This window comes from Chiloscyllium plagiosum, unplaced genomic scaffold (assembly GCF_037043375.1).
Source record: "Chiloscyllium plagiosum isolate Xiang-an unplaced genomic scaffold, Cpla_swu_hap1 HiC_scaffold_3, whole genome shotgun sequence".
In the NCBI taxonomy this organism is placed as follows: domain Eukaryota; kingdom Metazoa; phylum Chordata; class Chondrichthyes; order Orectolobiformes; family Hemiscylliidae; genus Chiloscyllium; species Chiloscyllium plagiosum.
The window spans coordinates 107,617,565-107,761,743 of record NW_028270141.1 but is presented as its reverse complement, the minus strand read 5'-3'; positions in this window follow the sequence as shown (position 1 = coordinate 107,761,743).

Below are 144,179 nucleotides of genomic sequence, written 5' to 3'. Positions count from 1 at the left end.
TACTTTCATTACATAAAGTAGGTTTTACATATCTAAACATATTATACAGATGTTCACTTAAGAGAGACATTACATCATGTTTATTGCAACCACAGAACACTCAATTTAGTGAATGCTTGAATGTAGACACTTTCTAAATGTTTAGTAGCTTTCAATAAGTGGTACCTCTTACCCTTATTGCTTAGCCCCACTGAAGGCAAGGAAGGAGGATAAGTGATGGCCCCACACAATGAGCTGGCAATTTGAAGAAAAGCTTGAGCAAGTGTAAAGCCAGCAGAACTTCATGGCTGCACACTGCCTTTCAAAGTTGACTCCAGCTTTCCGAGCCAGCTGGATGGAATGTGACTTGGACAGCGCTCCAGGTGAATGTTCAAGAGGGAAGGTGGAAAATACAGTACCACTGAGACTGGGCCTATTCCTGCATGGATTTCCACACTCGCTGAGGCTGTCTGTGAAAAATGCCAGCCATCGCAGTAGAACACTGCCGGGCAAATATTTAAACATTCCAATCTGCTGGAAAATATTAGGAAAGTAATCTGCTAACCTCGTCTCCTCTCTCCAGAATAGGATCCAGACCACACCAGGGCATCTCTCCAGTTCTGTGTTAGCACTTTCAGAAGGAAAGAAAAAAGAAACAGAGGATTTTTTTCTTGTGAATGTAAATTGAAAAGTCTCACAGTATTGATATTTGTCAGTGTTTTCAGGGTGTTTCTTGACTGAAAAAAATTAACAACAGGTGAGGTCTGACATCATTGATGTTTTTTGTCTGTTCCTAGCACTTCTCAGGTACTCTAGATTTGTATAATTTTCATTCAATAATTGTGATGTTATTCTTTTTATATCTTTCATAACGTACATCTCTCTTTCATGAATTAATTTCTTTATTTTGGCTTCAGTTGCCCAGAGGAGATGCCAACTGCAGCCTGCAGAGTGATCAAGTAATCTGTCCTTCTTCCAGTGCCAATTTGACTAAACAGCTACAAGGAGGCAGAAATGACTGTTCTCACTCCTGCAACACTTACTCCCTCTGTGGAACTCAACTGACTTGGACGGGGCGTTCGGCAAGGAAAAATCTAAGCGTGAATTTTCACACACTTGCTCCAAATCATGCATCTCTGCAACAACGCAGCCAGTTTTTAATGGGGAGGGTATGGAGAATTGCAGAGGCAAAATCATGCTCCAAGATTCCGTTGGCACTTCATGTTTGGACCAGCTTCATCCAGTCTGCTTTGAGGTGTGAGCACTAGTATTGGCATCACAGCACTTATTCCGGTATTCTTGCGATTGTCCATGCCTCCACCAGTATGACTGAACAACAAAATATGGCCAAATTAGACATTCACCAGAAGCAGAGCCTTATTCACAGATTCAGATCTGGGTCCTGTGATGTCAATGAAGCCCTGAAGCAATTTTAAAGCACTTAATGGGCAACGCATAGTACTTGGCATTGAGCTGCAATGCCATGACTGCTTACATCAATGACTTCAGTCTGTTCAAGAAAGAAAGAAAAACTTTGTAACAAAAGCATTTATCAAAGCAATTTGAGGGTGTCAGGTAGCTCAGCTGACTGGACAGCTGGTCTACAATGCAGAGTGATGCCAATAAGTGCAAGTTTAATTGCTGTACCAGCTGAGGAACGAACGCCTTGTCCTCTCATCCTTGCCCTTTGCCTGATGCATGGTGACCCTCAGGTAAAACAACCACCAGTTGTTTCTCTCTCAGGAGAAGGTAGTCCTATGGTTCTCTAACACTATCGTGACTTTACTTACAAAGTTGGTATTCAATCACCCGGATCCAGAGCTCCAGAATAAAGCAAAGTCATTCTCTGTCCTGAGGAACTGCACAAGAAAAAAAGAAGAAAAGACATTTTACAACTGTTTGACCTTAATACTAGCCCAGATCGTTCTGTCAAGGTGAGGAGTTTCATTGGATTCTGACTGCAATTTTATCTGTCCATTTACCATTTTACAGCAGAGCCTTTGCATTCGTGATTAGATTAGATTACTTACAATGTGGAAACAGGCCCTTCAGCCCAACAAGTCCACACCGACCCGTCGAAGCGCAAACCACCCAGACCCATTCCCCTACATTTACCCCTTCACCTAACACTATGGGCAATTTAGCATGGCCAATTCACCTAACCTGCACATTTTTGGATTGTGGGAGGAAACCTACGCAGACACGGGGAGAATGTGCAAACTCCACACAGAGAGTCACCTGAGGAGGGAATTGAACCTGGGTCTCTGGCGCTGTGAGGCAGCAGTGCTAACCACTGTTGTGATGTTGGCTACAATAGAGTTGCATGAGGAGCAAAATTAGAAGGAAAATTGTTGTGTGTCATACCAACACAGCCATATTCTTATCATGAACAAGCCACTTCAGATCTATCTTCAGTTTGTTGACCTGTGCTGCTTTGAATGGATTCTCAGTGCCCAACACTGCACAATGTCCCCTTCCTGATAGTGCCAACCTGCACCTTACCCCGAGAAAATACTCAAACCACTACCTAACTCCCCTCAACTCTTGACAATGTTCAGTGCCACTTACACTCCTGCAGCTTTCATCCACCATCACCACTCCCCAACAATACTGGATTTTCTCAACAACAATCAGACTTGAAATTCAGGGGATTCTGAAGGGATAATCAGGAGAGGTCAGTCCAGGGGGATGCCAAGGAGGGAATAGGAGTCAGCACTGGCTTGAGTTATGAGGATGAAACGGAAGCCAGGGAGAGGGTGGGGAGGGTGAACATTTTCAGGATGAAAGGGTGCATTGTCAGGAGGTGGGCAGGGTCGGGAGTGAATATTGCCAGAGTCACTGGAGTTGGGGGCAACTTTGAGGTGAATTTTGCTGAAGGAGGGGTGAACAGTTTTAGAAAGTGGTGAAAATCATTGGTTCTAATGGCGAACATGCTTTGACCCTCCATTTAATGTTATGTTGCCTTTACCCACGCTATGAAAAGCTCTACATGAATCCATATTAAAACTGGTCTAACTCCATTTACATGTAATCCCAATGTCATAGGAGTCATAGCGTAGCCCAAGCATGGTCTAGCCAGCATCTGGAAGTTTCAACTTTCTCCTAAGTAACACAGATGTGTGAGCATTGGACCTTCCTCAGGTTTTCAATGAGCATTGACGTAAGTTTCAATCAAAGGCTTTTCTCTATTTCAGAACGTTTTGCCATTGACTTCAACAACTTTAGACCATAGCCATGACCCACAGTGCCAATAATTTGCCTGTCACTTCTATTTAATCTCCAAACTTAACTCTGAGCTCCAGTCGCTTGTCATTTTACTTCTTTATTCCATTCTGAAAACCAAATTGTAAAGGTTTTCATGCTGCCTTAATTCTCTTAAGCTCTACATGTTGAGTGTTCTCTATTTTCTTTTAAATTTTGATTTCAGATCGGCAGCATTTTATTTATGTTTATGCTCTTCTGATCTTATGCTTGTTGCCAATAATGATAACCCCCACTGTGAGCTTCCGGCTTTTCTGTTTCTCTTTCCCACCATTAAAAGATTAATTTTAAAGTCAACATTTCAAACTTTCATAGAACCATGGTTTAAAATCTGAAGAAGATTTTGAGCATTCTCTTGTACCCAGCGGCTCAGAATAGCCTTGCCACAATGCCTTACAGTGACCGCAGACAACACCCATCTTTAGGACAGTTACCTAAAAAAAAACTTTGGAGGCAATTATATAGAAGCTTTCACTTGACTTCTTTGTAAAGTATAGCTTCGTTACTGAATATTGCAATTAAGCACTCTGTAAGGTCTTATTTATTTTATGTTGGTTATGGTGTGGGATGGTTACGAATCCACTTTCTGGACAATATCGTTTTTTGAAAATACACAGAGTCAACTCAGCAGCCGTTGTGAGGCGTGTGTGTGTGTGTTCAGGATTATTTGGAATTATTTGAAAGAGACACCGTTCTGCTGAGCATGTCCTGCTTATCAAAAATTCTCTCACTCATAGCCTGTCCTGTTGCATCATGTCCCATCTATTTACTATTCCTCTCCTTGCTGACTACTCCCAGTAGCTCAAATGCAAACTGATCCTTGTGTATAAATGGGTTGTTAGCCCTATCCCTTAATGCTGATTCTCCTTCAACCGAACAGTGCCATTCACAACCCATGAATAAATAAAAATATTTTTCTCTTTGCTGGGTTTTGCTTAGATGGTCTTTGGCCAAATGAAGCTTATTCTAACTATGACCGAAATATTACTTTTTTACAAACATTCATTACCACTTTGTCCATATCTAATTATCCACCATTTACAAGGTACAAGGATAGATTCAAGATCATAGAAGTAAATTACTGCAGCTGCTGGAATCCGTTATAGAGTCAGAGAGTCATAGAGATGTACAGCATGGAAACAGACCCTTTGGTCCAACCCGTCCATGCTGACCAGATATCCCAACCCAATCTAGTCCCACCTGCCAGCAACCGGCCCATATCACTCCAAACCCTTCCTATTCATGTACTCATCCAGATGCCTTTTAAATGTTGCAATTGTACCAGCCTCCACCACATCCTCTGGCAGCTCATTCCATACCTGTACCACCCTCTGTGTGAATACGTTGCCCCTTAGGTCTCTTTTATATCTCTCCCCTCTCACCCTAAACCTATGCCCTCTAGTTCTGGACTCCCCAACCCCAAGGAAAAGACTTTGCCTATTTACCCTATCCATGCCCCTCATCATTTTGTAAACCTCTATAAGGTCACCCCTCAGCTTCCGACACTCCAGGGAAAACAGCCACAGCCTGTTCAGCCTCTCCCAATAGCTCAAATCCTCCAACTCTAGCAACATCTTTGTAAATCTTTTCTGAACCCTTTCAAGTTTCGCAACATCTTTCCGATAGGAAGGAGACCAGAATTGCATGCAATATTCCAACAGTGGCCTAACCAATATCCTGTACAGCCGCAACACGACCTCTCAACTCATGTACCCAATACTCTGATCAATAAAGGAAAGAATACTAAACGCCTTCTTCACTATCCTATCTACCTGTGACTCCACTTTCAAGGAGCTATGAACCTGCACTCCAAGGTCTCTTTGTTCAGCAACACTCCCTAGGACTTTACCATTAAGTGTGTAAGTCCTGCTAAGGTTTGCTTCCCCAAAATGCAGCACCTCGCATTTATCTGAAATTTGCCACTTCTCAGCCCATTAACCCATCTGGTCAAGATCCTGTTGTAATCTGAGGTAACCCCCTTCGCTGTCCACTACACCTCCATTTTTGGCGTCATCTGCAAACTTACTAACTATACCTCTTATGATTCTGGAAATAAAAAAAAATGCTGGAGATCACAATGGGTCAGGTAGCATCCATGGAGAGAGAGCAAGCTAACATTTTGAGTCTAGATGATTCTTCATCAGAGCAGATGTGAAGTGCGGAGGGGACAGCATTTATGCTATAGTTTGGGGGAGGGGTTTTGGTGGGGGTTGGAGTGCTGAGGGAGTACCAATGTGAATAGTTCAGATTAAGTGATAGAAGTGTGAGAATGGTAGATCAATGGTGTGTCTATCGGCTAGACTGGAAAGAACAGATGGTTCCCCTTGGGTGGGAGGAGGGGGGAGAGGACATGGTGACAGAGAGTGTAACAAGTAAAGCTAAAAGAAAAGGAAGGACTGGGTTCACAATTTGAAGGTCTTGAACTCAATATTGAGCCTCGAAGGTTGTAAAGTGATTCCAAACTTCTCAAGAAAATATTGCCTGGTTCAGAATCTCAGCAAAACCACAAAGAAGTAATTGCCCTGCTACATGATCCAGATATTGCAGAAAAGGAAATACCTGTTCCAGCAGCACAGCTGGCTTCAGGTCACTGCTTTGGAGCAACTACCTGTTCCAGCAGGAAGGATGTCCTCTCTGTAATGAACTAAAAAGGTCTCCAGTTTAGAGAGACTTTTGGATTGAACTGTGTCTTAAACAGAATCAAAGTTAACAGGCTTCAACCCAGATACCAACCAACCCAAGTCAGAATCATGCTCACTCTGGGAGAGCAGCAAAACTACTAGACTGTCTGAATTTATAATGACAGAGACTTAGGAGAGATGTATTTGAGTTAAAATAATACACACAAATGAATAAATATTCTTAATGAGGATATAAGCTTAAGAGGAGATGTTGTTCAAAAGTGCAAATATGAGCTGTTCTTCCAGCACCACTCACTATGATGGCATGATATGGACTTGGTTGGAAATAGCTTTGGATCTTGAAGGATTAAGACTGGGCCTAGACAAAGTAGGCTCTATAGATTCCCACCCTGAAAGAGGACGGGATGGCAACAAATCAATCTTACACTGATCGAAGGTACAGAGAGGCAAGGCTAGGAGTACTGCAGGAAGTAACTCACCTCCTGAATCTTCAAAGCCTGTCCACAATCTACAAAGCACAAATCAGGAGTGTGATGGAATACTCCCCGCTTGCCTGGATGAGTGCAGCCCCAACAACACTCAAGAAGCTTGGCACCATCCAGGGCAAAGCAGCCCACTTGATTGGCAGCACATCTATAATAATCCATTCCCTTCATCTCTGATGTTCACTAACAGTAGAGTATATCATCTACAAGATGCATTGCAGAAATTCACCAAAGATAGCACCTTGCAAATCCATGACCACTTCCATCGAGAAGGACAAGGGCAGCAGATACATGGGAACACCACCACCTGCAGATTTCCCTCCAAGCCATCCTGATGAGAAAATTTATCACTCTTCCTTCACTGAAGCTGGGTCAAAATCCTGGAATTCCCTCCCTATTATCATTGCGTGTCAACCCACAGCAGTAGAAATTCAAGAAAACAGCTCACCACCACCTTCTCAAGGGCAACTAGGGACAGGCAATAAATACTGGCTAGCCAGTGGTGTCCCCTTCCCACAAATGAATAATTAAAAAATGAACAGCTACTACAGATTACTCACACAACTCACACAGCTACTACAGATTACTCTGGATACAAGATCAGGAGAAACGCACCCATTTCTGGAAGGGTCAACAACCAGAACACTCTAAGCTTTTTCTCCAGCTGATTGGACATCAAGGAACGTAAGTATACCAAACTCTCACATACTTACCTCCAAACCTGGGATTCCTCACTCATTCCAGAACTTCATCCCAGCCTCTGGAACCGCTCAGATGCCATTAGCCACGTGACCGCTACAGCCACTTCCACCGTGACAAATGATGATGTCATTTTCACCACTGACCATTTCAATGCCCCCTCCCACTCCGCCAAGGACATTCAAGCCCAGGGCTTCCTCCACTGCCAAGTCCTATCCACCCGACGCCTGGAAGAAGAACACCTCATTTTCCGCCTTGGGATCCACCAAGCACACAGCATCAACATTGATTTCACCAGTTTCCTCATCTCCCTTTCCCTCACCTTATCCCATATCCAACTCTCCAACTCAGCAGTGCCCACCTGTTTATCTTCCTTCCCACCTATCCGCTCCACCCTCCTCTCTGACCTATCACCATCAGCACCCCCTGCCTGCTTCTACCTATTGCCATCCAAGCTAACTTCCTCCCAGTCCCAACCACCCACCCACCTAATTGTCTCTCAGTCCCAGTCCCCTCCCACATTCCTGATGAAGAGCTTATGCCTGAAATGTCCACGCTCTTGCTGTGCTTTTCCAGCACCACACTTTTCGACTCTGATCTCCAGCATCTTCAGTCCTCCCTTAAGGTAAGTAGCAAAAGCAACTTGAGGTTATAGATGATTGCACAGTGAGTGCTTAGGATCTGGATGTACATCCTGAGAGTATGGTAAAGGCAGGTTCACTGAGGCTCTAATTTTAGGGTCAGTTAGCTCAGTTGGCTGGATGGCTGGTTTGTAATGTAGAGTAGCACTAAAAGTATGGGCTTAATTCCCACACTGGCTGAGGTTACCATGAAGGACTCTCTTTCTCAACCTCTCCCCTCACCAGAAGTGTTAAAGGCCACTAGTTTCACAGTAATAGAAGCAGGAGTTGGCCATTTGGCCCGTCGAGCCTGCTCTGCCATTCATTATGGTCATGGCGGATCTATCCATCATCTCAGCTCCTCCGACCTGCATTATCCCCATAACCCTTAGTTCCCCTACCATGTTATCTCTGATGATTGAGCATCTTTACTTTTTACTTTTAAATGGGGAACTAATTACGGAGCTAAAGACAGAAAATTTTTAGATCTATAGGAAAACGAGTAGTGGACATGGGCCTAAGTAAACAGAGCTAGACTGTTTGTGATGAGCCAAAGGGCTTCTGTTGTAACTATGCATTTTATAAATCTACATCCTGTCTTCGTTGACATTAATGAAAGTCTTTTTGATATAGCAATCTAACAATTTAAATATTTTTTTCCCTATGAAGCTCCCAAATTTAATCATTTTTAATTTAATAACTTAAATGATGAACACATGATCACTGAATTTCTGTGGTCTCAATCTTGATCTCTTGCTCCCAGCAGAAAGCTCAGAGAAATAGCCTAACGGTCCAGAAGGGAAATTTATTCTGTTCCTGTCTGGGATCTACTGATCAGCCTTTGAAGTTGTGGTCGATGATTATGACAATCTCCACATTTGTTGTGAAATCAGGTATTCAGCTCAAAACCTACGATTGCCCTCAGGTGTATCTCAACACATAGAATACAGTAGCAAGTGCAGTTTTTTTTTAATGGAAAATATTTTCTTCAAAAATGGTAAAGGCCAAGAGATTTAAATACTTTGACAGCTTGAGTACTCCTTTGATGGGAATTGGTTTAGCTCAGTTGGCTGGATTTTTGGTATAGAGAGCAGTGTGATGCCAACAGCATGGGTTCAAATCCCATTACTGATTTGATGTTGCCATGAAGGACTCTCCTTCTTAACCTCTTCCCTCGCCTGAGATCTGGTGGCCCTCAGGTTAAGTCGCCACCAGTTGCCTCTCTTCAATAAGAGAGCAGCCCCTATGGTTGAGTAAGACCATGGCAACACAACCAATTCCTTTGACAGTTCATTCAACTTGACAGTATGAATGTTTATCCATCTTTTTAATCCACGTTCATGTCTGCTTTTACCATTCCCACAGAACATGTGACTTCTCTCAAAGGGCGTCTTACTTATTCCAAAGGACAACTTATCTCTCCCAAGGTGTCTCTGGATCTATCCAAAAGGGTACCCTAGTTCTCCAAATGATTTTGTAAGTTTTTTTCTCCTGACAAATGTAAATCCCACAGGTGTTTTGGACATCCCACATACAACAGTTGGATCGGTTTGAAGGCTGCTGCACTTTAACATGTGTAGCAGCCTCTGTGAACCATTCATATGCAAACTACAACCTGCCACCGGTAGAAATGATGGGTGGTAGGCTCAGTGATGAGATGTTTGGAATTTAGACACCATGTCCCTGCCAGATATCCTCCCTAACTTTATGAAAATTCAGGCTTTTATATCCTCCTCATAACTTGCTTTCCTACTTACAAATGCCTTGCCAGCCTTGTCTTCAATACACTTGGTCCCTTAAATCAAAATATTAATATAGATTGTATATAGCTGAAGCTACAGGACTGATGCTTGACATTTTCCGAGTTACAGCTTTCCAACCTGTAAAAAACCCATCTCTCTGTTTCTGTCCATTAACCAATCCCCCGTGCTTCTATATTACCCACAACACAGTGAGTTTTTGTCTTCTGTAATTGTAATAAGCACCTTATTGAATACATTACACATACTTGTTGCTTTTAACGACCTTGCTTATTACAGCCTATAACACTCTTACAAACTTGTCAAAGATTATTTCAATTTCACAAAACTATGTTGACTCTGTGTGGTTGTATTATCACTTGCAAAATGTTTTACCTGTTGTTCCTTAGCAATTGATTACAGTGTTTTACCAATAACAGATGCTAACCTGACTTGTCAGTATGTTTCTTCTTTTCTTGAATTTAAGGAACAATATTTATAGCAGCTCTCACTGTGAATGCTGAGATTTAAAAGCATTCATTCTGAAATTGTTGCAATCATGGTTTCACACTCCTATCTACCTATCAGAAATGGACTAGCAGTTGGGAGGTATAGGAGTGCTGGGAGGCATGGTTCCTGATATCTCGCAGTCTTGAACACAAGTTTACTAATGTCAGGGGAAAGGTTCACTTGTTTCCCTGTCCTTGGGCTAATTGAGACCATAGATGGTTAAATTGTAGCCACCTTATGGCCCCTTCCTGCTGTCATTGATACTTTAATGTCAGCAATGAGTGCTCAGGAATACTTTGGTCACCTAATTCCACATGCGTCCATCCTGTTCCAGCACCTTGTGTAAAGGGCCAAACAGATTAAGGCCAAGCGCCTGCCTCCCGATCACTCTGCTATCTCTTCTATGCCTAGGCCTGCCTGATTGTCTCTGAATTCACTCCAATTCCATGTTTCTCTGACCACCATCACTGCTTCTGCAGGACCTACTGGGACTTAAGAGCTGAGCCACGTCTGAGCAACCAGCAGGTTTTTGAGCTGGACATCCTGCCACCATGAGAGGATTCAGATGCACAGCTTCAGGCAGCTAATTACCTGTTGACCATAAAGTCCAGTCAAGCTGGCAGTGCCACCACATACGGACTCGACCCTGACTCTCCATCTGATAGGTAGGAGCTCCACATCCGTATTATATCCAAGACACTTTTCCTTTCCACACAATTTCATTGCAGCCAACTGGAACTGTTACACATAAGGATAGTCTGCAAGAGAAAGGTGCATTAATCATTGCTGAAGTGGATTTTTGTAGGATGCTGGGGAAATTCTGTGGCTGTGAAAATCCTTTTCTGTTAAATCCTAAACAAATGTAGGTGATGGGTATTGGTTTTGTTTTTGCAAAGTGAACAGGAGAAGTGTGCAACCCACATGAGCTACTAGCCGTGTCCCAGATAACCGCATAATGTTTTATGTCTCACCACATCAGTGAGTAGTCATAGATCACACACAGAGGGCCGGGTTGTCAACAGAAAGATGGGAAGCTTGGGCATAGAAATGACCCATATCAACAAACTTGCTCAAAATGATACCATCCATTAGATCTAATTTTCACTCATCAGTGCTGAAAGCAGGTCTAAGGTGCCATGGGACAGGTTGAGGGTTTACGTTTATTTCATGGGATATGGGTAATGTTGGGCCAGAAATCTGCTCTGCTTTGTCCTGGATTGTCCATTCCTAGTGCCCTGGAGAAGGTGCTGGTGAGCTGCTTTCTCAAACTGCTGCAGTCCTTGTGCTGCTGGGAGTCCCACAATGCTGTTAGGGAAGGAATCCCAGGATTTTGGACCAAGAGCAATGAAGGACTGGGGTGTACAAAGTTAAAAATCACACAACATCAGGTTATAGTCCAACAGGTCTATTTGTAAACATTAGCTTTTGGAGTGCTGCTCCTTCATCAGCTCCTTCAAACCCCTGATGAAGGAGCAGCGCTCCAAAAGCTAATGTTTCCAAACATAACCTGGTGTTGTGTGATTTTTAATTAAATATATTTCCATGTCAGGATAGTGGGTGACTTGGAGGATAGCTTGCAGGCAGTGGTGCTCCCATCTATCTGTCCCCCTTATCCTTCTAGGTGGTATGTGTTGTGAAATCAAGGTGTTGTCTACGGAGCCTCTTTGAATTTCTGCAGTATATCTTGTAGACGGTACATACTGCTGCTGTCGAGGCAATTAAATGGACTGCTTTTTTCTTGGATGGTGTTAAGCTTCTTGAATGTTGTTAGAGCTGCACTCATTCAGACAGCTATAAAGTATTCGAACATACCCCTGAGTTAAGACCATAAGACCATAAGAAATATAGTGAAGTCTACTTCACCATTTGAGAGGATTGTGGCTGATCCGAGACTCCTCCCATGCAGTTTCCTGCCCTTTCCCTTTCACCCTTGATTACTGTACCGGTCAAAATTCTTATCGTAAATATATACAAAGACTCTGTACCCACTGCTCTCTTTGGAAAAGAATTTTCTGAGAGAACTCTCTGAGAGAAAATATTCTGCCTCACCTCAGTCTTAAATTGGCATCCCTTTATTCTGAGACTATGATCTCTGGTCCTAGACTCTCCCATGACAGGAAATATCCTCTCAGCATTTGAAGTGTCAAGCCTCTTAAGAATTCTACATGTTTCAATGAGATCACCTCTCATTCAAAAATCTCCAGTAAGGAGATTTCCAATCTGTTTAGTCTTTAGTCATAAGACAATCCTTCTATGGACTTGTAGATGATGGAGAGGCTTTGTGGAGTCAGGAGGTGAATTAGTTCACTGCAAGATATCGAGCCTCTGAACCTCTCGTGTCACTGTATTTATGTGGTGAGTCCAGGTTAATTTCTGGTCACTCGTAACCTTGAGGATGTTGAGAGTGAAGGATTCAGGTCATGGTAACGCCATTGAAGTCAAAGGGCCATTGTTAGATTGCCTTTTGTTGGAGACAGTTAATGCTTGACATTTGTCTGGTGTGAATGTTATTGGTTGTGGGTAGGTTCGCTGAGCTGATAACCATGGCAACCACAACCACGGCAACCAACACCTGAGGTACAAATCTTTACTCAAACTGTAAATGTTATTTACCACCTTTTAATGCAAACCTAGATATTGTCCAGGTCATGCTGCATTTGGTCATAGGCTGCTTCAGTATCTGAGGAGTTGTGTATGATGCTGACCATTGGTGAACATCCTCACTTCTGACCTTATGATGGAGGGAAGGTCATTGCTAAAACAGCTGAAGATGGTTGGGCCTAGGACACTACCCTGAGGAATGTCTGCAGTGATGTCCTGGAGCTGAGATGACTGACTTCCAACAATCACAACACATCTTCCTGTGCACCTGTTCAACAATCAGAGAGCTTTCCCCCAAAACCCATTAATTCCATTTTTTGCAAGGGTTCCTTGATGCCACACTCAGTAAAATGTAGCCTTGATGTCACGAGATATCACTCTCATCTCACCTCTGGATTTAGCTCTTTTATCCAGATTTGAACCAAGGTTGTAATGAAGTCAGGAGCTGACTGGCTTTTGCAGAATCCAAACTGGGCATCACTGTCCAGGTTATTGCTGATCAGGTGCTGCTTGATAGCACTGTTGATGACAGCTTCCATCACTTTATGGATGATCGAGAGTATACTGATGGGGCGATAGTTGGCTGGTGTGGGTTTGTCTTAATTTTGTGTACAGGATCTCCTTGGGGACAATCTTCCACATTGTCAGGTCCAGTCAGTGTTGTAATTGTACTGGAAGAGCGTGGCTGGGGGAGTAGCAAGTTCTGGAACAGAAGTCTTCAGTTCTATTGCTTGAACATTGTCAGGGTCCATAGCTTTTGCATTGTCCAGTGCCTCCAACCATTTCTTGGTATCACATGGAACGAATGAGTTTATTCCTGTAAAAAACAACTAGAAGACTTGCTTTGATTCTCTGGGACTTTGATCAAGTCACTTTAGATGCTTTAACTCCTTTGCCTCAACCATGTCCCCACTGTTCATCCCTCATGCTACCTCCATGTTAATTTGTGCACCCACCCACTCCACACCCTCTCATACCACTACGCTACTTCTGTAACCAGTTCCACAGCATCCACCAAGAGCAGACCTCAGAGCCATGTGGAGATAAAAATAAATAAGATTCTAGAAATCCAGCTCTCATCTTTAACAGTGAGAAAAGTCTGTTTTGTTAAACCCATTTAAACCTTTTAAATCTCAAGTGCCTAATTTGTTATAAAAGCAAATACACTCTCCTTCAGTAGCCATATCAAAGACAGTTAATTCTTTCATAACCTCTTCTAACTGTCAATCAAATTGTGAATTCAGATGACCCTGCTAATCTTATGCTTTTGTAGGTTTTGAAACTCAGAAGCATTCAATAGTTACTAGTGATGTACTGCAAGGACCTTTTTTGGAGCCACTGCTCTTTGTCATTTTTATAAATGACCTGCATGAAGACGTAGAAGGATGTAGATAACACTAAAGTGGGTGGAATTGTGGACAGTGAGAAAGGATGTTGCTGGTTACAGAGGGACATAGATAAGCTGCAGAGTTGGGCTGAGGGGTGGCAAATGGAGCCTAATGTGGAAAAGTGTGAGATGATTCACTTGGAAGTTTAACAGGAATACAGAGTACTGGGCTAATGGTAAGATTTTTGGTAGAGTGGATGAGCAAGAGATCTCGGTGTCCATGTGCACAGATCCCTGAAAGTTACCAGCCAGATTGATATGGTTGTTAAGAAGGCATACAGTGTGTCGGCTTTTATTGGTGGAAGGATTGGGTTTCGGAGCCATGAGGTCATATTGCAGCTGTATAAAACTCTGGTGCGGCCACACTTAAGAGTATTATGTACAGTTTAGATTAGATTAGATTAGATTACTTACAGTGTGGAAACAGGCCCTTCGGCCCAACAAGTCCACACCGACCCGCCGAAGCATAACCCACCCATACCTCTACATTTACCCCTACCCCTACATTTACCCCTTTTACCTAACACTACGGGCAATTTAGCATGGCCAATTCACCTGACTTGCACATCTTTGGACTGTGGGAGGAAACCGGAGCCCCCGGAGGAAACCCACGCAGACACGGGGAGAATGTGCAAACTCCACACAGTCAGTCGCCTGAGTCGGGAATTGAACCCGGGTCTCTGGCGCTGCGAGGCAGCAGTGCTAACCACTGTGCCACTGTTCTGGTCACTGCATTAAAGGAAGGATATGGAAGCATCAGAAAGAGTGCAGAGATTTACCAGCATGTTGCCTGGTATGGAGGGAAGATCTTATGTGGAAAGGCTGAGAGACTTGAGGCTGTTTTCGTTAAAGAGAAGAGGTTGAGAGGTGACTTAATAGAGGCATACAAAATGATAAGAGGATTAGATAGGGTGGGCACTGAGAGTCTTTTTGCTTGGAAGGTGATGGTTAGCACAAGAGGACAGAGCTTTAAATTGAGGGATGATAGATATAGGACAGAAGTCAGAGGTAGTTTCTTTACTCACAGCGTAGTGAGGGAGTGGAATGCCCTGCCTGCAACATTAAGGGCATTTAAACGGTCATTGGATAAACATATGGATGATAATGGAATAGTGTAGGTTAGATGGGCTTTATATTGGTTTCACAGGTCGGAGCAACATCGAGTGCTGAAGGGCCTGTACTGCGCTGATTTGTTCTATGTTCTATTTCACTACGACAGCTCTTGGGGTATATCAAAGAAAATCAGCACTAAAATTGTGAAGAAGATGACAATTTTCTTTCACAAATCTACATTGGATAACCTGTCAAACAAAGCAGTCTACCAGATCATTTTTAACTCTCACCGACAGCTTGTGTTTATTTTTCAGAGATTCTTTCAGTTTAAAGAGCAGTGGATTAAAAAAAAAATTCAGACCATGACTCTTAACATATGTATATATTCCATTAATTTCTGACCCACACAGTAGGCTAATGGCCTTTGGAACAACCAAGTTTGTGTCTGCTTGAATTCTACACTACTCTACACATAGTCCATTGAATTCAAGTTTCCCACTGTATGAATTGTCTCAACCTCTTCCAACAAAAATGGGACCTTTATTTATTTTGTTATGGGATATGGTGCAGCAAACCCACCATTTGATGCTCATCCCTAACTGCCCTTGAACTGAGTGGCTTCCTAGACCATTTCAGAGAGTACTTTAGAATCGGTCACATTGTGTTGGTCTGCATTCACATGCAGGCCAGACCAAGTAAGATGACAGATGTCCTTTTAATGGTCACCATTACTAAGAATAGCTGTCAATTCCAGAATGTATCAGTTGAATTTAAATTCCACCAGCCGCCGCATTGGGATTTGAACTCTGTTCCAAAAGCATTGGTTTGGGTCTTTGGATTACAAGTCGAGTGACATTGTCCCAATGTTACCATCGCCTCCTGTTGGCAATGGGTGAAGGACCTCCATGAATGGTTCGTCCCTACCATTTTTGAAAACTCAGCCCCTCATTCTTCATTCCTATTGTCCATATCGTCCATATCGTACTTATACTTGACTTCAGGTGTTGGAAGGTTTGGGGAAGAAGTAGGGCTAACATTTGCCTTTTGTTGATGATACAATCCTCTGAGAAGCCTTCACTCCTCTGATTATTGTCTCTTGGGCATCGCTGTTTTTCACTGTTACATTGGCGCCTTAAACTGTTGGGGGCTAAGAGCACCTTAACATGCTCTCTATCATTTTCATTAAGATCGTCCCCATGACCTATTTTTATGATTAAGTTTTTGGCTGCTTCTCCTCATATCTCTGCTATCTAGCTGGGCATCAAACTTAATGAGTGCTGACACATCGATGAAAAACTTTGAAAGGTTTTGCTGCACTTGAGGCAATATAGCAATGAAATTTGCTGTTTTGTTTTTGTTGTTGAGTATCCCTTCATAAGTCAGGTTCAACCTTTTGAACATTTGAGTAACCTTTGGTTAGAACTGTAGAGGCATGGTGACAGGTAAAGCAACAGGCGCTGCATGTCAAAACTGTAAAGTGCTTTGGAATGTCCTGAGGTTTTGAAAGGCGCTCACTAAGTGCAAAATGAGACTTTGCTTTCTGAATGGAATTCCTGCCTGTTTGTGTGGACTGACAGTGAACTCCTTCTTCAATATTGTTTGATAACTGCAGACAATGGCCCTTCCTCATTGGAGGACTCTGGTGGTGCCAGAAGAAATTGCGTTAGTCTCTGCAGCAGATTGAACAGATTTGGAGAAGACAACAATTCATTTGTGGAGGCAGACATTACTTTGGACGTAACTGACTGAAGCAGATGAAGTGTATCTCTTGATGACTGCTTTAAAAAGCTTGTTGGCATGCTGTCTAAATTACACTTATGCACAATGCTTTTCCAATTACTTTTACTGTGCTGGGAGACTGCATGGAAGAAAGGGCTGTAATTTAAACCAAACAGCCATCTGGCACATCAGGCTGGATACTTCCCGTTTGGACTGAATATGAGAATCTTTGCTGCATTGTCCTTTGGCCAAGTTAGACTTTTCTTTGGTGGCAGTCCATCTTGATGATATCCTTTCAACCATTACACATTGAAATCCAATTACTCTGCAAGCCTTTTCAAAGGCCAGTTCTTTTTAGTCCTGTGGAGTTAGATAGCATTTCAAACGGTTATTATTTTTGAAACTTATCAAATTTTGTAGCTAAAAAATTTTGACTCTTTTTATTGGGCGGGGGGCATCATGATTTATGACGTGCCCATAGCCCATTCAAATCCATTAAATACATGTACTCACTCACATCATCTGAATATCCAGTCAGTGTACATCCAGTGCTGTTCTCTTATATCCATGGTACTGAGCACAAACTCAAGTGGCCCAGCAACACTGCCTGCTAGGAAGACAACACAATAAAGATTGCTGTAATGGAAATTCCTGCAAGTCAGCCACAAGATACTGGGGAGAATTTGCCCTTTCCTCAGCCATTGCCCCATCCCTCTGCTGTCTCAAAGACTCACAGGTACTGCCACTGCCCTCTGATTTGTTGCAACCTTTCTGTGCATTGATCATCTACTGCACGGCATTCTGTGTGAGGATGGAATCATAATTCCGAGCCCGTGGAGGTGGAGGAGGTGAGTGTGATTGCCTTTGACATCAAGGTCACATTTGGCTGCATGTAGCATCAAGAAGGTGTGCCTTCAGAATACCATAGTCAATGGGAATCAGGAGAAAACCCTTCACTGGATGTTGTTATAGCTGGCACATAGGAAGATGGTTGTGCTTGTTGGAGGTTGGTCATCTCGGGCTTCAGGATATTTCTGCAGGAGTTCCTCAGGCTAGAGCCCTAGGCTCACAGCATCTTCAGCTCCTTTATCAATGACCTTCCCACCAGACAAGGTCATACAGTCACACAGCACAAAAAAAGACCCTTTAGTCCAACCAGCTCATGCTGAACATAATCCCAAACTGAACTAGTCCCACATGTCTGCTCCTGGCCCATATCCCTCCAAACCTTTTCTATTCATGTACGCATCCAAATGTCTTTTTAACACTGAAATTGTGCCCACGTCCACCATTTCCTCAGGAAGTTCATTCTACACATGAACTGCCCTCAAACAATTGCCCGTCACATCTTCTTTAAATCTCTTTCCTCTCTCCTTAAAAATGTGCTTGCTAGTCTTGAGGTTCTCCATCCTAGGGAAAAGACCACTACCATTAACCCTAACTATACCCTTCATGAAGAAAGGTCACAGGGCCCAGAAGTGGGGATGTTCACTGATGAGCGTACAATGTTCAACACCAATTGTGACTCTTTAGATACAGATGCAATCCATGTTCAAATGCAAGAAGATCCAGGCAATATCCAGACATGGGCTGGCAAGTGGCAAAGAACTTTCATGACACAAGAGCAATAGATAATAACCATCTTCATCAAGACTAAATCTAACCTTGACATTTAAAGGCATTATCATCACTGAATCTCCCAGTAGCAACATCCTGGGGATTACCATAGACCAGAAAGTGAACTGGACTCCCCTTCTAAATATAAAGGTTATAAAAACAGATCGGGGGCTAGGAATCCTGTAGTGAGTAACTCATGTCTAGGAAAAAATGTGCAGGTTAGGTGAATTGGTTTTTTAAATTGCCCGTAGTGTTAGGGGCAGGGCTAAATGTAGGGGAATGGTTCTGGGTGGGTTGCGCTTCGGCGGGTCGGTGTGGACTTGTTGGGCCGAAGGGCCTTTTTCCACACTGTAAGTAATCTAATCTAATCTAATCTCCAAAACTAATTGCGCACCCACAAGAGATAAGTTGATAGTGCGATGGAATACCCTTGACTTGCCTGGTTCAGTGCTGCTCCAAAAACACTCAAAAACCTTGACACCATCCAGGACACAGGGGCCCATAAACATCCACTCTGTCATCACCGACACTCAGTGGCAGCAACAAGATGCACTGCAGAAATTTATCAAAGCATAGACAGCACCTTCCAAACCCATGACAACTTCCATCTAGTAGGACAAGGGCAATAAATACATAGGAACAACATCACCTGCAAGATCCACTCCAAACTACTCACCATCCTGTCTTGGAAATATATCACAATTCCTTCAGTGTCACTGGGTCTAAATCCTCAAACGCTCTTCCTAATAGCATTGTGAATATACTGCATCAGCTGTTCTACAATGGTACGAGATGGCAGTTCACTACCACCTTCTCAAAATCAACTAGGAATGGACAATATGTACCTAACCAGCCAACTATGCTCATGTCCCAGGAATAAATGAAAATATTCCAGAGTACTCTCAGTCATTTTGCAATTGATCCATAAATTTAAATGCTCAGATTCTTTGGGAATGTTATTTTCAACAGTTTGCAATACTTCCCACCCCCAGAAACTACAGGAAGGCCATTATATTGTCTTTGTGCCATGAATTTTGTGATGCCTGAATATAATTTTCTTTCAGATGTTGATAATGTTACTGAATGCTTTAGAGAACAGATTATCTTCAAATTTGTTGGACAGTTTTCTGATCCAATCGCTCAGTTTGAGACTAGCAAGGCTGTCACTCTCTTAGCCTGACTCAATGTTTCCATGGTCAGTTTTCCGAATGACTGATCAGATGCTTGAAATTTAGCCTCAGGACCTCTCCCATTGACATTGACCTCACTGGCATATGGTAGTGTATAGGAATTAAATTCATTTTGGCTATTGTACGTCACTGAAAGAGAATGTGTACTTTGATCCTTATCTTGATAATGTTTTGTGTTGATTCATGTACTTGCTGAGCATTTCTTGTCTTCAGGATACTTAACAAGGGAGAATATAAGAACTAGATTATGTGATTTTTCTTCCTATTTATTGTGTTACAGATATTTGAATTGAATATAGAGTCATAGAGTCATGAAGATGTACAGCACGGAAACAGACCCTTCGTTCCAGCTCATCCATGCCGAACAGATAATCCCAACCCAATCCAGTCCCACCTGCCAGCACCTGGCCCATATCCCTCCTTCCTATTCATATACCAAAGCAGATGCCTTTTAAATGTTGCAATTGTACTAGCCTCTATCACTTCCTCTGGCAGTTCATGCCATACACGTACCACCCTCTGCATGAAAAAAGTTGCCCCTTAGGTCTCTTTTTTATCTTTTCCCTCTCACCCTAAATCTATGCCCCCTAGTTCTAGACTTCCCACCCCAGGGAAAAGACTTTGTCCAATTATCCTGTCCATGCCTCTCATGATTTATAAACCTCTATAAGGTCACCCCTCAGCCTCCGATGCTCCAGGGAAAACAGCCCCAGCCTGTACAGCCTCTCCCTATAGCTCAAATCCTCCAACCCTTGAAACATCCTTGTAAATCTTCTCTGAACCCTTTCAAGTTTCACAACATCTTTCCGATAGGAAGGAGACCAGAATTGCATGCAATATTCCAACAGCGGCCTAATCAATGTCCTGTACAGCCACAACATGACCTCCCAACTCCTGTACTCAATACTCTGACCAATAAAGGAAAGCATACCAAACACCTTCTTCACTATCCTATCAAACTGCAACTCTACTTTCAAGGAGCTATGAACCTGCACTTCAAAGTCATAAATAAATGTTTTATCTTTTACCTTTTCTTGTTGTTAGTTTTGGAGCATACACACTTGGTGCAGAATTACTTGGAATATACAGCTCTTTGGTTGAACTGTGAGCTGAATCTTACCATATATTGGCGAAGGATAATTTCTGGTTGGTTTTATGGAGAGTTTCTCCCTGAAAGGTCTGGCACATTTTTTTCATGCAATCATCCCAAATTCACCTCATTAGCCATACACCACACCCTGTGGTGGCACACTCATCTTGTTCCCCCCCCCCCCCCCCCCCCTCGCAGTTGGCACAGATACATATCACTGCCAGAAATCCCAGGATTCCGGGCTCTAGCACCATCTTTAAAAGGTCATGGTGAACCAGGTCGCTGATAGTCTGGAGTGACCCTGCATGGTGCCTGTGGAGATAACACAGAAGAATAAATTGGGCCTTGCTTTGTTGTCTGATACGTGGCGGGAGGGGACCTGCTGCAGGCGAAGGCCTTGCTCCTTGCTCAGGACTTGTAGAGGAGACCATAGTACCTGCCAGCCTGGTCTGAGAGTAACCAATCTAGTCAGTGTCATATCAACCAACCAGAGAAATGCACAGCAGCGTAGGAAGAAGGTCATTGACTATCTCAGCTCTATCAGGGTAAGTGCCAGCATCTTCTCTCTGCTAACTCACACTCACTGTATCTCTGCAACTGCACACACTTCCCTTCAAGTCTCATGGTCTACCACTCTCAGATATAACACCTTCCTGTATTTGGAGTTTGATTTGATTTATTACTGTCATGTGTACCGAGGTACGGTGAAAAGTGTTGTCTTATGTGCTTTACTGGTAGATCATACTGTACAGGTGCATCAGGGTAACAGAAAAGAATGCAGGGTACACTGTTACAACTGCAGAGAAGGTGCAGAGAAAGATCAACTTTAACATTAAAGAGATCCATCCAGATAACAGTGGGGAAAAAGCTATTCTTACATGTAAACAAACTTTTATATCCTCTGCCCAATGTAAGAGGATGGAAAAGATTATCACCGGGGTAGATGGGTGATTCTGTTGGTTGTTTCCCTGAGCCAGCGGGGTTGGAGTCAATGAATGGAAGGCTGGTTTATGTGATGGACTGGGCTGTGTTCATAACTCTCTGTAGTTTCTTGTGGTCTTGGGAAGAGCAGTTTCCAAACCACACTGTGATGCATCCAGATAGGATGCTTTCTGTGGTGCAATATATAAAAACTTTTAAGAGTCTCTATGGACATGCTGAATTTCCTTAGCCTCCTGAGGAAGTAGAAATGTTGCTGTGCTTTCTTGAATGTTGTGTCAATATGAGGGAATCAGCTCAGATTCTTGGTGATTATCACTCCCAGGAATTTGATGCTGCTGACTATTGCTGACTATTTCTACCTCAGCATCATTGATGCAGACGGTGGTGGTGGGGGGGGCAGGGGTGCCCTCCTCTCCACTTCCTAAAGTTAATGACCAGCTCCTTTGTTTTTCTGGCATTGATGGTGAGATTGTCCTCTTTACACCATGCTGCTAAGCACTCAATTTCTTTCCTGTATTCTGTCTTGTCGTTGTTTGAGATCCGACCTAGACTGATGGTGTCATCAGCAAACTTGTAAATGGAGTTGGGATGGAATTTGGCCACACCATCATGTATGTATAAAGAATATGTCAGAGGGATCAGTACACAGCCTTGCCAGTGCTGAGGATTTCCATGGAGGAGGTGTTGTCGCCTCTCTCTACTGACTGCAGTCTGCTGGTCAGGAAGTTGAGAATCTAGTTACAGAGTGGGGACCAGAGTTCAGAGATGGGTTGGTTTGTATTATGGGATGAAGGTGGAGCAGTAGTCAGTAAGTAGGAAAAAGGTAAAAACGAGGACTGCAGATGCTGGAAACCAGACACTAGATTGGAGTGGTGCAGCAAAAGCACAGCAGGTCAGGCAGCATCCGAGGAGCAGGAAAATCAATGTTTCGGGCAAAAGCCCTTCATCAGGAATATTCCTGATGAAGGGCTTTCACCCGAAACATCGATTTTCCTGCTCCTCAGATGCTGCCTGACCTGCTGTGCTTTTCCAGCACCACTCTAATCCAGTCAGTAAGTAGGAGCCTGATGTAGGTATCCTTGTTTTCCAGATGTTCCAGAGATGAGTTTAGGGCCTGGGAGATGGTGTCTGCCATGACTCGTAGGTGAATTGCAAGAGATCAACACAATCTGAGAGGCTGGAATTGATGTGAGTTATGACCACCTGAAGCACTTCAGAATTATGGATGTCAGAGCTACCAGGTGGTAGTTTGATCAAGATGGTGGTGGAGTAGGACCAAAGCTCCTCCGTTCCTTCTGTTTCCTCCTCTTTTTCCACTTCTTTTTCTCTTTTCTCCCCATTCAGTTTCTCAGTAGTTCTCAGCCTGATCTCCCAGCGGCTCATGGTGGATCCCAGCCTGGTCTCTTAGCAGTGTGGTGTGTCCCGATCCAGTCTATTGGCAGCTCTCAGCCTGGTTTTTCGACGATATGGCTGCTGGTCTCTTGGCGGTATCTCGGCTCGGTGTGTGAGTGGATCCTGCCCAGACATGTTCCTGAGGCATGGAGGAGAGGTCAAAGATGTGGCAGTTCCAGCAGATGGTGTCTGTGGCAGGAGTGCCGAGAGCAGACAGCAGAGTGAGATAAGACTGGTGAACTTTCAACTTATACCTTTACTTTCCTAGTTTACAATACAAAATACTTGAATTTATTTATTTTCTTTAACATTCTATGAAGTAATACTGAATGTCTTAATTCTTGTTTCTATTACTAATTTGTACCTCAATGTCTTTTGTATCTAGGTACATAAGATGGTGCCATATGTGGCGACATTATACATTTTTCACTGTGCTCCTGTACTTCTGTATTTGAGCGCATGTGATAATAAAATCAAAAATCTAAATCGAAAGTCTAGTCCTTGAGGCAAGCTGCATGATTTTTCTCTGGCACCAGGTGATGTTGGTCTTTTGAAGCAGGTGGGGACTTCAGATCATAGTAAGGAGAGGTAGAAGATATCTATGAATACTCCCACCAGGATCTGAGTGTGTAGTCGGGGATTCCATCTAGGCCAGTCGTATTCCGTGGTTTCAACCTTTAAAAAGCAGATTTAATGTCTGCGGCACTGACCTTGGAGACAGGTGCATCCGAGGCTGATGGGACAGGCCATATCCTTTCACCACCATTCTCTTCAAAGTGAGCGTAGAATGCATTGAGTTCATCAGGTAGGAATGTGCTGATGTCCATGATTCTGTTCGACTTCACTTTGCAGCTCATTATGTCATGTAAGCCTTGTCTCAAACGACAGATGCCTGTATGGTCAGTCTGGGTCCTAAGTTTGGTATTGCCTTGTGGTATCCCTGATAGTCTGGCGAAGCTCATTGCGAAGGACATATCTGGATTTCCTGTACAGGTCAGGAGGTATGGACCCCACCGTGATGGTGATCCTGAATCCTGCTGACTGCAGTCAAGCCCTGGAGCCTGCCCTTCACTTACCATGGCTAGGCCCCTTGATGAAGGGTGTCTCCGTTGATTTGACTGGAGACTACTCCCTTTAAATTTTGAGACGTGACCAATTGCTTAATGCATATGAAATGTATTTGAAGCAAACATACAGCTGGCATATTATGGAACATGGTGCCATACAGCAACATTTGCCAGCCCCTTGTCTGATGACAATTGTCAAGCTGCCTCGTTTGGTGTCTGCACTATAAAGGAACTCAAGGTAGAAGTACTGCATGCCTTTAAGCTCTGGCTAAGGGGGCCATATAGGAAAAGTCAAGGCAAGGTGAAGCAGTGTTCCTGTGAGTATCAAAGTGGGTACAAAGAGAGCGAATGACCATCTGTGAGATCCAATCCCAGTCAATATAAGTGTCTGTCCCTGCATCACAATGAAAGGTGCCAGGCCACTCAAAGTGTATCCTTGAGGTGCAGAGCTGGACCGTAACTAGATTAGAGATATCCAAGGATAATGTAGTGATGGCGGTCCATGTCAATGACAAGAGAATGTGTGTGGTTGCTGCACACAGAACGAGTTGGAATGTCGGTGCCAGGTATCCCAAATAGAGGGCTGCAGGAGTAAGTGGTGAGCAGGAGTTGACAGATAATCATTCTGACCTTCGCGTTGGGATCTGCCACCATCTAGTTTCTATCCAGTGGTGAATGGGAAACTGAGTATTAATTGGGAAGATAAAGTAATAATGAGACGATTATGCATGATAATGCATGCCCAACACCGCTCACTAGTGAGAATCCTACCTCTCTGTTAAACAAAAATAAAACAAAGAATTGTGGATGGTGGAGATCTGAAACAAAAAACAAAATTGCTGGTGAAAGCAGAGTTAACATTTTGGGTCTGGTTGACTCTCTGTTGAACAGTTGAAAAATTAATGTTTTGAAAATAGGATTTTTTTGCTTTTAAAGTTCAGAATCTTCTTGCTGAGCATCTCCTGCGATTTTCCTAACTTTTCCGCCACAGTCCACACTGTTCCGGGCTGTGAAGAATCCATCCATTAGATTAGATTAGATTACTTACAGTGTGGAAACAGGCCCTTCGGCCCAACAAGTCCACACCGACCCGCCGAAGCGCAACCCACCCATTCCCCTACATTTACCCCTTTTACCTAACACTACGGGCAATTTAGCATGGCCAATTCACCTGACCTGCACATCTTTGGACTGTGGGAGGAAACCGGAGCACCAGGAGGAAACCCACGCAGACACGGGGAGAATGTGCAAACTCCACACAATCAGTCGCCTGAGTCGGGAATTGAACCCGGGTCTCTGGCGCTGTGAGGCAGTAGTGCTAACCACTGTGCCACCGTGCCGCCCAAATTTACTTTCCGATGCAAATCTCATTCCACTCCATTGGCTTGATCTTAACCCTTCAGGATATTTTTATATCTCTTGTTTATATTTATCCTTTATTTCCTTTTGGAAACATCTAAACCTTAAGTCCTGTACATGGTTCTATGTTCTGACTGATCCCTGAGTAATTAAATTATCCTGGTTTCTGTTTTTAGCACTCCAAAGCCAAACTCAGAGAACCTGGTAAAAGGTGCAGGGACACCTTATGGGCTTGGGAAAGAATAAAAATTAAAACTGCCATACTGAGAAAAAAACAGGGGTTTTAGTGAAGGATACACTGAAGGGTGAGAAGAGAAGTTAGCTATCCTGAGGAAAAGGGCAAAAATAGAAAATTACACAAAGACCAGAAAGAGAAGACAACGGAGTCAAAAAAGAACTCACTTCTCAAAACAAGTACAGCAACCAATTTCTAATTTATAAATAAATAAATACATTTTTAATACATAATTTAGCAATCTATGCCATGCTTACAGCATCAGGAATGTGTTATAATTTATTTCAGACAGAAAAGAGAAAATTTAAAGCAATTTGGAGAAAGAAAACCTGGCAGCAGAGGAAAAGTCAGAAGAAATGTAAGATCCAAAAGGGTTAGGGCTCATTAATTGAGCCATAATTGCAACAGGAAAAATTGCAAAAGTCGCCGTCAGAGAACTTTATTTAAAAATTTATGCAGAAGAAAGTACATTGTGTTTTAAACTGTGAAAATCAGGGAAGCAGCCATCTCGCCCAAGAGAAACAGGAATGCAACTTAGTGCAGGAGGCAATCAAACCACAAAAAAATGCAGGAAGCCAGCATCCTGAACGTTTAAAAAAAGGCAGAAGTACTCAGTATAGCACACACCGACAGCCTGTTTTTTTAAACTTGACAACAGTCAACATTTAACAGATTTGAAAGCTTTGTTGAAGAATTTAGTACAAAACTCGCTAATTTGGTACAAAATTACTACAAGGGAGATGTTTAAAGGACTGGCAGACAAAAATAAAGATTGGAACATTACTGTAGTACAGATTTCAGCAAATGTTTCAGCATTAGAATTTAAAATAGCATTGACCAATGCAAAAATATAAATTTAAAGAACAGCAAATTTTTTAAAAATGTATTGAACTGCCATAGAATTGGAACAGCTTTTACAGTATAAGAATTAATAAACATATGAGAAGAAGTGGAAAGGGAAATGATACTTCCATAAATATTCAAGCTCAGAGGTGGACCATACAGGATGCAAAGTTGGAGATTTGCTTCAAAATTGCATGCTAAATCTGAGGCTGAACAGGCTGGTACATGATTAAATTCAATGGGTTCTATTGTAGATAACTGTATTAATCACCAGAACATTAAAGAATATACAGATATGTTTGACAATGTCCTAAAAGCTTCTGAAAATTATTTCAACTTCACCAAAAATAAAATTCTTGATTAAGCAAGATTGAAGAGAAGAGTTCACATTCTCAGGGAATCTGGAGATAATTTCATTAATGTTTTTTACGGATTAGTAGACATCTGTGTTTATGAAATGTTGAAGCCTGAATTAATAAGAGTTAGATTTGTTGTTAGAATTCTTTGTCAGACTTCTCACAATCCAAGGAAGAGTTTAGTTTGAAGGACGTCCAGAACCAGGAGTTACTGCTTAAGGATATAAGGGAGGCCATTTAGGACTGAGATGAGGAGAAATTACTTTCCCCAGAGAGTTGGGAGCATGTGGAATTCTCTGCCACAGAAAATGGTTGAGGCCAAACACTGAATGTTTTCAAGAGGGAGTTACACATAGTTCTTAGGAATAAAGGGATTGGGGAGGAAGAAGGAACATGGTATTGAGTTGGATGATTATGTTGAATGATGGAGCAGGCTCAAAGGGCCTAACGACCTCCTTCTGCTCCTATTTACAATGTTTCTGAGATGTATAGAGGGCCTACAGCTGAGGTAGCTGGAAATGTGGCTTCCAATAGTGGACCTTTTAGAATTCGGGACACTGAAGAGCCTGGAATTGGAGAAACATAGACATCATTATGAAGTGCTTGGAGGAGGTGACAGAGAGAGAGAGAGAGAGGGGCAAGGCCAGCGAGGATTGTTTATTTTCTGCAGGTATTTTAGGAGTAATTGTTAAGTGGAGGTTAGTAATTTTACACATTACATGGAATTACAATGAAATAACAGCACAGCAACCTGGCCTGGCTGATTCAGGCAAGTGCTTATATTCCACTTGAGACTCCTTTCACACTGCCTTATCATACTCAACTGAAGGCAAACTCTCCAAGGTTGGTGACACCGAACTGTAAGATGGCACTGACAGAGAATTTGGTACAGAATGTGTTTCTACGTAGCGTATTGCTGCAAAATGATATACGTAATGGAAAAATGATGGTTTGAAATAGAGTAAATGGCCAGAATTGACAGGAAAATCTCCCAAGGCCATACTGAAAGCTACAGAAAGAATTCAATCGACCTCCTTGAGTGGGTTTTCAGAGGAAGGGAGAGCTACACTGTTCAAGATTCTGTCTCTCAAGTGAGAGGCTGAACCAAGGCCTGTCTGCTCTATCAGATCAATGTTTAAAAAATCCTACAGTGGTATTTTGAAGAGGATTAGGGGAGTTTACCCCAGTATTCTGGCTTATAATGATCATTCAATCAGTGTCACATAAAAACAGATTCTCAACCTCCTCCTGGGTGGTGCGCCCTGGCGACCTATTTTTCCTGCCAGGTGCGTAACCTCAACTATGACACGCAGCTCCTGTTCGTCGACCGTGATGGGTTGGAGGTCGCCCTCAGGACGCTGCCTGTCTTTTACCAGGATCTAATCACTGTCTGGAACATGGTCGAGTTGAGTCGCGCCAACCCTCCAGCAGGAGTAGCGGCTGTTGTCAGGGAGCCGTTGCTTAGGAATCTGCACCTCCATACTCGCGGGTTCGAGTGGCTGTCGGAGGGGAGGGCCGTGGCGGTGAGGGTGACCAGAGTCAGGGACATGCTGGGTGGCAGGGGCCTGGGGTGGACGCTGCCGCAGGACATAGTGACCAGGGCAGCGGTAGACATCCGGTACATGGTCACCACCATCCAACACCTTAAAACGGTGGTGCTCGGACCTGATGTAGTGCATCCGTTGGAGGATGCTCAGGTGTGCAGTGGAATCTTTTCTGCGCTTACCCTTACCCGGACAGAATTTCACATTGGCCTCAGGGTCCCGTACTTCCCCTGGGAACCTGTGCCCCACAAACTGAGCTGCCTCCAGACTTTTAGGTTTGTCCCTTTTAAGGACGTAAAAAGGCGCGCTCTGTATCAACTGCTGCTGCACACCATCCACCTCTTCTCCCTCATCCACTGTCCGGACACGCCTTGGCGTGCCCATTTGCCACCGAGCGGTGGGGATCCCCAGTGGAGGGCTCTCTACATGGGAGTTCTCCCCCTTTCTCTCAGGGATCTGGGGTGGAGGGTGCTGCACGCAGCAGTCCCCTGCAACCCCAGATTGCGGTGGTTCACGGACTCCCAACCCAACTGCTTGTTCTGTGGTGCTGTGGAGTCTGTGGACCATGTATATATTGGGTGTGGGCATTTGCACTCCCTTTTTGATTTTCTCAAAAACCTCCTTCTCTGTTTTTGGTTGCACTTCACTCCCACGCTCCTGATCTTTGGGCACCCGGTACGGAGGGGGGAGGGCAGGTCTGAAGACTTCCTCGTGGGTCTGCTCCTGGGTCTGGCCAAACTGGCCATAAACAGGTCCAGGCAGCGGGCCGTGGAGGGGGTCGTTAGGGCCAACTGCCTGCCCCTCTTCCGCAGTTAAGTTAGAGCCCGGATGTCCTTGGAGCAGGAGCACGCAGTGTCCACCAACACCCTTGAGCTGTTCAGGGAGAGGTGGGTGCCGCAGGGAGTGGAGTGTATTAATTCCCCCTCCAACTCTATTTTGATTTAATCCCTACCCTCCCCTTCACTGTTTGATCACACAGCACTGCCCTTTGAGAAGGGCACTGCTTGTCACTGGCCACTCGGATGTTTCCTTTCTTCCTGGTGGTGGAAATTTGAATAAAGATTTGTGCACCTTATGTCTTTCAGTGTGTCTCACACCTGCACACACACACCATGGGAGCTGGGGGAAAGATAAGAAAAAAAAGATTCTCAACCTCCTCTGGGTGGTGCGCCCTGGGGACATTTTTTTTCCGCCAGGTGCGTAACCTCAACTACGACACGCAGCTCCTGTTCATCGACCATGATGGGTTGGAGGTCGCCCTCAGGACGCTGCCTGTCTTTTACCAGGATATAATCACTGTCTGGAACATGGTCGAGTTGAGTCGCGCCAACCCTCCGGCAGGAGTAGCGGCTGTCATCAGGGAGCCGTTGCTCAGGAATCTGCACCTCCATACTCGCGGGTTTGAGTGGCTGTCGGAGGGGAGGGCCGTGGCGGTGAGGGTGACCAGGGTCAGGGTCATGCTGGGTGGCAGGGGCCTGGGCTGGACGCTATGTCCTGCGGCAGACGTCCGGTACATGGTCACCGCCATCCGACACCTTAAAACGGTGGTGCTCGGACCCAACATAGTGCTCCAGTTGAAGGATGCTCAGGTGTGCAGTGGAATCCCATCCACGCTCACCCCTGCCCGAACGGAAATTCACATTGGCCCCAAGGTACTGTACTTCCCCTGGAAACCCATGCCCCACACCTGAGCCGCCTCCGGAATTTTAATTTTGTCTCCTTCGGGGATATCACGACAGGCCCTTTATCGACTGCTGCTTCACACCCTCCACCCTCATCCACCGTCTGGACACGCTTTGGCGTGCCCATTTGCCACCGGGCGGTGGTGATCCCCAGTGGAGGGCTCTCTATGTGGGAGTCCTCCCCCTTTTTCTCAGGGATCTGGGGTGGAGAGTGCTGCACGCAGTGGTCCCCTGCAACTGCCGATTGCGGTGGTTCACAGACTCCCAGCCCAACTGCTTGTTCTGTGGTGTTGTGGAGTCTGTGGACCATGTATATATGGGGTGTGGGCGCTTGCACTTCCTGTTTGATTTTCTTAAAAAGCTTCTTCTCTGGTTTTGGTTGCACCTCAGTCCCACGCTCCTGATCTTCAGGCACCCGTACAGAGGGGGGAGGGGAGGTCTGAAGACCTCCTTGTAAGCCTGCTCCTGGGCCTGGCCAAACTGGCCATATTCCTGTCCAGGCAGTGGGCCGTGGAGGGGATCATTAGGGCTGACTGCCTGCCTGCCCCTATTCCGTGGTTACGCTGGAGCCCGGGTGTCTCTGGAGAAGGAGCATGCTGTGTCCACCAACACCCTTGAGCTGTTCAGAGAGAGGTGGGCACCGCAGGGAGTGGAGTGTATTATTTCACCCCTCCAATTCTATTTTGATTTAGTCCCTGCCCTCTCCTTTGATGTGAAGGGCACTGCTTGTCACTGGCCGCTTGGGTGTTTCTTTTCTGCCTGGTGGTGGAAATTGAATAAAGATTTGTACACCTTGTGTCTTTAAAAAAAAACTGATTCTCTGCGGTCATTATCATTGCTGTTTGTGTGTAACCTGGTTGCCCTATTTCTAATATCACAACAGGAATTACACTTCAATGTATTTAATTACATGTGGAGTACTTTGGGAGGTCCAGTAATTGTGAAGGGCGCTATATGAATATAGACATTCCTTTGTTTATTGGCTTCCTTATGAAAAGGGAAAGGATGGTGTTTTTGACAGTACATAATTATATCACAATGCATTTTCATGCAGTAAAGGTTATAATGTACTAATTATTGCTTTCAGAGTTGAAACTCTTCATGGTGTATCTGCTGACGTGATTGACAACCACAAAGAAAATAAAACCACAATCATGTCTGTGAACTACCACAGAATGGGCTCCTCTCTATAGTGCATTTAATAATATGTGCACATTTACACAGAGAAAATGTCTATTATTATTGAAAAAGACTTGGTTACGTGACAGAATGGAAAACGGCAGATTCCTTAAGGACAATGCTTGAAAGGGAACGCTGCAATCTGAGATATTTTCCAATTTTAAGTCAAAGGTTTTTTTGTCAAGTGAGATTTATGGTGCCCAGTCTGTCAGGGTTCAGAGTGAGTATGGTCATGCAATCATCTGATTGTCACCCATCAGTTACACAGCCAGGCTCTTCAGTGACCCTTCTTAGGGAATCGCTCAGCAGGAGGAGCAAAGCTGTTTGCCACTGCTGGCTCCATCTGTCATTCATGCCTCCGATGCCATATTTAAAGCCCAGCTGCACATCACTTCAGATACTGCAAGTTAGTGATGTCCCCTCACACTATACAACCTCACTATTATTACCAAACACACAGCCCAGCGGGAAGCAAAGCACGCTCCCCATTTTGCAGACAACAATCTGGTGAAGCTAATGGGTTGAGACAAATGGTTATCATTTTCCATCTGCTTACCAGAACAGTTTACACTACCAGAGCAAGGCAGCCTGGAAACAAATGGCAAACTAGGTCAAGGCTGTGTTCCAGATGAAGCTGAGTGTTCCACGATGTGCTGCTGTCTTTTCTATCTCACACTCACAGAGTCACCACTGACCTTGACTCTGCCACTGCATATGCCTCTCACCAAAGCTCACGGATGATGACTCTTACTATTGCATACATCATTTCCAGCCAGCGCCTCTCATCTACCCCATCCCCCAAACTAGAATTCATTCACACTCCCTGCACTTCCTATTCACTCTGTGGGGAGATGTCCCCATGTCCTGCATTACCACAAAGTGTTTTTATATCCTCATCGAACATATTCCACCTCCCCTTTGTCTTATTACAGAAGCATTTGGACCACACCCAGGCTGAGAGGTCCAAGACAGGCGGGTGTGGTGGACATCAGTCAGCTCACTCTAGTACAAAGATGAAATATGTGATCAAGCCAGACAAGAACATGGCTGTCCATGTGGGGGAAAGCAAGACATCCGGTGGTCATCCAACCCAGTAAGCTACACTGCACAGCTCTCCCATTAACGGCAGTACATCCACATTCTAAACCTGGACAAGCTTTTAACACATTTAGGCAACTAATTGCATCGTGTTTCTTAAACAGTCATGAAGATCACATTTCAAAACTCAATCAAGAAAGGGCCAGCATCAAAGGCCCCCAACTCCACCTTTTTCTCTGAGGAAAAAGCCAATGATCCTGCAGAGAATCCGCCAGCAAGACTTGCAGCCAAACTGTTCACTAGCTCATAAACTTCCATCAACACTATGCGCCAGCTTATAGACTTCCACTGACACCATCCCACAGCTCATAGACTTCCACTGACACCATCCCACAGCTCATACACTTTTACCTACACCATCCAGCAGCTTATGCACTTCCACCAAGTCCATCCCCAGCTCATAGGCTTGCGGCTACACCACATCCCAACTCATAGATTTCCACCAACACAACTCTCCAGCTCATAAACTTCCACCTGCACCATCCCCCAGCTCATAAACTTCCACCTTCACCATCCCCCAGCTCATAAACTTCCACCTTCACCATCCCACAGCTCATGGACTTCCACTTACACCGTCACCCAGTTCATAGACTTCCATCTACACCATTCCCCAGCTCATAGATTTCCAGCTGCACTGCCTCCCACTCATAGACTGCCACGTACACCAACCCCCAGCCCATAAACTTCCCGCTTTACCATCCCCTAGTTGATACACTTCCAACTTCACCATCACCCAGCTTGGAGACTTCCAGCTACACCATTTCCCAGCTCATGGACTTCCACTTGCACCATTCTCCAGCTCATAGACATCCACCTGCACCAACTCCCAGCTCATAGATGCCCACCTGCACCATTGCCCAGCTCATAGACTTCCACCTGCACTGTCCCCAAGCTCATAGACTTCCACTGCACCATTCTTCAGCACACTGACATCCAGCTGTACCATCCCCAGCTCATAGACGTCCACATACACTGTCCCCCAACTCATAGACTTCCACCTACACCATTTCCCAGCTCATAGACGTCCACCTACACCATTCCCCAGCTCATAGACTTCCACCTGCACCATTCCCCAGCTCATAGACTTCCAGCTGCATCATCCCCCAGCTCATAGACCTCTGGCTGCACTGTCCCCTAGCTCATATACTGCCACCTACACCACCCTCCAGCCCATAAACTTCCTGCTGCACCACACTCTAGTTGATAAACTTCCATCTGCAACATCCACCAATTTTGAAACTTACAGCAACACTGTCTCTCAGGTCATTAACCTTGAGCTGCACCATCCCTCATCCCATAAACTTCCATCTACACCATCCCCCAGGCTCATAGACCTCCAGGCACATGAACCCCAGCTCATAGACTTCCACCTTCACCATCAACTACATTATAGACTTCCACCTACACCATCACCCAGCTCATAGACTTCCACCTGGACCATCACCCAGCTCATAGACTCCCACCTACACCATCACCCAGCTCATAGACTTCCACCTACACTGTCCCCCAGCTCATAGACTTCCCGCTACACCTTCCTCCAGCTCATAGACATCCAGCTGCACCATTCCCCAGCTCATAGACTTTCAGCTGCACCATCCCCCAGTCCATAGACTTCCAGCTACACCATTCCCCAGTTCATAGACTTCCATCTACACCATCCCCCAGTTCATAGACTTACATCTACACCACCTCCCAGCTCATAGACTTCCACCTACACCATCCCCCAGCTCATAGACTCCACCTGCAACATCCACAGCTCATAAAATTCCTCCTGCCCCATCCCCCATCTCATAGACTCCCACCTGCGCTATTGCCCAGCCCATAGACTTCCACCTGTACCATCCCCCAGTTCATAGACTTCCTGCTACAGCTTCCTCCAGCTCATAGACTTCCAGCTGCACCACCCCCAGCACATAGACATTCAGCTGCAAAATTCCCCAGCTCATATTCTTCCACCTGCACCATCCCCCAGCTCATAGACTTCCAGCTACCCCATCTCCCATCCCATAGAATTTGAGCTGCAGCATCCCCTAGCTCATAGACTTCCAGTTGCACTGTCCCCTAGGTCGTTGACGTCCATCTACACCATCTTCCAGCTGATAGATTTCCAGCTGCACTGTCCCTTAGCTCATTGACTTCTACCTACACCATCCACCATCTCATAGACTTCCAGCTGCACCATCCCCTAGCTCATAGACTTGCACCTACACTATGTCCCAGCTCATAGACTTCCATCTACACTGTCGCCCAGCTCATAGACTTCCATCTACACTACCTCCCAGCTCGTAGACTTCCACATACACTATCCCACAGTGCATAGACTTCCTTTTGCACCATCCCCCAGCTAATAATATTTCAGCTCAGTGGGGTCTTTAGATCAGTTAGTTTGGGAACACAATGCTGTGAGAACATCACTGGCACATGTCTGCAGCTGGTCAGGGAAGCTAAGCCCCTCAGAAGTCTCTCAGAAGACTGCGAGAGACCAGGCACCTGCTCAGCCCCAGGCAGGAGAGAACCCTGTGGCATCAGCCATTGATAGATTCATCAAAGTGTACCTACAGGTATAAGAACAAAAATAGAGGCAGTTTTATTTTCAGATTCGTTCAGTAAAGTGGATGAAAGAATGGAGGACTCCGTCAATATTATAGTAAAGTACTGGCTCTGGCATGGATGTGCCTGGCTCTCTACCTGTGCCTACTTCTCTACCACCATAGAGACCACTGTCCAGCTAATAGAATATCTGCCCAGAAGTACCATTTCTCTCCATAGCACAAAGGCAATGTACTTGGAAAGCCTTTGCCCATACCTGAGGGTCCTATGATCTGGAATAGTTTCAGCTTCCCTCACAGCCAGTTTCAAATCCTGCCCTATGCATTCCACCATAGCCAGATGCCTTTTATCCTCATCCATCAAAACTGGGTGTCTGTGCAGTAGAATCCTGTCAACCACACCAAAAATATAACATGAGATTTGAAAACGTGGATGGCTCAAACATCATGAGGCAAGATTTCTTTATTCCACTGGCATCAACCTATTTAAAAAGAGGAAACTAAATGAAGAATAAACACAGAACTGTTTACACTATGTACAATGGAATATCTGTGTGAGTTATGTCCATCTGAGAATTTGAGAAAGACTGATGCATTCCCATCCTATTAGTCTTTGCACCATCAAAGACACCCTTTCTTTTCAGTTTCCATTTGACTGTTCCAGTTGCCCTTTCTCGCCATTACCACTTTTGGGGTGGGGACAGGTTGAGGAGGGGTGGTCTCAGTGAATTGCTCAGCTTCCTTGTTCAGTGCCCACCACCATGGTCACCACCCGCAGCCAGAGGCCCCATTAGGTTGCTGTCCTCTGCTTCTAACTCTCTGTCGTCATTCTTGGTTTAACTGATATCTGGCCAAGAATATTGATCATGTGAAGATGTAACTCCTGATATATTACTTGGCAGGCTAGTTAATTCATCTAGTGATTGTGACTGTCCTGACTGGTGACTTGAGTTCATACATCAAATGGAATTAAATGTTCAGCTAGTTTAGAGAATCAGCACAGGAAAGGCTAGATGGCATTTCCTATAGTTTCATGGTTCTCCATGTGCTTTCTGCGGTTCTCAAAGTAAGTTACTCTTCAATATTCAGATTACAATCCATGTCATCCTGCAATCAAAATTTACTCATTCCATTCATCAACAGGAGCAAGCCAGAACAATAACGACAGAGGACATATCAATTTAACACAAGCAAAATGAGCAGCAAGGTGATCAACAAGGTAGGATTGAGGGTGTATAGGAGCAATTAGTCAAGCATGAACAGTCAGCAACAATCGCCAACAGTAGACTGGAGAAGTGGGACCAACATCGCAGATTCCAAACCCTTTCCAAAACTGTTCAGCCAATGTCATTGCTTTCTGAGTGACTGAAGCACGTTGGTCTGTAAATGTTGGTTACACTTTTACTGTGAGAATTCTGGCAGAAAGGAAACACTGGAAACAAGAACTTTGAGGAGGACCCATTCCACCAAATTCCTGCCTGTTATTGCATCCCATTTCTGGAAATAGTATATGGACTGTTGCTTTTTATTTCATTGTGGCAAATCCATCACCACAATGTTTTTTCTAAATCTCCTTTCAACCTTTCTTTTAGCTCACAGGAGTTCCTGCATGAACGATGTGCAAATAATTGTGGATCCATTGTACTTGCCCAGTTGCTCTCCCGTGGGTTCTAAAAATTTCCCCACAATTTGAAATATGAAGATTAGTTTCGTTTTCACTGAGTTTTCTTTAGGTCTGTGCAAACTTGGATTAAAGCAGCATTTTAATCTGTAGCCCTTAGGAAATATCTGCCTGTGTGGTTGGCCACAGAATTTTTCTTTCATTGTCCTCTTTTTCTTTTTGAGCTTTGTCATCGTGGTTGCACATGTTTATGTTCGGTTTGCAAATTAACAAATTATTTCATCTTCTCCCACTGACTGAAGTATTCTTTCCCTGTAGTAGGCTGAGGATTGTGGATGTGAAGCAATACTGTAATCAAAATAATGAGGCAATGTGCTATTGTTCGTTTAACCACAAATCTGACCACATTACATGATTAAAGAAGAACATGGCCATTTTAAACCAGTGTAGCTCTCAGTTTCCCACGTACTGCATCATGGGAGAATATTTTCATATACAAAGGCTGTGGGGTAAAATTTTCACAGGGATCACCCCAATCTCCTGTCATATTATCAGGAGGACCAGTGCTCATACTGCAAAGAAATTGTCATTGTGACTGTTTCCACTAGGACACTTACAATGGGAGATTGGGGACCTACCTCATAGAAATTACTACCAAGTCAAAGCAGTGCATAATCAGGAGCCAAAATAGGTTTGCAAGCTTGCAGGTGATGGGCGAACAAAGCTTTCTGCAATTTACGGCACTGCAGTAGTTTACAACGAGTATAGTTTAGGACAACAGTGAGAGTTGCAATAAAATGCTCAAGTAATCAGCAAATGATGGCATGACCAAAGGTTTAAGGGACAGATATATTGAATCCCCAGTTCTCATTCAGAATGACAGTATTTGCCCTGGTACCCTTGTCATTAAGTTGTTGCAGTCTTGAGGTTGGCCTGAAAGGCCACATATCATCTTTTCTCTGTTGCAGTCAGTAATATTTAGCCTGTAGTTACTAGGGTAGCATGGCAATGAGAAACCCAGGCAGGAAAAAAAGACATGGAATACAGACACCAAGGAAATGCACACAGATTATTTATAAAATCTCTAAAGTATAGAAAGAGGCTATTTGGCCCATTGAGTCTGAACCAACCCTCCAATGAGCATCTCATCCCATCCCTGTAACCTCACATTTACCATGGCTAATACTCCTAGCCTGCATACTGTAGGGCAATTTAGTGTGACTAATTTAATTAAAATGCAAAACTGGCAAAGACGTTCAGTTTGTATTCTGAAAATATAAATGTTCAGCCCTCTAGATGTCTCAACCCTCACAATCACAGCAGATAAAAGAAAAGAAAGTATCACACTCAGTGGAGATCCACTGTAAAATACACTTTTGTCTCATCAGTCTTCATTCTTGATGTTAAAAATGATAAGGTTCAAGGCGTTCAGATGGCTGTCAGTCTGTCAGTCTATCAGTCCATCAGTGTGTTGTACAAACCTGAGCGTTGCTGAACACACTCCTTTGTCACTAGGGACCTTTGCAGATGCAGCTGTTTAGGAAATATCAATCACCTCTTTCAGTGGCTTCTCTTGTGAGACCAGCTGGAGCTGCGCTCCAGGAACCACATTGGACCCAGAACCAGGCTTCCTTTCCAGATGCAGGAGAAATGGGCTGTGAAGCTTCTTTCTTTCAGAAGGCTCCTTCCCAACTACTCCAAACAATATCCAAAGACGAAAGTGGGGAACATGACAGTCATAAAGCCAAGCAATTCCAACAGGACCATCAGGAAGCCTTGTTAAGAAAAATATTCCACTGCCCTTTTACTTACCCCTTTAAAGTTAAAAATCCAAGAATTCATAATTATTCAAACTCAAGCTTACAAAAATGGCTAAACATGGAGACTTTATAATAGTGAGTAGGGGTTTGGGTGTACTGCAGTTGCTGCTGTATCAAATTAGTTCTTCAGGACAAACTAGGCAGAAAGAGTTTGTGGAGATTACTTACTCTTCCTCTTCTTCATGCACTTCTTTATACTTTTGCAACTCATCAGATTTCCATATTGTTGATGCAAGTTATGTTGATTCAGGATTTCAAGGTTATACAGCATGGGAATAATACAAATTTTGACAGTCTGTAATCCAGGCAGAGAAGCCATTACTTCATGATGCCAATCTCAATCCTTGATTATGGTTTGTGCAGCAGAATAACTTTCATAATTTTACGTACTACACACCTTGGGTAGCACACCATTGTCATCAAACCGTGGATAGCACTTGTGGCCTGTAATCTCAATCTTGTTTGCAGTGATGGCTCAAATGAAGTGAACCAGCTAACTACAGAAGACCAGAGGCAGGCTATGCAACATTGAGCTGCATCAGTTGCATGTTGAAGAAGTGGCATCACTGCAGGCTCTGATATAGAAAGTTAAAAATCACACAACACCAGGTTATAGTCCAACGGGTTTACTTGAAAACACTAGCATTCGGAGCGCCGCTCCTTCATCAGGTAGCTTTGGAAGATCCTCTGCACCAAAGCTACCAGATGAAAGTCCAGGCTGGAAGAAGTGACATGCCTTAAATTTCATTATTATTGCAGTAGGCGGTGGGGTGTCAGGAAGGACATCTTTGATAAAATGCAGACATTATTCCTCGCTAAATTTCATGCAGAAGAGTTGTTCTCTGAGAATCCTGCCACAATCCTTCTCCTCCACTTTGTCCTCCCTATTCTAGCAGCTTGTCCAGCTCCTTATGTCCTCTGATCATTCTCCAAGTTATGCTGTATTCCAAGGGAAAGACCTACTGATACACTCATACCCGGAAACAACTGGCTTGTTCAGTTAAAGCTATCAAAGACTTGTAGATTTGAAACAATGTTGGAAGTTACAGAACAATAAAAAGTACCAAATACTTACAATATCAAAGCAACAGCCAGAAGATCTCTGCCAGTAACTAACCTGTAAATAGTTGATGATTCCTTTAAACAATGCTGTTAAAGAGTCTCTCCTGCTGCTGAGTACATGTTTAGATGTGCAGGGTTCTGAAAAAGTCATTAGCTGCAGCAATGAATCACAAAATGGCATCAAATCAGCATTGCACATAGATTGACATCATGATCCATCTGCTCTGGATACTTCTTCTGACTGTCCCCATTCTAATGTCCTTGCCAACACAGCATCTGGCACACCAACCATATGAGCTTAAGCCATTGTCATTATTGAACCACTACTTGTAAGGCCAAACATTCCATATCCATTTTTGTAATCATGTTCTTAATTTTGTGTGTCAACTTTTTACACTTGTGTGGGCACATCTCCAACTCTCTCCGTCTTGCAATCACTTTAAAGCCTGTATTGCATTCTCTCAGTCTTCCACCCCTAATGAATCACATCATACGTCTCTAAGCCAATGTTAAATCTGCCATTGATATGATCATTTCACCACTCTGGCCACGTCCTCCTGAGGTCTGCTCCAATACTTCTCATTATATTCTGGAGTTCTGAGTTTCATAGCATCTGCAACTCTAAGTCATTAATACGTTTTTTTTTAAAAAGCAGTAGTTCCAACACCAATCCCAGGTGGAACTGCAATCCCCTGCCAACCATTCATCACTACTCTCTGCTTTCTGTCCCTTAGCCAATTTTGTATCCACACAGTCATCCACACTGTTTTCATTCCATTGGTTTTAATTTTACTAATACAGCTATGTAAAATCTTTATCACTGATGAGAAAGAGGGCTTAATTTTCAATTTGAAAACATTTCCAGGTCATAACCCATGCCACATTGCTCATGTAACAAAATCTTCAAAAATAAATGAAGATTTTGAAGGCTACTTTGAGGACTCAAACAAACTCCATGCTGCCTTTAAAATTCCATAATTTCCTGAGGACATCGGGACACCGACACCTCAGATGATACATTCAAAGTGCACCTGCTCCTATTCAGGGTGTCCATGGGCAATTGAAAATGATATCCCTGGGGTTTTCAAAATCGCCAGGGATTTCTTTACAGTTTCTGTCCCTAACACTCATTGGAAGAGAAGAGAAATCTGTTCAGCCCAGCCAGCTCACCCTAAATTCTTGATGAACTTTGTGGACCTATTCACAACACTTTTGTTTTTAAATCTCCAAGAAGAGATTGTTGCTGATTCTGTTTATTCTCTTCCTTATTTCGTCAGCTTAGTCTCTGCTTACTGCTGAATGCGGTCAGAAATATTAAAAGGACCAACACCAAAATGAAACTATTCAAGGATTTGCAGGAAAAGGATATTGAAATAGGTTAGGCCACTGGAATCTTTGCTCATCTTTCCATTGCAATCTAGAGTACCCCATTTTAGTATCTAGAATAAATCCAGAAATGATGTCTCTGCTGCCATATGATCACTCCTTGCATTCAGTTCATGCTGATGTCAGCCCAAATTTGCTTTTTACCCAACTGTACCATTCAAAGGGTATCAGATGATTATTTAAGTAAAGAAAAATGTGCAAAATGTGGGGAAAAGACAGCAGAATGGCACAAAATCATGATGCTCTTTTGGACAGCTGAGGCAGACATGACAGGCTGAATGGTCTTTGTCTGTAATGCATCCATTCCAAGGTCACTTATTTTTTACAGTCATTGTTTAACCTGAGATAACACTCAGAACGTTGTGTATTCTATTCCACTTAAATTCCTCCATGTTCACTCTCACTAGCCCCATCTCAGAGATCCATCAGAAATAAAAATCATGACAAATATTTCAAACACAGTGTTCGTGTATCAACATTCTTAACCTTGGCCATCTTTCATGTAGGCTTGGAAACAGTATCAAGCAACACACAAGTGCATCACAAGATCTTCTTTTCCAGGATTGCCGGGTTCATTATAGCTAATGCTGCTCTTTTTAAAATGCTGTAATTTATAATCTTGTATTTAAAATTAAAATGAAAAATGACTTGGTGTTTAGCAAACCTACCAGGTCTTTTTAATTATTTTGGGTTAAAGTGTAACCTATGAATCTTATTCTGAAAGATATACACCTATTCATGTGGTGTCTTTTCATTTTCAATAATTCTAAATCCATTGCTCTCATATCTTTTGTACCTGCTTGTTTATAACCACACCTGTTTGTCTATACCCATGGTTGATTATTAGTATCATCATATTAAGATTTAGGCTTTGTAAACTTCCTACATAGTAATCCATGGATGCACGACAGCTCAAGTGACGTTGGCATTACCTTACTTCTCTGCTGACAGACTCGAGGGAGAAATCAATGAATTTTTCAACTCAGTACTTCAACCAGGTAATATGGCACATTGATTATCATTGGACTTCTTTGGTTGATTCGGGGAAGTTTAGGGAAGAGTTCCTAGCAAATAAACCCATGAGAAATATCTGAGTATGATGCTAGTTGTCTGGTTCATACAGTAATCTGAGCTAGAACCCCAGCTAGGTGGTCCTTTTTTATTTCCAACTTGCAAATTGACGTTTGAGCCCAGAGGTCCCCATTTCCCAGCATGAAGCCTTGCCAGAGAGCTGGACTACATCAACTGCTTGTTCACACAGATGTAAAAGTTCCTGTGGCACCTTGTCAAAGAGGAGCGAGGAGTTTTCCTGGTGCCCTGGCCAACATTTAACTCTCAACCAACACCACCAAGAAAAAAGCTGGCCAGTCACCTCTCTGCTGTTTATGGGATCTTTCCTGTCTGCTAATTGTCGTCCATGTTAATGTCCAAACCAACAGTGATTACATTTCAAAAGTATTTCATTGGCTCTCTGGAACGACTTGAGGGTGGTAATAGCACTAGAAAAATATGAATTTCTCATCTTGTTTCATTAATTTTCTTCATTTGGCCTGAATACCCCATCATCAATCAGGACTTGTCAGAAGAAGAGAAAATTGAGGGAGGGGATTGGAATGATTTTTATGGATTTATTTGGATTCATTATTTATGAAGACAGTAGTTTGAATAAACTTCGGATATCAGAAGAGACATTGACCTTTCCTCAAACAGCCAGATATATTTTCCAAAAAATGCCTTTCGATATTCTTTCTCCAGATGGGCAAAACACAGCTCCAGTACCTGCTTTCAGCAGTAACAGCAAGTCAAGAAGGATTTGCCAAAATAGCATACTTCTGCACTCGTTTAATGTTCTGGAGCCAATGAATTACATACACGGGCTTAACAAACAAATCGTTTAGATGCTTGAATCATGCCTTGAATATATAACTGATCCGTGATCCCAAGTGGAATATTTTTCCAGCATGTTCCAACTACACATTCATAAGAAGGCTTTGCTTCTCCACTTATATAACCAAGCTGAAAGTATTGAATCCCTACAAAAAATGCAATTATAAAAAGGGAGGACAGTAACAGAAATGGCAAATGAAGTCTGCATTTAGTTTCTCTGGCCACAGTTCCAGATACTCACTGATGTGTACGTTATGTTTCTTGCTTTCAAAATGTCCACAGATGGAGGATCTCACAGATTAAGGAGTTCACTTGAGCCTTGTCCCAGCATAACAAAGAACATCTTTTCGAATTTCTGCTGATTAGAGGACTTAGATAATTTTCCTGATGAAGAATCTAGTTTCATCTGAATGAGAATTGGAAATGTTCCTCGAGTTTGAATGTATACCAATCACTCTAACAAAAGAATAAACAGATGGGTTTGCTTTTTGTGCAGAACTAAATCCAATAAGAATTAAATGGACCACAATACATTCTTCCATGATGTTCTGGCTGACTCAGTCCATATAATAATTGTTAATGTTCTTTTACAATGGGAGGAAGGCCAAGCGAAATCAACTTTAGGAAAATTTAATGGAAGCAATTAAGGATTATTTTTAAAATAATAGGGAATTTTCATAGAGTAAATAGAGGATATTTTCAGCTTGGTGAGTCAGCACTGAGGGGACAATGGTTTAAGGGAGATTGAGAAAAATGTTTTGCATGGGGTTGTTGGAGCACTGATTGTATTGCCATTGCAGTGGTTCAGGTATGGACCATTACATTGTTTAAGGAAAAGAGCATTTAAAATAGAGGAAGCTGCAGAGGAAGCTATAGAGCTGGGGAAAGAATTGAGAGTTGGAGAACAAAACAGTAGGATTAGTTTTATGTTGCCCTGGTAAAAAGCTGGTATGGAATTATAAGTCAAATGTTCTCAGTCTGCACTGGAAACATCTACAGTTGTATTCCAACAGGTATTCTGATATTCTTATAATGACACCATTTCAAACTCTTCAAAGTTTCAATTATACCTCGAAGTTTGAAACACTGCGTTAAAGTGACATTATCTTCAATTTAACCAGATTTTATTTTGTTTGTCAATGAATTAACTCATTTGTAACTTAATTATGCCACTCAGAATTAAAGGTTTTCTAACTCTCAAATCCCCAAATGATAAAAACTTTTGTATTAAGATAGAGTTCAAACCATTGTAATCTAAATACCTGAATCACAAGGAGTATGGTGACATTGAAACCAAAGTAGCAGCAAACAGGCTGAGAAATGATAAAAAAACAAAACAGAAATTGCTGGGAAAACTCAACAGGTCTGGCAACATCTGCGAACAGAAAGCAGAATTAACATTTCTGATATCAAGCATCTGCAGTGCTTTGGTTTCCTTGACTGAGAAATGATGTTAAGTAATAAATAGAACCCAATATTGTAGTTTTTCTCCGTTAAATAATTAAGCAGCTTTTTGGACCTTGATTAGCTTCATGAACACAGTGCCTGGTGATTTATTAGAATGAAGCAACAGACTATAATTTGCTTTAGTTATTAATCTGAAGAATTGTTTTTCTCTATGGTGATTTGGCACAGTGTACTCATCCAACTTATCTCAGCTTCGAGACTCACAGAAGTTCTTTCCCTGAGGGTCTATATCATCTGTTGAGCACATCTATTTGCAAATCTGCCAATGGCCTCTCTGGGATGTCATAGAGCAATGGGAGAAACAGCAGATTTCTGCACCTAATAATTGTGTGCATTTACATTTTCTGCTTTAAAAAACAGCCTCTCATCCCCTCTCTTGTCAATACTCCTTTATGTGAAAACTGATTCAAGAAGCTTGACATAAAAATAAATGATGAATATTGGAAACTTGAAATAAACCCTGCATTTTTCTTTTCACTTTTGATGCATTTTCATTATTTTCTTTCATTATGTTATATTTTGGGGATTTTTTTTTAAATTTGTGACAACCAACAATGCCTTAATATGGAAAGGTCTTGGTATGACTGTATCTGGCTCTCCGGGGAAATAATTGACACAATGCTCAGGAATCCTCAACAACAAACAGTCAAACTACATTAATATCAATGTAATGTTTCAAACCATGATAGAACAAACATTTGCTTTTAAAACCGAAACTACGCTCATAATTTTTCAGTCGTTCACTGGCAGATGAGAGTGTTCCTTGCACTGGTCCTGCCCAAATTGAGGGCTTTAACTGGACAGAGAGTGGAAGGTGGAATTTGAATTCAATACAAATCTGGAATTAAGAGTCTAATAATAAGCATGAAACTGTTGCATATTGACAGAAGGAGAAACCAATCTGATTTACTAATGTCCTTTAGGGAAGGAAAATTCCATTCTTATCTGGGCTATTCTCCATGTGACTCCAGATCCATAGTAATGTGGTTGACTCTTAACTGCCCTCTGGCCAATTAGGGATAGACAATAAATGCTGGCCTAGCCAGTGATGCCCAAATCCTGTGAATGATTTTTTTTAAAAAAGCCTGTGTACATTTTCCTGTTTATTCCAGATATTACTTGAGCAAGCTTTCCCTGAATAGCTTCTAATGCATTAATATCCTTCTGTAGGTATGGTGACCAGTAATGTACCCACAGTACTCCAGATTCGGTCTCACCAATGTCCAGTATAACTGTGGCATTACCTGCTTACTCTTGCATTCAACGTTCCTCACAATAAGACATAACATAGTCATCTGGAGTTCTGCAATTAGTTTTGAGCATTGTGTCTCAGAATGGATATTTTGGCCTTCTTGGGGATGCAGCATGGATTTATCAGAACGATGCCAGGGCTTAATGGTTTAAAGTATGAAGACTGGTGGCATAGTCTAGGCTTGTATTCCCTCAAGAATAAAAGATGAAAGGGTAATCTAATTGATGTGTTGAAGATGATGGATGAATTTAATAAAGAATGTCTGGTAAGTAGATTTCCATTTCCATATTTTTAAAACTGAATTCAAATTCCTACATGGTATGGTTTTTAATTAATGTTTTCTTGACTATTATTTATTTCATGTCTATGGATTGCTAGCCTAATAAAATAATTACCATATCATTCTCATCCAGTGAATGGAAACTCATATTATATATCGCCAATACACTGATTTTCTTGTTTCCATGAACCTCCAGTCATCTTTTGCATTATAAATTCCTTTCCTCATGTTTAGATGGGCTTGATCAAGATTAGATGGACCAATGGGCCGAGGAGTGGCTAATGGAGTTAAATTTAGATAAATGTGAGGTCCTGCAAATTGGAAAGGCAAATCAGGGTGGGATATATACAGTTAATGGTAATGCCCTGTGGAGTGTTGCTGAACAAAAAGACCTTGGAGTGCAGGTTCATAGATACTTGAAAGTGGAGTCCCAGAAAGATAGAATAATAAAGAAGGCATTTGGTGGGCTTGCTTTTATTGTTCAATGCATTGAGTACAGCAGTTTGGAGGTCATGTTGCGGCTGTACAGGACATTGGTTAAGCCAATTTTGGAATATTGCATGCCGTCCTGGTCTCCCTGCTGCAGAGTCATAGAGTCATTGAGACGTACAGCAAGGAAACAGACCCTTCAGTTCAACTCGTCCATGCTGACCAGATATCCTAAATTAATCTTGTTCCATTTGCCAACACTTGGCCTGTATCCCTCTAAACCCTCCCTATTCATATATCCTTCCAGATGCTTTTTAAATGCTGTAATTGTACCAGCCAATCACTTCCTCTGGCAGCTCATTCCACACACGCACCATCTTTTGCCCCTTCGGTTTGTTTTTGTTGTGAAACTTGAAAGGGTTCAGAAAAGATTTGTCAGCCTCCACACTTCCTCTGGCAGCTCATTCAATCCTCTCTACATAAAAAAGTTACCCGTCAGGTCTGTTTTGAATCTTTCCCCTCTCACCTTAAAATTATACCCTTTAGTTTTGGACTCTTCCAACACAGGAAAAAGCCCTTGGCCATTCAACCTATCTATGCTCCTCATGAGTTTATAAACCTCTATAAGGTGACCCCTCTGCTTCCGATATTCCAGGGAAAAAAGCCACAGTCTATTCAGCCTCTCCTTATAACTCGAACCCTTCAGTCCCAACAACATTGTTGTAGATCTTTTCTGCCTCTCAAGTTTAACAATATCCTTCCTATAGAAGAGTGACCAGAATTAGGCCAAGGATTGTATACAGTATTCTAAAAGTGGCCTCACCAATATCCTGTACCATTCAATGTTCTGACCAATGAAGGCAAAAGCATGCTAACCACCTTCTTCACCACCCTGGCGATCTGTGACGCCACTTTCAAGGAACTATGCACAGGTTCCCAAGGTCTCTTTGTTTGAAAATGCTCCCGAGGGCCCTACCAGTTCCTGGATAAGTCCTGCCCTGGTTTGCCTTACCAAAGTGCAACACCTCACATTTATCTAAATTCAAATCTGTCTGCCACTCCTTGGCCCACTGGCCCATCTAATCAAGGTCCCATTGTACTCTAAGATAATCTTCTTCACTGTCCATCCCTCCACTTATTTTTGTGTCATCTGCAAACTTACTAACCATACCTTCTATATTCATATTTAAGTCATTTATATAAAAGACTTAAAGCAGTGGACCCAGCATTGATCCTTATGGCACATTGTTGGTCACAGGCCTCCAGTCCAAAAAACAACCCTCAACCTACCTTCCTACCTTCAAACTATTATTGCATGTAATTGGTTAGCTGGATGCCATGTGATCTAACCTTTCTAACTAGTCTATCATGTGGAACCTTGTTGAATGCTTTGCTGAAGTTCATATAGACAACAGCTACTGCTCTGCCTTCATCAATTTTCTTTGCCAACTCTTCGAAAACTCAGTCAAAACAGTCAGACATGATTTTACATGCACAGAACATATAGGCTATCCCTAATCAGTCCTGTCCCTCAGAACCCCCTCCAACAACTTACACACCACTGACATAATGCTCACCTTCTTTTCCTTACAGACTTATTTAAATAATGGCACCACATCTTGGTTTCTCACAGGAAAACTTGGCAGATCTCTTGAGCAGCTGCTGTCAACATTGGAGAGCACCACTCCAGATACTACTACTGTGACTGTCCCTTTTCCATCCTTCTGCCAATGACACAAATTTATCTCTGACTCCTTGTCTCTGTGACTGCTCGTCCAGTCCCGGCTGACTGCCTTTCTCAGGTTCCTCCTCTCACCAACTCCTCTAGGTGCTGCTGACTGCCTTTCTCAAGTTCCACCTCTAATGATATTACCACTATGCCACTCCTCCCCTAAACTGCTGCCAAAATCATGACACCAAAAAGGCATGAGGCTCAGCAATCTAACTCCAACAGAGTTGGCAGCAACTAGGGAGCATGATGCCTTAAAACTCAAAAATGAGTTAAGAAATCACACTAGACACAGATAGGTTAGCATTGGTAACCATGTTTGATTCATGCTTTATAAGGATATTAAATGAATGTCTTTTAACATAGTATTCTGGCTGCATTGATCCATTATCCATTTGTGACGTGATGGTTTTGGTTCAGGTTAAATGGTGTATTGGAGTTTGTCTTTATCTGAGTTCCACCCGCTGCATTATTTGTTGACTGTACATAGCCATTAACAGGCATGGCCCCACTCTTCATGAGAGGGTGATAACACGAATGGGTTACAAAAACGTTGCTAATGGAATCTACTCCTTACACACGAATCTCTTGTCACATGAGCTTGCAGACTTTCCTGCAAACTAGCACAACCTGGTGGCGGGGCTCATTCCCCTCTTTCTCACAGTCATCATCAGAGATTGGGGCTTTAACTGTCAAATGGTTCCCCTCCAGAGCTTTCTCTCCTGGCAGCATCAAGTTGTGCAAAGCGTAGTATACCATAACCATAGGTATCACTCTACCTATTGCAGATACATATTGCAGAGTGCCAACTGACCTGGCAAGACATTGGTATCATATTTTAAGGAAAACCAATGTTCTGCACAATGAGAAACTTGATGGATAAGTGTCTCTCCTTGTATCCTGTGTCAGGTTTAGTCTGACCTCTGTATTACAGGAACCATCATGATAAAGTTGGGTTTGTGACCCAATAATCACACAGCGTTTTAAGCATACATGAGGCAGTAGTAGCCCCCTACACCTCAGATTTTCATGTTCCGGTTCCTTAACCTGTGGATGTAAGTTTGCTCGCTGAGCTGGGAGGTTTGTTTTCAGATGTTTCATCACCATCGTGGGTAACGTCATCAGTGAGCCTCCGGTAATGATGTTACCGAGTATGGTGATAAAACATCTGAAAACAGACATTCTAGCTCAGCGAGCAAACTTACATCCAGAAACTCAACCTGAGCTACAAATCTTGTCAAAGCTTCGCAACCTGTAGCGCAGACAAATTTGTATGTTCCACATCCACTTCACTGTTACTAAATTGTAGCACACTTCGCCATGTAACTATAAATAAAGAGTTTAAAGTACTATGTAAAAATATAGGCTGAGTATATGACTTTAAACTGGTGTCTGAATTATGTCTGCATGACTTTGTCCAATTATCCAGTGGCCTCTAACTCTGGTTGACATGGAAACAGTACTTGTTCTTGAGTCTCCATATGCAGAACTTCAAGAGATCAATGAGTATTTACCAAAACCTTAAGCAATGGTGGGGAAAGTATGCATGCTGAAATTCAGTGGGCTGATCCCACTCTAAAATCACTCATATTCCAATTTGGATGAACTGGAACCTATTTTTAAGTATATTCATTTCATATCCTGTTCATCCTTCATGCTTGTCAACTTTTCAAGCAGCCCGTCTCAATTTCTGAGATATTGCAGACAACAAATCACGGAGTGGACTAGACCTTTGACTTTTAATGTACTAGTATTATTGGCTTGGCAATCATTAAATCCAGCATCAGAAGAGATTTTCCCTGTCACAGGTGAGGACAGCAATATTGGGACAATGGGATTCGTTGGGGTCTAGCCTTCAATCTTCTGTAATTACACCGGCACCACTCCCCACCTCTTCCTCCGCTACATTGATGACTGCATTGGCGCCACCTCGTGCTCCCGCGAGGAGGTTGAGCAATTCATCAACTTCACCAACACATTCCACCCTGACCTTAAATTTACCTGGACCATCTCTGACACCTCCCTCCCCTTCCTGGACCTCTCCATCTCCATCAGTGACGACCGACTTGACACTGACATCTTCTACAAACCCACCGACTCCCACAGCTACCTGGATTACACCTCTTCCCACCCTACCTCTTGCAAAAATGCCATCCCGTATTCCCAATTCCTCCGCCTCCGCCGTATCAGCTCCCAGGAGGAGCGGTTCCACCATAGAACACACCAGATGGCCTCCTTCTTTAGAGACCGCAATTTCCCTTCCCACGTGGTTAAAGATGCCCTCCAACGCATCTCATCCACATCCCGCACCTCCGCCCTCAGACCCAACCCCTCCAACCGCAACAAGGACAGAACGCCCATGGTGCTCACCTTCCACCCTACCAACCTTCGCATAAACCAAATCATCCGCCGACATTTCCGCCACCTCCAAACAGACCCCACCACCAGGGATATATTTCCCTCCCCACCCCTCTCCGCCTTCCGCAAAGACCGTTCCCTCCGTGACTACCTGGTCAGGTCCACGCCCCCCTACGACCCACCCTCCCATCCTGGCACTTTCCCCTGCCACCGCAGGAACTGTAAAACCTGCGCCCACACCTCCTCCCTCACCTCCATCCAAGGCCCCAAAGGAGCTTTCCACATCCATCAAAGTTTTACCTGCACATCCACTAATATCATCTATTGTATCCGTTGCTCCCGATGCGGTCTCCTCTACATTGGGGAGACTGGACGCCTCCTAGCAGAGCGCTTTAGGGAACATCTCCGAGACACCCGCACCAATCAACCACATCGCCCAGTGGCTCAACATTTCAACTCCCCCTCCCACTCTGCCGAGAATATGGAGGTGCTGGGCCTCCTCCACCGCCGCTCCCTCACCACCAGACGCCTGGAGGAAGAACGCCTCATCTTCCGCCTCGGAACACTTCAACCCCAGGGCATCAATGTGGATTTTAACAGTTTCCTCATTTCCCCTTCCCCCACCTCATCCTAGCTTCTAACCTCCAGAAACTCGATCCCCTGACCTGTCCGGACTTGTCCGACCTGCCCAGCTCCTTTTCCACCTATCCACTCCACCCTCTCCTCCCTGACCTATCACCTTCATCTCCTTCCCCACTGACCTATTGTACTCTATGCCACTCTCTCCCACCCCCACCCTCCTCTAGCTTATCTCTCCATGCTTCAGGCTCTCTGCCTTTATTCCTGATGAAGGGCTTTTGCCCGAAACGTCGATTTTGCCTGTCCTCGGATGCTGCCTGAATTGCTGTGCTCTTCCAGCACCACTGATCCAGAATCTAGCCTTCAATTATCTGCTTTAGTTTTTCCAATAATGTTACCTTGTTTTATTCAGTGTCACTTGGATATGATTGTTAACTTCATTGCCACTGAAGATTAACTGGTATATTTATAGAAGAGAGATAGTTGTACATTTATAGAACACTAGTTATACATTTATAGAACAGAGACAAGGGTACATTTATAGAGGAGGAAATGTGTTGCTGGAAAAGCGCAGCAGGTCAGGCAGCATCAAGGGAATAGGAGAATCGACGTTTCGGGCATAAGCCCTTCTTCAGGAATGAGGAAAGTTTGTCCCGCAGGCTAAGATAAAAGGTAGGGAGGAGGGACTTGGGGGAGGGGCATCGGGAATGTGATAGGTGGAAAGAGGTCAAGGTGAGGGTGATAGGTCAGACTGGGGTGGGGGCGGAGAGGTCGGGAAGAAGATTGCAGGTTAGGAAGGCGGTGCTGAATTGGATGGATTTGACTGAGACAGGGTGGGGGGAGGGGAAATGAGGAAACTGGTGAAATCCGAGTTCATCCCTTGTGGTTGGAGGGTTCCTAGCCGGAAGATGAGGCGTTCTTCCTCCAACCATCGTTTTGTTGTGGTCTGACGATGGAGGAGTCCAAAGACCTGCATATCCTTGGTGGAGTGGGAGGGGGAATTGAAATGTTGAGCTACAGGGTGGTTGGGTTGGTTGATCCGGGTGTCCCAGAGGTGTTCTCTGAAACGCTCCGCAAGTAGGCGGCCTGTCTCCCCAATATAGAGGAGGCCACATCGGGTGCAGAGGATGCAGTAGATGATATGTGTGGAGGTGCAGGTGAATCTGTGGCGGATATGGAAGTTTCCTTTGGGGCCTTGGAGGGAGGTGAGGGGGGAGGTGTGGGCGCAAGTCTTGCACCTCCTGCAGTTGCAGGGGAAGGTGCCGGGAGTGGAGGTTGGGTTGGTGGGGGGTGTGGATCTGACGAGGGAGTCACGGAGGGAGTGGTCTTTACGGAATGCTGATAGGGGAGGGGAGGGAAATATATCCTTGGTGGTGGGGTCCGTTTGGAGGTAGCGGAAATGACGGCGGATGATGCGCTGTACATGGAGATTGGTGGGGTGGTAGGTGAGGACCAGTGGGGTTCTGTCCTGGTGGCGGTTGGAGGGGCGGGGTTCAAGGGCGGAGGAGCGGGAAGTGGAAGAGATGCGGTGGAGGGCATCGTCGACCACGTCGGGGGGGAAATTGCGGTCCTTGAAGAAGGAGGCCATCTGGGTTGTGCGTTTTTGGAACTGGTCCTCCTGGGAGCAGATGCGGCGGAGTCGAAGGAATTGGGAGAATGGGATGGCGTTTTTACAGGGGGCAGGATGGGAGGAGGTGTAGTCCAGGTAGCTGTGGGAGTCGGTCGGTTTGTAGTAGATGTCCGTGTTGATTCGGTCGCCTGAGATAGAAATAGAAAGGTCGAGGAAGGGGAGGGAGGAATCTGAGACTGTCCAGGTGAATTTGAGGTCGGGGTGGAAGGTGTTGGTGAAGTGGATGAACTGTTCAACCTCCTCGTGGGAGCACGAGGCGGCGCCGATACAGTCATCGATGTAGCGGAGGAAAAGGTGGGGGGTGGGGCCAGTGTAGTTGCGGAAGATGGATTGTTCCACATATCCTATGAAGAGGCAGGCATAGCTGGGGCCCATGCGGGTGCCCATGGCTACTCCTTTCGTTTGGAGGAAGTGGGAGGATTGGAAAGAGAAGTTGTTCAGGGTGAGGACCAGTTCAGTCAGTCGAAGGAGGGTGTCAGTGGAAGGGTACTGGTCGGTACGGCGGGAAAGAAAGAAGCGGAGGGCTTTGAGTCCTTCGTGATGGGGGATGGAGGTGTACAGGGACTGGATGTCCATGGTGAAAATAAGGCGTTGGGGACCGGGGAAGTGAAAATCATGGAGCAGGTGAAGGGCATGGGTGGTGTCCCGAACGTAGGTGGGGAGTTCTTGGACTAAGGGGGACAGGACGGTGTCAAGGTCATTTATAGAGGAGGGATGTGTGGGCAACACTGAGTCTACAAGGTAGGCAATCAATCCTAAATGACATCCTTGCTCAATGTGCTTGTGCTCAGGGGTAGCAGGAAAGCATTTTATGATCAGGGCTGACAGATTCAAAGGGAACAAATCTATGTTTCAAGACATCACTAATTCCAATGTTATCACTAATGGCTTTGCACTGTGATTTTTCACAGATTTGTTGATTGTATCCATTACAACATTGATTGGAAATATTACAAAACGTAGTGCACCTACATCAGTTGTATTCTTTCTGAAGTGGAGTTTGCTGCCTTTAACAATATGGAAGTATTCTGTAGCATCACAGTAGAAATGTAGTATGGTTATAGGTATACAAGGAGACCACTCAGCCCCATGCTGGCTTGTGACAAGACAGATGCAATTATTCTAACTACCTTAATCTATGGTCAATCCTCTAAATTATTTCTCTTTAGATAAATGTCCAATACCTTTCTGAAAGTCCAGACTCGATCTGGCTTCACCACAATGGCAAGGCATTCCTGACTCAAACTATTTGCTGAATAAAAGGCTTTTTAATTCCTATACTTTGTTCGCAAACCTTCTGCCAATGGCAGCAGTTCCTTCCCGTCTCCTCTGTCCAGACCTCTATTGAATTTGAACACCACTATCAAATCTTTTCTTCTTCGCTCGAGGGGAACAGCCTCAGCTTCCCCAGTCTATCCATATAACTGAAATCGCTCATCCAGGCCCACACTCATAAATCTTTATTCATCCTTAAGGAGACTAGTAAATATTTTGGTGTGGACAGAGGAGCCAAAAGATTCAGACTTTGCCTGTCATTTGTACACTGGCTTTTATCAGTCTGCTGGAGGGGAATCCTTTCTGTGGGAAAAAAAAATTGGCAGAGAAATGACTGCTGCCAGATGTTTCTGGAAATATTCGGCATGTCAGGACTGTAATAGTGTCCATTCTCAGCTGCAGACTTTATCTGTTTGCTTTAATTTTCCTTTATACACTTCATTTAGTTAGTCTGCCTAAAATTTGACACAGTTACAATTAGATGAAATGCATGCTAATGAGATTGTGGACCTGGGTTAAGCGAACTGTGACAAAAGGCTAACTAGCCTGTTTATAATAATACTGCATCGTCACTGAGTCTGCTACTGGGCAAATAGAACCTCTGTAACATGCAAACAAGGGACTTCGCCATAATTAGTAACCCAACTGCATTTTCGATGGGCTTTGCTGCTATCATCTTGTGAAAAATTCAAGTCAGACATAATAGTTTAGAGAGCAAATGGAAGGAAGCTGGGTGTCAGGATAACTGGGACTCGGTGGGGAGGAGAAAAGGCAGGAGAATGGGGTTAGCAAAAGACCAGCAGATCATGTAGAGCTAAGAGCAACAGCAGCAACCTAGTGAATGGGAGCATCATAATACAAGGAGCGTCATGCAAAGGCCTAAGTGAAACCTTTGCATATACAATGAGTGAGAAGCGAGAAATGAGGAAGAAGAGGATGGAGAATAAAGCTTCAATTTTGTTTTTAGTTGGCTGTGCAAAGATGAGATTAATCCTAGCTCTGTGAACAAGACCTTCAAAAATGACCACCTGCACTTTCCGCTTTCGATGCAGAGTCGGGTAGTGTTTATTAGAAATGAGGTCAGGTGATTTGGGAAGAACTGAGGAGGCTGCCAGTTGCACAGGGGGAGATAGGAGGAGGTCTCTGAGAGCTGGCACACAGCCTCCACATGGTACAGGTCAGTAAGTGAGACAATAGCAGCACCATCCTTGTCAGCAGATTTTATGACAAAATCAGGATTGGAACTGAAAGCTTGAAGAGCATTCAATGCAGAGAGCCGTAAGTTGAAATTGTTTATGGGAGCAGAGAAATTAAGGTGAACCATGTCACATTGACAGCACTCAATAAATAATTGAGAGCAGATAAGAGACCAGAAGGCAGGGTCCAGGTGGAGGGAGATTGTTGGAGATGGGTGAAGGGGTCTGCAGGATGGGAAGAGGACTCCTGTCCAAAGAAATAGGCACGGAGGCAATGGAAGAAGAATTCAACATCATTGAGATGGGGTGTAAAGGGATAAACCCAAGTCTTTTGCTGAGTACAGATCATTCAGTATCAGACTGCAGAAGGTCTGAAGGTATGGTGAATATCCAGCAAGGGATGGTAATAGAGGAGATGGGAAGGAGATTTCAGTGTGTGTGGATACCTCTGAGTTGTTACAGCTTGTGTTCCTTAATATCTGAAAGAAAGCAAAAAAAGGGTTTTGTTAAAATGTCAAATAAGCTGAAGAAAGATGTGGAAGTGAGGGGGGTGGCACAGCAAAGCTTTCAGAAAGTATGAGATGGTGCTGATGAGGAGAGAGGTTGTGAGTATACATGTCTGCATATTTTTACCTCCTTGTTGGTCTACCATATGGTACATTGTCACAAGCTGTGCTGAAATCTATATAAACTACATCAACTGCGTCACCCTCGCCTACACATCTGATCACCTCCTTGAAAAATTAAATCAAATTTCCTTGGCATGACGCCCCTCTGACAAAGCCACGCTGACTATCTCTGATCAGACCTTGCCTCTTCAAGAGGAGATTAGCTCTCTCCTTCAGAATTTTCTCCAATCATTTCCCTACCACTGGTGTGAAACTTACTGGTCTGTAATTCCTGGTTTATCTCTACAGCCTTTCTTGAAAAGTCCACCCACTTAGATGTCTTTCAGTCCTCCGGCACCTTCCCTGTGGCCAGAGAGGAATTAAAACTTTGATACAGACCTCAGTAATTTGCTTCCTCATCTCCCACAGCAGCCTGGGACACAACATGCCCTCATCTGGGGATTTGTCTACTTTCCAGCTTGCCAAAATCTCCTGTACCTCCTCACTCCCGATGTCAAACTGCCCAACAACCCCACAGTGCCTCTTCCTGAATTCTGTACCTACATCCTCCTTTTCCAAAGTAAAGACAGATGGATAGAATTGGTTAAAACCCTACCAATGGCCCCCCATTTCCAAGCACAGATTTCTAATGGACCCTATTCTTTCATGTTAATCCCCTTCCCCTTGATATAGTTGTATAGTTGGGATTCCATTCTAACCTTGCCCTCCAGTGTTTTTCATGTCTCCTCTTTGCTCTCCTAATTGCTTCCTTAGGATTCCCTGCCCTTTCTATATTCCACTAGGGCTTCCATTGATCTGCCCCCATTACACCTTCTAAAAGCCTAATTTTTCCTCCTTATCTAGTCCTGATTATTCTGAGACATCTGGAGTTCTCTGGACTTGCTGTTGCTACATTTCACCTTCAAAGGGCTTTTAGTCTTGCTAATTCCATTTTGAAAGCCTTTCCCTGACCCCAACTATTCTGCAGAAAAGGTTGTTTCCAGTCTACTTTGGCCAAATTTTGCCTTATATTAATAGAGTCTGCCCCATTTTGAAAACCTTTCTTGCAGGCTTTTGTTTTCCTTTTCCATAAAAAAGTTTAAATGAATTGTGCAATGGCTGTTATTTGCTTCCTTTGCATTGTTGGTTTAGATCACTCTGGATTCACTGACCTTGTTTATTTTAATAAAGAAAATCCTTCATAAAAGAAATCAGTGCCCAAATGCCACTATTTTGAAATCCAAACTTGAAAGGTTATACATATATTATTTATATATATACACATAAAATGTGTGTGCGCTTGTGTTTCTGTGTACAAATCACACATGTTTCATCATAATTGCATTAACTGACCAAGGTTTCTTGAATAGCCCCTTCTAATCTGTAGCATCTACCACTGAGAGTACTATGGAATGACTACCATCTAGAGAGCCGTACACCATCTTAACTTGGAAGTATGTTTGTTACTCTTTCACCGTCTTTTTATCAAATTCCTGGAACTTTCTTCCTAGTGCTGTTAGAGGTCCACTTAAGATGCATCTTCCCCCCCCCATGAATAAAAACCACTCAAAAAGACTGCTCACTAATAACCTTTCAAGGGCAATTAGGGATGGGCAGCAAATGCTGACATGGCCAATGCAAGACTAGAAAAAAAAGATGATGATCCAACTTTATATATTCAAATTATTCCACATTGAATTCAAAAAGTCACCAGGTATATCTGAAATCAGTGAGGACCTATGGGCCAATTCTTGTCATGTTTTGGAAAAAGTCCAATTTTGTCACAATTCATGGTGGGCTTCATGTAGGCCCAGCATGATTTGTCACTTTATCAACCTAAACTCACCTAATTAGCTTCATTTCCCATCCCTTTGGTGATGTCTTCATCTGATGAGAGCCCAAGACTACCACTCATTGTAACCTGTAGAACTCACCACTGCCAGGATAATCGAGAGTGGACCAGCATCTTTGAAAGGCCATTGTGCACACAGACAAGCACTGGCAGTCTAGAGCTACACTACACGGTCTCTGACATTTGGCCAAGGCATGCAGGGGAGAGAAAATTGATGCCTCACTTTGCAGAGAGAGCCCTGAAAGTCCAGGTGGTTGAGGTCAGTTTGATGAGGACCATCCTGTTCCCTAAAGACCAGAGTTGGAGGTCGTGACACCAGACTCTGCCAGGGTGAGCTGAGGTTACCGCCTGGGTCATTACAGATTCGGCCACCTGGAGGGATGCCCAAAAGTGGAGGGGTCTGCCTGGATAAGAACCACTCTCTTCTCTTTGCTACTTCATACTCACACTCTACCACCTTCCATCAAGGCACATGCTCTATCACTCCATGCAATATCTTCCCTCACCCACTCTGACACCCAGTAACTCTGCAAGGCCTCAATGCTGCAAAATCATGATCTCAAAACAGCTTACCATTTTTTCCTTACCCACACTAACACTAACAGCTGCTACCCATTTTCAACTCACTCAATCCCTTCCTTTTCTTAAAATTCATTCACAGGAAGTGAGGATTTCTGGATAGGCTAACACTTACTGGCTCTCTCTACTTGTCCACAGAAGGCAGTTAAAAGTCAGGCACATTGCTGTTGGCCCGGAGTCACATGTAGGCCAGATGAAGGTAGGGACAGCAGACTTCCATCCTGAAAGGAAATTATTGAACCAGATGGGCAATGGTCATCATTTGATTCTTCAGTCCAGATTTTTATTCAGTTCAAGTTCAGCCATGCTAGAATTTGAACCCAGGTCCCTAGACCATTACCTGAGTCTCTAGATGAGCATGCAAGCAATAAAGCCACTAGTCCATTGTCTCCTTTTTGTTCCGGAAGAAAACAGGCCACAATTGGGAAGAAAGAATCAAGACAGATTGTGGGGTGCCCAACATTCAGCTCCTGCCCTTTATGAGAAGAGGATCTTGCTCCTGACTGCTCTGACTGGCTAATTGATGGCGTCCAAACTCTTGGACTGGTATCAGGGGCTGCCCTTGACTTAACGTGCTGGGACACCCTTACTGAAAGCTGTCTTCCCTGATGTAACTCTATATTGTGAAATTGGAATACCTTGTGTGTAATAGATGGGCAAAACGCAAGCTAATATCTACTCCAATCTGTCCAAATAAGTTTCACTGAATGTGGTCCACAAAAGTGCTCAAATGGCAGATCAAACCCACTCTATAATTTGAGTTTGACATCTGTGGGGTAGATCAAGGCAGACTGTTTCCAATTATTGAGAGAACAATGAAACCGATACACAAATAGATATCTGGAGCTTGAGAAGAGAAAGAAATATAAATTTCTTTACGTGGAGAATTGTGAGGTTGTGGAATTCACTTTGAGGTTTTGTGGTAAAGTCATAAACTATGTTAACATTCAAGATCAGATTTGATAAAATACCAAAAAGATAACAAAGGGACTTGAAGGCCAGAACATCTGATTGAGACTTTTTTTTGTTTGAGATGAATGGCCGAATTTGCTAGTTGGCTCAATTGACCTGTTTCTATGTTGCAAATAGGATGCATAATTAAGACCATGGGGAAGAAGCATTAGCCAGTTCTTCATCTCATTGCTATTTGTTGTATATTATTGCCATGGAATGGCTGTTATGGTGCGTAGATCCAGCACTGAAATATTTAGTCATCTCAGGACTGAGAACTCTGCAGTAGGAACAAAACATTTTCAGTCTCCAGGGACTGCCTAAGAAGAAGTGAAGAAGACTGTCTATTATATGTATCAGAATAACATCATCACTTGCCAAAAAGCAATTAATTTTGTTTGGAATGTTTTGGAATGTTTTGACCATGATAAGGCATTATTTAATTGTCAGCATTATCATGTGCAAATTCATCCTTTTGAATACTGTCTTGCCACCACTTTCAGTATGACATTCCCGTAGTCAATGTTTCAAAACTAATTGACTTAAAATATGCAAAAGGTAAAATATTTGCTACTTTCCACTAAACTGTATCGACTGCTTCTCTTTTCATGCTCCCAAGATTTCCATACACTTACTTCCCAAATGACTCAGCCCCCTAATACGAAATACGCTTTACATCTCGGGGTAACAGTTTCATGCTGTTTGCTTCTATTTTGTAGTACTTCAAATATAAGAGTAATGGGAATTGAGAAATAACAACTTAACTTTGCATATTACCATTTCCAAATATCCTTTCTTGTACTACATAATTTACATGAACTTGCTGTTTCATTAGCTTGCAAGTCATTACTCATAGTGAAATTAAGCACTGCATCAGTTTCAAATAGAAAGGAATCATTTTGTCACATATTGCATTTATCATCTTTGCATCGCATTCAATATTCTATCTCCTGTTACTCAGCACTACATAATACAGTTGGTAAACTAACCACTAAAACTACCATAACTTCATGCAAAGACTAGAAATTAATTAACCATTTTTACTGTGCTCAGTAATACAGGGCCAATGAAAGTGCATGGATTCATTCAGCAAGCAGAAAGATTGAGAAATTAAGGGCGCATAATGATGCGCTAGGTGCCTGGTGCCAGGGAAAGTAAACAGAGCAGGAGGTTGTATCATTTGCAGTGGAATTAATAGCTAAGTTGGACGTTTCTGGCTCTCAGTGAAAGGTAAGTCAGCTACAGGACGAGACAAAACAAACAAATGATCTGTGCACTGAGTTACATGAGATTTCAGAGTCAGTCAGTCGTTAGAGTGCCTTTGAATGTAATTGGTAGACAGATAGATCCATCAATCTTTATGCTCGGATCCCATTTCAGTTTCCAGCTGGAGATTCACCTGACATCAAGCAATGCTCCATAAATGAGCAATCAAGTTACAGATACCAGATTATTGCATTATATCATTTATAACTGAAGCAATTAAGAGCAATTGCAATATTTAATACTATATAAGACTACTTTTCTGTTATCTGCGTCAATGGAAACTAAACCATTTTCTGAAATAATAACAAACAGATCATCATGTTTTCTGATGGTCTAATACATTCTCCTTAAAGTAAAATAAAATTTAAGACATCATGCTGGCTGATAGGAGACTGCAATTCTTCTTAAAATCCAGTTTAAGAGTTGTTTTTGTCTGGCAGATCTGTAATTGAGATGACGCTTGACAAATTTCAAAGATTTTACTACCTTCAGCAATCAGAGTATGCTCCAGTTTTGAGAAAATCTGCCCATATTCATGGTACGTTTTGAGAAGATTTCACGGGTGGGACAATTTATTTTCACTATCAGACTAAAAACATGAGTGAGTAAACAGAAGTTTCAGAAAGAAGTTTAAAACATAAAAGGTAATATTCTAAGCAATATTTATTTTGCACATTTTTTTAGTTGCTTGAAGAGCAACTGCTTTCTAGTATAATGCTGGATATTGTCACCACTGCAACCCATCTGACAAGTGAAATTGTCTAAATTGTGATTATTTAAATGATAACGTGAACTAAATGCACAAGGGATTTATACATAGATTTCAAGAGGCTTTTAGGAATGAGATAATACATTTTCCTTTTTTGTCCCGGGTATCTTTTGGGACTGTTATTTTGTTGTTGTAGCTCCTGAGGAACTGCAAGAAATGTTGCCACAGAATACTAACTAGACATGCTGATAATACACACAGCTTCTGTGGTGTCAGACTTATGTAGTGTGGAAGAATCTTTCCTCCAGCGACTATCCTCAAGACTATCCTCTTGACTGGAAGCACCACTGGAATGAAGCATGAGTTCAATTCAGGAGAGTGATGACAACTATGATTCAACACAGGCACAGAGGTGCTCTGTTCTATTAAATCAAAAGGTAGACTGAGACCTGCAGCTACTTCAGACTTTCAGTCACTCTGCTGACTTTTCTCCTGTTATTCTGTTTTGTTTTATTGTTATTTTGTTCTCAGGATGTGGTCAAGTATTAACATTTCCACTGCTAGCTTCCAGATGAATAACAGTGTGATCCACATGGCGTGGACTAGACTTATGAAGTGTGCCATATTCCTTTATGTGTTATCCAGTTTTCTTTTTCAAAAATAACTGATAACTTTAGTAATCTTTTCTTCTGCTTTGGTTGTGTTGGCAGGACAGACTAACATTTGTATTCCACAGTGCTTTTCTTATTACAACTGTGGTCAACAAAGTAAATAGGGCTCATTGGTGACAGGGGATACCTGCCGAGGAACTGGCTAATGACATGAGTGTGGAACTTGCAAACTGCTGTCACAGAGAGATACAATGCAGCTCATACCTCAACAAGGGCAGCAATAGTGGGGACATTAGTAATGTCTCTGGGGCAGTAACCAGTAGCCTACACTAATGCTCTGGGACATGTGTCCAATTCCATAGCATCAATTCCACGACGAAACTTGAATTCACTTTAAAATAAATCTCAAATATAAAGTTCATCGCAGTAATGATGGCAACGATAGTGAAGATAGATCTTTATAAAACCTATCTAATTCATGAATAACTGAGAGGACAGGAAATCTGCCATCATTACCTGGTCTAATCTGTGTGTCTCCAGATCCAAATGTGATTGGCTCTGAACTACTTTCTAAATTAGTCGACCAAGCCTCGTGATTCAGAGACAATTAGGAATGAGGAAGAGAAGTTGAGCTTTCCAGCAACTCTAACATCCCAGTGAAAAAAATAACAAACATTTTTCAATTACTAAAGGGGAGATTCCATTTCTCAGATTGCTCAGACAGACCACTTCAATAATCCTCCAGGATTAGGATGCAGGTTTACTGTGGTATGCTGTCCCGTATCCTTGCACAACCTCACTCAGCAAAGGAGAGGAAGACCTTGCAGAGGGAGAGGTGGGAAAGCTAGATGCCTCGGAAGGTGGTGCTGATGATGGACAGGGTATGGCGTGGTTGCTACAGGCAGGCGGTATGAACTTCATCATCATCATATTCCGGGCCAAGTGTGGCACTGCAACATTTCGACATCACTCTGCATTGTCTTCATCTGCTCGCTGGGAACCTACAGTTCCCTCGTGGGTGTGGAGATTTGCATTTCATTGCATTGTTCTTTCATTCTTGTGGCTACTTTAAATGCTACGTTTTACATGAATGCTGCCGGAGTATGCATTGGTCAGCCTAAAATAATGTGAAACACATTTGCACTATATGTGCCACACCAGACAATACCGAGTCATCTGCACCAGCAGAACTGGGCGGCACGGTGGCACAGTGGTTAGCACTGCTGCCTCGCAGCGCCAGAGACCCGGGTTCAATTCCCGCCTCAGGTGACTGACTGTGTGGAGTTTGCACATTCTCCCCGTGTCTGCGTGGGTTTCCTCCGGGTGCTCCGGTTTCCTCCCACACTCCAAAGATGTGCAAGTCAGGTGAATTGGCCATGCTAAATTGCCCGTAGTGTTAGGTAAAGGGGTAAATGTCGGGGTATGGGTGGGTTACGCTTCGGCGGGTCGGTGTGGACTTGTTGGGCCGAAGGGCCTGTTTCCACACTGTAAGTAATCTAAGTAATCTAAAACTGGCACACTACCTGCATTACACTGCACATTCTTGCAATCTTGGATATTTGAGTGTAAGCTGCTCTGCAGGCCTTTATCAGAAACAGATCAATCTGTGTGTTTCTTTGGAAGTCACTTGTAACCTAGCACTGACACATTCATATTTTGCTGACACATTCAATGAGTGGGAACAACACTCTGCAATGCTCCATCACACGGAAGCCAACAAGACATGCAATGACTTGGCTGAAGACACTGCTCACCAGGCATCCTCAGAAGAATGATCATTGGGTGAAGACTACCTTCTGAGTTACCAGAGATATTACAAACCTCTGACGACATAAATGATGCCCAAAGTTCCTGTACATGTCAGGATAATCAGAGATAGTACAACTGATGATGGAACACCATAGATATTACATGTATTGGTCCACATTATCCAGAGCTGAACAATAATGAGGTGCTGTGCTATTGAACTCATTAGAAACAAAGTGAAAATACAACAAACAAGCTTCAAGTGAAATTAAAATGTATTTATACATGTGCATCTATGCTACCTTAGTTCATTTAGAACTTTTAAAATTTTTATTACTTTTTGATAATTATTTCTTTTTTTTTAATCATATGTTTCCCACTACTACACCAAGGTAAGCCATAACATCCGTAGTTGATGTGGCGGTCAATGTCAAGCAGTCAATGTCTGAATGCAACAAGTTCTGGACAATATCCAGGCTTGAGCAGACAAGTAGCAAGAAACTTTTATATCACACAATGCCAGGCAATGACCATCTCCAATAAGAGACAATATAATCATTGCCCCTTGACTTTCAATGATACCATCACTGAATCTCCCACTATCAACATTCTGGGGATTACCATTGGCCAGAAACTCAACTGGACTCACCAAATAAATACATTGGCAACAATAGTAGGTTAGAGGCTAGGAAAACGTATCCCTTAATACCCCAAAGCCTGTCCACCATCTACTAGGCATCTGGAATATATCACCAATCCTTCACTATCCTGAAATTCCCTGCTGAATAACATTATGGGTCAACATACAGCACATGGACTGCAGAGCTTAAAGAAGGCAGCTCACCACCACCTTCTCAAGGACAAATAGGAGAAGGCAATAAATGCTGATCCAGCCAGTGACACCACATCTCACAGGTTATAGAAAAAGTGCCCCGGGAGGAACAGGTTTTCTTATGAATTGAGGCTGCTTATATTTTTGGTCTATATTCTCTGGAATTTGGAAGAGGCAAAGTGATCTCAGAAAACATTCAAGATTCTGAAGAAGCTTAACGGAGTAGATGCTGACATATTGGTTCCACTTGGCAGAGTATCTAAAACATAGAAGTACAGGAGCCAATCATTTCAGATTGAAATGAAGTGAAATTACTCATTCAAAAGGTTGTGTATCCATGAATTTGCAGCCACAGAGGTTTGTAGATGCACCATTATTGAACACATATAAGGCTGGAATGCAGCTAGGATGGAGGGAGGAAATGGAGAAAATTACAATCATTAAGGAAGTGGTACTGAGCAAACTATTGGAGATGTGACCTGACAAGTCTTGGGTCTTAATGACCTTTATCCTGGGTCTTAAAAGAAATGGCTAATAGTTGGTAGACTGATGTGACAGTTGATGCATGGTTTTAATTTTCCGAAGTTCTCTAGATGAGGGGTACATCCATCAAGAAGGAAAATAGTGAATGCAATTCCTTTATTCAAAAAGGGAGGGAAACAAAATCCAAGTAGTTACAAGTCAGTTAGCTTAATAGTCGCTATCACAAAGATGTTAAAAGTTATTATTAAAGATACATGTCAAGATGCTTAGAAAAGTGTAAGGCAGTCAGGCAGAGTTAACATGGTTTTGTGAAAGGGAAATCAATTGATTGAAGTTCTTTCAAGTAGTTATACACTTAATGGTAAGGTCCTCGGGAGTGTTGCTGAACAAAGAGATCTTGGAGTACAGGTTCATAGTTCCTTGAAAGTAGAGTCGCACGTAATTAGAATAGTGAAGGAGGAGTTTGGTACGCTTTCCTTTATTGGTCAGGGCATTGAGTACAGGAGTTGAGAGGTCATGCTGCGGCTGTATAGGACATTGGTTAGGCCACTTTTGGAATATTGTGTGTAATTCTGGTCTCCTTCCTATTGGAAGAATGTTGTGAAACTTGAAAGGGTTCAGAAAAGATTTACAAGGATGTTGTCAGGGTTGGAGGGTTTGAGCTATAAGAAGAGGCTGAGTAGGCTGAGGCTATTTTCTATGGAGTGTTGGAGGCTGAGGGGTGACCTTCTAGAGGTTAATAAAATCATGAGGGGCATGGATAGGATAAATAGACTAGTCTTTTCCCTGTGGTGGGGGAGTCCAGAACTATAGGGCATAGGTTTAGGGTGAGAGGGGAAAAATTTAAAAAGGACCTAAAGGGCAACTTTTTCATGCAGAGGGTGTTGCGTGTATGGAATGACCTGCCAATGGAAGTGGTGGAAGCTGGTACAATTGCAGCATTTAAAAGGCATCTGGATGATTACATGAATAGGAAGGGTTGACAAGGATATGGGCCAAACGCTGGCAAATGGGACTAGATTAGGCTAGGATATCTGATCAGCATGGACGAGTTGCACTGAAGGGTCTGTTTCTGTGCTGTGCATATCTATGATCTTTGATTCTAAGTATAATGGACTACAAATATAGGAGAACTGTTGAATGTATTGTGCTTAGATTTCCAGAATTCATTTGATAAGGTGCCGCATGAAAGGTTATGCAAAAATATAACATCATGACATTGGGGGTAACATATTGGCATAGACAGAAGATTGACTAGCAAACAGAAAGTAGAGAGTAGGCATAAATGTTTCATAGGCTGGTTGACAAGATATTCTGAATGGTATGCTATAGAGATTAATGCTGGAATCTCAACATTTTACAACTTATATAAATGACCTAGATAAAGAGACCAAAAGTATGTTTAAAGTGTTTTCTGTTGATCGAAAGGAAAGTTAGTTGTGAGGAGGATATAGGAGCCTACAAAGAGATACAGATAGGTTAAATGAATGGGAAAAGATCAGGAAAATAGAATATAATGTGGGAACATGTAAAATTGTCTATTTTGGGACGAAGCACATAAAAGAAGCATATTACCTAATGAAAAGAAATTGTAGAGCTCTGAGGTGCAGAGGCATCTGGCTGACCTAATGTATCATGAAAGGTTAATATGCAGGTATAGCAAGTAATTAGGAAAGGTAACAGAATGTTACAGTTTAACACAAGGGGAATTGAACACAAACGGAAGGAGTTAAGCTTCAGTTACACAGGGCACTGGTAAGGCTGCATTTGGAGTATCATGAACCTTATTGGTCATCTTATTTAAATTAAATGTAATTCATTGGAAGCAGTTCAAAGAACGTTTACAAGACTAATACCTAGAATTGGCCAGGTGGTATTATGAGGGAAGGTTGGACAGGCTAGGCTTGGATATGCAAGATAAGAGGTGAATGAGTTGGAGCTGGAGCAGGAGGTGGAGCGGGAGCTGGAGCCTGACTGGTGGCTGATGCTGCTGGACATTGTCCTCTTTGAACAAACCTCGAATTAGGAGTCACTGTTTAAAAGGCGTTGCCCTTTTAAGTCAGAGATGAATAATTTATTTTCTCACAAAAGGTCACAAGTCAAGATCTCTCTTCCTCAAAAGGCAATGAAAATGTATGCTTTGTATATTTTTAAAGCTTATCTGCAGACAGGAATACGGAATACCCAGATGCACCATAGTCTTATTGAATAGAACATAGAAAATAAATACAGGGGAAGGCTATTCAGCCCTTCAGGCCTGCTCCACAATTCAGTATGGATCATAGCTGATCATCCAACTCATGACCCTGATCTCATTCTCCCCATATCATTTGATCCCTTTAGACCTAAGAACTAAATGTAACTCCTGATGAAAACATTCAATGTTTTGGCCTCGATCACTTCCTGGGGCAGTGAATTCCATTGCCTCACCATTCTCTGGGTGAAGAAATTTCTCTTCATCTCAGTCTTAAATGGTCTATCCCATATCCCCCTGTGGCCCCTGATTCTGGACTCCCCAGTCATTAAAGAAAATCCTTCCTGCACTTACTCTGCCTGGTTCTGTTAGAATTTTATAGATTGCTATGAGATCCACATCTCATTCTTCAATGTATACTTCTAACTGATCCATTTCTCTTTGTATGTCAGTCCTGCCATCTCAGAAACCAGTCTGTAAATCGGTGTTGCGTCCTTCATGAATGGTGAAGCAGGTTGGATTAGCCTTATGATCTTTCCTTGATCCTGTCAGCTCACATTGCCAACACTAGTATGGTGAATGGTGTCAAGATTAGAGTGGTGCTGGAAAAACACATCAAGTCAGGCAGATAAATCTCTCCACCCTAGAGGCTCCCAACCTCATTCCTAATGAAAAGCTCCTGCCCGAAATGTCTATTTTCCTGCTCCTTGGATGCTGCCTGACCTGCTGTGCTTTTCCACCACCACTCTAATCTTGACTCTGATCTCCAGCATCTGCAGTCCTCACTTTCGCCTGGTGTATGGTGTGCTACACTCCGCAAGTGTCAGGGATTGGATATTGGGGGTTGAAGGGAAATCATACTCCATCCAGTCTCCTCCCACCTGTCTTCAGAGTTTATTGACAATCTTCAATCTCTTTCTTCTATGTGTCTATTTAGCTTCTTGTGAAACTAAAACATGCATAGATATTTTTCTCACTGAAATGTTGATGTTGGTTTTCTGTACATGCCTTTTGGTGTACACGTGTTGAGCAATAGTCTAGATTTTAAACATTATTTAATTCTGGATATTATACTCCTGTTTGACTTTGGAACGTGGTAGGAATGTCTTGAAATGAGGCAATAGGAAAGCTTAAAATAAATGGTAATTTTTTATTTAATTAATGTTTATGCTTGGCCTTGACCACAAAAGGTGTCAAGTATTTTTAAAAACCGAAAGAACTGCAGATGCGGTAAATCTGAAACAGAAATAGAAATCGCTGGAAAAGATCAGCAGGTTCTGGCAGTAACTGTGGAGAGAAATCAGGGTTAATATTTCTGGTCTAGTAACCCTTCCTCAGAACTGGATCCCAGTTAACTCCGGAAGCGTTAACTCTGATTTAATAGAAATTGCTGGAAAAACTCAGCAGGTCTGGCAGCATCTATGGAGAGAAATCAGAGTTAACGCTTCCGGAGTTAACTGGGATCCAGTTCTGAGGAAGGGTTACTAGACCAGAAATATTAACCCTGATTTCTCTCCATAGATGCTGCCAGACCTGCTGAGCTTTTCCAGCAATTTCTATTTTATTCAAGCCTTTTTATATTGCTAAGTAATGATCATTGTTATAATCACAGGTCATTCTTTTTTGAAGGTGCGGTTCTAACTAACATTATCTATGAATGAATCCCACCTGTCTGGCTTTTCTTACATTAGTTGAGTAAAGCAGGAACAAGACATTTTATTCAACATTTATGTAATTTAACAACACCATCTCCCTGTGCTGCCACCCACCCACCCCCACTCCCACCCATCATCTCAAAGCTCTCACACTCAGAAAGGCAGAGTAGTTTTAAATAATGAGGACCAGGAATGAGATAGAATGGTTTACTGGCAACAGTCCCTGCTATGCGGTCAATGGATTGAATAAGACAAACTGAGCCACATTGTGCCTTAAATATCTGTTTTCTCTGAATACTCAAATATTGAATAATAATGGAGTTTTTGAAAAGGAAACCTAAAATTAGGACAGCATCAGTTAATGCAAAATTCCACTAAAAGTGCTTCTGTTATCCAACTGAAAGGCCGAATCCCAGAGATTCTAGTTAAATGAAGCAACTAGTAACATTCTGCTTTCAATGCTGCAGTTATGTCAAATAGATTTACAACTTCTGTCACATCTGATCATCAAACTTTCTTTACCCAAGTGAGACAGACTTTATTCTGTACAAACTATTATGACAAATGAGTTAAAATAAATGATCTCTGACACTTCTTTGAAGAAGATTGTGTCTTACCTCTGTGTCCTGGCAAATGTTTAATCATCGTGAAATAAAACAGATTAAATGGTCATTATCACATTATTGTTTCTGGGAACTTGCTGTGCATTAGGTGGTTGCTACATTACCTCCAGTGGCTACCTTCAAAAGAATTTTAATTGGCTGTAAAACTCTCTGGGATGTCTTGTAGCTGTGAAAAGTACCATTTAAATTAAAATCTTTCTTTTCATGGGTGTAAATATTATGTTTTATTAATGTAGTGAAATCTGTATGTTACTAATTATTCCAAGAATCTGCCATTTTAAAAAAATCTATAAATAACGAACCTGTTCCAATAATCAAGAGAGAAATGACCAACCTTTGCTCAGGGTATAAAGCAGAGACATGGAATAAACACTGTCTAAAGTTATGTTGCATATGGTTTTCTAAGGAAATGTATGACTGAACAATCTTACCACTGTGCATCAATCAGTATTCAATTACTGAAAATAGAGAAAAGACTTTCTGTCTGCTTGCTACTGTACTGCATAAGGAAATGCAAACAAGGATGGATCAGCCAGGTTAGCTCCACGCAGTGGGGGATTTGAAACACTGGAAGGCATTGTTTATACGTTGGAGAAGGAAGGCTATAAAAGTCAGACTTGTCTAAACTGCCATTATTACCTGCAAAAGCTTTTTGAAATTTAGCAATAAAATTGAAATTTAATTAGGCTGCTGTAATTCATAACATACGTGCATTAGAACTATGTTCTTTATAGAAAGGAATAATCTGACTGCTATTGCTAAATAGTCTGTGGAGACCATCAGTCATTATGGCATTCAGCATGGATAACGCCTTATGCATATTTGCTTACAAATGATTTTATTAAGTCCAATTACAGAAAGGAAGTGTTTCAGTATCTGATTTTAAGTTGAAATACCACGCAGGAAGTTTTCATTTTTCCCAAGGTTAGAGAAAACTCCTTTGTTGGTCACATAAGTAATAGTGCAGCAATTGCCAATGGTGATTGCTGACTGCTAATAAATTGACTGCCATGGCCTTGATGTGGATATAGGAACTGATTCTTTATAAAGGGCATAATATCAAAATTTCATAACACAAGCCAAATATTCTTGCTTGCGTGCAGGCTAACAGAAGTAGTGGAGTATGCCAGTTTATCAGGATATTTTACAGTAGAATGACTTTAGATATGTTTCTTTCATTTTAAAAATGATGAGATTCACAAATCTTTACAAAAATACTCGAATTTAAAACTAATCATGATTTGTACCCCGCTATCACTTCAGATAGGACCAAGTTGTTGGCATTGCTTCAGGAATTATTTAAGCCATACATAGAGTCATACAAAGTTAAAAATCACACAACACCAGGTTATAGTCCAACACATTTAATTGGAAGCACACTGGCTTTCGGAGTGCTGGCAACTCCAAATCATGACTACTGAATCATACACTGCTGAAAATGTGTTGCTGGAAAAGCGCAGCAGGTCAGGCAGCATCTAAGGAACAGGAGAATCGACGTTTCGGGCATAAGCCCTTCCTACTAGAATCATACAGTCATGGTGATGTGCAGTACAGAAACAGACCCTCTGGTCCAACTCGTCCATGCTGACCAGATATCTTAAGTTAATCTAGTTCCATTTACCAGCATTTGACCATATCCCTCTCGACCCTCCCTATTCATATACCCATCCAGATGCCTTTTAAATGTTGTAATTGTACCAGCCTCCAACCACTTCCTCTGGCAGCTCATTCCATACACGCATAATCCTCTGCGTGACAAAGTTTCCCCTTAGGTCTCTTTTATATTTTTCCCCTTTCACCCTAAACCTATGCCCTCTTGTTCTGGACTCTCCCACCCCAGGGAAAAGATCTTGTCTCTTTACCCTATTCATGCCCCTCGTGATTTTATAAACCTCTATCAGGTTGCATTGTTTTTCAAACTCTCCAAAGGATTGTCTGCCCAACATTTGACTCCGGTCTATGTGACAAAACAAAACCATACGACAGAGGAGCAGAAATAGGCCATTCAGCCCATTAAGTCTGCTGAGCCATTGAATTAGATATGGCAGATCTGATAATCCTCAACTCCACTTTTCCTCCCTTCCTTCATAATCTGGGTTGCTTTTCTGATCAAAATCTATTTATCTCAGCCTTGAATGCACTGAATGAATCAACCTCTACTTCAACCTCTGGGAAAGAGTTCCACAGAATCATTTTGAGAGAAGAAATTCCTCCTCATCTCTGTCTGTAATGAGTGACTACTTATTCTGAGATTATACCTTCTTGGTCCTAGATTCTCCCACAAGGGGAAACAACCTTTCCGTATTGACCTTCTCAATTTTTCTAAGAATCTTATATGTTTCAATATGGTCACTTCCCATTCCTCTATATTCCAATGAGTACAGGGCCAACCTATTCAACCTCTTCTCATGAGACCATCCGACCATACCTAGTATCAGCTTGGTGACCCTTCACTGGACTGCCTCCAATACCAGTATATCTTTCCTTGGGTAAGGGCCCCAAAGCTGTTCATAGTATTCCAGCTGTTGTCTGGCTAATGCCGTGTCCATTTTGAGCCAACCCTCCCTAATGTATAAGAATGACTTAGAATTCTGCCTGTGAATGTCCATTTTTCACACACTGTGTCATTTTTAGGCCTTTAATATAATAAACAGAAAGCCAAATTTTGTTAGAAGTTGGAATGTGTCACCCAACTATAGGCAAATGGTAAAACGATCAGTGTAGCAAAATACATACACTGTCACTTTGGAGGGAAGTGCAACACTGGGTTGTATGAAACAATGCTAGTTGGAGTTATAGCTGGCACAAAGAAAATTGGTTATGCTGATTGGAGATCAATCTACTCAGTTTCAGGACATCTCTACAGTAGTTCCTCAGAGTATACCAAACGACCTTCAGCTGCTGCATCAATGACCTGCCCTTCATCATGGAATTCAAACTTGTTGGAGCAGTTCAGATTTTTAAAGACAAACAAGTATACTCGAGATGAGCAGATATGTCATGACAAGAATGTTAAGAAAGTGTTTAAATCACACACATTAATCGCAACGACTGTCTTCCAAGCAAGGAAATCTGCTTTATCAATAGAGCTTTGATTATCTCTTGGAGGGTCAAGCATGCATTCAGTATCTGACAAATTCAAGGACAACCTCTTCCCCGCTATTATCAAACGTTTGAATGGACACCTCAAATTATAATGCTCTCTCTGCACCTTTTCTGTGGCTCTAACACTGCATTCTGCACTCTGTTCTGCTACCCTAGTACACTTTGTATGGTATGACCTGCCTGTATAGCACACAAAACAACACTTTTCACTATATTTCGGTACATGTGACAACAACAAATCAAACTCAGACTCAATCTCAAATTAATCAAATCTCAGACTTCCATTCAAAGGTTATAGCATAAATAATTCCCTTGGTTCCAAGACTTACATCTGTACTCTAGTCAATGTCATTGGAAGTGATATGGACCAGCAGAAATCAGGTGGTCAGAGAAGTCAGCTGAAACAAACCATTAGTTTTCTGTCGCCTTCCTTTCTGACCTTTGAGCTATTTACCTCCATTTTCCTATCCTATCCCAGTCTTCCTGACCCCTATTGTCCAATCTCTGGCTGCAGGATGGTTCTAGAACCCAACTCATTGAGAGCCAACCAGCCTCACAACTGAGCTGGTTGCTGCCAGGATTGAATGAACAGTGAAAGAGGAACAAAAATGTTGAGGTTAAATTCAGCAACAATCAAGGGAAATCCATTTCTCCCTGAAAATGTGTACCCACTCCTCTTGAACACCCCTCCCCACCTCCTGTATTAATGACTTTCCATCCATTTTTGTATTTCAGGCAGATGCAAGTGAATTCTACAAGCTGTGTAACCTCTGGTGGCATAGCAAGAATGTATTCTGCATAGACACTCTTAGCAAACTTCTTGTTATTATAAACTTGTGGTCAGCTTCTTCTGTTGTTTGTTTGCAAGTGTTTTTAATATGCGATTATTCCTGGAAGGAAAATCTTCCCATGATATAAGTACATTCCCCATCCCAAAATAATATGCTCACCAAAAACGAGATTGAATCTGAATGCTAAAACCTATTTGAGCAGTGTTGAGGTCCTGGGTATATCCAATTTACCCAACGACCCTTTAATTCACTAGATGTTTGCTTAAACTTTGATCATAATGCTCGCAAAGTACAAAATCTACCTCCCACAAAAGCTCATACTCTGCCAGTCTCACTATTGCCTGCAACACAGAATCATAGAATCAGAGAAATGTAACAGCATAGAAGGGGCCATTCGGTCTATCTTGCCCATGCCAACCCAAAGACACCCAGACACCCTTTCTATTCCCAACTTCCTGCACGCAACCCATGGCTGTGCAGTCTACAGCACTTAAAGTGCAGATCCAAGGAATTCTAAAAGAATTTAAGGTCTCTGCCTCCACCAGCAACTCAGACAACAAATTCAGACACCCAGCACCCTCCTCACTTCTCCTCTAATTAATCTGCCACTCAGCTTGAAGTCTTGCCTCAATTGCTTTAGTTCCATCAATGTTTGGAAGCAAAACCTGATGAGCACCTCACTGTGAGAGCTGTACAGATTGCTGAGATAGCAAAGCCCCTGGCTGCTGGCTCTCAGAGCACTGCAGGAGACCAGGTATCTCCTGAGCTGTAGCAGGAGGGGACCTAGTAGTGTCAGTAGTCAGAGACTTCATGCACATTTACAAACAGTACAAATAGACCCCTGTGTCCCCTTCCCATGCAGTGCCTTCCTCCTTCTTACTACCCTCCCATTCCCTTAGTTTCTCTGGATGGACCCAATGGACTGATTGTGACCAAACCCCCTTTATTAACCCTATTGGACAGCGCTGGGTGAGAATGCAAAGACCACTGACTGACGGCTGTTCATCTCCCCAACTGTGTTGGCCTGAAATCCCATGCCCACCCCTAGACTGGCTGCTAGAGAGCTGCAGGAATAACTATGACCAACTCCGCAAAACCACTCTGACTGGATGCTTTGGTTATGGTCAATTCCCTGCATATGTGTTGAAGGCTGCCCATGATTTACTGTGTGGGTTCCCCCTGACTGGCAGATGCCTGCATTGACTTTGGTGAGGATTAGTCCCCTAAGACTTTACAACATGACCTGCATGTACAGAGTATTTGTTATGAAAGCTGCTGTACTTAGAGCAGGCATGAGATTGATGTCACACACTACCTCCCAGCAAGATAGATGCTGCCTTGACTGAGGACTGCTGACCAGTAAGGCAAGCTGCCTGCTTGTGTGACTGCATTAATTGGTACAGGATGGAAAGGCATTGATGCTGTCAGCATTCAGGTAGCCACTAAGTGCGTGCTAAGAAAGCAAGCAAACAGCCCTGACATGCAGCTTGACCCAATGCAGTCCAATCAGCCCCTGCGCACAAAGTGTCCTTGCAGCAGCCAGTGAAACCTACAATGCAGAAGTATGCTTCCTAAACATCCTGCAAATGAATCGGTGATGTGGCATGAGGATCGTGAGGGATTGGCAAATATCAGATGCCAATGACAGCCTGCACCTTTTTTTTTTAGATTAGATTAGATTACATTACAGTGTGGAAAGCTCTGGTTAGGCCCCATTTGGAGTACTGTGTCCAGTTTTGGTCCCCACACCTCAGGAAGGACATACTGGCACTGGAACGTGTCCAGCGGAGATTCACATGGATGATCCCTGGAATGACAGGTCTAACATATGAGGAATGGCTGAGGATACTGGGATTGTATTCGTTGGAGTTTAGAAGATTGAGGGGAGACTTAATAGAGACGTACAAAATAATACATGGCTTGGAAAAGGTGGATGCTAGGAAATTGTTTCAGTTAGACGAGGAGACTAGGACCCGTAGACACAGCCTTAGAATTAGAGGGGGTCATTTCAGAACAGAAATGCGGAGACATTTCTTCAGCCAGAGAGTGGTGGGCCTGTGGAATTCATTGCCACGGAGTGCAGTGGAAGCCGGGACGCTAAATGTCTTCAAGGCCGAGATTGATAGATTCTTGTTGTCTAGAGGAATTAAGGGCTACGGGGAGAACGCTGGTAAGTGGAGCTGAAATGCGCATCAGCCATGATTGAATGGCGGAGTGGACTCGATGGGCCGAATGGCCTTACTTCCACTCCTATGTCTTATGGTCTTATGGTCTTATGGAAACAGGCCCTTCGGCCTAACAAGTCCACACCGACCCGCCGAAACGTAACCCACCCATACCCCTTACCTAACACTACGGGCAATTTAGCATGGCCAATTCACCTGACCTGCACATCTTTGGACTGTGGGAGGACCCGGAGAAAACCCACGCAGACACGGGGAGAACGTGCAAACTCCACACAGTCAGTCGCCTGAGGCGGGAATTGAACCCGGGTCTCTGGCGCTGTGAGGCAGCAGTGCTAACCACTGTGCCACCGTGCCGCCCACCTCTGGATTATGCCATGATATCATTTTGCATGGTGGCCTACAGGCTGTATGCAGTTAACAGGTACTCATGCTGACTTCCATATCAAAAATTCTCAACTTTTAGTTTGATCATGGGGTGTGGTCAGATAGGCAACAGCATATTACTGAGTCGAGTTGTGAAGTTAATGGGGCTGCTAATGAGCAATAATTCCTCTTAATAGACTACTCGCTGGTTCTTAGTGAGTATCTCACCTCTACACCCGAAACTTTGTTCAAAGGTGCAGCGAGATGCTCCTGGTAACAACAAAGGCCTCACTGGACTTCTTGAGTGATTTTGCCATATTCCTCGTCACATTCCATGGTTTTCAGGCCTCTTTCAGATTCTGCCCTCTATATTCATTCCATTTATCAGCTTAATATATCAACTTCTTTGATCAAGTTGTACCCCTCAACCTTTCGGCTGTAGGAAATACAAACCCTAACTTGTGTACTCTGTCCTCTACTCTAGCACAGAGTACTTAAGCACAGAGTCACTCTTGCAAAGCGAACTTGGGATATTGAGTGAAACAATGCTGGTGAAACTCAGCCGGTTCGCCAGCGTCTGTGGAGAGAGAAATAGATACACAAAGTTAAACCAATTTGTGACACACCTGATTAATAGCCAAAATTGCTACCAATCTCACTTGGCCATGCTGGAAGGTAAAAACAAAACAGGTTGAACAAGTGAAAGTTAGTGTAAGTTATTGAAGTTAAAAATCACACAACACCAGGTTATAGTCCAATAGGTTTATTTGGAAGCACTAGCTTTTTGAGCACTGCTCCTTCATCAGGTGGTTGTGGAGAATAAGATCATGATCACAGAATTCATAGCCAAAGGAATCCAGTGTTGTGGCAACATGATACATTAAACAATTTTAGACGAAATCTTTCATCTTTTAGAATGTAATATGCTGGTTTCTGTTGTTTGAAATGTAAATCACAGACTTCTTTTAAATTACATTCTCAAGATATGACTTAGAGATGCCGGTGTTGGACTGGGATGTACAAAGTTAAAAATCACACAACACCAGGTTATAGTCCAACAGGTTTAATTGGAAGCACTAGCTTTCAGAGCGTTGCTCCATCATCAGGTGGTTGATGAAGGTTCAATCAAGACTTCTTTTCTGCATAGGACCTCCAACCAACACTATATGCCAGGTGTATTGACAATGTTTTCTTCCTCTGGACTCCTGGTGAGGAGTCACTGAATCAACCACACAGTGATAGCAATGAGTTTCATCAAACTCACCATGGGCTACTCTCTAGTACCTGTCTCATTCTTGGACACATGCATCTCCATAAAGGATGGGCACCTCCGCACTTCACTGTACCACAAACCCACAGATAACCTCACGATGCTACACTTCTCCAGCTTCCACCCGAAACACATTAAAACAGCCATCTCCTATGGACAAGCCATACGCATACACCGGATATGTTCGGATGAGGAGGAACATGACGGACACTTGAAAGTGCTCAAGGATGCCCTCGTAAGATTAGGGTACGATGCTCAACTCGTCGACTGCAAGTTCCAACATGCCACACTGGGAAACCATAATGACCTCTTCAGGAGACAGATACGAGCTGCAACCGACAGCGTACCCTTCATTGTCTAGTAGTTCCCGAGAGCCGAATGACTACATCACATTCTTTGCAGCATGCAGCACACTATCAAAGAGGATAAGCCCCTTGCCAAGACCTTCCCCACACATCCACATCTCACCTTTAAACAACCACTAAACCTTAAACAGATCATTGTTTGCAGCAAACTGCCTGGCTTTCAGGACAACAACATCGTACAACCCTGTCACAGCAGCTGCTGCAAGATGTGTCAGAGTATCGACACAGCTTACACCATTACATGTGGGCACCTCCTATCATGTACACGGTGAGTACTCACGTGACTCGGTTAACGTTGTCTATCTCATACGCTGCAGGTAAGGATGTCCTGAGGCATGGTACATTGGCAAGACCGAGTAGACGCTACGACAACGAATGAATGGACACCTCCCAATAACCAACAGACGGGAGTATTCCCTCCAGTCGGGGAACAGTTCAGCAGTCCGTGACATTCGGCCTCGGACCTTTGGGTGACCATCCTCTGAGGCAGACTTTGGGAGAGACAACAACAGAGTGGCTGAGCAGAAGCTGATAGCAAAGTTTGGTACCCATGGGAATGGCTTTAACTGGGGCCTTGGGTTCATGTGACACTACAGGTGACTCCACTGCACGATACATTCTCAATCTCTCTCTCAGACACACACACACACCCACACAGACCCTCTCTCATATACACATACATACACCCCCGCACACACACACACATATACACACACAGACCCTCTCTCATATACACATACATACACCCCTGCACTCACACAAACACACCATTGAAATCACTGTAAAGTCAGCTTCATTGAAATCAGCGTAATGACGTCTGCACCAAAATCACTGTGATAGTATTTGTGATTAAATCACTTCAATGGCATCTGCACTGAAATCACTGTAATAACATCTGCACTAAACTACCTGTAATAACATCTGCACTGAAATCCACTGTAACAACATATGCACTGAACTACCTGTAATAACATCTGCACTGAAATCCCTGCAATAACATCTGCACTGAAATTTATTGCCCATCCCTAGTTGCCCTTGTGAAGGTGGTGGTGAGCTGCCTTCTTGAACTGCTGCATTCCGTGTGCTGTAGGTACAACTTCAATGTATTAGGGAGAGAACTCCAGGATTCTCATTCAGCGACAGTGAAGGAGCAATGATATATTTCCAAGTCAGTGTGATTTGGAGTGGAATCTACAAATTATTGTGTTCCCATGTATCTACTGCCTTTGTTCTTCTAAATGGTAGAGATCATCAGTTTGGCAAGTGCTGCCTTGGAGAGATTTTTCAAAACATTTTTTCAATGATACACACTGTAGCCACCCTGCATTGGTGGCAATGGGAATAATTATTCAAAGTCATGGTTGGGGATACAATCAAGTGGGGCTGCTTTATCTTGGATGATGGCAAAACATCTTGAGTGTAGTTGGAGCCGCACTCATTCATGTGGAGAGTATTCATGACTTGTCTGGACAAGTGTCTATATTTTAATATGCTTTAATACATTTTAATGAATATCTTAATAATGTTTAATAAGTGATGACTGCTGTTGAAAAACTCCTTTGGCTCTGAAAAATTAATTTACAAATGCAGAGTTTCATTCCCTCAGCAGAAAATAATGTAAAGAAATAATTTTAAATGATCTTCTTGCTTTCTCTTATATTTCCTACCCCCACCTTACCCAATCTCAACCTCTTTAATACGGTGGGTATGTCCTTTATTATTTTTTTTTCTGCAATGTAACCTATATTTATTGTCTTACTTACCTACCTGCTCTCTTTCAATGCAAAGGTAGATGACAAAGGTAGTTGTAGAGGGTTGTTTTTCAGACTGGAGGCCTGTGACCAGTTTTTCAGACTGGAGGCCTGTGACCAGTGAAGTGCCACAAGATTAGGTGCTGGGTTCACTACTTTTCATCATTTATAAAAGTGATTTCGCTGTGAGCATAAGAGGTATAGTTCGTAAGTTTGCAGATGACACCAAAATTGGAGGTGTAGTGGCCCAACATTTCAACTCCCCCTCCCACTCTGCCGAGGATATGGAGGTGCTGGGCCTCCTCCACCGCCGCTCTCTCACCACCAGACCCATGGAAGAAGAACGCCTCATCTTCCGCCTCGGAACACTTCAACCCCAGGGCATCAATGTGGACTTCAACAGCTTCCTCATTTCCCCTTCCCCCACCTCATCCTAGTTTCTAACCTCCAGCAACACTGTCCCCTTGACTTGTCCGGACTTGTCCTACCTGCCTATCTCCTTTTCCACCTATCCACTCCACCCTCTCCTCCCTGACCTATCACCTTCATCTCCTCCCCCATTGACCTATTGTACTCTATGCTACTCTATCCCCACCCCCACCCTCCTCTAGCTTATCTCTCCACGCTTCAGGCTCTCTGCCTTTATTCCTGATGAAGGGCTTTTGCCCGAAACGTCGATTTTGCCTGTCCTCGGATGCTGCCTGAATTGCTGTGCTCTTCCAGCACCACTGATCCAGGACAAGAAGGTTACCTCAGATTACAAGGGAATTTTGATCAGATGTGCCAATGGGGTGACAAGTGATAGATGGAGTTTAATCAGATAAATGCGAGGTGCTGCACTTTGGGAAAGCAAATCTCAGCAGAACTTATACACTTAATGGTAAGGTCCTGGGGAGTGTTGCTGAACAAAGAGTGCAGGTTCATAGTTTCTTGAAAGTAAAGTAGCAGATAGATAGGATAGTGAAGAAGGCATTTGGTATGCTTTCCTTTATTGGTCAGAGTATTGAGTACAGGAGTTGGGAGATCATGTTGCGGCTGTACAGGACAGTGGATAAGCCACTGTTGGAATATTGCATGCAATTCTGGTCTCCTTTCTATCGGAAAGATGTTGTGAAACTTGAAAGAGTTCAGAAAAGATTTACAAGGATGTGGCCAGGGTTAGAGGATTTGAGCTGTCGGGAGAGGTTGAATAGGCTGGGGCTGTTTTCCCTGGAGTGTCGGAGACTGAGGTGTGACCTTCTAGAGGTTTATAAAATCATGAGGGGCATGGATACGATAAATAGACAAAGTCTTTTCCCTGGGGTGCGGGCGTCCAGAACTAGAGGGCATAGGTTTAAGGCAAGAGGGGAAAGATAGAAAAGAGACCTAAGGGGCAACTTTTTGACACAGAGGGAGGCATGTGTATGGAATGAGTTGCCAGTGGGTGGAGGCTGGTACAATTGCAACATTTAAAAGGCATCTGGATGGGTATATGAATAGGAAGGGATTGGAGGGATATGGGCCGGATGCTGGCAGGAGGATTGGGATATCTGGTCGGCATGGACAAGTTGGACTGAAAGGTCTGTTTCCTGCCTGTATATCTCTATGACTCTATGACTCTAAAACAACACAGGAATTGATCTAAACCTTATTTAGATCTGTTATTTATTGTCTATGCATGGTTTCTGTGTGTCTGTTCACCTCCCATTCATGCCTCTATTAAGGTACACCTTAAACATTGTTTATGTGCTTGCTTCTACCACCTTCCACTGGCATTGAATTCCAGGCACCTACCACCCTCTGTGTGAAAACATTTCCGTGCACCTCTGCCCTAAACTTTCCCCTTTTCACCTTGAACCTGTGTCCTCCTGTAGTTGACCTTTCCACCCTGGCAAAAAAGCCTCTGACTATCAACCCTATATATGCCTCTTATAATTTTGTAGACCACTATAAGATCAACATGCAGCCTCCGCCTTTCCAGTGAAAATAATCTGTGTTCATCCAACCTCTCCTCATAACCAAAAATCTTGACTATTGATTGTTGTGTGGTGTCCATTCATCCATTGCCATAGCCACTGCTTGGTCTTGCCAATGTACCATGCATCAGGGCATAATTTCCTACAGCATATGAGATAGACACCATTGGCTAAATCGCATGAGTACCTGCCACATACATGTTGGGAGGTATCCCCATGTGTAATGGTATTATCCGTGTCGACATTCTGATACATCTTGCAACATCCACCGTTACAAAGTAGAAAGCCAGGCAGTTTACAATGAACAATGATCTGTTTGAGGGTTGGTGGTTGTTTAAAGGTGAGAAGTGGAGATGTGAGGAAGGTCTTGGTGAGGTGCTCATCCTATGACAGCATCTACAGTAGGCGTCACTGCCTTGAAATTAAGATGGATTCCACATTCTCAGCTTGCTCTCAGGATACAGCAGTAGTTATGGGACATTGCCAAACAGTCAAGGCGACAAAACTACACCACGTATATGCACACCAAGAACAAGAAACTGGAGAAACTTGGCATCACCACCAGCAGTAGCCAACCCCACCCTGGCACCACAGTGGATAATGTTATCACTGCGGGGAAGTCAATCGTCAAGTTATTGGACCACACCCTTCAACTGGAAGAGATTGAAGTTCTTAGCAGGGGGCTCAATTTCTGCCCCACCACCAAAATGGATCCCATGGTTCTTGCAGCAGACACGGAGGAATTCATCAGACAAATGAGACTCTGGGAATTCTTTCAAGATGCCAGCAGTGATCCCAACGAGTCCACTGACGAACTGGAACAGTCATCACAGGGATCCGTAGAGGAGCGACCAAAGCAGGAGTCAATTTGGACCCCACCGTGGGCTTGACATGTGTGCTCAAACCATCAGGAAATATATAAACGGCAGATTCACTAGCCACACCCACAAGGTAGAGCAGAACATCACCTGATCACAACACAACGCCATCCAGGCTCTCTAAACCAATCACAGCATTGTCATCAAACCAGCAGATAAAGGAGAAGTCATCGTCATTCAGAATAGAACAGATTGCAGCAAGGAAGTGTACCAATAACTGAAAAACCAGGAACACTACAGGCAACTACCGGCCTATCCAACCAAAGAGCACATCCGTGAACTAAACACATTGATCAGTACTTTTGATCCAGTCTTTCAGAGTTCCTTGCATACCCTCATCCCATGTACTTCTCATGTAGGCAACTTCTACTTCCTTCCGAAGATACACAAAATCAGCACACCTAGACATCCCATCGTGTCGGGCAATTGGACCCTGTGTGAGAACCTCTCTGGCTATGTCAAAGGCATCTTGAAACCCATTGTACAGGGGATCCCCAGCTTCTGTTACGACACCACGGATTTCTTACAGAAACTCAGCACCCACAGACCAGTCGAACTGGGAACATTCCTCATCACAATGGATGTTTCAGCACTCTACACCAGCATCCCACACAATGACGGCATTGCAGCAACAGTCTCAACATCAACAACTGCCAATCTCTGAGCACCGACCTACAACTCATCCAATTTATCCTCGACCACAGCATTTTCACCTTTGACAATCAGTCCTTCATCCAGAAACTTGGAACAGTCATGGGGACAAAATTCACACCTCAGTATGCTAGCATTTTCATGCACAGGTTTGAACAAGACTTCTTCTCTACACAGGATCTCCAACCAACACTATACACCAGGTACATTGACGACATTTGCTTCCTCTGGACCCATGGCGAGGAGTCACTGAAATAACTACACAGTGATATCAACAAGTTTCATCCCACCATCAAACTCACCATGGACTACTCTCTACTATCTGTCTCATCCTTGGATACATGCACCTCCATGAAGAATGGGCACCTCAGCATCATACGGATGCTGCCTGAATTGCTGTGCTCTTCCAGCACCACTGATCCAGAACCTCAGCATCATATTCTACCGAAAACCCACAGACAACCTCACAATTCTACACTTCTCCAGCTTCTACCCAAAACATATTAAAACAGCCATCCCCTATGGACAAGCCCTATGCATACACAAGATCTGTGCAGAAGAGGGTAACATGATGAGCACTTGAAAATACTCAAGGAAGCCCTCATAAGAATGGGGTACGATGCTCAACTCATCGACCGCCAGTTCCGACATGCCACAGCGAGGAGCCATAATGACCTCCTCAGGAGAGAGAGAGATGAGCTGCAACTGACAGGGTACCCTTCGTTGTCCAGTACCTCCCAGGACCCAAAAACTACGCCATGTTCTTCGTGACCTGCAACACATTATCAATGAGCATAAGCACATCACCAAGACCTTCCCCACATTCCCACTGCTCGCCTTCAAACAACCACCAAACCTCAAACAGATCATTGTTCGTAGCAAACTGCCCGGCTTTCAGGACAACACCATACAACCTTGTCAATGTAGTCGCTGCAAGATGTGTTATAGTGTGGACATAGATACCACCATTACATGTGAGGACACCTCCCACAATGTAGATGGCAGGTACTCATGTGACTCAGCCAACGTTGTTTATCTCATATGCTGCAGGCAAAGATGCCCTGAGGCGAGACCAAGCAGTGGATACTGCAACAATGCATGGACATCGCAAAACAATCAACAGACAGGAGTGTTCCCTCCCAGTCGGCGAATGCTTCCGCGGTCTGGGACATTTGACCTCGGACCTTCAGGTGATTGTCCTCCAAGGTGGATTTCAGGATAGGCAACAAAGCAAGGTGGCCAGGCAGAGACACACACACTCCTACCGACTCATACACTCATGCAGACCCTCCCTCGCTCACACATACACTCCCACACACACCCTCTCACAGTCTCATACCCCTTTACACTCACACTCACACACATATACACACTCTCTCACAGACACTCATAACCCCTCCCCCCCCCACACACACACACACCCCCAGCACACACACACCCACATGCACACATACACATAGAAGTTTGTAGGGTGAATTTGTACTTGCAAAATTACATTTTACTTTGCTCAAAAACTGCATGAATCCATGTAAGATTCTGTAAACCTGATTTTTAGATTAGAATCAGTCTGACCATTGCGGCACAGACAGTCTCACACAGGGCAGTACACACCTTCAATGCATTATCTGGGCCGACATGACACCACTTTTTTTATTTTTTATTTTTTTTTAATTATGACTTACAGTGTGGAAACAGGCCCTTCGGCCCAACAAGTCCACACCGACCCTCCGAAGAGCAACCCACCCAGACCCATTCCCCTACATTTACCCCTTCACCTAACACTATGGGCAATTTAGCATGGCCAATTCACCTAACCTGCACGTTTTTGGACTGTGGGAGGAAACCAGAGCACCCGGAGGAAACCCACGCAGACATGGGGAGAATGTGCAAACCCCACACAGTCAGTTGCCTGAGTCGGGAACTGAACCCAGGTCTCTGGCGCGATGAGACAGCCGTGCTAACCACTCTGCCACCACTTGTTATAGATCACTTAAGAATGTAACTTTTAGAAAAAGTTTTGCGATTTACATATGAAAGAACTGAAACCAACATGGTCATTCTAACAGATGAGAGACTTAACAAACAATCCAGGTCTTTTTCAATATATAATTTCAGTTACATCACACTGTAAACTTTTGCAATAAATTCTGTCTTACAATCTTATACTCCACAACCACCTGATGAAGGAGCAGTGCTCCGAAAGCTAGTGCTTCCAAATAAACCTGTTGGACTATAACCTGGTGTTGTGTGATTTTTAACGAGGGATTTACATACTAATGAACCGAAAAGCACAACCTATTTGAAAAGATGGAAGACTTAATAACAATCCAGGTTTGTTCCATACATCAATTCAGTTACATGACACTGTGATATTTTGCTATAAATTCTGTGTTTTATGGTCTTATTGTCCACAACCACCTGATGAAGGAACAGCACTCCAAAAGCTAGTGCTTCCAAATAAACCTGTTGGACTATAACCTGGTGTTGTGTAATTTTTAACTGTGTACACCCCAGTCCAACATTGGCTCCTCCACATCATCAATCCCTTTATTGTGATTGCACCCTTCTTATTCCTGAGCTCTACTCATAATGCCTTGCTGCAAAATCCCTCCAATATGTCCTCCCTCAATACAGCTGTGATATGCTATCTCACGAGTAATGCAACTCTGCCACCTCTTTAACCTCCTCCTCTGTACATCTAAAACATTGATATCCTGGAACATTAAGCTGCCTCTTTCGACCAGTCTCTGTGATAGCAACACCATCATCGTTGCATGTATTAATCCAGGCTCTAGGTTCCTCCATACCTGTTATACATCTTGCATTGAAGCATCTACAGTCCAAGCCTCCAGTTCCGCTGAGCTCAGCAACCTCTCCCTGACTGCTCTTCCCCTCAGCTATGTTAGCCTTAGTCTCAAGTTCTTCCCCAGTCTCTGTATTTACTGACCTGTGGCTCCACACCCCCCACCCCTGCCCACAGCACTGGTTTAAACCATCCTGAGTGGAATTATCAAACCTCTCTGATAGGATATTGGCATCCCTCTAGTTTAGGCGCAATCTTGCTTTTTGTACAGGTCCCTCTTCATACCTTAGTGAGGAGTTTTCAATCCAATTCATTGAAAAGTCTCACTCTAGCCTTTCCCAGCAACACCCACCACAAATCCCCTTTGGGTGTGCTACATTTAACCAGATGCTGGATGACCTGCAAACCCTGCTACAAGTTACAAAAGCTTCTGATCAATTGTAAGCAAGATGAATAGTGAACATCGTTCATGCACTCAGGACAAAGTCCAGGTTACTATCAGAAATTGGTAAAGAAACTCAGCAAGTCTGGCAGCATCTGTGGAGACCTAGCAGCATCTGTGGAGATCTAGCAGAGTTAATGTTTCGAGTCCAGTGACTCTTCTTCAGAATTATACCTGAAACGTTAACTCTGCTTTCTCTCCACAGATTCTGCCAGACTTGAAGAGTTTTACCAGCAACTGTTGTTTTTGTTTCTGATTTCCAGCATCCGCAGATCTTTGCCTTTATGTTCCTGGTCATTATATTTTGTCTTTAACTGCAAAAGCTGTTTCATGTGATGAAGGTGCATTGCATAGGGCTTTTTACATGTGGCATTTTTTTGGAGGATATGAGATTTGCAGGAGGACATTACCACATTCCCCCTGGGCTGAGCATGTCAATTCCAATTAGAAGGTTGGAACTTTAGCAGCAAACTTCCAGGAACTGAAATGTGTGTCAGTGATGGTCTAAGTACAGTCAGTTCTGCTATAATGTGTGTTTCTTCAACACAAATTGGCTCTAACGTGATTGAAGAGTTTAGACCACTATTTGTAGAATGAAAACTTTCCTTACTTGTATTAGCTATAATGCGATTCCAGTCCCATTAGTTTAAGTGGCACAGATATAGCGCGATTCTCTTATAACCCAAGATCGCACGAGAACGGAACTATAGCATTATATCAGAACCAACTGTAAATGACAGTCGACAATCAAGGCTGAATGGTCTACGTCTGTGCTTATACTTGCTAATTGGTCAAAGGCACTGCATCTTCAGTAAATGAAGTCACAGTAAGACAATAAATCAGATGGTAATGTCTAGTTTTTCACTTGTATCAATTAGAATTATCACTTAATGCTTCAATCCACATCCACAAGCATCCAATCCTTCCACTACCGAAGGTCAGAAGCAGCAATGTGTACAATCTTCAAGATGGACTGCAGAAATTTACCAGAAGATCCTCAGACAGCACCTTCCAAACCAATCACCACTTCCATCTAAAAGGACAAGGTCAGCAGATACATGGGAATGCCACCACCTGCAAGCTCCCCTCCAAGCCACTCACCATCCTGACCTGGAAATATTTTACTGCCTCTTCACTGTTGTTGAATCAAAATCCTGGAATTTCCTCCCTAATGGCATTGCAGGTCATCTTCCAGCACGTAGAGAAGGCAACTTGCCCCACCAACTTCTCAAGGGCAATAGATGATTGCCCAGCCAATGTCGCCCATGTGCCATGAGTGATTGTTTTTAAAAGACTTGTTTGGCCTGAGATTTAAATTTAATACCATTACCTACATTACATAAAATGTTCATTTCACTGACTGACTGGTGGAAAACATGCAAAGAAAGTAGACTGACACTCTCCTTAATTTGGATATGGCAGAATTATGACATATTAAAGATTTTTGAAGGACTCATAACAGCACAAAAAATATAAATTTTGGGAGATAAGTCAGAATAAAGTAAGATGGCCTTGAAAATGCTTTTGTTCTTAAAAATTGGTGTCTCTGGTTTTCAGTAAATTAATGTACATTATTCACAAGGAAGAGCAGAAACCAGGATTTAATATTCATAAGTTTATTTTGTTTAAGACAAACAGTTAGATGGAAAGAAATTCTCTCATAAATGCATTTGATTTTTCTATACTGTCTTTTAGTTTTGCAGAATTGTGATTCTGATTAATTAAAGGAGGAGGGAAATGTTTCTGACTGTCTACCAGGAAAAGACATAGATACCAGTCCAGTCTCATTAGCGTATTCTGTCCTTTTCTAGGAACAGGGGATATCATGTTGCGAAACCACATTGCTAAATGTTTGCTTTTGTCTGAGATTTCTGCCTTAAGGTCACTTTGGCTTGTGTAATTTTCCTTTGGCTCAGTCAAGTGTAAATTGCAGATAAACTGCACGAATGGGGCTGCCAGTTTCTAATACAGCTTTACTCATCAAATGGGAGGTGGTCTTTGGCTTACTTAAAAATTCCAAATTGCAAAACTGAACCAATAAATGAAACAAGTGACAGGCAAAGAGAATGTCCCTAATGAATGCAAACTTGTGTGTGTTTTCTTTCTGTGTGCTACTGTCTTTTCATCGTTAAGTTTAAAAAATGTATAACCATTTCATCTCTTATAAGTGGTTTTCAGTTAGTTCAAAGCCTTATTTGATAAATGCTACTGGCACGCTTGGAGGAAGAAACAAACAGTCTTTCAGTTACTGGAAAGACATGGAACATGCAATTCCTTTTCCTATCTTTTCACTAAACTGAATTTTCACCACTTTCAGTTAGAGTGTTCTGTTAGATGAGATTCGTGACATTTCATAGAAGCCCTACAGTATAGATGCAGGCCTTTTGACCCTTTATGCCAGTCCTCTGAAGAGCAATCCACCCTATCCTCTTAAACCCACATTTACCATTGTTAACCCACCTAACCTACAGATCCCTGGACACCACACGACAATTTAGCATGGCTAATCCACCTAACGTACACATCTTTGGACTGTGGGAGTTAAGAGCTGAAAAATGTGTTGCTGGAAAAGCGCAGCAGGTCAGGCAGCATCCAAGGAGTAGGAGAATCGACGTTTCAGGCATAAGCCCTTCTTCAGTAATCTATGCCCGAAACGTCGATTCTCCTACTCCTTGGATGCTGCCTGACCTGCTGCGCTTTTCCAGCAACACATTTTTCAGCTCTGATCTCCAGCGTCTGCAGTCCTCACTTTCCACTGTGGGAGCTAACCAGAGCACACGGAGGAAACCCACACAGACATGGGGAGTATGTGCAAACTCCACACAGACAGTCAGCAAAGGGTGGAATCGAACCCAGATCCCTGGCACTATGGCACTGTGTTGCCTGATTGGGGGCACTATGCCCACTATGGCTCAGAGGGACTTGTCTCACACACTCTTCTATTCTTTGTCTCATTAATTATGTAACTTGGATCTTTGACACTCTTCCTGTGGGATTGGGTGACAGCACAGACAGAAATTTGTGGCACTGCGAGGGCCCTGCCGCCATTGATGCTATACTGAAAGCCCAGTTGCACGCTGCTTCAGGTGCTGCAAACCAACATCCCTCCACTCACACTATGGTGATCAACCATGGTCACTCAGGACATTGTCCGCAAAGAAATGCTAACTCCCTGTTTTCACGGAGGTTCTGGTGCATGGGGGAATTGGATAGGAGGGCAGTATTTTACATTGCTGACTGCCACAGGAAGCCATGTCACCAGGCAATGCCAACCAGGACCCAGATAGCATCCTAGACCAGGCCTGTGTCTCAGGTTAAAAGAACTAGTTCTTAGTTCAGAAATAAGGTTAATGAACTTCTACGCTCCACTATGGTAAATGCAACCATCTTCTCTCTGAAATATCTTACTCGCAGAGCCACTGCTTACTCTCACACTGCACGCGCCTCTCAACATGGAGTACAACTCTCAGTATTGCTCACTTCATGTCCTCTCAATGTCCTCATCCTCCCAAGTGACTGCCTCTTCTTGCTCCCTGTGTTTCCTGTTCCCTTGCTGGGGGCACCTCATCACATCTCCTGCACTACCCCTCCACTAACTGTCCTCCCACCCACATACCATCATACACAGTTCAGCCCTCTGTCTCATTGCAGGGAAACAGGGCCTACACACATCAGCCCTCTCTGCACTCCAATCCACCAGGATGATCAGACACAGAATCCCAACTGTCCAACCTGTAATCCCCATATTGCTTGTACTTGACCTCCAGGACAGACTTTGGCCGGTGCCTGGATTGTACAGATGTGGATCCACAGACACCAGTAGGATCTAATGCCCGGCTGACCGTGGTCAAACCTCTGAACTGGAATGCACAATAACTATGGAGTAATCAGGATGGTATGCTGTAGACACAGATTGATAATGTCCAGACTGAGCGTTGAGCTGCAGCCAACAGGTTCCCACTCTGACTTCCACATTGCTGTCTTATTTCTCAGGGAAAGAGAGGTGGCAGAGGTGTGTAGTTAACTATGCTGGTCTCATTATTAGATGCAATTGCTTGGTACTAAGGTGGTCGCCACTTAGTAGAAACATAGTCATAGAGATGTACAGCACAGAAACAGACCCTTCAGTCCAACTCATCCATGCCAACAAGATGTCCTATATAAACCTACTCCCACTTGCAAGCTATGGCCCATACCCCTCTAAACCCTCCCTATTGATATACCCAGCCTTTTAAATGCTGTAATTGTACCAGCTTCTGCCACTTTCCCTGGCAGCTCATTTCATACACGCATCACTCTCTGTGTGAAAATGTTACCCAGCAAGATTCTGAAGATTCCATGAAAACTTTGAGGAGAAAATCACAAAACCTCTTCCCAATTCAGATTTACTTTTAAATTCTCACTGTAATTTCCTATATTCCTAGCCACAAGTGAAGGGAAATTTTCACTTGGCGTTAAATATATAAATATATAAAATATATATATAAAGCTCAGGACTTGTGACAGACATCTCCAGTATTCAGAATTTTCAGTCATTCAGCCCTTTCCATTAGAGAGAGAACCGAGGAGATCATGCTCAATTACCTCCATTGTGGGATATTTGTCTTTCAAGTGGATATTTTTATGCATTTATGCACAAACCTTTGTTTTGATGCATAATTATTTTATTATCATGAAGCAGCACAATTTGTAATTTGTGTTATTTCAGCTTGACTGATCTGATGAGGGCATTCGAAATGATAGAAATAGCTGCCAATATGTGAACATAGAAACACCAAGTGATAGGAAAGTTCTGCTAAGGTATATTTGTTTAAAGTACTGCCCAATACCAATATACAATAAACAGTTCTGGTCTCAAGATGTCGCCATGAATATCTGGCTCTTCCTTTCATCTGAATTATTTGCCTGACTTCAAAGTCAATGATATTGATCATCAGCTTCTCCTTCCAACTGAAAGGCTAATTTTAACTTTGCTCTCCTAAAGGAAACCAGGTTGGCAGTTAAACAGGCTCTGATTTTCTGTTGGCCGGACAGTCACTAGTCCAGTGTAGAACAGACTGAGCGCTGGGACCCTGTGGAATCTCCATTCTAACACAGTCCCAAAGAATTGCCTGGAAAATTAAAGATTGCATGGGCAATTTCTCTACACCCAAAACCCTCTGAAATATCCTACTAAATGAGAGATTTTGGAGCATTCAATGAAATTAAGCAACATAGTCACTCAGGAACTATTAACTACATAATCTAACTCCTGAGTAACTATTCAACAGAACTCATACTTATCTCACCCATCCCCAACTACATCTGTCTCAGAGTCCTTACATTACCAGGACTCTGAGCTCGTGGAATCTGACATGTCTGTTTCCCTATCTTCCCACCCCTCAGACCTGACCTAACCCCATACAACCGGCCCTGCTGATGGATCTGAGCACACCTTAAACCCACACCCGCACCGACTGAACCCCATCTCACTTGATCCCCACCTAGAGCTGACCCACCCTCCATGGGACCTTGCCATAAAACCATTTGCCACTCCCCCCCAAACAGTCCAAGTGAGGAGGGTACTAGCTGGAAGGGACATGGCGCCTGGGATAGAATGCCAGATGTGTAGCAGATGGAGTGACACATTAGTGACATGTTAGTGACATGGATGAGAAGGATGTCAAGGTTCCCGGTTGGTAGGGTGCCAGCTAAGTAGGTTTCAGCTGGATAGGATGCCTGCTGTGAAGTCCGGTAGAGACACGTCAGACCCAGTAACATTCCCAACGTCCCCACCCTTCCCCTCCCCTGCCAAGCCTGATTGCTCCTATGCAACCCCTTTCTACTACTTTACCCACTTGCACCCTACCCTGTCCCACTTGGCGTCTTACCCACCTGGCTCCCAAACTGCTCCACAGCTGGCACCTATCCAGCTGAACCCTATTGGCCTCTGCTAACACGGCACTCTATCCCTTACACACCTAGCATTCTCTATTTGGCACCACATCCCTTCCCAGCTAGCATGCCATTCACTGGGAACTCTACTCTGTCAGCACCCTATTGTCCTGAACGTTCTGGAACCTTGCCCTCCCAGCAGCCTTGCATCACATTTAACATGCATCTCCCATTCAGCAGCAGTTGTCAGGACGTTTGCATTCCAGAACACGGCAGCTGAATACGGGGCACGGTTTGCCTTCCCCTGACTGTTGCGTGCTCTGAAAGAACTCATAGAACAGGTGTACAGCCCTGCATTACTGAGGGATCCGTTAGTGGTATCTCCTCTCAGAAACACAGAGCTCACATCTGACGTAAAAAAATGAAGGGCCAGGGTGAGAATCTGCATGAGAGTGGCACTCACTGGAAAATACAGCCCAATCTGACTCGTGGGGCTTAACCTCATCGTTCACACAGTCTTCCCTACATCATATGAACTCAGACTGCTCTTTCAAACAGGCTGGAGGGTCAGAAGTGAACGGACGTTTTGATAATTTTGCGGATTAGGCTCTGAATGATATAATTGGATACTGGCTGCCACTTGAATTGGATTTACCCCTGGGCAGCCTGGAAGCAAGGGGAGCTGGAAATGGAAGAGGCCTAGAAAGGTAAGTGGGTTTTTTATTTATTATATGCTGCCATATGGGGCCAGACGGAACAGAAATATGGTTTTGTGCCAACGAAGAAACCTTAGGTATTCTGTTTCCAAGGATCTCCTCCCCTTTCACTGACCAGGAGGACCTCACTAACCCTTTGTCGATCATTTACCAGCTTAGTGTTGGTTCCTGATTAGTCCCGACATCCTGTTAGCACTTGTCAATGAGCAGCCAATTCTCTTCACGATCCAGTTGCACAGGAGATAAATGGAGCCCATGCAGGTGTGGGCCTGGGAGGTACATTCTCCCAAGCAGCTGAGGCAGAAGGCGAATTATCTGAGCCTCAGGTTGTGGAGGTCTAGACAGTTTGCCTTCTACATCAGGCCCCTGCTCACGCAACACCTGCCCTGGTGTGAATTGAGTTTCTGGAGATAATAAAATAGAATTCCACACTGCAGGCTTCCTGTGAAATTAAACATTGTAAATGTGCAATACTGGAAAAGAAACATAACAATCCCACAGAGAGCCCTGAAAGGAGATGGTGAGGCATCCTTCACAATCACAGCAAGCCCCTCCTTTCTCCTGCATTGCTCTTTCTGTCATCCTCTGGCACTAACTTGCAGAGAGTATGCAGCACTCTAATCTGGTGTCCGTTATTATAATTGTTTATACTGTTCTGAGTCATCTGACACTGCCAATGTCTTTTTGGCTTCTAAGGGGCAGAAAAAAGGAACAAGTTAGGTAGTGAGGGAATTCCTTGAGTGAACTTCTTACAGCCCATTTGTTAACCTTCTTGAACAGAGAGAGTGACTGTTCCTCTTTAGGAGCTGACTAGAGCCAAGGCCAATGGGTGGGCAAGTGCCCATGGAGGGAAGTAGAATTGTGGAAGGTCAACAGTGGTCATAAATTTCTTAGTGAGCAGAGTAGACTGGCAATTCTATAGCCAAACACATGATCCAAGGTTGGCATGTTGCTTCCCAGGTGCCAGGGTCAAAGATGCCAAAGAACAGCTGCAGGGCATTCTGAAGGAAGAGTCCATAAAATAGAATCCTGACAAAGTGGAAGCAGCCATTTGGCCCATAGAGTCTACACTGACCCTCTAAAGAGCATGCCTTCCAGGTCCACCCTCTTACCCCATCCTTGTAAACCTGCATTTCCTATGGCCAATCCACCTTACCTGCACATCCCTGGACAGTGTGGGCAATTTAGCATGGTCAATCCACCTAACCTGTACATATTTGGACTGTGGGAGGAAACCGGAGCACCCAGTGGAAAGCCACGAAGACACAGAGAGAATGTGCAAGCTTCACACAGTCACTCAAGAGTGAAATCAAATCTAAGTCCCTGGTGTGTGAGGCAGCAGTGTTAACAACTGAGCCACCGTACCACCATACCATCCCTAAAGTGTTCTTGCAGGATCTAATTTCTTTTTTTATTTTGATGTCATTGGCCCCAAAATGGACCACAATGTCTGGCTTTTATAGAAGAGTGAGAGTGATGGTTCCTCTTTGGGGGCTGACTAGACCCAAGGCCAATACGTGGACAAGTAATATACATACCATCCTAGGATCACGTCTTTGGTCACAGACGTGCCTGGCTACTCCTTCACTAACCAGTCCACAACCACTGTCAACCTTCCACACTTCTATCTCCCTCCCTGAGCACTTGCCTATGCACTGGCCTTGGCTCTAGTCAATCCCCAAAGAGGAACCATCACTCTCACTCTTTTATAAGAGGGCAAACAGCCAGACACTGTGATCCATTTTGTGGCCAATGACACAGAAAGAAAGAGAAATTAGGTCGTGCAAGTGGACCTTAGGGAGTTAGGTAGGAAATTGAAAATCAGAATTGTAAACTTCAATTTATTCCTGGTGCCATGTGATAGCGATTTTAAGAACAGAAGGGTAGAGCAGATGAATGTGCAATTAGAGAAATGGTTTAGGAGGGAAGGCTTTGGATCTCTGAGGAATTGGGACCATTTGTGGGCGATGTGAGAATGCTACATGTTGGATTACACCATAACAGGAATGGGAGCTACATCCTCATGGGGAGGCTTGCTCGTGCTTAGGGTGGATTTAAACAGGATTGGTCGGGGGATGGGTAGTTCAATGGGAGAGATGTTAAAATGGAATAGAAATTAAAATGCTAGTAAGTGATTCTGAGAAGTAAAGGAAACAAAAACTAAATAAGAAAGAAGTGAATTTAGCAAGGCCACATGACATATATGTTAAAGCAAGAAGCCTTAGGAAAAAGACAGTCCAACCGAGGACTCGGAAAGGCATGTAGGAATATGATCTCATAGCTATAACTGATATTTGGCTGGAAGATGTGCAGGATTAGCAGCTCAACATTCCTGATTATAGGGTATTCAGAAAACGATATAGAGGGGGAATAGAAGAGGAGTGTGGGTGGGAGGGGTTGAGGAAGTGGTGTGGTTACTGTTGCAATTTTGATCAAGGGCTCAATTAGAGCAGTTGGGAGGGATGACAGTTGGAATGATCATCAAATGATATGATGTAGTCAGGGAGAGATCAAAGATGGAGTTAACTTTGAAGAAGTGTAAGGATAATAAGTTTTTAATAGCAGTAGAGCTTAACTACATAAATTTTATTTTCAATTTCCTTTTTATTTGAAACATATCACTTTCCTTGGAAATAATTGCTAATGACATCCTTGGCTTGAGTCTTTGCCATAATCCTTGACAACAACACAACTACAGCCTACAACCCTGCAGGGCTTTCCTTCTCATAGTCATAGAATTATAGAGTTACACAACACGAAACAGGCCCTTTGGTCCAACTTGTCCATGCCAACCAGATACTCTAAACCGATCTAGTCTCATTTGCAAGCATTTGACAAAATCCCTCTAAACCCTTCCTATTCATATACCCATCCAGATGCCTTTTAAATGCTGTAATTGTACCAGCCTCCACTACTTCCTCTGGCAGCTCATTCCATACGTGCACACCCCCGTGTGAAAAAGTTGCTCCTTCGACCCCTTTTCAATCTTTCTCCTTTCAACTTAAACCTATGAGCTCTAATTTCAGACTCTCCCCTACCCTGGCTACTCACCCTATCCACGTCCCTCATGATTTTATAAACTTCTGTATGGTCACTCCTCAGCCTCTGACACTCCAGGGAAAACAGCCCCAGCCCATTCAGCCTCTCCTTAGAGTTCAAACTCTCCAATTCCAGCAACATCCTTGTAAATTTTTTCTGAAACCTTTCAAGTTTAATAACAGCTTTCCTATAGCTGGGAGACTAGAATTCAATGCAGTATTGTAGAATGGCTCTCAACAATATCCTGTACAACTGCAACATGACATCTCAACTCCTATGCTCAATGCACTGACCAATATAGGCAAGTGTACCAAACTTCTTGATCCATTATGCACAAGCCTACCCATTCACCAGGTGGATCCTGTGCTCAGCACAGAATGTTTCTATCAACCTAACATACTGTGCCTCATCACAATTGGCTGTCAGGACATACAGTGAGCTTGTTGTTTACCGAGTACCTTGACAGCTTCCTGGAGGAGACTCTCCACAAGCCTTCATAGGCGTGTACAGTTTTCAACACAGCATCCATTATACCACCTGCTAGGATAGTTTCAATGTGCAGTGTAGAGAAGAGCAAAATTCTTGAAGTACATCCAGGAGAACTGTTTTAGCCAGTAGGCAGAAAAGGAGCGAGCAGTTCTGGATCTAGTATTTGAAAATGAGTGCAGGCAGGTGGAAGACATTATCCATTGGAGAGCATTAATGTAGCTCAGTAAATTTAAGCTAGTTATGGAAAAGAATAAGGATGGACTGAGAATAAAAGTTTGAAACTGGGGAAAGGTTAACCTTACTGTGATAAAATACAATTTGACCCATTGGAGTGGGAGCAGCTATTGGGTCAGGGCAGGGAGAGGCATTAATGGAGAAAATAGCAGGAGCTCAGAACAAACATGTTCCTGTAAAGACAAAGGATGAGATGAAGACCAGAATATGAGGGATGTTGAGAAGGTCAGGATTAAGTTAAGTACAGCAGAATACCTTCAGAAGTATAAGTGCAGGGGGATCTTAAGAGGAAATTTAGGAAATTCATGGCCATCCATGAGAAAACATTGGCAGGTAGAATAAAGGAAGTCTCAAAGGATTTTTTAAAAAATATATAAAGATGAAGAGAATTACTGGGAAAAGAGTCAGGCATTTTAGGGGCCATAGAGGTAATCTGTGTGTGTGGTGTATACACAGACAACCTGAGCACAGTCCTGAATAAATGCTTTATGTTGCTTTTCATAATGGAAAAGGATGATGCATGTGTAGATGCCAGGGTGGATGTGAAATATTATCATGTGTAAATAGATGAGTTATGACAGTTTACAGTCTTAAGAGTGGATAAATCCACGGGCTTGAATGAAATGCATCACAGGCTGTTGAGGGAGACCAGGGAGAAGATATCAGTGATACTGTCAACAATGTTCAGATCCTCTTCAGCCGCAGTTGAGGTGTCAGAGGACTGGAGGGCAGCTTACATTGTTGCACTATTAAAAAAAGGTTAGGGATAGACCAGGAAATTACAAAACAGTCAGTCTAACTTTGGTGGTAGGGAAGTTATTAAATGAGTTCTAAGGAGCAGAATATACATGTGCTTGGAAAGGCACAGAATCACAGGGATTTGTTAAGACACAATCATGTTTGACAAATTTTATTGAATTTTCTTGAAGAGATTAACAAAGTGTTGATGAAGGTAATACATGTGATGTGGTCTACATGGACTGTCACAAGGCTTTGATAAGTTCCCTCATGGCAGACTGGATAGGAAAGTTCAAGCTGATGGGAGCCAAGTCAAAGTGACATATTGGATCCACAATTGACTGAGACATAGAATGTAAAGGGTGACGATAGATGGATATTTCTGTGACAAGAAGTATATTTCCTGTGGCATTCCACAAAGCTCAATGTTGAGGTTCTTACTGCTTTTAGTGTACATGAATGATTTGGAAATAAATGTAAGGAGTATGGCTAAGAGGTTCAGATATGTCACATGAATTGTTGAACGGCAAATAGTGAGGAGAATACCTGTAAGTTGTAGGAAAAAAAGATCAATGGACTCGCCAGCTACGCAGAACAGTGACAAATGGAACTCAACCCAGAATAATGTGCAGGAAAACATTTAGAGAAGGCTAACAAGGCTAGGGATTACTCTATGAATGGTAAGACCCTGGAAAGTATTGAAGATCAGATGGACTTTGGTTTATATCTGCACACATCCCTGAGGTGGCTCGAAAAGTAGATAAAGTGGTTAAGAAGGCCTGTGAGACACATGCCTTTAACAGCATTTGGCATAGAATACAAGAGCAGGGAGGTTAAGGTGGAACTGTTTACAATGTTTTTTAGGGCACAACTTGTTCAGCAGGCAGTTCTGGTCACTACGTCATGAGAAAGATGTGGTTGCACCAGAGCAGGTGCAGTGGAGATTTACCAGGATACTGCCTGCACTGAAGTATCTGATATGAGGAGCAATTGAACAGGTCAGGGTTATTTTTCTTGAAACAGCCAAGGTTTAAAAGGAACCCAATACAGGTGGATAAGATTACAATGAGCATCAACTGGGGGAGCAGGAAGGCACTTTTCCCATTGCCAAAGGGGCCAATAGTCAGGGAATATAGATTTAAGTAAGAGGCAGTGGCTAAGAGGAGAGTTGAGAAGTTTTTATCTCACCCAGAGGGTGGTGGAAGTCTGGTAATCACTGCATGAAAGGACGGTTGATGCAGAAGCTCTTGAAAAATTTAAGAAATACTTACTTGCATTGCCAGAGTCATCAGAACTATGGGTCAAAAGCTGGAACATTGGATTAGTGTAGTCAGATCTTTGTTGACTGGCATGGACATGATGGGTAACATAACCTCCTTCTGTGCTGCATACGTCAATGAGTAAGAGGATAGGTTGTAATTTTCAGAGCTTGGTAAACCTAAACAAATGGGGGAGTGCATTACCACGAGTAACAAATAACAGAGAGTCATAACAAAGAAATAGAACAGCAGAACAGGAATCATGTGATTTAGGGTGGTGTTATCTCGGAACAATGCAGGCTTCCCTGGGAATTCTGCCAAAACATGCTCGATCAGCTCAGTGTAACCCTGCCTGTACAAGACAGTAATCTAGTTACAGAAATTGGCTACAATTCTAATTCGTATATTGGGTTTAATGGGTGGGAAATCATGAATGGCACCACTGCAGTTTCTTGATGCATAAGAGTAAGACAAGGGCTAGAATTTTAATTTTGAATGTCCAAAACAGGCAGCATTGGAGGTGGGTGGAAGTGGTTGGGGGGAGTGATAAAATCACATAAGGTGATTTGTCACACCAGGCCCCATTTTACCAGCGGCAGAAGGAACCCTACATGGGAACATTACTTACATTTTAAAACAATTTCACCAACTGATCAGGATTTTGGCAAGTCCCTTCAGTTTTAATGCTGACTGCTCAGGGGATGCAGACCATCAGTACCAAGTTCACATCAAGAGCTTAAAAGACCATCCTGTAATGTTTCTGCAAGATCATATGACTGAAAGAGAGCTGGAGAACTCTCTTATTGAGCTTGTTTAGATCCATGTCTATGTAAATAAAAGCCGACTGTTAAAATAGCGATAGGCTGCTGTAGAGTTGTTTGAGAGACAACCAGATCCCTTATCACCCCAGCCAGAAGATGAACCGTGACATCAAGGGTTGGCAGGTCAAAGGCAATCCAACTGTGGCAAACATTGAAGAAAAAGCTACAGAGCAAACCTCAGAAGAGCGTGAAGGAAAGGGTGAAACTCACTAGTGAGCAGCCGCTGTGAACAATGGGGCAGACAGGAAAGGAAACAAAAATGGTAGAGCAGCAGAACATCATGCGAGCATCATTTTGAGGCTCTATAAGAATGTGAAAGCATTACAATCACTTCCAAATGCTGAAGGCCAAAAGCCAGCACAGACGTGGGACAATCAGAGCCAGCTTTCTGCCAGGTATTGAACTAACTTGGGGTGAAACAAGAACCAGAAGATCAGGTAACTACTCTGCTCAAGCTAATTGCAAATGATGTTTTGGCAGGACAAGGGGTGGATGAGACCTCATCTCCTTACAAGGAAGTCCTGTAAGCATTTGATGTCCAAATGACTCTATTAAATATCCATAAAAACCTGACAATTGAATTGGCTAAATTTGACAAATAGGAGTAGAAACCCAGGTAAAAACAAGGACTGCAGATGCTGTAAACCAAATTCTAGATTAGAGTGGTGCTGGAAAAGCACAGCAGTTCAGGAGGCATCCGAGGAGCCGGAAAATCAACATTTCGGGCAAAAGCCCTTCATTAGGAAGAAACCCAGATAGTCCATTGATACCTCAGTCAACCTTTGCAGATGAGCTGCAAATTGTGTGTCTGGCATTCTGAAGTGTGAACCAATCTCGGACTTTAGGGTCATTATGGTGGTGTGTGGGACATTGTCTGATTTTTCACAATCAAAGTAGGATTTTATGCTTGCAAAAGCAACACAGTTCACAAGGGCCAACTGAGAATTTAAGCAAAGTTGGGCGAGTGCTCATGGAGAGTCCATGGCTCTGAGGAAGAAGCCAATTGAGCCCATGCAACTTGTAGGCCCAAAGATTGAAAGTGATCCAAAGCAAAAGCCATCAAAGAATGTCAAATTGCGTCAATCATCATTTTGAAATGCCTTTGATGTAGCAGGAATAAGCATCACAGAGCCAATGATGACAGAGTTATAGCAGCCAATTAACAGAGAGAACACTAATGATGGTGGGATGCTACTGCCTTTTGGTCTTTCTCAATTCCCAGCTCACCCTCATCTTGCTGTCTGACACAATCTGCCAATTAGATTAGATTAGATTACATTACATTACAGTGTGGAAACAGGCCCTTCGGCCCAACAAGTCCACACCGACCCGCCGAAGCGAACCTACCCATACCCCTACATTTACCCCTTTACCTAACACTACGGGCAATTTAGCATGGCCAATTCACCTGACCCTGCACATCTTTGGACTGTGGGAGGAAACCGGAGCACCCGGAGGAAACCCACGCAGACACGGGGAGAACGTGCAAACTCCACACAGTCAGTCGCCTGAGGCGGGAATTGAACCCGGGTCTCAGGCGCTGTGAGGCAGCAGTGCTAACCACTGTGCCACCGTGCCGCCCACCAATTGTTGATAGTGTGACCACCCAGCTCTTGCTTTACGCATTGTCCAGATATTCTCTGCATTAACCTTGCCCTTTTGTTAAATTTTCTTTGTTAAATTTAGCCCTTCTAGGTTTCCACTTTGCAAAACTCCAGAACCACCATGACCCCAGCACAAGCAGCCCAACGGCAGCACTGAGGAAGAGGCTCCGTCCTGTGATCTGACATTCACAGCTCACATTGCAATTACCTGGCAGGTGAGTAAAAGATGGGATCAGCGCCACAAATACCAACTGTGCCTTAGATATTTGCTAATCAACCTGTTCGGAGATGTCATTACATACCTCAAAGCATTGGCTGACAGTCTCATGAGTTAACTGTAAGGCAGCAAGCAGAAATTCAATGCTAACTTGGCAGAAGGGATAGTGCAGACTTTGACATCTTCTCTGATTCTATTGCAAACCCATGCCCTCCTTCACCCCATCATGTTGCAAACCAGAGCATTGATGCTGCTCCCGACATACCTAATGCAGCCTTTGTGTTATCTACTCCTTTGCCTTTCTCGTGTGGACATAGCAATACTGTTTAGCACATGCAGGAACCCATCAAAACACTTTCACAATATCTGAACCACTTTCAAACACTATGGCAATGGAAAAAGTTTCAATAACATAACCTACCTACAATTACGTAACTACCAAATAATATTACTTCAGGTTCCTTCTTGCTGCTTCAAGGTTTTTTTCTCAAAAAATAAACACTTTGTCGAACAAAACAACCATCACCAGGATTTTCTTACCCAAATTTGATGTCCCACTGATTGGGCGATGCAAGACTAAATCATAGAGTGCCCTGAGCACATTCAAATCCTTTAGGAATACCACATCAGCTGGACAGATAGAAGTCAGAAACTCACTTGCCCTCAGGAAGCCAGGTAGAAATGGCATATTGCGCCCATGAGTTTTGTGTTCATAACTTCGTTATGCAGCAGAAAAAGAAACAACCTGCTCAATTGATGCAAATACTTTTATTTCTACCTTCCAAATCCAACGCTCTCTGTAACTTGTTAAGAAAAGTTGTACCTTATTTTTTTGTCATGAATACAGCCATAATTTATTATGACACAACAGACTTAATTGCAGACCAGGAAACATTTCTTTCATAACAATCCAGAAAGAATAATCAGTTGACACTAGTAAAGGAGTCGAGCTGCCTTCACCGACAGCTACCAAACGGATAGTAATTCATACCAGAGGTATGAAATATTGAGTAAGAACACTATTATCAGCAGGTTGTGATTTATTGTTGCAAACTAACCTTCCCTGTCAGGCTGCATTTGGTGAATGTAAGACACTAAAGGTTATAGATACACAACGTGGATTAGAAACATGCATAGATCATCGACACTATGTTTGTGGATTGGGGATACACAGTGTTGATTATAGATATATAACTGCCTCAGTGCAAAAGTGGATATGTATCTCAATACCATCACAACCCCTTATCCCTTGATCTTCAAACCTCTCTGATTCTAACCCTCACTTCCCCATCATAATCCTTACTCCCATCCCAAGAAAGAGAGTGTGGGTATGTGTGTGTGTCTGTTGAATGTGTGTATGTCTGTGTTGTGTGTGTATGTGTATGCCTGTGTGTGTGTGTGTGTGTGTGTGCCTGTGTGCGTGTGTCTGTATATGTGCATCTGTCTGTGGGTATGTGTGTCTCTGTGTATATTTGTCTGTATGTGTGTGTGTCTATGTGTGAGTGTGTCTGTGTGCGCGTATCTGTGTGTGAATGTGTGCATGTCTGTGTTGCGTGTGTGTATTTGTCTGTGTGTTTGAGTGTGTGCGTGGCTGCATGTGTGTATGTGTGTGTGTGTCTGTGTACGTATGTGTCTGTCAGTCTGTGGTGTGTGCATGTGTGTTTGTGTGTGTATGCGTGTGTGTCTCTGTGTGTGTGCCTGTCTGTCTGTGTTTGTGTCTGTCTGTGTGTGTGTCTCCCTGTGTGTCCACTTGAAGCAGGTGATGCCCACAGTTTGTGAGCAGTCAAGCCCTTCACCAGCAGGTGCTGAATGTTCACAGAATCATACAGTGTAGAAGAGGCCTTTCTGCCCATTGAATCTGTACCACCAAAGCTGCACTAAATGTCACTAATCCCACTTTCCAGAACTTGACGCATAGCCTTGAATGTTATGACGTTTCAAGCACTTTTTAAAAGTTGTGAGATTCCTTACCCATAATACCTTTCCAGGCAACGTGTTGCAAATCCCCAACCATCTCTGGTTGAAAAACGTTTTTCCTCAGGTTCTGTCTAAACCTCCTGACTTTACCCTTAAAATTATGCCCCCTTGTTGTTGACCTTTCAAATAAGGAGAGCATCTGCTTTCTATCCACATTGTCCATGTTCCTTATAATCTTACACACCTCAATCAGGCTCGCCCCTCAAACTTCTCTGCTCCAAAGTCGTGAAAGGTATTTGTGCTGTCATCTCAAGCTGACATTGTCTCTGTGTCCATGTTGCACTGCGACTGCTTATCACATTTGTGATTAATTCTTTGTCTTCTGCATCTGAACAGCGTTGCAAGCCATCTGAATAGCCAAGGGTGAATTGGAGAAACAGGCAGCAAAGGAGCTGGAGAAAATGAAATGAACAACTACATATTGGACAAACTATTGGACCTAACCTCAAATATTTGAAGCTATGCATTACTTATTTTTCAGCAATTTTACTCATGGTACATGATATTTTATGTTTTTTTTGGAGTATCATAATTAGGTTTAAAAATCCTTTATGGTCCTGTGCTTGAATAAGGGGGACTATGACAGAATGCAGGAGGAGCTGGAAATACAGACTTTTTGGTGTGACAGTTGACGAGTAGTGGAGGACCTTCAACCAAATTTTTCAAAGTGCTCAGCAAAAGTATATTCCAGTCAGCAAGAAGGACTGCAAGAGGAAGGACTGCCATGGGTGTCTCAGACAATAAAGCAGGCTATCAAAGTGAAAGAGAAGACATACAGAGTGGCCAAAAACAGCATGAATCTAGAGGATTGGGAAAACTTTAAAGGTAAAAGAAAGCCACAAAAAGAGCCATTAAGAAAAGTAAGATAGAGTAGGAGAAAAAAAACTAGCACAGAATATAAAGACAGATAGCAAACGTTTCTATAAATATATAAAATGAAGAAGAGCGGCTAAAATAAATGTTTGTCCTTTAGAGGTTGAGAAAGGGCAATCAGTTATGGGATATGATGAAATAGCTGAGGCATTGAACAGGTACTTTGCATTGATCTTCCCAGTGGAGGATACTAATAACATATCAGTAAGTGACAAAGAGAAGGATGTAGGTGAGGACCTGGAAACAATTATTATTACAGAAGACTTAGTGTTAGGTAAGCTAATGGAGCTAAGGATAGCTGGGTCTCCTGGCCCTGAAGGAATGCATCTCAGGGTACTAAAAGAGAAATAGCAGGTGGACTGGTGGTAATTTTCCAAAATTCACTAGACTCGGACAGTCACAGCAGATTGGAAAATAGCAAATGTGATGCCACTGTTTAAAAAGGGAAGTAGACAAAAGATGGGGAATTGTAGACCAATGAACTTAACATCTGAAGTGGGGAAGATGTTTGAGTCTATTACCAAGGAAGAAATAGCAGAGCATCTCGAAATAAATCGTCCCATTGTACATACGCATCATGGATTCATGAAGGGCAGGCCATGCTTCACAAATTTTTTGGAATTCTATGAAGCCATTTCAAGCAAGATGGACAACATGGACCCAGTGGATGTGGTGTATCTAGATTTCCAAATGCTTTTGACAAAGTGTCACACATGAGGCTGCTGCATAAGATAAGGATGCATGGTATTAGGGTAAGAGCATTAGCGTGAATAGAGGATTGGTTGACTGACAGGAAGCAAAGAGTAGGGATAAAGAGTGCTATTGTGGCTGGCATTCAGTGACTAGTGGTGGCCCTCTGGGATCAGTGTTGGGACCATAATTATTTACAATTTATATAGTGCATTTGGAGTTGGGGACCACGTGTACAGTGTCAAAATTTGCCGATGACACTAAAATGAGTGGCAGAGCAAAGTGTGTAGAGGATTGTGAAACTTTGCAGAGGAACATAGATACATTGAGTGAGAGAGCAAAGGTCTAGCAGATGGAATACAATGTTAGTAAATGTGAAGTCATACATTTTAATTGGAGTAACAGTGAAGTAGTTTATTACTTGAATGGTAAGACATTGCAGCATGCTGATTTGCAGAGGGACCTGGGTGTCCTTGTGCATGAATTGCAGAAGGTTGGTCTGCAGGTGCAACACGTAATTAGGAAGGCAAATGGAATTTTGCCCTTCATTGTGAAAGGGGTTAAGTTTAAAAGCAGAAAGCTAATGTTATAGCTGTACAAGGTGCTGGTGTGGCCATACCTGGAGTACTGTGTGCAGTTTTGGTCACCTTATTTAAGAAAGGATGTACTGGAACTGGAAGGGATGCAGAGGAGGTTCACTAGGTTGATTCCGGATTTGAGGGGGTTGGTTTATGAGGAGAGGCTGAGTAGGTTGAGATTATATTCATTAGAATTCAGAAGAATGATGGGGGATTCTTATAGAAACATATAAAATTATGAAGGGAATGGATAATATAGAAATAGAGAGGCTGTTTCCACTGATAGGTGAAACTAGGACAAGAGGGCATGGCCTCAGGATTAGAGGAAGGAGGTTTAGAACTGAACTGAGAAGGAACTTTTTCACCCAGAGGATTGTTAATCTATGGAATTTCTTGCCCAGGGAAGTAGTTGACGCTACTTCAGTAATCGCTTTCAGAGCAAAGGTAGATACTTTTTTGAAAAATAATAGAATTAAGGGATATGGTGAAAATGCTGTTTAGTGGAGCTGGATCCACGGAAAGATTATCCATGATCTTATTGAATGGCGGAGCAGGCCCGAGTGGCCGGACGGCCTACTCCAGCTCCCCTAGTTCTTATGTCTTATGTTTTTGAAGTATTTTCACACTGCTGTTTTTAGCGAGTTTTGAGAAGATTTGTAGCTCAGGTTGAGAATCTGGATGTAAGTTGGAAGGTTTGTTTTCAGACGTTTCATCACCGTATTAGGTATGGTGAAGCAATTATATGGCCCGCTTTTTCTTTATATGTTTAGGTTTCCTTGGGTTGATGATGTCATTTCCCATGGTGATGTCATTTCCTGTTATTTATCTCAGAGGTAGTAAATGGGATTCAAATCAATGTATTTGTTGATAGAGTTCTGGTTGGATTGCCATGCTTCTAGGACTTCTCACGCATGTCTCTTTTTGGCTTGTCCTAGGATGGATGTGTTGTCCGAGTCGAAGTCTGTATGTAAAGGTACTAGTGAGAGTGGGTCATGTCTTTTTGTGGCTAATTGATGTTCATGTATCCTAGTGGCTAGTTTTCTGCCTGTTAGTCCAATGTAGTGTTTGTTACAGTTCTTACAAGGTATTTTGTGAATGGCGTGAGTTTTGCTTGTTGTCTGTTTGGGTCTTTCAAGTTCATGAGCTGCTGTATTAATGGGTTGGTGGGCTTGTGGCTACCATGATGCCAAGAGGTCTGAGCAGTCTGGCAGTCATTTCCAAGATGTCTTTGATGTAGGGGAGAGAAGCTGGGATCTCTGGGTGCGTTTTGTCTGCTTGTTTGGGTTTGTTGCTGAGATATCAGCGGACTGTGTTCATTGGGTACCCATTCTTTGTGAATACACTTTATAGGTGATTTTTCTCTGCTCTTAATAGTTCCTCTGTGCTGCAGTGTGTGGTGGCTCATTTAAATAATGTTCTAACACAGCTTTGTTTGTGGATGCTGGGATGATTGCTTCTGTAGTTCAATATTTGGTCGTATATGTTGTTTTCCTGTAGACGCTGGTTTGAAGTTCCCCATTGACTGTTTGCTCTACTGCAACATCTAGGAATGGCAGATTGTTGTTGTTTTCCTCCTCTTTAGTGAATTTTATGCCAGTAAGGGTATTATTGATGGTCTTGAAGGTTTCCTCCAGTTTGTTTTATTTTATGATGACAATGGTGTCATCCATGTAGCGAACCCAAAGTTTGGATTGGATGGTTGGCAGAGCTGTATGTCGAGTCTCTGCATTACTGCCTCGGCTGAGAACCCTGATATTGGAGATCCCATGAGTATTCCGTTGGTTTGACTGTAGGTTTTGTTGTTGAAGGTGAAGTGGGTGGTAAGGCATAGGTCCACTAGCTTGCCAACATTGTCCTTGCTGATGAAGTTGGTGGTGTATGTGTCTTTGGTTCTTCTAATAGTGTAGTCAGTGTTTCCTTGGCCAGGTTGATGTTGATGGATGTGAACAGGGCTGTTATGTCAAAAGAGACCATTATTTCATCCTCTTCTATCTTGGTGTCTTTGATGGTCTTCAGGAATTCGTGGATGGAGTGGCATGAGTCTTCTACTAAGTGTTTTAGTCTTTGGTGTAGCTCCTTGGCTAAACTGTAAATTAGTGTTCTGGGTAACGAGATTATGGGTTTCAGGGGGACTCCTGGTTAGTGAATTTTGGGTAATCCGTAGAGGTGTGGTGTGTTGGATCTGACTGGATTCATTTCTTGGAAGTTGGTGTCTGCAAGCAGTAAATTTGCTTTCTCAATGTACTCTCTTTGATTTAAAATGACTGTCAAGCATCCTTTGTCTGCAGGTAGGATAACAATATCTTTTTTTTAGTCCTTCTAGTGCTTTCCTTTCTCGTATATTGAGCATGTTTCTTTCCTTTGTCCTCCTTAATGTTGGTGCAACTGTCTGTCTGATGGTTTACTGGGTTTCTCCTGTCAGTTGGTTTTCTTTCAGTGTTGTTTCTAATACTGCTAAGAAATCTTTCTTGTCTGCATCCTGGAAGTTGTAATTCAATCCTCTTACTAAGATGGCTTTTTCAGTGTCTATTAAGGGTCAGTCAGGTAAGTTTATTTTAATCCATGCTTCTGTGTTGTTATTTTGTGTAAGTTTGTCGAGGTTTTTTTTCTGCAGGTCTAGTTTTTTTCATTTTTTGTATTTGTCGCTGTCCAATGTCTATGGCTTGTACTGTTTCTGTCCATTCATGGTCTGTTGCATTAGTGAGTAAAGTTTTTTGGCACAAAATTTCCAGGTTGTATTTACGAAGTCTATGTGGGCATCATTAATCATTTCTCTAAGCATTCTGTAGCCATTTTGCTATGTTACTCTTTTGGCTAGTGGGGTGTTAACGGGAGGTTTATATTTAAGACATTTAGGTAGTATCTGTTTCCTTAGGCATTCGTGCAGGAAGTACAGCTGTTCACAGCTCTGTCGGATGTCATTGGTTTCCCATTTTCAGGCCAGTTTTAGTGTATTACACCCATAGGACATCTCAGAAATGACTAGACTACTCAGACCTCTTGGCATCGTGATAACCCACAAGCCCGCAAATACACTAATATAGCGGCTAATTAACTTGAAAGACCCTATACTGACAACAAGCAAATCTAATGTCATTTACAGAATACCTTGCAAAAAATGTAACAAACACTACATTGGACAAACAGGCAGAACACTAGCTACCAGGATACATGAACATCAATTAGCGACAAAAAGACATGACCTACTCTCACTAGTATCTTTACATACAGATGAAGAAGGATACCACTTCAACTGGGACAACACATCCATCCTAGGACAAGCCAAACAGAGACACATGTGAGAATTCCTAGAAGCATGGCACTCCAACCGGAACTCTATCAACAAATACATTGACTTGGATCCCATTTACCACTCCCTGAGAAAAAGAACAAGAAATGACATCATTACAGGAAATGACATCAACATGGGGAATGACACCATCAACCCAAGGAAACCTAAACACATAAATAAAAAGTGGGCCACACCACCAGTGCTTCACCATAGGCTCACTGATGATGTTACCTATTATGGTGACAAAATGTCTAAAAACGAACCTTCCAGTTCAGCGAGCAAATTTACATCGATCCAGAACTGTTGTTTTTTTTCCATTTCTGGGATTTCTTATTTTTAAAATCATTTGTTTTCATAAAATCACAGTGTGATAATTTATGGTCATCTTTTCAATGTTCTCTTTGTTTTTGGGTGCCTTAATATTGGTTAAAATGATTTGTTTTCAACAATTTCAAGCTATATTTATTCTTATATTTTCAGAATTTTGTTTCTTGCTTCTCTTGCTTATGTTTAAGCAAATGAGATACGCGAATTATGTCTTTGTTTTGTTTCTGTCAAAGTTCACATCCTTGATCTCACTTCATTGGGTTTATTTCTCTGGAAAGGTTTAAAATCTGCTACAGAGGCTCATAAAGCTGAAAATCATTCGGGAAACAACTGAAATTAAGATCAAAAAGGTACATGGTGGAACATGTAGAATGGAAACCTACTGATTAGCTCCCAGTAAAAGCAGTTTGGACAGCTATCAGTGATGCTGTATCCAAATGTAGGCTATGAGCCAGATGGTATCAGTGCTGTCAGCCCAAACCTGGGAGAGAATGTACCAGTGGCTGGCCAACCAGGATTTACAAGTCTCTATGGGACTCAAATACTGGTTGACTTACCTTTTCTATAAACTGGGGTTATAGTCCAACAGGAAGTACAGTACTAATTTTCAGAGTGCTGTTCCTTCATCAAATACCTTTTCTAACACACTGGTACTACTGCTTTTTTCATTTTGGAACAAATGTCTTCCTGTTTTCGCCCTACTTCTATTGTGAAAACATTACCTGTCTTGCAATTAAAATGGGCGTGAAAATACTGGTATCATACATTCTGGAGTTACTGTAAATATCACATCATGCAAATTACTTTCTGAAACTTTAAAGACTACAGCATTCTGGGAATGAAACACTTTGCCATTCCATTAAGGTGAAACAAAAGCAACTGGGGTTTCTTAAAATGGGCTCACTACATTTAGGCATGGCTTAATGATCACACTTGTGTTCCAGAGTCTTAAGATTATGGGTTCAAGTCCATCTCAGAGACAAAAACAAAAATTTAGTCACATGATGTTAAATCTATCTGCTCTCTCAGTTTGACAAGATTCCACGACAGTATTCTGATGAAGAGCAGGAAAGTTATAGTCAATATTGGTCACTAATCTAATATCAGTAAAACAGATTATCTGGTCATTGGGGTTTAGGGGAGTTTGCTTTTTGCAAATTGGACTGCTGTATTTCCTTCATGACAGCGATGGCTACAATGCAGACTTTGAGCCTACATATTCACCATGCTGCAAAGCACGATGCGACTTCCTGAGATATGAAAAGACTGTATCTATACAAGCCTTCTTATGTTGGTTAAAGCATTTTGCTATATTTCATAAGTGGGAATTAAGGTAATGGACATCATTGCACCTGACCTCCAGCACTGATATTAAAACCTCACTGTTAGGTGGTAAGTTATTGTTTCACATTCAGTTTTCCATAGGTGTTTAGCCTGTTCTGATAGTTATACTGGCTCTCTATTTCCTTGATACACAATGAAGATTGCTCAAGAGTTTTAATAGCTATGACGTTCTTGTGGTAAATTTAACAGCTAATCGCTTTCCAATAATTAAAGCAAAGCTTTAATTCGCAATAAATAATGAATGCGTGGCTGGAGTTGACAGTGCAGTAATTAAATGATTAAGGTGACAATAAACTGTCTACACTGCAGAAGCAAAGCTTGAGGAATTTATCAGTAGCACCACTAACACTTACATCCTTGAGAACGCACTCCAGCTGTAGTTTTCCTGAATGAGACTTGTTTAGTCTGTTTTTGCAGGTCATTCTTGGTAATTTTTTTAAATGACGGGATCAGTGACATTGGACTAGGAACTGACAGTGACACTGGCTGCCACATTCCAGTATAGTGTAGATGTAGTGTACCCTGCACATCTTTGTTTTGGGAGATGTAAACAGTCATTCCAATAGGGTCATAAGGGCCAATTTTCGACTTGATTCAGGCTCAGATTTCACGTGGAGCCCAACTAAAGGTGATAAGCACTTCTTCCAAAACTGGCCTCAGCAAATTCATGTATGTGAGTATTTGTGCCACAGTACACATCTCATGCCAATTTTCACTTTATCTTTGCATTGTTGCCAATTCTTCAACAATATCTATAAGGCATGGGTAGCGAGGACAGGTGGGAAACTATTTATTCTGATATTTAAAGAGATCTCTGCTGGACTGAGGAAAAGCTGACAGTATTTTGGCACCAGGTGAGACATACCTCCTTGGCAGTCTCCTGCAGATTTTGAACATTCAACATTCCACAATTCCACTTCTGTTTGCTGCTGTGAGCCCTGTTGTTGGAAAAGTGCAGCTCAAAACTCACCCACATTAAGGTGTTGTTGTAGGCCCCTGACTCTGCCAGTCTCCCATCCTCCCAAATGGTGAGTGTATCCAATCAGATTTATAGGAGGTCATCTGGCACAGTGGTATTGCCCCAACCTCTGTGCCAGGAGGTCTGGGTTCAAATCCAACCTGCTCCAAACATGTGTCATGAACAGGTTGACTGGAAATATCTGTAAGCAGTTTGATTAGAGCTAACAGATGACCACAAGAAATATGAATGAGACCTGACTGGTGATGTGGAGTAGGTCTTTAGCTCACCACCAGTCTAATTCCAGCCATTAAGGAAATTTTCCCACCAAATATTAGTCCAGTTCAAAAGAATCCTCTCTCCATAGGTTAATATTGCAAAGCATTTTGTGCAGACAATGTATAAAAGTCCCATCCATGGAAAACTGAAATGATAAACTAATCAGCTTCTAAGTTGCTAGGGTAACAGTTTCAGCTGATTCTCAAAATTAGTGCACAGATGGGAACCACTGGAAAGGGAGCAGTGGGATAATGGTAGCACCTTGGGTAGTTTTGTAGAACAGAGGGACCTCAGGGTTCAGGTATATAATTCTTTGAAGTTTGCATCACATACAGACAGAGTAGTTAAAAGGGTGCTTGGCACACTTACCTTCATTGCTCAGTTCTTTAAATATAGGAGTTGGGAAATCATGTGGAGGTTGCACAAGACATTGATGAGGCCTCTTCTGGAATGCTGTGTTCAGTTCTGGTCGCCCAGTTAGAGGAAGGATATTATTAATCTGAAGAGGGTTCAAAAGAGATTTGCCATGTATGGAAGGTTTGAGTTATAAAGAAAGGCTGGATATGCTGGGATTTTTTTCACTGAAGCATTGGAGGTTGAGAAGCAACCTTATAAAAGTTTATAACATAATGGGAGATATAGATAAAGTTCACGGTAGTTGTCTTTTTCCTGGGATGGGAGATTTCAAGACTAGATAGGACACTTTTAAGGTGAGAGGAGAGAGATTTTAAAAAGATATAAGAGGTAAATGTTTTACACAGAGGGTGGTTCGAGGTGAGACTAGTTTAGTTTGGGATTATGTTCGGCATGGAGCAAGTTGGATTGAAGGGTCTGTTTCCATGCTGAATGACTCTATGAGATATTATCAAGATATAAAAGAAAAATGTTGGAAATACTCAATAGGTCAGGTAATGGCTGTGGTGTGAAGCAGATTTAATGGGGTGGATTTTATTATAGCCCCTGAGTGATGTATTTAAAGGAGTAGGGACAAAGGACGGTTCATACCTGAAGGTACCATTTACCAACAACTTGTGGTTGGGGTAGTTCACAAAAAATCTTCCTTTCTACTCTTACAAGGACAAATTTTAACAGAGTCAATGATACTTGGTTGGGTACTGTGACCGAAATTAAATCAAATGATGAATGGAAACTTATAGAAATAAAATGTAAACTTATCAAATCAAAATATCATTGTCTGGGTGATGACGTAGCCAGCTTCTGTGGTGCCCACTGGATTCTAAAGGCCTCTATTGTGCTAACACCACATGCTCCCTGTCAATGGACACCGTGCACAGACATAACCATGAGAGAGGAACAGGCGGTCAGGCACTATGACTCCCTCCACAGCCTGCTATCTGAACTGACCTTGGCCAAGCCCAGAAGCAGGGCCACGAGGCGGCCCTGAGACCTACCTGCCCTTCCTAACATTGGCTGACCATGGTTAAGGAATGTGGGGCTGAAGTGCCATCAGAAATTTAAGAACAACCTCTTAAAAAAAATAAAGAAGGGCTGCAAGTGAAAAGACATAACATATAAACGGGAAACCATTTCCCCAGAACACAAAAATTGCATGTGATCTGGCATCCAGTGAACTTACTGTAGATATTTTCTGATCAACCTTTTCAGGGTTGCTATTCTGCATCTCAGGAGCAAGTGAACTTGAACCCAGGCCTCCTGATCTAGAGATTGAGATGCTACCACTGCATTGCCAGCACCCTGTAAATTACTTGAATCTATCTTGAAGCTACCTTGAATCTAAAGACATATTGAATTCATCGTGTTAGAGAATGAATCCCAATTGAATTTTAAGGTATAGCTTTTGCATCATAGTGATAGGTACAAGTTACATCAATTAGTTGGGCATAATGAAAAGATCTACCATGAGCCAGTGATGATGACTTTGTTTTCATTGAGACGTTGTACTAGATTCCTCCTTCTCCACCCAAAGGCTCTGGGACATCTTCAAATTAGTTGGAGCTTAATGCAATCTTCAACTAACACTTTTGAAACTGTTACCTGACACATTGGCTTTCCTACCCAATGGTTAATATTTATGTATTCAGGAATATGAATAAATTCATAGTAAGTTTGAACTGTGTCTGACTTCACAAATCCAAGTGGAATATGCTTTAATAGTTCTTCCCGAAGCTGTTCTTTACAGACTTGGAAGATTGATAGATCTTAGTTTGAAGTCTCCAGAGCTGGATGGTGATCTTCAGCAAATTATTTCACTGCTGGAAGGTCTTTTATCTCTTGGATGTGTTTCAGGGAGGATGTTATTCAGAAAAACCATGATAACTAATCCAGTACCTTATCTAGAGGTGCCTTAATCTCCTGAATTTCGTTTATCAAGTCATAGACTCTAACAGCATGGAAACAGACCCTTCAGTCCAATTCATCCATGCCAACCAGATATCCTGAACTGAACTAGTCCCTTTTGCCTGTGTTTGGCCCATATCCCTCTAAACCTTTCCTATTCATGTACCTATCCAAATACCTTTCGAACGCTTTAATTGTATCAGCTTCTACCAGTTCCTCTGTCAGGTCATTCCATACATGCAGCACCCTCTGTGTGGAAAAGCTGCCCCTCAGGTACCTTTTAAATCTTTTCCTTCTCAACATAAACCACTGCTGTCAAATGTTGGATGCCCCTACCCTGGGGGAAAGACCTTGTTATTCACTTTATTTACACGCCTCTTGATTGTATAAACCTCTACAAGGTCACCCTCTCAGCCTCTGACACTCCAGGGAAATAAATCCCAACCTATCCAACTTCTCTTTATAACTCAAACTCTCCAGTCCCAGCACCACCCCAGAAAATTTTTCTGTACCCTTTTCAGTTTAACAATGTGTTTCCTGTAGCAGGGTGACCAGAATTGAATGCAGTATTCTAAAAATGGTTTCACCAATATCTTTTACAACCATAACATGACATCCCAACATTTATACTTAATGCTCTAACCAATGAAGACACGAGTGTCGAACATTTCTTCATCACTGTGAAGTCACTTTCAAGGAACTATGAACCTGTACCCTTGGGTCCCTTTGTTCAACAACACTCCCCAGGGTCCTACTATTAAGCACAACCTGTGTTGTGCAAGTCCTACCCTGGTTTGCCTTATCAAAATGCAACACCTCACACTTATCTAAACTAAACTCAATCTGCTACTTCTCAGCCCAGTGGCCCATCTGATCAAGATCTTGTTGTACTCCTAGATAACCTTCTTCACAGCTCACTATACCACCAATTTTGTTGTCATTTGCAAAAGCACTAACCATGCCTCCTATATTCTCATTAAAATAGTTGCTGTAAATGATGAACAAAAGTGGACCTAGAACCAATTCTTGTGGCACACTGCTGGTCACAGGCCTCCAGTCTGAATAACAACCCTCCACCATCCCTCTCTGTTAGAATCAAGCCAATTTTTTATCCAGTTGGCTACCTCTCTGATTCCATCTGATCTAACCTTACTAACCAGTCTACCATGTGGGATCTTATTGAAGGTCTTGCTAAAGCCTATACAGACAATGTCTACTGCTTGGCCTTCATCTATCTTCTTGGTAACCTCTTCAAAAAACTCGAGCAAGTTTGTAAGACACAATTTCCCACAAAGTCATGCTGACTATCCTTAATCAGTCCTTGCTTTTCTAAATGCATGTAAATTGTATCTCTCAGAATCCCCTCCAACAACTTACCCATGATTGACTGTTGCCCAAAATCATCCTCTGCAGGACATTTAATCACTTCAATGTCCATTGTGGAAGTGAAAGTAAAGATGCATAGAGTTTAAGAGCAACATTGTTATGTTGGAACTGGATGAGAAGTTGATTAGGCCACTGCTGGGGTCTTGTGTCCAGTTCAGGAATCCACATTATAGAAAGGATGTGATTGTACTGGAGATGGTACAGAGGAGATTTATCAGGATGTTGCCTAGGCTGGAGAGTTTCAGTTATGAAGAGAGATTGAACAGCCGGGGATGTTTTTTTTAAAGCATAGGAGACTGAGAGGTGATCATGATTGAAGTATAAAGAATTATGTGGGACATAGAATCCCTACAGTGTGGAAACAGACCATTTGGACCAACAAGTCCACACCAACTCTCAGAGTAACTCACCCAGACCCATTCCCCTACCCTATTACTCTACATTTCCATCACTAATGCACTTAACCTACATAACCCTGAGCACAATACGCAATTTAGCATAGCCAATTCACCTAACCTGCACATATTTGGACTGTGAGAGGAAACTGGTGCACCCAGAGAAAACAGGGAAAATTTGGAAACTCCACACAGACAGTCGCCTGAGGCTGGAGTCAAACCCAGGTCCCTGGCCCTGTGAGGCAGTAGTGCTAACCACTGAGCCACCATGCCACCCCAGAAATAGGGGCAGAAATAGGGTAGACAGGAAGAAACTTTTCCCTTATTGGAAGAAAAGCCTGTAAGGATGGTAAGACAGAAATCCTCATTACAATTAAATAGTATTTAGATACAAAGCTATGGACTGGAAAATGGGATTAGAATTGCGTGTTGGTTGTTTTTGACTAATGTGGACATAATGAGCCATAGATCTCTATAACTTTATAACTCTAAAACACCTTGCTGTATGAGAGTGGAGTGTTGATTGATTGGTGAGTGAACTGTGATTGATTGAGGTGCTGCCAGGGAGAATGCACCAATAACTGATAAGTGGCAGTTCTCTGCCAAGATTTGATGAAGGTTTAAACAAAGCATTTTGAATCTAATTGGTCAAGGCATTGCTCCGAGCAATGAACCAAGGAATGGTTGCTGCTTATTTTGTTGTGTTGAAACAAGTTCAAACTGTGTTTATGCTCATTCCTAGTTCTCCAAAGAACAAGGATGTTCTATTAATATATGCTGTTTCCAGTTCACCCGCCTTCACTATTTCACAAGCATAATCCAGAACTGATTGATGCATAATTTTTTGGAACCCTCAGCATGACCTAGGTTGCCCCATTATGAATTGAGATCTAATGCTAGGCACTGTGCTGTGAGTTATGCCTGCTCTGGCTGAATGATAACTGTCAGTGTCTTCCTTATTACTAGTGAACCACTAGTAACTGAACTCCAGGATGAATAATTCCCATCATCCATCACCCTCTGTCTTCTTTCAGCTAGCCAATTTCTGAACCAAACCGCTAAATCACTCTCAATCCCATGCCTCTGTATTTTGTGCAATAGACTACCATGGGGGACATTATCAAACGCCTTACTAAAATCCATATACACCACATCAACCGCTTTACCTTCATTTACTTGTTTGGTCACCTTCTCAAAGAACTCAATAAGGTTTGTGAAGCAAACTTCACAAAACCCTTCACAAAACCATGTTGACTATCCCTAATCAACATATTTCTTTCCAGATGATTATAAATCCTATCTCTTATAACCCTTTCCAACACTTTACCCACAACTGAAATACGGCTCACTGGTCTATAATTTCCGGAGTTGTCTGTACTCCCCTCCTTGAACAAGGGAACAACATTTGCTATCCTCCGGTCTTCTGGCACTATTCCTGTAGACAATGACGACATAAAGATCAAAGCCAATGGCTCAGCAATCTCCTCCCTTGCTTCCCAGAGAATCTGAGGATAAATCCCATCTGGCACAGGGGACTTATCCATTTTTACACTTTCCAGAATTGCTCCTCCAGTGAACCTTAATCCCATTTAGTCTAGTAACCTGTATCTCAGTGTTCTCCTTGACCACATTGTCTTTTTCTAGTGTGAATACTGATGAAAAGTATTCATTTATCCCCCTATCACCTCTGATTCCATGCACAACTTCCCACTATTATCCTTGATTGGCCCTAATCTTACTCTAGTCATTCTTTTAATCCTGAAATACCAATAGAAAGCCTTAGAGTTTTCCTTGATCCTATCCATCAACAACTTCTCATATTCTCTTCTGGATCTTCTCAACTCTCTCTTTAGGTCTTTCCTGGCTAACTTGTAATTCTCAAGTGCCTGAACTGAGCCATCACATTTCTTCCTAACATACGCCTTCTTCTTCCTCTTGACAAGAGATTCAACTTCTTCAGTAAAACACAGTTCCCTCACTTGACCACTTACTCTCTGCCTGACAGGTTCATACTTATCAAGAACTTACATTAGCTGGTCCTTGAATAGCTCCACATTTGAATTTTGCCCATCCCTTGCATCCCTTCCCCATCCTATGCATCCTAACTCCTGCCTAACTGTACCGTAATGCCCTTGCACCAGCTATAATTCTTGCGTTGCAGTGTATACCTATCCCTTTCCAGCACTAAACTAAACGTAACCAAATTATCACTTTCACCAAAGTGCTCACCCACCTCCAAATCTAACACCTGGCCAGGTTCATTACCCAGTACCAAATCTAATGTGGCCTTGCCCCTTGTTGGCCTGTCTACATACTGTGTCAGGAAACCATCCTGCACACACTGAACAAAAACTGACTCATCTAAAGTACTTGAACAATAGTATTCCCAACTCCCATAATAACTACCCTGTCACTCTCGCTCCTATCCAGAATCATCTTTGCTATCCTATCCTCTAAATCTCTGGAACTATTCAGAGGCCTATAGAAAACTCCCAACAGGGTGATCTCTCCTTTTTTATTTCTAATTTCAGCCCATACTATCTCAATGGATGAGTCCTCAAATATCCTTTCTGCTATTGTAATACCGTCCTTGACTAACATTGCCACACCACCATCTCTTTTACCATTTTGTTTGTTCTTACTGAAACATCTAAATCCTGGAATCTGCAACAACTATTCCTGTCCCTGCTCTATCCATGTCTCCAAAATGGCCACAACAATGAAATCCCAGGTACCAACCCATGCTGCAAGTTCATCCACCTTATTACAGATGATCCTGGCATTGAAGTAGACACACTTCTAACCACCTTCATGCTTGCCGGTGCTTTCTTGTGACCTTGAAACCATATTTCTGACTTCACTAGATTAGATCAAATTCCCTACAGTGTGGGAACAGGCCCTTTGGCCCAACTCATAATCTCCTGTATACTCGAGCTACAATTCCGGTTCCCATCCCCTCCTGCTGAATTAATTTAAACCCACCTGAAGAGTATTAGTAAATTCCCCCCACCCCCGACCAGGATATTGGTACCCCTCTGGTTCAGGTGTAGACCATCCCTGTTTGCAGAGGTCCCACCTACCCCAGAATGAGCCCCAATTACCCAGGTATCTGAAACCCTCCCTCCTGCACCATCCCAGTAGCCACAAGTTCACTCCTCTCTCTCCCTATCCCTCTCTTCACCAGAATGTGGCACAGGAAACAAACCAGAGGGACAGGTTCCATTTCCATCTCCTAATGGTAACCCATCTACCTTCTTCTTTTGCCTGAGGTGTGACTACCTCCCTGTAACTCCTCTCAGTAACCCCCCCACCTCCCGAATGATTCAAAGTCCATCCAGCTCCAGCTCCAGTTCCCTAACATGGTTTTCCAGGAGCTGGAGTTGGGTGCACTTCCTGCAAATGAAGTCAACAGGGACACCACATTCTGCAGGAGGAACATTCAACTGCCTTAACCGCCATCCCCACTATTCTAACTTCTCAACAAGACTACTGAAAAACTAAAAAAGAATAAAGAAAATACCAATTGGGCGCACAGAACCTTTTCCTTTTGGCTAGAGGAGGAGGATGGATGGGAGACACCACCCGAGTAGTGTTTCGGGTAAAGCAATCGCCCAAATATAAAGCCTCACGTACCCAGCAGTCCCGTGTCCACTCCTGCTCAGTATGCACAAGTTCCCTGACACTCATTATAAGTGCTGTTGACACTGCTATTGGTTCAAACAATAGGGAATGTTATGACAGGTAACCTCGAACCAGGGGGGTGTGCCTGAAGGGAGATTCAGCCAGCATCAAGTAGCTGATTGATCTGTGGAATGGTGACCACTTGTCAGTGACAAAAGCCTTCTGCCTGCCAACAAAAATATGATTGGGCTCCCAGTTGCTGAGGAGCATTTTGGTGTCAATGCTTAGTCAGAAGTCATTAGACCGCCAAAAAGAAAGGAACTTTCTCCACACTAAAATATCCTCAACCCTGATTAAAAAAAAACAATTTATTTCTTATCAGATGCTGTAAGCTGTGGCTTTCAACAAAACAGTCAGATGCTTTAGAAATTTGAATTGGTTGCTATGCGGTTCCCACAAGCAAGTCCCCCTCCAAGCCACTCACCATCTTGGAAATATAACACTGTTCTTTCATTGTTGCTCAGTGAAAATCTTGGAATTCACTCTGTTACAGGATTGTAGGTTTACTTACATCATGTGGACTGCAGCGGTTCAACAAGATAGCTCACCACCACCTTCTCAAGGGCACCTAGGAACAGACAATAAATGTTGGCCAGCTAGCGATGCCCACAACCCATGAGCAAATAGGAAAGAGAAAAATTAATCTGTGCAAACTTCATGAATCAGGATTGAACCACATTTGGAATCTTACTCTCTGTTCATAACACCCCGTCTCATGTCTATGTGCAGAGAGGAAGCTTTGTAAGGGGCGGGGCTAGAGTTTTAATTAGTGTTGTTATACGTTGACAGTTCAAAATTGTTTACCTGTAGCTTGAATGTATTTATTTGTAATGAACAGTAATTATTGTTAAGTATGGAAACCTTTATCATGCGTTCTGTCAACCAGAGTCTAAAACTGGGTAAACTGGGGACTTCTGTGATGACTTCAAGAACAGAAGGGTTTCATTACCAGTGCACTTCTTCAGTGAAGCAGAGTAAAGTTTAAGGGGGCTCATCCAGGATTGGAGTTGAAACAGATGTGAGAAGTAAAAACACAGTTTGATTAAAGATAGTCAACATGGCTTTGTGAGGGGCAGGTTATGCCTGACAAGTGTTATTGAGTTCTTTGAGGATGTGACGAGAGAGGTTGATGAAGATTGAGCAGTGGATGTGGTGTATTTGGATTTCAGTAAGGCATTTGAAAAGGTTCCCCAGGGTAGGCTCATTTAGAAAGTTAGGAGTTAAGGGATGCAGAGAAATTTGGGTGTCTGGATATAGAATTGGCTGGCCGAAAGAAGACAGCGAGTGGTAGTGGATGGAAAGTATTCCACCTGGAAGTCGGTGACCAGTGGTTTCCTGCGGGGATCTGCTTTTGGGCCTCTGCTCTTTGTAGTTTTTACAAATGACTTGGATGAAGAAGTGGAAGGGTGGGTTAGTAAGTTTGCCGATGACACAAAGTCGGTGGTGTTGTAAATAGTGTCGAGGACTGTTGCAGGCTACAACAAGACATTGACAGGATGCAGAGCTGGGCTGAGAAATGACAGATGGAATTCAACCTGGAATGCAAAGTGATTCATTTTGGAAGGTCAAATTTGAATGCTGACTACAGGGTTAAAGACAGAATTCTTGACTGTGTAGAGGAACAGCAGGATCTTGGGGTCCATACATATACCCAGTTTTAGACTCTGGTTGACAGAACGCATGATAAAGTTCAAACGCATGATAATACTCAAAGTTGTCACCCAAGTTGATAGGGTTGTTAAGAAGGCATACGGTGTTTTGGCTTTCATTAACAGAGGGATTGAGTTTAAAAGCTGTGAGACTTTGCTGCAGCTCTATAAAACCCTGGTTAGACCACACTTGGAATATTGTGTCCAGTTCTAGTCGCCTCATTATAGGAAGGATGTAGATGCTTTAGAGCGGGTGCAGAGGAGGTTTACCAGGATGCTGCCTAAATTGGAGGGCTTGTCTTATGAAGAGAGGTTGAGGGAGCTCGGGCTTTTCACACTGGAGAGAAGAAGGAAGAGAGGTGACTTGATAGAGGTGTACAAGGTAATGAGTGGTATAGATAGAGTAGACAGAGACTTTTCCCCAGGGCAGAAATGGCTGACACAAGGGAGTAATAATTTTAAGGTGATTGGAGGAAGGTATGGGGAGATGATTCAGGGAGGTTCATTGTGTAGAGAGTAGTGGGTGCGTAGAATGTACTGCCAGCAGTAGTAATAGAGTCAGACACATTAGGGACATTTAAGCAACTGCTGGACAATCTCATGGATCGAGGGGAGTGTAGATTAGGTAAATCTTAGATTAAGATAAATGTTCGGCAGAAAATCTGTTTCTCTGGCACTCTGTTTCTCTTTGATTCTCTTTGACTGTTTCTCTGGCACTCTGAACAGTGTGTGTTAGTAAACAATACTTCAGGAAATGCCAGATTCTGTATTGCATTTAAGAAATGACTCTGGAAGTGGCAAAGGATTTTCTGCAGGTGCCAGAGTTGTCCTTAACAGTTCTTATGGGAACTTTCAAAGTCCAGGTTGATTGATTTGAAGAGCAAATTGCTTGTAGCATCACCAACAGAGTTAGGAAGGCAAATATAATTAAGGTACCAGCACAGCACTTGGGTTTAAACAGATACTGGGGGAAATGAAACATTAGAATGAGGTGATGTATAGTTATGGTTCAAACAGCTAGAGCATGAGGAGAAAATGAAGAAATTAATGATGACAGAAAAAAGACAAAGAAAGGAAAATAGAATTGAAATGAATAAATATGAGGAAACTAGAATTAGAATTTCAAGAGAAAAAAAAGCAAAGGAACACGACCAAAAGCTTAAAACAAACCCTTTGAAACAGTGAACCAGATGCTGATGCAACCCTAGGGAGGAGAATCTGAATCCTAATCTGAAGTCCAGTAAGGAAATTTTTAAGTTTGCTCACACCTCAACAATTATGAGGAAAAACAGGTGGAAGTGTTCTTCATGACATTTGAGAAAATAGTGAGACAAATGATTTGGGCAAAAGGAGATTGGACACTGATCATGCACAGGAAGTCGACAGGTACAGGAGTTTTCCTGGCATTCTGACATTATATGAAACTGTGTATCAGTTAATGCCTAAGGGATATAGGCAAATGATTCAGAATTTCAAAAACAATCTCAGCAAACCTGCACTGAATTCAAAAGGGTCAAGTAAAGAATGAGCATTGGAAGTTGAAACCACATAGGAAGCTCTTAGAGAAATTATTCTCCGAGAGGAATTTAAAAATGCACTACCTTGTGTAATATGAACCAATATTGAAAACCAAAAGGGACACAACCGCTAGACAGGCAGCAATAATGTCTGATGCTTATGAACTAAACCAAAAGTTTAAACATTTTTTTCCCACTATGTCCCTTATAAATTTGAAAGGAATTGGAAATGGGAGAGTGAAAAGAAAGCAAGTAGCCAGATGAAAGAATAGTGCTAGTCGGGAATCGAGACGTCAGTGGAGGACTTTTCTAAAGAAGTATTCTAGAAGAAGAGACTTTGTGATTATTATTGGCTCTTCGACTCTTTGAAACCTGAGTCCAGCACAGTAGCAAGGAAATTTTAATTTACACTGATCACAACCCATTGGCCATCATTAAAAGTTTAACATTTGGATTGCAAGACTATTCCAGTGCTTTTTGCATGTTTCAGTCCTTAACCTAAAGGTTATTCATGTTGCTGGTAAAAATAATGCAATTGCAAATTCAGTGTCCCAAGTGTAAAATGTTGGAATAAAATAACATTTTTAAGAAATGTTAATTTTGTATAAGGTTGCAGAAGAGGAAAAGATGGATGAATGGATGTAAGTTTTGTATATTTCTGTTTGTGTATCACGTGTTTTGTGATGAAACACATCTAAGAACTGGCGTTTCATCTTATAAGTACAGGTAGGTAAAGATTGTATTTTTATATTTTTCACTGTGGATTGAAATGGGAAAAGGTCTGTTTAAAAAACCAAGGATTGTGAAAAGGATTACTGCAATTTTTCAAAGCAAGTTCCTTAACACTCAATTGAATGTCTATTTATATTGCTGGTTGTTGAAGCAATGGGGGAGGTCCTCACTAATGAGCTGGAGCTAGGGGGAGCTTCAGTTGGCAACAAGTAGATGATTGGTCTATAAAACGGTGATGACAAAGGCTTTCAGCCTGCCAACAACTAAGTTATTGACTCTCAAGTGCTGAAGAGCTTTTACATGAATGTTCAGTCAGAATCTAACATCTTGAACAAAGATGGAACCTTCCTTTACTCTGCAGTAAATAAAACTCTTGAACCCTGAAGAATGCCAGTTTATTTCTAATCATCAGATGCTGTTAACAATGGCGTTTAACAAATAAGTCAGAGACTTTATAAGTGTAAGGTTTACTTCTTCCAAGTCAGGATGGTGAGTGACTCGGTCAGTGGTGGTATGCCTGTGTGTCTGCTGCCTTTGTTAGAGAGATTATCAGAAGGCAGAAGACACTTCTATCCCAATTTCTACAGAGAGTGGTAAGCCTGTAGTATTCTTCACCACAGGAAGTGTTTGAGGCCAAAAGGTTGAATGTTTTCAAGCAGGAGATAAATATAGCTCTTCAGATGAAAGGATCAAACGTTATGGGGCAAAAGTGGGAATGAGGTCCTGAGTTGGATCATTATAGAGTCATTGATTCACACAGCACCGAAACAATCAGTCATGATCATGCTGAATGATGAAGTGCTAATTGCATCATCCTCTTCCTATTTTCTATGATTCTTAGTGTCATCGTAACCTTGTGCTTGACTGTTTCTTCTCCAACTAAAGATTGTGCAGGATCATCAGACTAGAGAAAGCCTAATTACTGGATACAATGAGCACTGGGGGAGCGTCTGATAAAATGAAATGGTGGCCTGTAAGCAGACCTGGACAAGGAGATTTTACATTAGTTAAACAGATGGTTTTTCAGCTTAATATGGCCATTTTAAGGGACTTTTCAGATTATTTTCACTGCAATAAACTAACAAGATCAAAACATCATCTAGTACTAACAGTGGGCTACAGAAGCCATTTTATATTCTGTATTCAATAATTATTCACATAATAAAGAATTGTTTTATAAGAAGTAACTGGCCAAAACAGGTGATTTAGCAAGTAATGTACACCAAGTAAAGAATAATTGATGAATCATTTAGTTAAAGATCCTAACATTTCAGGCTAATTGGAAAGATGGAATCATTCCAACTTGCTGCATTACCTGGATCCCATTTGACCTTTGAGTGCACAGGGAATTAATGAAGGTTTCTACAAAGTCCAATGAAAGAAGCCTCAGAAACATACAGTTGTTTCACTGTCTGAAGCAATGTGTGTAATAACATTGATCTAATTCAATTAGCCCAGGAACAACAATTGATTAATTAGCTAATAACAACAAGCCTCATTTGAGACAAAGTGATGCTTTGTCTCAAAGTGACACTGGTAGTGTCCTGACTTGAAGGCTAGGAAGTTAGGGTTTAACTCCTACCTGCACGAGAGGTTGTGTCATAACATGTCCAAAAAGAATGATTAAAAACCAGGCAACAAGTAAGATTTTGAGACCTATTTGGTTTGAAAGTCATCAATTAATTAAAGAGAAATGAGCTGAGCTTTCCCAGGGAGGTTCTGCAGGAGAAATCACTTTAAAGGGAACCTAATACCTTACACTTCATAAAAACTGAAAGAACTGTGATGCTGTAAATCAGAAATAAAAAGCTGAGCAGGTCTGACAGCATCTGTGAAGAAAAACCAAAGTTAACCTTTCGGATTAGTAACTTATCCCCAGAAAACGTTGGTTTATCTGCAGAAGATAGGGTGGGGAGAGGCGGTAAGGAGTAAACAATAGGTAGGGATAGAGCCCAAGGAAAGAGAAGAACAGTTGGACAGACAAAGGAGTTGATAACGATCTGGCAGGGAGGGTGAATAGTTGTTAATGGATATAGTTAGTGGTTAATAACATATTGTGTATAATGGCAGACTATGTGATAACAAGGCCTGGTAAGTGGGGTGGGGGGCTGGGACATGGGGGAGTCCAGGCACTAAAATTATTGAGCTCCATATTGAGTCCAGAGGGCTGCAGGGTCCCTAAGTGGTGTTGTTCTTCCAACTTGTGCTGAATTTTGCTGGCGCACTGCAGTAAGTCTGAGACAGAGATATTGGCCAGGGAACAGGATGGTGTGTTAAAGCATTGGGTAATGGGAAGATCAGGGTCTTTTTTTGTGGGCAGAATGTTGATGTTCTGCAAAGCAGTCACCCAGCCTACATTTTGTTTTCCCAAGGTAAAGGAGACCACATTGTGAGCAGCGACCGCTGTAGACTAGATTGTGTGAAGTGCAGGTAAAGTGCTGCTTCACCTGGAAGGTATGTTTGAGCTCTTGAATACTGAGGAGAGAGGAGGTAAATGAGCAGGTAGTCGCAGGAGAAGGTGCCTTGAGGCTGTGGGGGTTGTTGGGAGTGCAGGAAGAGTGGACCAGAGTGTCCCAGAGGGAACTTCATTCTGGGGTGATCACAGATCTTGATAAATATACTTTCATCTTTTCCCATCGTTTTGAGTAAACTTTCAAATTTTTGCTATTCCAGAATCTTGCCTTTACCTAATGGTTTAATCTCTTTTGATCTGAAATTGTTTAAGTAAATAATTTGAAACTGTATCATCAAACAATTTAAGTTGAATTTGCATTTAATGTCAGTATCCCTTTCAAACTAACATTCCTTCTCACTGTCTCAATCAATAAATGGATGACGTGTTTGTGGTATTTCAATTTGTAGCTGCATCAAATAATTTCCTTACACAGCTTATTAACTCCATCCTGCACTCAAATTTACCTTTGCAGTAGAGCAATCAACAACCTTTCTTTCCTTTGCATATCAGTTAAGAAACCTGCAATGTGTTCTCAACAAACACTCCTAAAATTCACTGATCAATATACATATTGGGATTCCTCCAATCCCACATGCTACAGTTAGAGTACTGCATACAATTCTGGTTGCCCTTCTCTTGGAAGGGTGATGTTCAACTTAAAAAAGTGCAGAAAAGGTTTACAAGAACATTGCCAGGATTGGAGGGTTTGAGCTTTAGGAAGAGGTTGTATACGGTAGGACTTTTTTTTTCCCTGTAGTGTCGGAGTCCGCGAGGTGACCATATACATGTCATGAGGAAAATGGATAGGGTGAATAGCCAATGTCTTTCTCCTAGGGTGAGAGATTCCAAAATCAGAGAACATAGGTTTAAAGTGAGAGGGGAAAGATTTAAAAAGGACCTGAGGGGTAACATTTTCACACCGAGGGTGGTGCATGTATGGAATGACCTGCCAGCGGAAGTGGTGGAGGCTGGTACAATTATAACATTCAAAAGGCGCCTGGATGGGTATACGAATGGGAAGAGTTTACAGAGATATGGGCCAAATGCTGGCAAATGGGACTAGGGCAGATTGGGATGTCTGATTGACCCAGATTAGCTGGACTGAAAGATCTATTTCTGAGCTGTATAACTCGATGACTCTATGACCCTCTAACCTCATGACAAGGGCCCTAAATATCTGCTCACTGTGTAAGCTGAGAGAGGGCATAGCAAAACTATCCTGCATGGTTACGGGTATCTTGACTGAACCGTTACTCACTGTACATTGCAAAAACCCATGAAAAAACTGATGTCCATTAGCCTGCGTGGTACCCAGCCTACCTCAGATTCCCCTGGAAGGGAAAGGTGTGTTACAAATTTGAAAATTAGATAAAACTACCTGTCTCATGCTGCTACTTGTGTTGCATACCCATGGTTTTCTCCATTAACAAGCTATTGCAGTTGAGGCAAAAAGGCATTTTGCTCACTACACAAATGAAAAATATGACATATGAGTCTCATTACCCATGTGATGCCAGGTATGTAGGCTGTACATTTCAATAATGTGCAGACCATAACAATCAACATATCCAGTTGACTGTCCACAGTGGCAGCAGGCTGCTAGTGTTAGCCTTAGAAAGATGTATCCGCCATTAAATGCAACTCTGACATTGGAAATAATTTTTTAAATAATCTGCACTATGCTAAGGGTTTCACCAGAAAGCAATTTAAGATTGGGCTTGCAGCGTGCTATCTTTACATGTGCTGGAACATTTACATAATTAAATCACAGGACTCTATTTCATGTTTGCAAAAAAAAATGTGTACATATGTTATCCCTTTTCCATTAAAAAGAGATAATGGAGATATCAAATTCTCTGCTGCATCACCATGGCAGCATGCTGACGAATAAGAAGCCGCCTGCCTGGTCTGAGAATTGGGATTGACAGGTAACAGTTCTTGTTGTATTGCTGATGTCAATGATGACTCCAACCAATCAGTGCCGTCTTCTTGTGCTCTGTAAAATGAAGGTCCTTGTCTCAAGTCTGTTACTTGTGCCCTAGGCTCTGATGTGTGCAAGCGATAAAGATTCAACTTTTTGTTTCATTTTAGATGTTAACAGTGTTTAATTGTGGCTTTACTTGTGGAGAGAATGCACACTGGAAAGTTGAACTTAACTGATAGAACAGCCAGACTGGTCTCATGGAATATATGACCTTTCAAGTGGATAAATGCAGAGGTCAAGTGCATTTGAAGCAACGTTCTTGAACCAACAACACTACTTAGATTGGTCTTGCCTTCCCTCAAACAACATAACCTCGCTCTGTTTTCTTTTAGCTGCTCCCAAGACATGCACCGGGTTTCATAAGTGGAACATTAACTGCTTTGGCCCTGAGGCTTTCAACCTGCACAAGTTATTAAACCATACTGTCATTTACTGAGCAGCTGGGTTTCATTCTCTTCAACAGAAATTGTGTAGCCAATGGCATGCCAGGAACGTGTGGATATTTTTGCAAACCATTGCACAGGTCTATTGGGCACACAGCGGCTTCTACACATATAGTGCTACTATGCTGAGTCATCAAACAGAATTAATGTACCTTTACGTTTTGAGAAGTGAAAATACCTTTTTTTAACTGATGGTTTGGCTTAAATACATTTGGAATCATCTGTTGTGTAAAAAATATGAACAGCCATTGGTCATGCATCATCTCATCAGCAGGAGACAGTCTGCAAACAAATGTGCTGACGCATTTCATCAAATTACAACATATCTTCTTGGCAGTCAAGACTAATAAAGGATGAAAATGAACATGTCAAGAAGTCACATATCCTTCAGAGAAAAACTACATTGATAGAGATGATGGCAAAAAATTCAGCTGTCTGAGGAATTACACTCGACACACAGGCATCCATCATTATTAAGACGACCTGAGTATGCTAACATTTCACACCAGTATAGACGTCTCAATATGTACAACATTCAAAAATGAGGCTACCATGAAACTTGTGTGTTATTGATAAAGAAAAAGATGACAGTTTGAACAGAAAAAAAGGTGCCCAAATTTATATTGCAGTTGTTGAAGTGCTTTGACCACCTCTGAAGCCCTGATGTCGTTTGTGATATTTATCTGGCTTTAAAAAGTTGGTGCTTGCCTTCAGATGGAGACCTAATTTGTGTGGTATCCATGTGGGAAACATACATGAGCTTTCAACTGCTTGGAATCTTATTGAAGTCAGAGCACAGAAGTAGGTGTCCAGACAGCAGGGATGCACTCAAAGATCCTGGAAAACGTTGGAATTGGCAGGACAACATTGACCTTTGTATTTAAAGGCCTAAGTCTTTAGCTTTCTGACAGAGAGTGATGTCCTTCAGTAATTCAGAGACCCTAGTTATTGGTCTGGGGGCCTGGGTTCAATTCCATCACAGCAATTGTGGAATTTAAATACAATAAATAAATCTAAAATTCAAAGTTTAGTAATGGAGACCATGAAGTTACCATTGATTGTCATAAAAAAATCTGTATGTTCACTTTTGTTCTTTAGGGAAGGGAATATGCTGTCCTTGTCTGGGCTGTCCCACATCTGACTCCAGTCGCACCAGAGTTCAATGGGATCTTGATCAGATGGGCCAATAGACTGAGAAGTGGCAGATGGAGTTTAATTTGGATAAATGCAAGGTGCTGCACTTGGAAAAGCAAATCAGAGCAGGGCTTATACACTTAATGGTAAGGTCCAGGGGAGTGTTGCTGAACAAAGAGACCTTGGAGTGCAGGTTCATAGCTCCTTGAAAGTAGAGTCACAGGTGGATAGGATAGTGAAGAAAGCGTTTGGTATGCTTTCCTTTATTGGTCAGAGTATTGAGTACAGGAGTTGGGAAGTCATGTTGTGCCTGTACAGGACATTGGTTACGCCACTTTTGGAATATTGTGTGCAATTCTTGTCTCTTTCCTATCGGAAAGATGTTGTGAAACTTGAAAGGGTTCAGAAAAGATGTCCAAGGATGTTGCCAGGGTTGGAGGATTTGAGCTATGTAGAGATGCTGAATAGGGTGAGGCCATTTTCCCTGGAGCATCGGAGGCTGAGGGGTGACCTTATAGAGATTTATAAAATCATAAGGGGCATAGATAGGATACATAGGCATGCTCTGGAGTGCGAGAGTCCAGAACTAGAGTGCATATGTTTAGGATGAGAGGGGAAAGATATAAAAGGGACCTAAGGGGCAACTTTTTCATGCAGAGGGTGGTGCATGTATGGAATGAGCTGCCAGAGGAAGTGGTGGAGGCTGGTACAATTACAACATTTAAAAGGCATCTGGATGGGTATATGAATAGGAAGGCTAAGAGGGATACGGATCAATTCCAGGCAAATGGGACAAGATCAGGTTGGGATATCTGATCGACATGGACGAGTTGGACCGAAGGGTCTGTTTCCATGATGTACACCTCTATGGCTCTATGTGGTTGACACTTAATTAGCCTCTGAAATGGCGTAGCAAACAACTCCATTCAAAGGGAGTTAAAGATGAGCAACGATTGTTGGTCTTGCCAGAGAACCCATAAGATGATAAGGTCTACGAACTGAAGTAAGGCTATTCAGTCCATCAAATCTGCTCCACTATTCAATGAGATCATGACTGATCTAATAATCCTTAACTCCAATTTGTTGCCTAATCCCCATAACCCTGACTCACTTATTAGAGTCATAGAGATGTACAGCATGGAAATAGACCCTTCGGTCCAACCCGTCCATGCCGACCAGATATCCCAACCCAATCTAGTCCCACCTGCCAGCACCCGGTCCATATCCCTCCAAATCCTTCCTATTCATATACCTATCCAAATGCCTCTTAAATGTTGCAATTGTACCAGCCTCCACCACATCCTCTGGCAGCTCATTCCATACACGTACCACCCTCTGCGTGAAAAAGTTGTCCCTTAGGTCTCTTTTATATCTTTCCCCTCTCACCATAAACCTATGCCCTCTAGTTCTGGACTCCCCGACCCTAGGGAAAAGACTTTGTCTATTTATCCTATCCATGCCTCTCATCATTTTGTAAACCTCTATAAGGTCACCCCTCAGCCTCCGACGCTCCCGGGAAAACAGCCCCAGCCTGTTCAGCCTCTCCCTGTAGCTCAGATCCTCCAACCCTGGCAACATCCTTGTAAATCTTTTCTGAACCCTTTCAAGTTTCACAACATCTTTCCGATAGGAAGGAGACCAGAATTGCACACAATATTCCAACAGTGACCTAATCAATGTCCTGTACAGCCGCAACATGACCTCCCAACTCCTGTACTCAATACTCTGACCAACAAAGGAAAGCATACCAAACGCCTTCTTCACTATCCTATCTACCTGTGACTCCACTTTCAAGGAGCTATGAATCTGCACTCCAAGGTCTCTTTGTTCAGCAACACTCCCTAGGACCTTACCATTAAGTGTATAAGTCCTGCTAAGATTTGCTTTCCCAAAATGCAGCACCTCGCATTTATCTGAATTAAACTCCATCTGCCACTTCTCAGCCCATTGGCCCCATCTGGTCAAGATCCTGTTGTAATCTGAGATAACCCTCTTCGCTGTCCACTACACCACTACCACTACATCTGCAAACTTACTAACTGTACCTCTTATGCCCGCATCCAAATCATTTATGTAAATGACAAAAAGTAGAGGACCCAGCACCGATCCTTGGGGCACTCCACTGGTCACGGGCCTCCAGTCTGAAATACAACCCACCACCACCACCCTCTGCCTTCTACCTTTGAGCCAGTTCTGTATCCAAATGGCTAGTTCTCCCTGAATTCCATGAGATCTAACCTTGCTAATCAGTCTCCCATCTGGAACCTTGCCTTACTGAAGTCCATATAGATCACATCTACTGCTCTGCCCTCATCAATCTTCTTTGTTACTTCTTCAAAAAATTCAATCAAGTTTGTGAGACATGATTTCCCATGCACAAAGCCATGTTGACTATCCTGAATCAGTCCTTGCCTTTCCAAATACATGTACATCCTGTCCCTCAGGATTCCCTCCAACAACTTGCCCACCACTGAGGCCAGGCTCACTGGTCTATAGTTCCCTGGCTTGTCTTCACCAACCTTCTTAAATATTGGCACCACTGTATTGATTCAAAACCTGTCTATCTCAGGCTTCAATAGACTTAACAATCCAGCCGCAATAGACTTCTATATTAAAATCATCCCACAGCTTCATTACAATCAGAGAACCAGAACTTCCTCCTCACCCTTATCTTAAATGTTCCTAGACTGTCCCACAAGGGGAAACAATCTCTCTGCATCTACTCTGTCAAGCTCCCCATTAATCTTACCTGTTTCAATAAGATTGCCTCTCATTTTTCTAAACTCTGGTGGCTACAGGCTCAACTTGCCCAACCTCACTTCATAAGAATATCCCCCCCATACTTGATATCAGCCTAGGGAAACTTGTCCAGGTTGCCTTCAATGCCAGTATATCTTTCCTTACATAAGGGAAACAAATCTGTTTGCATTGTTTCAGTTTATAAAGCTTTAACAAGATTTCCCTTTTTTATACTCAATTCCCTTTTAAATAAAGGCCAATACTCCTTTATTTGCCATCCCTATTACCTGCTGAACTTGTGTATTAGCTTTTTGTGATTCATGCTAAGGACTTCCAAATCCTTCAGTGCTACAGCTTTCTACAGTTTCTCTCCATTTAAATAATATTCAGCTCCTCCATTCTTGCTGCTAAAGTACATAAACTCTTTGTTCTCACATTCCATTCCATCTGTTTTGCCCACTCATTAATCCATTTATATCCCTCTGCAGGCCAGTTGTGTCATACTCACCATTTACCTCCCACCTATTTTTGTGTCTTCTGCAAACTTGATATTCTACATTCACTTTCCTCATCCTAGTTATTAACATATATTGTAAATAACTGTGGCCCCAGTACTGTTCCTTGTGGCACTCGATTAGTCACAGTTTGCCATCCTGAAAATGCTCCTTTAATCTGAACTCTCAGTCTTCTATGAGTTAGCCATGTTATTATATACTACCGTCACCACCATGACTGCTTATTTTTGTGCATAACCTTATGAGTAGTACCTTATTAAATATCTGTTAGAAATCCCACATAGTCAACTAGTTTTCCTTTATCTCTCTCACTTGTTACTACCTCAGAGAAGAGGAATACATTTGTCAGGTCTGATTTCCTTCACGGAGCCATGGAAATTCTTCTTGATTTTATTATGTATTTCTCAACATTCACTATCCCATCTTTTATGATAGGCTGTGACATTTTCCCAAAAACAGATGTTAATCTAACTGATCTATAGTTGCCTGATTGTTGTTTCCCTCCCTTTTTGAACAAAAGTTTGGCAGTTTTCCAAGCCTCGATGACTTTTCCCAAATCTAAGGAGTTCTTGAATATTGCCACCGATGCAGCCACGATATCTGTAGCTCTTTTCTTTTAAAATCCCGAGGATGCCATCCATCAGGCTTAGGGAACTTTACGGCCTAAAAACCACATGAATTTCTTGAGTATCTTTTCTCTCGTGATAATTACGATATTTATTTCTTTTCCCTCTTGAGCCCATTGATAATTTAGAATATGTGGAAAGTTATTAACATCCACTACTGTGAAGACTGATGCAAAGTATTTATTTAATTCCTCCGCTAATTCCTAAATCCCCATTAATATTTCTCAGCCTCATTCTCTTGGGGGCCTATGTTCACTTTGGCCTCTCTTTTCCTTTTCATATATTTAAAGAAGCTCTTGGTGTGTTGATATTACTTAGATTCTGCCCTCATACTTTATTTTGGTTATCTTTTGTTGGCTTTTAAAAATTTCTCAAACCTCTGGTTTATCGCTAGTCTTTGTGATATTGTATGCTTTTTCTTTTGATTTTATTACATGCTTAACTTCCTTGGTTGATCATGGTTGGTTTATCCACTTGCTAAAATCCTTCCTCCTCACTGGGATATATCCCATGGAAGAATAAAGCTGATTCGTTGACAAGGGCCTGAAATGGTTCCTGCTAAGGAAGAGAAAAAGAGAGGATTTTTCACATGCTGAAGAGGAAGTGCGATGAAATAAAAGTACTGAAAGGACCACATTGAAATGTTGAAAAAAGCTTAATGACTTCATCAGGTGAACAAAGTCTAGGATGTTTTAAATGAGCAACAGGGGAGATAACTGAATTGCAAGGAGCGAGGGCCTACCTAGGTGTTTCCAAATTAAATATTTAAGCATTGGCCATTACAGGGTCATGTGGCATCATGTTCCTTATCTCACAAGTGGTCACTTGTCACTATTTATGTTAAATATTTCACATCCTGTAATATATATGGTGGCACACTGAGGTCATAGGCACATCATAGAATCCTGACAGTGCAGATTGAGGCCATTCAGCCTATCTAGTCTGCACTGACTCTCCAAAGAGCATCTCACCCAATCCATGTATCCCCACATTTAGCATGGCTAGTCCACCTTGCCTGCATATCCTGATGCATTATGGGAAACTTAACATGGCCTTTCTACCTAAATTGCACATCTTTGAATTGTGGTAGGAAACCAGAGCACCCGGAGGAAACCCAAGCAGACACGGGGAGAATGTGCAAACTCCAGACAGACAGTCACCCAAGGCTGGAATTGAATCTGAGTCCCCGGCACTATGAAGCAGCAGTGCTAACCACTGAGTGACCACGCTATCCCAAGCCAACGTCCCACAACTGAGATCCTGGATCTCTTAAACCTGCTATTCTCCTGGACCTTTATCGCTCCTGGCTAATTATGACAAGATCAAGTAATGCCATGTGTTCCTCCAGCAGGACAGGGCAGCACATAATGCCAAGGGGTTAACAGGTTGTAGGGAAGAAGTATTTCCATAATATATAAAGGAAACAATGTTAATAATTGTTTTATTCTGGTTTGGAGATTTAATCTTTTTTTTGCCTTCAGTGCTTTTGTGAAATTGTACATGTGAATGATTGAGCAAAGTAGATCACCTACTCATTGCAGAAACTGTCTGGGTTAGTTCCCATTCATTGCAATGGATGAAAATTGGATGAGTATTATTCTCGGTGAATGATCTCTATTGCAACATAGAGAGGCACATTTACAGGCTATTCAGCCCCTCAAGCTTGTTCCAGCACTTAATTGATTTATAGCTGGTCTGCATCTTAATTCCATTTACCTTCATTTATTCCTTATCCTTTGATTCCATTACCTAACAAAGCTGAATTTGTTCCAGTCTTGAAAGTTAACTTGATCTACAATCTTCAGCCTTTTAAGCAAGGGTGTTCCATATCTCCATGAATACTGTGAATAAGGGCATTCTGATTTCAATCCCAAAGCAATTATTTTATGCTCTTTCTCAATATACTGGCTCACACTTCTGGACAGAAATGTGTGCTGTGCAGCCAAATTTATAGACTTTAGTTTCAATATGTTGTGGCTATCATATTGAGCAAGAAAGGATAGAAAACCAGCTGGGAGAGAAATAGCAACTACTGAAAACAGCTCACACACTAATTGACAATTTTGCATTATTTATTCTTCCAATTTTGCCTGGGTTTTTCTGTTTACTGCCCATTACAGATAAAAGTAGATAATAACAGGGCTTCTAGAAGCCTTGAATTAACTATAATTTTGTGCAATTTGTGACCAAGATAAATATGGGTCGCAGGGAGTCCGAAGGCATGAATTTTGAGTGGAACTTAGAAAAGTATGCATATAAAACCTGATTAAAATGTCCTAGTTGAGGGTGCTTCTCATACTGAGCTAGGTGTTTTGAAGTTGTGGTCTGTTTATTTTGGTTTTCTAAATTGCAATCTCTCCTGTTGTCAAAACTGTGAACATTTTTAAGCACAGAGCAAATAACTGGGAGTTAACCATTGATACAACTAATGTTTTCGATAACCTCCCCTCACCTGGAGTCAATACTCACATGATATTTTACCTTCGAAAGAAGGCACTCGTGTATGAAGATTGTCTGATTCTGGGGCAAAGCCAAAACAGAAGCCATAAATGGTAACTAATAAAATAAACAGGAAACTCACCCAAAGGAGGATAAGAAGGTGGAATTAACTACCACAATGACCAGTTGAGGTAACTAATATGGATGTATTTAAGAAGAAGCTCTCTTAAAAAAAATGGGAGAGAAGAGGTAAGAGTAGGTTATTCTGAAAGTGTTTGAAGGATGGGAGGGACACCAGCATAGACCAGTTGAATGAATAATCTGTTTTTGTGCTGTAGAGTATATATTTTTAGTGATGTCAGTAAGGTTGACAGTGTTAGCCTCATTCTCTCTGATAGTGGAATATTTTCCAGGTGGCCTGCACATGATAAAGCAATGGCACACCCTCACTGACTCTTAGTAAAAAGGACCACTGGATCGTCTGCCAGTCAGGCAGTTCCTAGTTCACCTCTGGGCTTTCATCTGGAATCTTGTCCCCAGAAGTGGAAGACCTACCTGACAGGAGCAGCTGGCTAAGCAAAGGCCAGCTCATCCTTAATTACCCAGGGGACAGTCTGGAGTCACATGTAGGCCAGGCCACGTAAGGATGGCAGTTTTCTTCCCTAAAGGGAATTAGTGAACCAGATGGTCTTTTCCAACAAATGACAATGGACTCCTGGTTATCATAGACTCTTAATTCCACATATTTATTGAATTCAAATTCCACTATCTGCCGTAGTAGGATTTGAACCCAGGTCCCCAGAACATTACCTGGACCTCTGAGTTAAGAGTCCAGTGATAATACCATGAGGCTTTTTGCTCCCTTTTATCCTCACTTCACATTAGGTAATTATAAACGGTGGCATAGTGGTTAGCACTGCTGCCTCACAGCACCAGAGACCTGGGTTCAATTCCCGCCTCAGGTGACTGACTGTGTGGAGTTTGCACGTTCTCCCCGTGTCTGCGTGGGTTTCCTCCGGGTGCTCCGGTTTCCTCCCACAGTCCAAAGATGTGCAGGTAAGGTGAATTGGCCATGCTAAATTGCCCGTAGAGTTAGGTAAGGGGTAAATGTAGGGGTACGGGTGGGTTGCGCTTCGGCGGGTCGGTGTGGACTTGTTGGGCCGAAGGGCCTGTTTCCACACTGTAATCTAATCTAATCTAATCTAATGTTAAACATCTCAGACAGGGTGACTACTAGCTTTCCACCTTCAACAAACATAATGATGCATTTGCGTTTCCATGGAATAGTTGTATGCAATAAAATTCTTCCCACAAACTTCTCTGGATAACCACTGGCCACCTTTCCTTGTGCAGTTGCAGGGTGGCAGTGTACAGTGAGTAAGAAAATATTGAGTGGTAAGAGTTAATCCTGCAGTGATCATGCAGTATCAAGATTCTAAAGATAAATAGCTAAAGGGAACACTAAACATGCTACTCTCTTTGGAATATTTATAATTAATGCATGCAGGTTTAAACATTAACAGTTTCACTTTTTCGTAAAGAGTTGAAGAGTTTTTTACAACATGTGAAGAGACCTTTCGTCCATGCTGGTCATCAAACATCCATCTATTCTAACCCCATTTTCCAACACTTGGCCCTTAGCCTTGCATGCTATGGCATTTCAAGTGCTCGTCTAAATGCTTCTTAAATATCTTGAGTGTTCCTACCTCTACCAGCCTGTTAGGCAGTGAGCTTTGGATGCTCAGCAGCCTCTGGGTGAAAAAATAACTTTCTTCAAATCCCCTTTAAACTTTACCTTAAAACTGTGTTATTGATCCCACTACTAAGGGCATAGGTTTCTTGCTATCTACCCTGCCTATGAACCCTCAGAACATTGTACACATCAATCAGATTCTGACCCCTCCCCCCAACCTTTTCTGCTCTAAGAAAAATAACACCCAGTTTATCTAATTATTCTTCACAGTTGAACTGTTGCATAAAGTGTCCAAGGTAGTAAAATTTTAAACACTGAGAAGGTAGCCCAGAAGGAGGCTATTCAACCTACCATGAATACTGAATTGAGGTTGGTTGTACATCATAAATATTGACCTGACAAGCCAGCAATACAACAATTACTCTTTTTCAGATATTCTCCACTTCTTTCTCTCACTACTTTCTCCCCACTGCCTCTCTAGGTTGACAAAGTTAAATGTCACACAACACCAGGTTATAGTCCAACAGGTTTATTTGGAAGGATAGGATAAAAAGACGACGTCTTTTATCTGGGGTAGGGAAGTCCAGAATTAGAGGGCATAGGTTTAGGGTGAGAGGGGAAAGATATAAAAGAGACCCAAGGGGCAACTTTTTCATGTAGATGGTAGTACATGTATGGAATGAGCTGCCAAAAGATGTGGTGGAGGCCGGTACAATTGCAACATTTAAAAGGCATTTGGATGGGTATAATAATAGGAAGGGTTTGGAGGGATATGGGCCGAGTGCTGGCAGGTGGGACTAGATTGGGTTGGGATATCGGGTCGGCATGGATGGGTTGAACCGAAGGGCCTGTTTCCATGCTGTACATCTCTATGACTGTATGATTCAAAAGTGACCTCCTGACAGCTGATTAATATGACACAAGGCTGTTCCTGATGCAGAGTGTACATTATCAATTTAAATTGAATTGAATTTCATTTCATCACTCATGGGCTGTGGGCATTGCAGGATAGGCCAGCCTGTCCCTTACTGTCCTTGAGAAGGGAGAAGGCTGGAGAGGAGTAATTAAGCTGGGGTTGGGGGTGGGGTGGGGTGGGGAATGCTCTCAATAAATCAGAAATGGAGATTTTTAGACTGAGAAGCTGATAAAAGGGCACCATTAACATAGTATGAGTCAGAAATAGCTTTTAATGAGCGACAGAACTGGAAGTGAGATGCATTGCTGCTAATATTTACGAGAATGTCAGCTGCTTCTTTCTGGAGCTAGAGCCATTGAACAGTCAAGACCAAGAATCAGAAGTGAGAGTGAGTGAGTTCTCAGCTATGCACAGATGACAGCTGGTTACTGTTCTTGCTGCAGTTACAAAGCCAAAGACTTTTGATTGTGTTCCAAATTTCACACCTTTCCTTCACAATACAACTTACTATTAACTTTCCTCAAAATAACAGTCACCACAATTCAAATGTACTTCACTTCCTCTAATATGGTTTGGAATGTCCCACGGGTATAAAGGGGGTGATGTAAATATAAGGCCGTTCTAACAGCCTTGCAAAATTTATGGTGTGACATCTGACAGAAAATAGGCAATTCTTTGACAAGGCCTGGATTTCCTTGGACTGTCATTCATCATAATAAACCCGATGGTTAACACTGGCATTGTGCCATCCTGTCTGTCCATGGTCAATGAAAGTTTCCATGATTTCCAAATCAGTACAAAGGCCTGGACCACAATGGGACCAAAGGCCTGGACCACAATTTGCATGCTTGCGAAAACACTACTGCGAATACTCTTGCAAGGATGCCTGCCTTGAAGAGGTTTTCCTCCTCTCTCTACAAGATATATTTCCCTCCCCACCCATTTCCGCTTTCCACAAAGACTGTCCCCTCCGTGGCTACCTGGTCAGGTCCACGCCCCCCAACAACCCACCCTCCCTTCCTGGCACCTTCCCCTGCCACCGCAGGAATTGCAAAACCTGCACCCACACCTCTTCCCTCACCTCCAACCAAGGCCCCAAAGGAGCCTTCTACATCCATCAAAGTTTTACCTGCACTTCCACAAATATCATTTATTGTATCCGTTGCCCCGTTGCAGTCTCGTCTACATTGGGGAGACTGGACGCCTCCTAGCAGAGCGCTTTAGGGAACATCTTCAGGACACCCGCACCAATCAACCCCACCGCCCTGTGGCCCAACATTTCAACTCCCACTCTGCCGAGGACATGCAGATCCTGGGCCTCCTCCACCGCCGCTCCCTCACCACCCAATGCCTGGAGGAAGAACGTCTCATCTTCCGCCTCGGAACACTTCAACCCCAGGGCATCAATGTGGATTTCACCAGTTTCTTCATTTCCCCTTCTCCCAACTCACCCCAGCTTCAGCCTTCCAGCTCAGCACTGCCCTCATGACCTGTCCTACCTGCCTACCTTCCTTTCCACCTATCCGCTCCACCCTCCTCTCTGACCTATCACCTCCATCCCCACCCCCATTCACCTATTGTACTCTATGCTACTTTCTCCCCACCCCCACCCCCTCTCATTTATCTCTCCACCCTGGAGGTTTCCTGCCTTTATTCCTAATGAAGGGCTTTTGCCCGAAATGTCGATTTTCCTGCTCCTTGGATGCTGCCTGACCTGCTGTGCTTTTCCAGCACCACTCTAATCTACACATCTGCATGCTTGCCAGTTGAAAAAGCAGACAAGTGGAGCAGAGATTAATGGTTCAAGACATATGTTGCCAGACCGTGTCATCCTCCACCCTCTGGGATGATATTGTCATATCATCGATACCCTTTGTAAAACGAAGCTAATCTTCTAACTGGAAAATGCCTGGGTGTCAATGCCAAGTTTCATGCCTGGGCCTTCAAGTAGTTCTGAAGTATGGCATTTGGTTTATATTCATGATCTCACTGGATGCTCCATCCGCTTCCATTCTGTCAATCTTGGGTAAAGGAATTTAAGGCCTGGAGTCATTTGTCCCTTTCGCAATCCTTCCACCTCTAACTTTGTTGGGAATGGAAAGATATCCAGTGCTGGCCCAATTCCAGCCTTCTGGATATTTCTTCGGACTTCATGCACGAAAGGTGCCAGAACATTCAACCCCCAGACTAAATGTGTCCAGGGTATTCAAAGGCAATGAGCAATGCTACTGTGACATTATTGGTCAAAGAAATTGGGCAGGAGAAATTAATAGACTGAAAGCTGATAAACAGGAGGAAGTGAGGACTGCAGATGCTGGAGATCAGAGATGAAGAGTGTGGTGCTGGAAAAGCACAGCAGGTCAGGCAGCATCTGAGGAGCAGGAGAGTCGACGTTTTGAGCGTGAGCTCCTCATCAGGAATTCAAGCATGGGTTCTTCCTGATGAAAAGTTGTTGCTCGAAATGTCGACTCTCCTGCTCCTCAGGTGCTGCCTGACCGGCTGTGCTTTTCCAGCACCACACTCTTCGACACAGAAAGCTGATAAATCCCATTGACATGATAAACTACATCTCCGATTTCTAAAGGAGATGGCCATCAATACAGTTAATGCTTGGTTGTCACCTTCCAATGTCCTGTAGATGCTGGAACAGTCCTGGCAGACATATCCCCATTATTTAACAAAGGAGGGAGGAAGAAGCAGAGAATTCCAAACCTGTGAACTTAGCATCAATACTGGGGAAAATGCTGAAATCCATTATAAAGGACACGTATAAAATACCAACAGGATTAAACAAGGTCAAGATGGATTTGTGAAAGGGAAGTTGTGTTTGACAAACCTACTGGAGTTTTTCTTTTAATTGGAGAATGACCCTGACTTTTCAGTTTGTCATTTAAATACATTATTTGGATCTGATGCTAAAATTTCTGATTTAGACCCTTTACAGTGCTGTTGGAAATTGATGTCCCATTTTACATGTTTAGTATTTGTTGTGAAGCAAGAGATCTCATTTAGCTTTGTGACGGTTGTAAGTGACACTACTGCCAGCATAAAGAAGAGATTTATTGCATGCCATGCTATCCTATTATAAATGCAATGTTCTTAAAAATAAGAACCTTCTGTTCTCTGAAGGACTGAAAACTAAGATTCACATTGGGCAAGGAGACAATAACCATAAGATGTCCCATAAGTAACTGTCCCATGGTCATTGGCCCCAAAGCATTCAGACAAATGATTGAAATAGGGTATATCAACATGTGTTGAAAAATGTGGTGCTGGAAAAACAAGCAGGCCAGGCAGCATCCGAGGAGCAGGAGAATCGACGTTTTGGGCATAAGTCCTTCTTCAGGAATGAGGCTGGTGTGCCAAGCGGGCTGAGATAAAATGTAGGTGGGGAGGGAATTTGGGGGAGGGGTGATGGGAATACGATAGGTGGAAGGAGGTGAGGGTGAGGGTGAGGGTGATAGGCCGGAGAGAGGGTGGGGGCGGAGATGTCGGGAAGAAGATTGAAGGTCAAGAAGGCGGTGCTGAGTCAGAGGGTTGGGACTGAGATAAGGTGGGGGGACGGGAAATGAGGAAGCTGGAGAAATCTACATTTCTCCTGTGTGGTTGGAGGGTTCCTAGGCGGAAGATGAGGTGCTCTTCCTCCAACCATCGTGTTGCTATGGTCTGGCGATGGAGGAGGCCAAGGACCTGCATGTCCTTGGCGGAATGGGAGGGGGAGTTAAAGTGTTCAGCACTGGGGCGGTTGGGTTCGTTGGTGCGGGTGTCCCAGAGGTGTTCCCTGAAACATTCCGCAAGTAGGCGGCCTGTCTCCCCATTGTAGAGGAGACCATATCGGGTGCAGCGGATGCAATAAATGATGTGTGTGGAGGTGCAGGTGAATTTGTGGTGGATATGGAAGGATCCCTTGGGACCTTGGAGGTAGGTGAGGGGGGAAGTGTAGACGCAGGTTTTGCACTTCGTGCAGTTGCAGGGGAAGGTGCCAGGAGTGGAGGTTGGGTTGGTGGGGGGTGTGGACTTGACGAGGGAGTCGCGGAGGGAGTGGTCTCTACTGAACACTGATAGGGGTGGAGAGGGAAATATATTCCTGGTGGTGGGGTCTGTCTGGAGGTGGCGGAAATGACGGAGGATGATACGATGTATCCGGAGGTTGGTGGGGTGGAAGGTGAGGACCAGTGGGGTGCTGTCCTCGTGGCAATTGGAGGGGTGGGGCTCAAGGGCGGAGGAGCGGGAAGTGGAGGAGATGGGGTGGAGAGCATCGTTGACCACGTCGTAGGGGAAATTGCGGTCTTTAAAGAAGGAGGCCATCTGGGTTGTTCGGTAGTGGAATTGGTCCTCCTGGGAGGAGATGCAGCGGATACGGAGGAATTGGGAATATAGGATGGCATTTTTACAGGGGGCAGGGTGGGAGGAGGTGTAGTCTAGGTTGCTGTGGGAGTCAGTCAGTTTATAGTAAATGTCTGTGTTGAGTCGGTCACCCGAGATAGAAATGGAGAGGTCAAGAAGGGGAGAGAGGAGTCTGAGACGGTCCAGGTAAATTTGAGGTCGGGGTGGAAGTGTTAGTAAAGTGGATGAACTGTTCAAACTCCTCGTGGGAGCACGAGGTAGCGCCAATACAATCATCGATGTAGCGGAGGAAAAGGTGGGGGGTGGTGCCAGTGTAGCTGCGGAAGATGGACTGTTCCACATATCCGACGAAGAGGCAGACATAGCTGGGGCCCATGCGGGTGCCCATGGCTACTCCTTTGGTTTGGAGGAAGTGGGAGGATTGGAAGGAGAAGTTGTTAAGAGTGAGGACCAGTTCAGTCAGTCGAAGGAGGGTGTCAGTGGAAGGGGACTGGTTGGGTCGGCAGGAGAGGAAGAAGCGGGGGGCTTGGAGGCCTTTGTGATGGGGGATGGAGGTGTATAGGGACTGGATGTCTAAGGTGAAGATAAGGCACTGGGAACTGGGGAAGCGAAAATCATGGAGGAGGTGGAGGCCGTGGGTGGTGTCCCGAACGTAGGTGGGGAGTTCTTGGACTAAGGGGGACAGGATCGTGTCGAGGTATGCAGAGATGAGTTCGGTGGGGCAGGAGCAGGCTGAGACAATGGGTTGGCCAGGGCAGTATATCAACACATGGTCAGGGTCAAAGGGCAATCTTCAGTGGTCAGTCCTCAGAGAGTTGTCTTCTCTAAATGGAAGATGGGCCAGGAAAAAAGGAACGTTTTCAACTTCCCCAACGTTAATTTAGATAGTCAGAGTGTAAGGGGGTTAGATGGGCAGATCTCTTGAAACGTATTGAGGTGGTGGTCTGCAGAAAAGGTTTTGGGGTTGGGGATGGTAGGTTTTATTAAAATAAGGGAGGATCTGGTCAGAGTAGACTGAGAACAGCTGTTTCTGGATAAATGGATAGCAGAATAGTGGGAGGTTTCAATCAAAATGGAATTGGCAAGAGTACGTGCCCAACATGTTCCCTTTAGCGTGAAATGTTGGAACTAGAAGCCCGGAGGAACTTGGATGTTTGAAAATATTCAGGAGTGGAAAATATGTAAAAGAGAGAGTTTGAACAAAGGGAGCAAATCAACAGAGGCCCTAGCGGAGTACAGGAAGTATGGAGGGAACTTAAGAAATCAAATAGGAGAGCTAAGAGGAGGCATGAGAAAACACTGGGAGGTAAGATTAGAGAGAATCCTAAGCTATTCTACAAATATATCAAGGGGAGGGGAATAAGCAGGGAAAGAATATGGCCCATTTGGGACCAAGAGGGCAACCTGTACATAGAGATGGAGAACATTGGTAGGTGTTATTCACATTTGTCATAATTTTGAAGGAGGAGGGTATAGGTACAGAATTCAGAAAGAGAGACTGTGAGGTTCTTGAGCAGATTGACGTAGGGAGAGAGAAGGTAACTGGAAGTTTTGGCAGGCTTAAATATGGGCAATCCCAGGTCTGGATGATTTGTGCCCCAGGTTGCTGTGGAAGATGAGGGAGAAAATTACAGAGGGTCTAATCCAAATTTTTAATTTACCTCTGGTCACAGTGGGGTGATGCCAGGGCTCAGGAGGACAGCTAACGTGGTTCCACTTTTCATGAAGGGTACTAAAGATTAATCAGGGAATTACAGACCAGTGAATCTCACATCGGAGAAAATACTGAAGGAGTGAATTAATGTCTCCTTGGAGAGGTAAGGCTTGATCGTGAATAGTCAGCATGCTTTGTCAGAGAGAGGTCATACCTCACAAATTTGATTGAATTTTTTAAGGAGCTGACCAGGTGTGTAGATGAGGATACTACAGTTGAAATAGTTTATATAGATTTCAGCAAGGCCTTTGACAAGGTTCCACATGGGAGGTGGATGAAGAAGAAAAATACACATGGAATCTAGAGTAACATACAGAATCATAGATTCATAAAGTTTGCACTACAGAAGGAGGCCATTCAATCCATCATGTCTGTAACAACTCCTGAAAGGGCTGCCCAGCTAGTCTCAATCTCCAGCCATATCTCCTTAGCCCTCTAAATTCATCCCTTTCAAATATATATCCAGCTCTCATTTGAAACCCCATATGGAATACACCTCCACCACTCTCCCCCTCAGCTCATTCCCAATCCCAACAACTCTGAGTAAAGAAGTCTCTCCTCATCTCATTCCTTGCTCTATTGTTGGCAACCTTGAAATTGTGACCCCTAGTTACTGAGATACCAACTGGTGGAAACAGAATAACCTTTTTACCTTGTTAAAATTGTTCATAAGGTCAAGTTGGATCTCAAATTGGCTTAGTGGTACGA